This window comes from Ascaphus truei, chromosome 3 (assembly GCF_040206685.1).
Source record: "Ascaphus truei isolate aAscTru1 chromosome 3, aAscTru1.hap1, whole genome shotgun sequence".
Classification (NCBI taxonomy): domain Eukaryota; kingdom Metazoa; phylum Chordata; class Amphibia; order Anura; family Ascaphidae; genus Ascaphus; species Ascaphus truei.
The window spans coordinates 314,412,987-314,557,165 of record NC_134485.1 but is presented as its reverse complement, the minus strand read 5'-3'; the positions used below and the strand labels follow the sequence as shown (position 1 = coordinate 314,557,165).

Sequence of the window (144,179 nt, the reverse complement as noted above, 5' to 3'; positions counted from 1 at the left end):
CTGGTTACCTGCTTCAACTGATCAGTAAGATTGGTGGAAATGTCCGCTATCGTCGCCTGTACAGTCATGCGAGTTAGACTGACATTCTCAAATGTTTCCTTCTTTTCTGGACATTACTCAGAAACAGCAATCAGCATGCATTTCTTTATAAAGTCACCCTCAGAATAACTTTTTCCAGCAGCAGCAATTTCCCTCGATATTTCAAAGCTGACCTTGGTGGCCGCCTCGCTCTCGATGTTCAATTTCTTGAAAATCTGTTGTTCTGCACAAAATTTGCTGCTGTAATTTTCTTTTCATGTGCATTCAATTTGGCGACTTCGGGATGTTTAGTCTCAAAGTGCCGCCGAATATTATATTCCTTGGGAACGGCTACCATTTTGCGACACGCGAGGCATAGAAATTTGTCTCTGAACATTGTAAACAAATATGTATTTGTCCATTCAGCGTTAAAAGATCTATTCTCCGATTTCAACTTTCTTTTTTCTTGTCACTCATTGCAGCCGTAGTTATTGTTTGAAATAGCAATAGGAAATAGGAAAGAGTCAGTGATGTTGATAATAATACTGTAATAATTTATATGTTCTCATTATATTCTAATTTCAAACAGAATGATATAGAAAATTATACATTTATTGTTTTAAATGCCTGTCACGGAAGACCAGCACTTTTAACACCTTTATACCTTCTGGGATCAATCCACTAGGCAGGACAACATTGTTAAATAAAATGGGCTTTATTTGGTGAGACCAAAGATATACAAAAAATGCACAAAACAACATATCTCCCCCAGCACCCCTCATCATCATCATCATATCTCCCCCAGCACCCCTCATCATTTCCCCAGCACCCTTCATCATCATATCTCCCTCAGCACCCATCATCCTCTCCCTCATCATCTCCCCCAGCACCCACATCATCATCAACCACCCCATCATCATATCTCCCTCAGTCCCTTTCAGCAGTCCCCCTCATAATGATCAACCACCCCATCATCATCATATCTCCTTTAGTCCCTTTAAGCAGTCCCCATCATCATCATCATCATCAACACCCCTCCCCCCCCCCCCCATGCTTACCTGATCGTGGAAGCAGAATCGGGCTCCAGGAGGTACTAAAGTAGCGGCTACCGGTATCAGAGCAGGACCTCACGAGGTAAGAAGTGCGCTCTAGCAGCAGACACCGGAGGTTCCGGGTCACACTTCTGGGGGGGAGGGGAGAGGAAGAGCAGACCAAAGCCATCGCGGGCCGCACAGGGAGTCCAGGCGGGCCACATGCGACCCGCGGGCCGTATGTTGTGCAGACCTGAGTTAAACTAAGCTCTTTGTGAGTGCATCTATTATATGTTCATGAACACATTGGATTACAACATACTGCACTATTACTGTACCTCCCTATCGCTGCTTATATTTGCAGTTTATGGAGTTGTAGTAAAATAAAGAAAGTGTGATTAGAGGTTTGTTTAAGCAGCGCATTGCTCCATTCTCTGTTTGCGATTGCGTCAAATGAAACAAGGCGTTTATTACGTTTGACACAAACACTTCAGACCTGCTGAATTGTTTTGACGCAGATACAAGTGACACAGAGACACAAAATTGATTACATTTTATTATGATCTGCGCACCATGTATCTCTTCCCTATCTCCTCCTATTGACCCTCCCTAAAATGTATTTAGCACACAGTACAAAACTTGGAGCAAATACCTTGATACATTGATGCAGATAGACGAAGGAGGAGAAAACTACTTCTTTGCGGAGATTTTGCTCCACATTTGCCTTCATACATCACCCTCTATGAGTCCCAGTGTGGGCTCTGGATGTAGCTGACAACTTCCATATGGAGCCCAGTGCAAGTATGTGCTACTGTGTACAATAAAGCATGAGCACCTCTGTTATTCTCCCCCTTTCATCACTCGTTGTAGGCAGCTTTCCTGCCTCAGGTTTCTGTATTTTTTTTTCTGTCAAAGAAAACCTGCTTCCTTTGTTCTTAGAAAACTGCTGATATATCTTTTACCGTTTTAGTACACAAGCCTATAAGTAGCCTGTATATTCTTCATATACTGTAGAAGTTTACTTCAATATCCAGGTGCACTGCTGCTTTCTTACTACCATATACCAAAATCATTTAATGCAAGCCCCACAAGTATAAGGGTTTAAAATATGTTCAATATGTAGTATTATATTGAACATGTGTCTGTTTTCTGTGCAGTTATGTGACTGAATAGGAATGAGTGCACGTGAGATACATTATAATATAGCTATCTTTTACTTTACTGGTACCCCAACTTAGAACATACAGTGCAATACAGGGCTTCTTCACTACAATCACTTTGGGAATGGGATGATGTATTCACTGCCCTGTAACTAAAGATAACATAGAAGAACTCATTCAGTAAACAGTAATGACAGAGTTAATAAACACACAGATACCCAACAAGCTCTGAGAAACCCCTACCATTACCATATAATATATATATATATATATATGTATATAAGTGTCAAAAGGAGTGCTAGTGGGCGTGGCTAAATGTATACAACAAAAAACAGACAAAGATGCCCAAAGCTACTTCCAATGTGACAAAAATACACAGTGCACTACCTATATATTCTCTTGAAAAAAGACAGAGTTAGCATGAACATGTCATATACTGCAGTCAGTGTGTGTGTGTTGCATTAATGAATTGTACACGGAAGAACTGAAATTGAGCCAGTGTGCATTACATTCTCTGTAAGTCTGCAGCCTCAGATATGTTTTCCTCATTTACACTGCAAAAAAATCTGTCTTTGATTGCTGTGGTAGGGTGTAACCTACTTCCCCTTTCAGAAAGATCCCTGTGTTCATCCTGTGCCTCTGTCTCATGGGTAGAAGACAGGAAGTGCTAGCTTATTGTATAAAAGTATCATAATTTTCAAACTAGAAATAATACACCTCTGTATTACAAATATGCATCGAAATTGCAAACTGTTTTTTTTATTTATACTGTATGTAACACCTCTACCCCCTTACCTTGTTCTCAGGGTGCTGAAAATCCACGCAGGGCTGGTATGGTGAGTGAAATAAAGATGGAGGGCACCAGGAACTTTGGTTGAACGTTATTTAACAGGTAATAACTTCAGATCAACAGTTCACAGGTTTTCTAGAATTATTAGACGCCTGCACTCCAGTGGCCTCAACCATGAGGTTTGGAGATGGAAAGCTCTTTGCAAGCCTTTCTCCACTGCCAAGGACAGAACTGGAACATTTCTACCTGTAATTCCTAATTCCTATAACAAGTTCCTCTCTGTGCATGACTTCTTTCTCCCTCACTCTCTGCTCCTATTTGCTATAACTGATACCTGGCTCACTCAGTCTGACTCTGCTCTGGTAGCTGCCCTTTCTTATGGCGGCCTTTCCTTCTCCCACACTCCGTGACCTGATGGCTACTCCTCTCCTCTCTCTGCCGTTACCGTACCCTTCCTATTCCCCCCTCTCTTGCTTTTCCCTCCTTTGAGGCTCACACTGTCCAGATCTTCTCTTCTCTTCCTGTCCATGTGGCGGTCATCAATCGCCCACCTACCTCTACTCATCCCCCTTCTGCCTTTCTCTCTCACTTTGAATCCTGGCTCTTTTTCTTTCTCTCCTCAGATTCCCCTGTTCTTCTCCTTGGGGACTTCAACTGCCACCTCTCTCTGTTGGGCTTCCCGCTTTCTCTCTCTAACCTCTTCTTTTGGCCTTCAACAGTGGACTGCAGCCAGCACCCACAAGGATGGCAACTACCTAGACCTGGTTTTCACTAAAAACTTTTCTCTTTACGATTTCTCCATTTCCCCCTTTCCTCTCTCTGACCATCACCTCATCTCATTTTCACTCTCTCGTTTCTCCCCTTCTCCATCTCCATCTACCCCTTGCTTCTGCAGAAACCTGCACTCTATTAACCTATCAGCCTTTGATTCCACTTTCCGCTCCTCTGTCTCCTCTCTCAGTTCTACTCCAGACCCTGACAACCTGGTCAGGAACTACAACTCTGCCTTATCTCTCGCGAGTGTTTGCCTCCATCTTTACGTCTGGCGTCTAGGCTTCAGGCAGTGGAAGCTACTGAACTTTCTCTTTCCCCGTCTGTTTCAGTCTGGCATCCGCCAAACATAGGAAGGGTAGTGTACTATCTGGCTTTGAGCAACCACCAATGTGCCCCGTTCAATAGCCCTACATGTTTCGCACACTCGGCTTCGTCAGGGGATACATACATACACATACACTACCTCCCCTACCCCAAATACACACAGACTACCCCCCAAATACACACACTAATACCCTTCCCACTACCCCCCCAAATACACACACACTAATACCCTTCCAAATACACACACTACTACCCCACAAATACCAACACATACACTACCCTCCCCAAATACACACACACACTACCCCTCCAAATATACACACACACACACACACTACCCCCCCAAATATACACACATATACAGTACACACACATATATACACACACACACACTTACATTGGGCCTGCCTCTTGCCTCACTGTCCTGGGTTGCCACTCCCCAGCTGCTGCCTCTCTTTCTCACTGTGCTGCTCTTGGCTGTGGGGTAGCCCGGATGGCGCTGGTCGGGCCTCTTGTTGCCACCCGACATCTCCCCAGCGGCTGGCATGCCTTCTGCACTGTTTCATGCTGGGCCCCTCTGTGACATTGGTACGCGCCAGAAGTGGCGACGCGCACTTCCGGTAAGTTCCGGCTTCAGACAGACCCGGCATGGGACAGTGTAGGAGGCAGGCCAGCAGCTGGGGAGATGCCGGGCAAAAACAAGAGGCCCGACCAGCGCCGGCAAGGTCCCCCCGCAGCCATGAGCAGCACAGTGAGGAGAGCAGCATTGTATACACAGTTTTCAGTTTCCCTGAAGAAGTAAATTCTATCTACGAAACACATAGGAATCGAGTGCAAGCACTGTCAATTTAGGACTCCAGACACACTGTTACTTCTGGATATGCTTGCGGCTTCCTATCTTCTGCCTGTTTCATTGGTTGGCCCAATTAGTGACGTGACCGGTGATGTCCTTAGTTGCCGCCTAGACTCAGCAAGTGTAATCGGCTTTGGCCGTCAGTGTGAAAGCATCCCTACATTGCATTCGATGCAAGAGAGGCGCTATTCGAGCATGGACGACATCAGGATTCAAGAACAGACTGCCCATTGAGAAGACGCTAATTACCAGCAACCCAGAATAATACACGGAATAGGTGAACCATACTTAATAATAATGTGCGCGGTATGGCTTCTGCAGCATGCCTCCCCTTCCATCTGGTATGTAATAGCATTGTTTTTTCCTCAACACACTCACATAATCCACTCGCACCATATAGACACTTCTGCCACATGCCACACCCTGAGCAGATTTTCTAGGCACGCTCCAGCATAGCCAGGTAAGCCTGTACTTAACCACAGCCTGATGTACCCATTCATCCCGGTTATCTTCAGCCACAAGCATCAACCATTCAGGCATATATGTGTTACTGTATTTATAGCCTTGTAGGTGAGCACAACTATCTTGAATTTGACTCTGTAGGGAATGGGTCACTAATGTAGTGACTTGCATAATGGTACAGCACAATGAGAGAGGTTAGGGAGGTAAAGGAGGCTGGCAGTAGTATTTATAATGAACTAGAGAGGAGACAGAGACCAACTAGAAGCAGGTTGCAGTAGTCCAGTTGGGATAAAATGGGTGCGTTAGTAAAAATTTTGGTGGATTGCTTCATGAGAAAAGGGTGTATTTTAGCTTTATTGCTGAGGGGAAAATTACAATTTGGAGTGGTACTGAATGTGTGGGATGAAGGAAGGGGAAGAGTCAAGAATGAAACTTAGACATCCAGTTTGGGGTATCAGGATTATGGTAGGGTTATCTATTGCAAATGAGAATTCTGATATAGTTGTAAAGTTAGACAGAGAGAAGATTATAAATTCAGTTTTTTAGATGTTAAGTTTAAGATAGTGATTAGACATCCATGAGGAGTTAGCAGAAAGACAGTTAGTGACATGGGACTGGAGAGAAGGGGAGAAGTCAGGAGAGGAGAAGTAGATTTTGGCATCAGCATAGAGGTGGTAGTGAAAACCGAATAACTTTATTAGTTTACCAAGGGAAGAAGTATAAATGGAGAAGAATAGAGGTCCTAGAACAGGAGCCCTTGGGGTACACCAACTGTAAGTGGGAGTCAGAAGGAGGATGTGCCAGCAATGGAAACATCAAAAGTGTGGTCAGAGAGGAAAGATGTAAACTCTCCTTAGGGCCATGTCACGGAGGCCAATAGAATGGCTGGTGTGTAGAATGATGGGATGATCAACAGTATAAAAAGCAGCAGACCCTGGACCCGTGGGTGTTCCTATTGGGCAGGCGGATCCGGGGTTTGTCAAATGCAGCGCACAAATTGATCGCGCATTTTGCAACATCCACGAGGTGCGAGATCGCAGCATTATGGAAGCAACAAGAAATCCCTATTATCCCTAAGATCCGAAACAGGATTTGGCATGTCTGCAGGATGGAACAATTAACAAGTTTGGTTAATGACTTCGGCACAAATTACCTAAAAGTATGGGCACCGTGGTTGGCCCAGCTAGACATCCCAGGGGTGGATGCCGCCACGATTTTGTATTAATAAGATTAGATGCGTTCTCCTTTGAAGGTCGGGACATAGCGACGTACTGGTAGCAGACAGCCCCACGGGTTGTGATTAGGAAAGAGGACACAAAGGCAGGCCTCGCCCCACAAAGCTAATCCAGTAAGCACCTGCCAAGGCGGCACAAAGACAGCAACGAACAAAGAAGCTTGACGCCTCCTCACCCCTCGCCTCCTCCCTCCCTTCGCCTCTCCCCCCCCCTTCAGAACCCCCCCTCCCCACCATGGTTCCTTGTCTGTTTCATCTCGTCTTGTTTGTGATGTCGTCTTTTGGTTAGTGTTGGTGGTGAACAAATGTGAGCGTTTCTGTAATTGGAAGTGATACAATGGGCTGTGAAACAATGTTTGCACTTGTAACTCCAATAAAAATTTAAGTTGGAAAAAAAAAAGCAGCAGAAATGTCCAAAAGAAGAAGGAAGGAGAACGGCCCTTGTGATTTGGCCTTGTGTAGATCATTTTTTAAATTATTTGTAACTTACTTTTTATTTGAGTTTTTAGAAAACCAAAGGAAAGGGAATAAAGAAATAAAAAAAGGGGGGGGGAGAAAGGTATCAACATTTTAACACCGGTATCATAAAATATAACGACGCTAGACAACCACATCTCCACACATAACTCAGAGTAACCAACTCTCTGAGAGAAAATATAACCCTCAGTCCACAATAACTCAGAGATTCACATATTCCCTCCAGAGTACCAGGTCTCCCATACTTTTTTAAATTTTCTTGAGTTATGTCTCACATAAACTGTTAATCTTTCCATAGATTGCACCTCATTTACACTCAATATAATCTCTCTCCTGGAGGGGGGGTGGGACTTTTTCCAGGCCCCTGCGATTGCATGTCTCGCCGCGGTCAGAATGTGTAATTATAATTTATAAAGTATATATTTTGGTTTAAATTATCTAGCGGCTTACCCAGGACCATTATAAGCGGGTCTAGGGGGGATTCTTATCCCAATTGGTTCTCGTAACAGATTCTGCACTATTCCCCCAAATCTCTGTATTTTTGAGCAAAACCACCAGATATGGGCCATTTTCCCGACTCCACCGCAACCTCTCCAGCAAAGATTCGTGTCCCTGGATAAATCTGCCTCAACCTCTGAGGAGTCAGATACCATCTGAAAATAACTATATATTCTCTTTAGATATTGTGCATAATGATGTATTTGTTGCATTGACCCAAATATCTTGCCAACCTTCCCATGAAATCTCTGCCTGAAAATCGTGGGCCCATTGATCCATATAATAGTGGGTGTAGGGAGCGTTAAATTCACGAGAAATAAAAACTTGGGACAATGTTGAGATAAGACCCCACTGATAGTTTATGTTTCTACATAATTCTTCGAATACAGCACACTCTGGGAAAGACCCACCCGGAGACAACTGCCTAAGCTAATAGGATACTTGTAAAAATCTGAACACCTCAGCACCCGTTAAAGAGTATTCCTGACAAAAATCGCTGAAGTTTAACAATTTACCATTCAATAACATATCCCCCACATCTCTAACATTTTTAGCCTTCCATAAATCAAAAGTACCAGTAATCCAACCCGGACCAAAGTCAGGGTTGCCAAAAATAGGGGTTCATCTCAAGGGAGCTGAAAATAGTTGATAATGAATTTTGACCCTATGGCGAATTTTAAGAGAAAATGTTATTAGCGCCGAATCGAAAAAGTCTGGTCTAGTAAATTTTGTTAGCTTATTATTCCACAGAAGGGCCACACCTTTATTGATTTTCCTGAGGGTGCGAAAATATTATTTGTTTCAAATGGGAGGATAAATAATATTTCCTAATATCAGGGACCGCCAGACCTCCTCCTTTCTCTGGGTGCGAGCATAACGGATCTCGCAACTCTTGGTCTTTTGTTACCCCATATAACCTGCATCATTTTATTCTGTAAATCCCTTATATATTTTATCGGGATAGCGTCCGGTAAATCCCTTATATATTTTATCGGCATAGCGACCATTCCTGGGGCCCATAGAGGCCCTCTACTTCTAGCGGTAACTAGAGGTTACTGTAACTTCCCGGCAGGTGCGTTGCATACTCATTCCAAAAGAAGGAAATAGGGCTGAAACAAAGGATGATAGCAAGGTGTCTCCCCCTGCTCCCCAAACCCTTTGCCTCATTTATTTTAATTTATGCCTATAGATGTGCGTACTTGATTGATTTGTCCCCTGTTATATTCTGTACTTTATACATGTGAAAATGCTCATAAACTTTTTGTGAGAAAAATAAAAGTTCTAATATAGACAAAATAAACATAATAGTGAGCTACAGCACTCACAACACTTTCTGTCATCCTAGTGCGTGATGTCTGTGTCCCTCCGTGCTCCAATGTGCAGTCTTTTGTTCCCTTTTATGGCTGCAAATGTGCATTGTTCAGTTGGCCTATTGTGTGCTTGACCTATTTACAGGTGTAACAGATGTATTGTAGAAATCCAGGTGATCACCTGAGGAAACATGAGTTGGCAGCTATACCACATCCACATGGCCAACCATGCAATCAGTTCTAACATGCCAACCATGCAATCAGTTCTAACATGCCAACCATGCAATCAGTTCTAACATGCCAACCATGCAATCAGTTCTAACATGCCAACCATGCAATCAGTTCTAACATGCCAACCATGCAATCAGTTCTAACATGCCAACCATGCAATCAGTTCTAACGTGCCAACCATGCAATCAGTTCTAACGTGCCAACCATGCAATCAGTTCTAACGTGCCAACCATGCAATCAGTTCTAACGTGCCAACCATGCAATCAGTTCTAACGTGCCAACCATGCAATCAGTTCTAACGTGCCAACCATGCAATCAGTTCTAACATGCCAACCATGCAATCAGTTCTAACATGCCAACCATGCAATCAGTTCTAACATGCCAACCATGCAATCAGTTCTAACATGCCAACCATGCAATCAGTTCTAACATGCCAACCATGCAATCAGTTCTAACATGCCAACCATGCAATCAGTTCTAACATGCCAACCATGCAATCAGTTCTAACATGCCAACCATGCAATCAGTTCTAACATGCCAACCATGCAATCAGTTCTAACATGCCAACCATGCAATCAGTTCTAACATGCTAAATACTTACTGTAAAACTCAATATCCTGAAGTGTGTTACTTTCCTTTTCCAATTTTAACATCTACTAATTTCTGTTTGTACAGTGGTTCTGCTCTTTATTTATTTTTGCCAGTGTTTACATTTCAGCTCTATATAAAAATGATCGATGCTTTTGTATTATCTATTTCTTTTGCACCCAGATGGCAAAACCCAATTCCTGAGAGTCCCAAAAAGAAAGTAAAAATCTGAAATCTGAAATGAGGCAGGGATACAGTAGTTGGTCCCGAAAAATATCACACCATTAAATCTTTTCATTTCATAGAATTAAAACATAGAGAGAGAGAGAGAGTCCCGGTGTGGGAAGAGGAGGCAACAGCTGAGGAGAGCAGGGGCCCAGCGGCAGCAACCAGATGCCCGGCATCTGGTTGCTGATGCCGCCGGGCCCCAGCTCTCTTCACTGCTGCCTCATTCCACGCCGTTCATGTCTCTCTCTCCCTCTCCAACCGGTGCACGCCGGTAGCTAGGTGCACCCAGAAGGGAGGCTCAGCTTCCAGTTGGAGAGAGAGTCCTGGTGTTGGACAAGGCAGCAGCTGGGGAGAGCCGGGAGTCAGCAGCAGAGGCATCAACTAGAAGCCCAGCCACCGGCATCTGGAAAACAACTTCCAGCGCCAGCCGACTATCTGGGCCCCCCACAGCCACCAGACCCGGGACACTTGTCCCGGCTCTCCCCCCCTGTCAGCGGCCCAGTACGCAAAATGCTGGCTCAGCATTTCAGCATTATATACAATATAAGTTACAAATCCAGCAAATGTAACATGAGGTCATCAGTGACGTCATCACTAATGTTTACTCACTCGTTTGCATGTAACGTACATAGCACAATACAGTAGGTCATCGTAAAGCAATATATACAAAAGAATGAACCACTGGTGGCTTGTCCTAGTGTTAGAGCTGACAATTTGCTACCGAAACGTCTCCACCTGAATTTGCTTATTAATACTGAAGTTGTTTTTTTTCTCACCTCTAAATCCCATATGTGATCTGGCACTGAAAACAATACAGGATGACGCTTATTGCATTATTTTATTATTTTGTACTTATTACTTTGCATTACTTTACTATAACCTATTGTGCTGTGTGTATGTTATATGCAAATGAGTGAGTAAATGTCAGTATTTCTTTAGCATTGATAGTGTATACTGTGCTGAATGCTTCAGTACTTGTACATATAATTCATGTTTTATATTACAATGTTGGAGCAATAAAAATTGTATTTATAATACGTCTGGAGCAATGAGTTGAAGCTCAATGTTTGAAACTCTTGGTTGGTGCTAGTCTTGAATCCAGTGCTCACGCTTCAGAAACCACAACATATAGATTGAGCCAAACAGGTCACTAATAATGTTAATTCCCAAACCAACAAGAGGCACAATCTATTTTTAGTTCCAGTCAACTATTTTCTTCTGCTGGTCTATGAGTCAGAAGGTTTATACCAACAATTACTTCAGTTCATATTTGTTTGCCCTATTTAAAGAAGTACTTCTATACCTCGGAGTATGTCTGTATGTAAAGCTGGAAAAGACAGTGGTCTGACTGCTATTCTCAGAGGCCAGTGTGTTATGAAAATATCTCTACAAACCAAATGGAAAACACACTTTGGAATGATGCACAGAACTGGGTCTAAGCCAATTGTGGAGTGGATTTAGTGATCAACTTTAAAATGGCAACAAAAAATGAATACAATGAAAACATTGAAAGGATTCAGGGGTTGAATGGAACTGCTGGATCTTACATTAATCCTTTGAGTGTCCCATGATGTTGGTTCAACATCAAATTAAGTGGCACCCAATGGGTCTTATGACTTTACCCCAATGTCATTGATGATTTGCTAGTTTTTAGAGGTGATCATGACCTCAGCTCTCAGTCTACAGGATCAGAACCTTCTGTATGGTCTTGGTGTCGGGACAGATTGCAGACATGACATATGAATCCTACACTAAAGATCAAATGACCTGGAACCCAAAAGGTCCATGGCACAGTTTGCCGTAAACCTTCAGGCACCCACAGAATTAAGAGAGGTTTTAGTGATTTGCATAAATATTTTGAAATACTGTACATTTTGGAACAATTTACAAAAAGTATGTTTTCAATGGATTAGAAACATTGGAATTGCTATTACAATACATGATAAAGCCTTCTCTCTCACCACCTTCATGTAAGAAAGGTGTGAAGTCATGTTAAGATAACGCGACGCAGTGCTAACTTAACATGCTGTTAAGCCTGTGCTAATGAGATAACTAACGGCTGTTGTTTTTGCCGTTAACCTCGGGGAACATAACTTCCATTACTGATTTTGATAACATGACAGTATGAGCCCTGATTTAACAGATCTGTGGACCTGGGTCACAGTTTTATATCTGCCTAAACAATGAATTTGCTGATAGAGTCCCTGATAAAAAAGAGAACATAATCATATCTAAGCTCTCTAGATATGCACATCTGGACACAGGCACAACTGTGCACCGAGCTCAGAAGTCGGACAAAAATGAATCATGGATCGCTCATTCATTTAGGATTTTGATTTGCCGGAGAATATTATTGCAATGAACTGACCTTAAATTAAATATTAATCACGTTTGTACTGTGAATGCCCCATTGGCATGTTGTCTGCCAGGACTATTGAACCACAAAAATAAATGTTTTTCAGAAACGTTACAGTCTTTGTGTTGGTATCATATGCACACACAAAACAAGACTTGCACAGAATTCCACTTCTGTTTTTCACAGTGCTGTCCTCTGCCTTCCATTTGTGTTGGAAAGCTACCGAGCAGTGAATCAGGGGAGTTGTCAAATAATGCAACTACAGATGCAGCGGCCGTTATCCAACCATTTCTCGGGTTGAAACACGCACTATAGTGCGTGGTGGTTCAAGATGGTCCGATGCAGACAAAATGGCCCATCGGATTAACACAGCAGGAGAGCTGTAAGAGAGTGGCTGAATCAGTCACTCTAGTGCAAGTTTTATTTACTTTATGCTGCTGGTTTAGGTTTTATTTTAAATGGGCAAATGCACTATTATCCATATCCTGATAATAGTAATTTTGCCCATTACTGTACTGTATGTGTTAGGGGGTTGTTGGGGGTACAGGGTGTGTGTTGTGTATTGGTACAGTAGGTAGTAGGTATTTTAATGTTTATTGTGGGTAGAGGGATTGAGTGAAGGGGGTAGTTGTCATAGGGTGGGTGGTCCGGCCTCTGTGGGTAGTGGGGGGGTCAACTACCACTAAGTAATGAAGGATTTAATCCCTCCTAATGCCCTCATGAGAGGCCTAACCAGCCATCCTGGGGCTATTAGCCCCTTCACTCACCCCCTCTGCCCCCAATAAACCTGGTAGTCTGCCTTAACTCCTTCATTGCCTTAGCGGTTAGCCGCTAAGGTAATGAAGCTGCTTGCATTTTATTTGTATACATTGTGTGCGTGAGCAGGGGGTCTCCTGAGATACAGGCCCCGGTATGGGGTGCCGGTATCCCCGCAGTGTTAAAATCCTCTGCGTCACGTGACCGGAGGCCATTAACATTGCGGGGATACCAGCACCCCATACTGGGGCATGTAACTTGGGAAGCAGGGGGTCCCCAAGGCTGAAATACACTTTGTTCAGCTCAGGAGACCTCCTGCTCCCGCACATTATGAGTAAAAATAAAATGTAAGCAGCTTCATTACCTTAGCAGCTATCTGCTAAGGTAATGATTTTTTCTTTGGGGGGGAGGGAGGAGTTGATACTAGTGTGCGGGAGCAGGGGGTCTTCTGAACTGAACAAAGTCGATTTCAGCCTTGGGGACCCCTACTTCCCGGATACAGGCCCCCTTATGGGGTGCCGGTATCTCCTGCAATGTTAAAATCCCACGGTCACGTAACTGGGCCTGTATCTTATGAAGTAGGGAGTCCCCGGACCTGAAATCAATGCGGTTCAGCTCCGGAGACCCCCTGCTACAATACTGTAGTTTTAAAATTAAATAAAATCCCCGCCATCGCCTGTTAGAGGCGCGAAGGTAGAGTGACTGATTCAGCCTATCTCTTACTGCGCATCTCTTACAGACAGGTAGACCCCGGTAGAAGTAACACAGCAGGGACCCCTGATGTGTTAATCCGTTGGGCCATTAGTCTGTTGCGGAAAATCTAGCGAGGATCTCGGAAAGATCTCGAAAAAAAAGTAGAGAAATGGTCGGATAACGTCCGCTGCATCTGTAGGAAGAAGTTGTAACCCACAAGATGGGTGTTGCTTGTTATTTCAATGTTTGTCTCTCATTCAATTTCTCTGCTGCTTTAAAAGCCCACAAAGATCATTACAAAGAAGGTGTCAGAATGGCGAATGAGAAGGATGAGAGATCACCTTCTTGTCGTTTTTTTACTGCTGGAAGCAAATGACAGTCAGAATGAGTGAATCAGTAATCTACTTTATCGAGATACAAAAGTTATTGTAAATAAGGTTTCCAGGTGGCTTCTCCAAAAATACTTGACATAATGGTGAAAGGTGCGACGCGCTTGAGATACACACACACACACCTCTCCATGTTGTTTCCTCCTCTCAGCCCCACCCCCAGGCTCCTGACACCTCCTCCTGATTGGCTGCATTACCCAGCAGCAGCCAAATCAGAGTGGAGGAAGTTGCCCAGCCCCTAGCAACAGCCCTGCTCTCCCCCTGCTAAGGGAAATTCCATGGCCCCCAATGCCAGTCATGTCACTATGTCCAGAGAGGTAATACCGGACACATACATGTCCAGTATTACCTCAAATGTTTTACTGGACAGAGTGTCCAAATAAAGAACATTCCAGTTCAATACTGGACACATACTGTAGCAACCCTAGTAAGTAGTGGATGTACTGCAACCCCCACCCATCCTGCAGCTATCTTGCAATGTATCAGAGAACTGGAAAAGGTTTAGCCAGAGATTTGAACTGCATTTGGTGGCCATTGAAGCTGAGGAGAAAGATTATAAAATTAAATCTTCAATACTTCCACATGTTGTGGGAGAGGAAGCATTGGATATTTACAATACCGTTAAGTTTGAAGAAACGTATGACAAATATGTGCAAGAATGATGTTAAGGGAGACACTGACTACATTTGATGAATATTGTACAGTACGACAAAAAAGAATTTGACTTTTGAGAGATACAAAATATTTACATGCATGCAAAACCGTGAAGCCACAGAGCTGCAGCTCTCAACCTTATTTAAGCAGTGTTACCGCTGAAGGATTTTTTAATTCTCATGGGCACCCCTACTCTTCAAACTGCATTCATCTCTTCCTTGCTTACATGCAAATCCTCACCACACTCTACCACCCTCTTCTTACACGCTCCACCTTCACTCTCACACATCATACTGACCCTTTTTACTCAACACACTCCACATTTATCCCACCTTCTCACACACCACCCTTACCTTCTTTCTTAAATCTTAAACATCCCATTCATCCCTCCCTCCATTCTCTTACTTATACCACCACACCTTCCCCCACCCCACACAAAGGACTAATATCTCTTCCCTCCCCACACAAATACCTCTTCCCTCCCCACTCTTTCTCTCTTTCCTCCCACTTTCCCACACACCTCAAACATGTCCAGTGCTCAACAGGCACCTTGTACACTGTCTGGAGATGGAGAGGCTCCTCTCTCTCTCTTCTGTGCCGGGCTAATAGAGAAGAGACAGATAGCATCTTATACGCTTCCAGGCATCATGGGACATGCACACTGAGCAGCCAACAGAGTATTTACCCCTGGGTCTGTGGCACCCTTGGCAGAGGTTCGCGGCACACTAGGGTTCCCCGGCACCCTGGTTGAGAAACACTGCCAGAGAGCAATATGTCACTGAATTAAGGAAACTCAGACCTGTGTGTTTGGTGAGACTTTGATCAGAGATCAAAACATTTGTGGCAGAAAAGAAAATGTGTTGAGGGAGAGACTGCACCGTGAAACAGATGTGACCTTAGATAAAACTCTCCTGACAAGCAGGGCAGCAGAACCTGTAAAAGCACATGCAAAAGAGCTCAATCCACCAAAAGGGATTTATCAGACGCAGCACTACTGTTAATAAGCAGGTTATGTTTCAGGTGTCACTTAGGTTCTTGATAAAGGGCTTTACTCCCATGTCATCGAGCCTCTTATTTGCAGGTGTGTTTTAACCTTTGTGAGGTTTTTTTTGTTGTACAGTATATGTGGGGTTTGTTTTATTACTTGGTAGATTTTTTGCGTTAGTAGCATGTTTGTATTTTATTATATTCCCTGTATGATACCATTGTTGCACTTTGTGATATAATATAATATCTTTCACTAAAAAAATCTATTTTTGCAGCAACGGATTGCTATTTTCATTTTTAGTCCTCAAATGTATTTATTACCAATACATAAAAGTCTAAAAACTGACGAAAGATAAAATTGCCTGGGAATGATTTATAAAAAATATTCATTGCCAGAGGGTAGAAATAGAAACAGATCACAAGCTCATGATAAACTTATGTAGCCAGGTCCCCCCTTGTCCCTCGGAATCACCTTACCTTCCGCTTCAGTTGTGCGTTGGGGGGGAGGCTGAAGGAGACGCCGGGTGCCGCCATCTCTGCAGACAGACCCAGATAGAGAGTGCGAGGCTGCAAGTAGTGGAAGGAGAGCTCCGAAGCCCCGGGGCTCCGGGCGGACGCCAGGACAGGGCGCCACCATCTTGAATTGGTCGCGCATGTGCAGAAGGGTCCCAGCGGCCAATAGGAAGGTTGCGCATGTGCAGGGGCTTCACAACACATGAGCCAATAGGGCGCCAAGGATCATGGAGGAGTAGAGAAGATACATTTGCAGCGCAAGAGAGAGCACGCCAGTCGGGAGCAGGACATCAAGGAGACAGGTAGTGTCTCAGGTGCCAGTGGTCCTGAGACTAGGTCAGATCTCCCCTTAAGCCCCAGCTAGGCCCCGACTCACACCAGATTGTGGCTGCTACAGGGAAAGCCCATAGCTAGGGACATTTCCTCAGTAGCTGCCTACACTTAAAGTAAAGCACCGGTGAGATACCACGCAGTGACTGCAGATACAGAGAAAGGGGTTGAAGCACTGGAACTGAAATAGCCATACAAAAACAAAATCGGACAACCGCAGCCAACTCGACATCACCGATCAGCGCCTTAGGGCAGCTCGCGACTAGAGGCGAACTACTGTGAAGAATCTGTTTACCCAACGACAATCATCAAGGACGGAGTAAGAGGAAAAGACAAGAAGAGAGGATCAGAAAGAAAGAAGAACCATCTCCTAGAAGAAAGATACGAATATAAAAGAAACCTTGATGGGATACAACTTACACAAGGCCGTGTAAGTTATCCATTTATTGATTTCAATTTGTGAACCTAGACACATTTACCCATATACGTCAACCCCCCATCCAAGGGGTTGCCCATCTCTCTTTGAGAGTACATTGAAGCTGTGAGCACCCCATTGGCCATCAGTGAGAGAAAACACACTTTAACCCCATCTTTCCTCACGCTGTGCTCCCCCATCTCTTCTTGTGTTCCAATCTAAATTTAAGACAGTCAGAATCAAAAGGGAACATGGCCCTACCGTCCCGCCAGAGTGTCCACAAGTGGGCACTATGACACCAAGCATCTCCCTGTCACGTAGTCACCATCAGCCAGGTTCCGGTATCCCTACCCTTGCCTGACCTGCGTGCCACCCTGAGACAGAGACCAGGGTTCACGAACACCAACATCATAGATATAACATTTGATGCATCCAATCTGTGGAGTACAGTGCTAATTGACTGCCATGGTTATATACCAAAGGATAATGCGCCCCAATTCCTTCCACTCCCTGAAGCTCCGCCTGGGGGAAGCCCACTCATCTACCCCAAACGCAGCACACGAACAGAGGCCCCTAGTGTCCTCCCTGGTGTGGCAGCATGTCAGGTGTCCCCAACTGTCTCTCCCCCAGGGAGCCCTAGCCAGAGCGAAGTTGGCAGTCAATGGTCCAGACGGAGCCACCGCAGTATCAGCAGTTTGGACGGCACTCAGCAACTCGCCGGAGTACTACAACAGCTGACTGAGAAGATAAGTCAACTGTCTACGGTGCAACCCTACCACAAACTCAAAGCCTTCTCTGGGATGACTCCTACCCCCGTTGGCGAGGAAAATTTTGGACCCTGGAAAGAACATACACTACAGGTGCTCAATGTATGGACCTGTTCTGAGGCCGTAAAGAGACAGCAAATAGTTGAATGTCTACGGCTCCCAGCCGCTCAACTGGTACAAATGCACCGTGAGACCGAGGGAGAAGTCACCGCCCAAGAGCTAGTTGAACTCCGCACTCAGGCATATACTGCCGAGGAGGACGAGGATGAACTCTTGGCTCAATTCCGTGCTCTCCGCCAGAAAGAGGAAGAACTGTCCGTGTTTACACAACGCTTGCAAATGTCATTATGGGGATTGCTCTCCAAGAAAATGATCCCTACCGCTGTAGTAAATGAATACAGATTCAAACAGCTCATGAATGCATCTCTACCATCATACCACCAGTGGCCCTCATGATGCGAGGTGCCCCTCGGGTCGCAATACCCCCCAGCTTCCTGGCACAGATGGACCATATAAGGAAGCATGAGGTTCAGTTACACTTCCACTCTCCTAAGAAGTCTAAGGAACCCCGCAAGGAAGAGACAAAGGGGCATCGATTCAGAAACTGGCAGAGACACTTCTTCAGGGGCGCCAGTCCTCGCACCCAAGGTGCCTAGAAGGTCAGACTCTTATCCTGACCGCGACGTTGACCACGGTATACACTGCTACCATTGTGGCCGACATGGTAATTTCTCTAAAGACTGTACAAAGCCCAGAAGACCCACCACTGGGGCCTCATCCTTCACTGTGCAGATGACACAATCGCTCCCCACGCTACCACAGAGTGTGACGGAGCCCAGTCCCGATGAAGCACCCCAACCAGACGCCTACAGTTGGGTGGGACCGTCTGTGATCATGAGTCCTCGTGGAATGTATCTACGCCTCAGCCTTGCTGGATACCGGGTCCCAGGTGACCATTATCTACCGCCATTCTATGACCAGCACCTGAAACACCTGCCCTTGCAGTCAGCCGATAGGATTAAGCTCTGGGGGTGTCAGCAACGAGGACTACACCATCGACGGTGTGGTGCAAGTACGGGTAAATATACCATGACTAAATAACAACAAGACTCATCCCATGGAGGTGGAGGCCCTGATCATCCTGAGCCGTGGGAACACCCAAGTTCCCCAATCATATTGGGGACCAATGCCGATGTGGTGCGGACAGTGATCTGGGGTATCTTCCTGAGGTGGGTGAACTACCCATATCCTCTCAGCGGATACATCCGGTACTCAAAGATGAGTACTTTTGGGTTGCGGCACAAGAGGAGTATGGTGAGATCTTCAATCATGAGATGGGGTTGATCGAGATTCCACCAGGGGGAAGTGAGGCACATGACAGCAGTGGTCAACTACCTTGGACGTGACAAAGCCGATCGATACTTCTCTCTAGAGACCACACCCGCGGAAGACATCAAGAGAGGGTACAAGATGGTTCCAGAGATACGGGAGTGGGAATCCTCCATTCCCGAGAAAATTACGGTGACCATCCAAAACATTTCACCTCACACTGTACCATTCGACGTTGGACAGAGACTGGGTCAGATATACCCGGTTAACACCGTAGAAACTATGATGCATGTAACCGCCGCTACCGTGCAAGAATAGCCTGCTGAGTTGCAGTTTGATTATGGGGGAAAAACAGGTAAGCGCCCAGCTGGAGGAACGAACGCCGGGAGGTGTTCTCCACAAGTGAGATGGACGTAGGCTGCAGCAAGAGTGCCCAGCACACGATCCATCTGAATGATACCACGCCATTCCCAGAGCATTCAAGATGTATCGCTCCCAGAGATGCGGAGGATGTGAGAGCCGTCCTGAAGGAGATGGAGACAGCGGGCAGAGTGACCGAATCCTGTAGCCCCTACGCCTCTCCAATTGTGGTGGTACATAAGAAAAATGGGGCAGTCCGCCTGTGCGTAGACTATTGGACCCTGAACAGACGTACCGTACATGACCAGTACACTCTGCCATCAATAGAAGAGATCCTCAATGTGTTGACAGGTTGCCAGTGGTTCAGCGTGCTGGACCTGAGATCTGGGTACTACCAGGTACCCATGAGCTCCAAGGACCAGGAGAAGACAGTGTTCGTCTTCCTCCTCTACTTCTATCAAATTACCCGAATGCCCCAAGGCATTTGCGGTGCCCCGGTGACCTTCCAGTGACTGATGGAGAAGACCATTGGGGATATGAATCCTCAGGAGTGTCTAGTCTACCTCGATTACATCATCGTGTTCAGAAGAACTCTCGAAGAACATGAAGAGCGACACCTGAAGGTGTTGGATAGACTGGGCAAGGAGGGCCTGAAGTTATCCCTGGACAAGTGCTGGTTCTGCCGCACGTCAGTCATGTACGTGGGGCACATAGTGTCCGCTGACGGAGTGGCTACCAATCCCGCCAATGTCGAAGCTGTGGTGAACTGACTGAGACCCGACAACGTGTTGGAGCTGCGATCCTTCCTGGGGTTCTGCGGATACTACCGCCTCTTTGTAGAGGGATACTCTAGTAAAGCCAAGGCCCTCAACAACTTACTAAAGATCTAAGGAACCTCTGCAGAAGGTCGCTTCTCCATGAGCACCCTTCGGCAACAAGAGGAAGTCTGCCTGCGAAAAGGCCTTCACAGGACTCAATAAAAGCCTGACGGAAGCCCTGGTCCTGGCCTACGCCGGTCTGGAGAAACCATACGTCCTGCATGTGGATGCTTGTTTCAACGGGCTAGGAGCTGTACTTCACCAGAAGTATCCAGCTGGCCTTCGCCCAGTAGCGTACGTGAGCCGAAGTCTAACTTCAAGTGAACAGAACAATCCAGTTCATAAATTTGAGTTCCTAGCCTTCAAGTAGGCAGTTATGGAGAAACTCCACAATTATCTATATGGCATTCCCTTCAAAGTATTTTATTTGGTGATACTGTATATCAGTATATCATTATCGGTTTTAGATATGATTTTATATTTTTTATATATTTCATATATATTAATCAATTTCCCTATTTTAATATGCAAATATTAAAAACAAGAGTCATATATATATATATATATATATATATATATATATATATATATATATATATACACACAAAAACATACAGACGTGTGAATATATGTGTCTATGCATATGTGTGTATATAGATATGTGTATATATAGGTGTATAGGTATATATAATTTTCTCATAATTAATGAGATTGTACACATTAATTTATTTAAATTTTTTAATGTTTTTTTAAATATTTTTTTATGTGTTCTAATACATGTATCCTTCATTTTTAGATCAAATCCACATTTTGGGAAGGATAACTGTAAATTAGTTGTATTTTAATAATGTGTTTAATGATTTGTTCATTAAAGTATCTTTGAGTCTTTATTATTATCTATTATTAATATAATGTTAGTATTATGTTTAGAATTACACTTTGCATCCTGCATGATCTGTGTGCATACAGTATCTTGCATGATGATCCAATCCTTACATGGACTGTCAGTGCTTTCCTGCGCCTGCCCAGGCTCTCATTGCAATGCTGGGCACTTCCTTGTTTACATCCGGTTACCGGGTGTGACGCGGGATGTCATGAGTGTCATGACGTCGTCGGCGTCACGCGTGATGAAATCAGAATACCGGCGAGACCAGAGAAGTACTTAAAAGAAGAGAGAGGCACACAGAATTACACACAATTAACCCCTGATGAGATCCTGTGAATGAAACACGTAGGGTGAGTGTGCAGACCCTTTGGAGCCCCCTGAGCTGTGTGGAAGACCATTCTGAGGATCCTGGACCGATTTCTGCCTGGTCTCTGCTTGCACATGAGTAGCATTCCCTGTGGATGGCCACCACAGCTGCTAATCCCAGGAGCAAGTGACAAGATCCTTATCCACTTTCTGACCCAGGATGGTCCACATACCTGCACCTCTAGCACTTATGTAAGTGTATAACTTTTGATTTCATGTTTATAAAATTATCTATATATATTATCTGTGTCCTCTCTGCTCTGTTCACATATGGGAATGACTTCATCTCCCCATCCTGTTCCTGAGGAATATCCACTAGTACGCATTGAAGAAATCATCTATGAGTTGGTAACTCTGAATAACCACAACGCTCATTTTCTACTTCTCAATTGTGAGTGAGATACCTTCTATTACCATCATAGCGTTGATCTATACGTTATTGCACTATTTTGTGTGTTTCTTATTTTTCCACATATTTTGGGAGTATTTGCACTTCTGATCCCTTGCTTCTGTGTACATCTACGCCGTTTAATTAGAAGTTTGGTTATTAGACCTTTGTATTTGTGAGTATTTGCAATCTGCCTGCAAGCATCTTTTTACTGAACTTGAAATCAGTGAGCTGCCTCATAAAGTAAAATAACAAAATGACTGTTCCCTGAGAGCTGCTTGAAAGACTTGTTTCACATCATCAGTTGTAGCTTCCTATTGGACTGCAATTTATATTCCTGTAGCCATGCTGTAAAATGGCCTACAGTTTCCTCTCATGCTGGCAGTAAACCTAGTAAGTTACAGGGTTGCCAGCAGTAATCATGGAGGTTTGCCCTCACACCCTGGTGAGGTGTCATATACATGGAGGGGAGTGGCTGCATACTCTGAGTCCATCGTTAGTGACATCAGAGCTGTGCCAGTTCCTGAAGTATATAAGGCACAGCACTGTCAAAAGTTAGTTGTTGGAGGAAGGAATAAGTCTGGGTTGAGACTTGTGAGTGAAGGGTCCACTAATGCAGTAACTAGTGGCCCATTTCTAAGTCAAGCAGCATCAAGCCTGACAAGGCCATACTGTGTCCAGGGACCTGGTACAGGGGTGATCTCCCTGAGGGGAGAGGGGATCCCACTCTATTGGGAGGGCATACCTTTCTAAGGGACAGTACGGCAAGATGTGCGGCTGAGCTGCCAGCTGTGAGGGGCAGCTGGCCCATACACCAAGCAACAATAAAGATGACCTTGATTAAAGACACCCTCATGTGTGAGTCTGGAATTACTCTGCAGAGGAAAGCACCATGGAGGAGTTCCTCATCAGAAACATCCCCTTGCGGACGCAGGGATCCTGATGAGGTGGAGGCGCTGCACTGTATATTGGTAGGACTCATGCACACTACCTCAGCTGCCTGTCTGGGTTGGCAATCCCCACACAACATCTTGCGGGAGACTCAGGAGTCCTGTTGCCAGCAGGTGCACCACCAGACACGACCATGTAATGGGGACTGGTTAGACCACACGGGCCAATGTCAGATTGGGTGGGTCAGGTCAGGCCAGAAAATCCGTTACATTCCCTTTAAAAACCTGGACGTAATACTGGTAACTTCACCAGTACGTATCTCAGGAACAGGTGTGCCCCCAGAGCTGAAAATAGCACAGTTCAACTCAGGAGGACCCTGTGTTTCCAATCTTGCGGTGTTAGTTAGGGTGGATTGCGCCTTTAAATAGGGAACTGATAATAATCTTGCCAGTGTTTAACAAGCCTGGGTCCCACAGCATAGGATTACAAAGCAGTGTATAACAGCCTTTATACGTACTGAGAGGGTTAATATAATTTTGCTAAATATTGTATGTATTTAATTGTCTTATATTGGTCTCTTAATTTCTCATTCTGAAGTATATTATTTTTCCCTTTGGTTTGTATGTTCCCTGTGACCCATGGGAACGTGTGGGAGTTAATCTTGTGGTTCCTCAAGTGCATTCCCTTGTGCTGAGGCCAAAAACACCCAAACTTCCAGACAAAAGCAAGTGACTGCGGTCCAGGACTCTACGTCAGCCAGAAATAAGTATCTTGGAAATACAACGCAACCCAGATACACTGTCTAACTGAACTGAAAAGACATCCTGAGCTAATTTGGGGGGAAACCAATGCTATAATGTCGTATTTCTACTTAGCAGAGATAAAATATTAATGAGGGTGTTTTTAAATTGTCAAGGTCCGTCATCACAGCCTCTAGCACATCCCTGAGGTACTCCTTTGCCTCAACCAAGATGGCAGTGATTCTAGACACATTGCCTCTACCAAGATGGAGGATGAGATTGGCGACACCTGGTTTATGCCTTTACAAGGAAGCCATTTCCATTCAGCCAGTGCCCGAACAAGGTGTCTGATCCCTTGTGCTCCTGGACCCCGTCTGGCTTCCTACTAAGTACTTTGCATGCCTGGAACCTTTGCCTGGACTTGGATTCTGCTTGCCCTTCTCCTGCCCTGATCTTGCAACAGTGACCCTATTAAGCTGCTGCACCCTGCCCTGATCTTGGAACCGTGACCCCGACTACGCTGCTGGAGAAGTTCCGTTGAGTAATAATGATTCTTCCCCAAAAGTGGCAATACCTGATCAACTTTCCTGTGCTGGGGGTGAGGGAGTGAAAAAGGTGTTACCTTTTCGCCACATTACCCATGATGTTACATCGTCCTGGTCTGTTTCCTTGTCAAGTAGATGCCTTAATTGATTCAGGTGCATTTGGGAAATTGTATTGATGAACATTATGTACAGGAACACCAAATTCCACTATTAAAGAAGATTCAAGCTGAAAGCCGGTGGGAGCAATCAATAGATCTCCATTAAAATCTGGACCCATTAAGATGCAAATGATTCAACTCCTCCTGGCCTCTTGTGATCACCAAGAGTACATTTGGTCAGCAGCCGGGCCTGGCCTGACCAGAGGTCGGCCCCAACCTGCAGTGCCGGCCGCCAGACCCCCACAGCCATTAGACCCGGCCTGACCATCCCCAAAGTAAGTCTAATTTTTTTAATATGTATTGGTGTGGTCTTTTATATGTATTGGGGGGTGGGGTCTTTTATATGTATTGGGGTGAGTGGGGGGTATTTTTAATATGGAATGGGGGGAGTGGGTCTTTTTAATATGGAATGGGGGGGAGTGGGGGTCTTTAATATGTATTGGGGGAGTGGGGGTATTTTTAATATGGAATAGGGGGGAGTGGGGGTCTTTTTAATATGGAATGGGGGGAAGTGGGGGTCTTTTTAATATAGAATGGGGGGGTTGATATGTATTTTGTGGTGGTGGATTTAGTGAGAGTGGGGGCGAGCGAGAGGAGAGGGGGTGAGGGAGGGAGAGAGGAAAAGAGGGAGTAAGAGTGAGACGCAGAGGAGATAAATATATGCAAGGTGGGAGGGGGATGAGTGAGGAAGACGGAGTGAGACAGAGGGGAGAAAAAGACATGGGATGAGGGGGGGGAAGAGGTAGCTTGTGAGGTGTGAAATGAGGGGGGAGGGGTTCGCAATACCGCTGACACGGGGTGGCCCTGGACGTAACTCTAGACCTAGGCCCTGGGAAATCTGTCAGCGGCCCTGGCAACAACCTTGCTGTCTGAGAAATATTTTGACTTTTGGGATGCGTTTGATCCAAAGGACACGGAAATGTTACCTCATGCATCAGGAGTATGACTGTCCTATTGATCTGATACCTGGTTCTACTATTCTCTTTGGTCATACAGTATTTACCTGCTGCCCAGTCCAAAGACCAAAGTTTTATGATAATACATAAAGGAAAACCTGGAAAAAGGGTTTAAACTAAATCTCTGCTAGGGCACCCTTATTTTTTGGCCCTCAAAAACAGGAAACATTGAGACGAAGTATAGACTATCATGCTCTGAAAAAGATCATCATCAACAACACATTTTATATCTGATCCTTGTAGTATATCTTCATGACATTCTCATTTTTTTTCACTGACCCATAACTACACAAAAGCCACGCTAAGGAGCTATTGAGCCACTTACAATGTTTTCAATTTAATGCCAAACTTGAAAATTCCTTGTTTGATCAATGACAAATTGAATTTCTGGGGTATGTGATCTCGACCTCTGGAATAGCTATGGATGAACAAATGATCCAGGCCATACTGATGTGGCCAACCCCCATAGATGTGCAGTATGTATATACAGTATATCTTTATTTATATAGCACCATCGAGGTACATAGTGCTTTACAATACACGTGACATAATATTATAATACAATGGGAATAAGTACTTCAGACATAAAACAATAGGAAGAGTAGTCCCTGCCCCAAAGAGCTTAAAATATAAGTAGTAAGTGGGCAGAACTTACAGAGACAGTAGGAAGGTGTTCTGGTTAGTGCGTCTGCAAGGGGCCAAGGTGCATATGGGATGTATAGTATCAGCCAGCAGAGCGACTAATATGCTTCATTAAAGAAGTGTATCTTAAGAAAGGTCCGTAAAGTCCAGAGAGAGGGTGCCAGTCGGAGGTTGAGAGGAAGGGCATTATAGAGATGTGGGGCAGTGAGTGAGAAAGGTTTTAGGCGGAAGAGGGCTTTAGATTAAAAAAAAAAAGGGGTAGATAGAAGACATCCTTGAGCAGAACGTAAAATGTATAGCGAGAGGAGGAGAATTGTTTTAAGTAATATGGGATTTAATAGGAAGCCAGGAGATGGATTTCAGCAGGTGAGACGCCGAGACAGATTTAGGAAAGAGTAAAGTGATTCTAGCAGCAATAGTGATGACAGGAGAGAATGAGGGCCTGCATTCAAGTTTTAGCAGTAGAGCGACAGAGTAAAGGGTGTATCTTTGCAATGTTACGGAGGAAAAAAAGAAAAAGTTTTAGCTACATTGTGAAAATGAGAGAAGATTGTGAGGGAGGAGTCAAGCGACACCTACTGTAGGCAGCGTGCTTGTGATACTGGGTGTATGACAGTACTGCCAACAGTAATGTAGAAGGGGGCAATAGGGCCAGGCTTGGGAGGAAGTATGAGGAGCTCAATCTTTGAAATGTTAAGTTTGATTCTCATGGAAAGCAATCCAGGATGATATAGTGGAGAAATATTCAGGGACTTTGGTCTGTACAGCAGGTATAAGAACAGAGGTTGAAAGGTACATTTGTGTGCCATCAGCATAGAGGTAATATTTGAACTCAAGAGATGTGATAATGTCACATGGAGAATGTGAAGTAGAAGAGGGTGGTCCACAGTATCAAAGGCTGCAGAGAGGTCGAGTAGTATGTGAAGAGTGTAATGATCTTTGTCTCTGGAAGCATGGAGGTCATTAGTTATGTCAGTGAGGGCTGTTTCAGTGGAATGAGCAGTGCAGAACTTGTTGAGGATCTATGAGACAATAGGAGGTGAGAAAATGGAGCAAGCAAGGTATTACAAGGTGGTCAAGGGGTTTAGGGGCAAAAGGCAGTAAGGTGACATGCAATAGTTACAGAGACAACTAGGGTCAAGCTTGCTGTTTTTGAGTAATGGTATAACTGTTACATGTTTTAAGGAAGTGGGAACGTTAGTAGAGTAGAGAGAGGAGTTGAATATATGTGGGAGGGGAGACTAGAGTAGTACCGAGAGTAGTACTGAGGAGATGAGAGGGAATGGGGTCAAGAGGGCAAGTGGTAGAGGGGGAAGAGGAGATCAGCAACACATCCTCCTCTGTTACAGAGCAAAAAGAGCAAGGAAGGCAGGAGGAGAGTAAGACTAGGTCCCCAGTGGCTGCTGGTGTGTGCACTATGACGTGCGCGCCACACACAAGGCACAGCCCTCTATGGGGCAGGCCCCAGTTGGCATGTGTGCAAGATTTTTGACTTTTGGCCCGGCGCCCGAGCTTTGGCCATGTCACGGCGGCAGTTTAATCAATGAGGGCGAACCAGCTGCGTGACATCATGAGGATTTCCAAAATAAAGAGATTTATTAAAGCATACACAACGTTTCGACCCTGAGGTCTTTGTCAAGTGCAAAAAGTGGCTTAATAAACAGAACACCAACGAATCTTTAAATAACATCCATAATTACCCACAGTGCTTCTTGTTCTAATTGTTCAGCTTAAACACATGTGGAACTGCCTACTCATCATCCATTGACATAATTAAGGCTCCACCTCCCTTCCCTTCATAATTATACATGCAGCAATAAAAGTCATATCATCAATGAGTCACCTAACACTAATACTCCGTCATTTTAGCTTCTGGCAAGCATTGAATATTATTAATAGTGTTCCCGTATATTCATATTGACCTCAAAAACTTCATCCGGCTAGCATCTATGCTATCGTCGCTCCGTTGATGTCATCAGTCGATGGCTCCTCCTCCTTGTATCCTGTAACACTCTGCAATGAAACCACCGTCCGTGGTCTTGCCTCCTCGGTAATGTCGCTCCGTTGATATCATCAATCGGCGAATCCAACTCCTCCTTGTAACCCTTAGCAACGAAACCACCATCCGTGGTTTTGCCTCCTGGATAATGTCGCTCCGTTTATGTCATCAATCGGCGAATCCAACTCCTCCTTGTCACTTAGAAACTGGCAAACAGCCATTGAGTGCCTCTCTTGCTTGTTGTTTCTCCGATGTCATCGTGAGATGGTTGCAGGATACCATACTGCTACAACGAGAGGCTTATTGGACGTATACATTGAATACAGTTCACCCATATGGGCTCAACGATTATTTATCCTTAAATAGTTTCATTGAAGAGAGAGAATGCTTTTACTACTGTTTGCTCCTGTTCTCCTTTTATGCTTAGTATCTAGTAAATTACCTTTGGACAATCATACCTCCATTTTTAATTTTTATATTTACACTGATCACTATGGTTTTCATATCTGGGGTATTTTTCTGTTTTATTGTTATGCTTACACATTTCTCCCCCCTCTTTTTCATGCATGAACCTCGAACAAATTGTCATCATCACATCCCTATTGCAAGCTTATCTGGACATGGCATTAGTTACAAGCTACGCTCAACCCGCCATTAAGGGGTTAAACATGAGGAGGAGCAACCATCTCACGATGACATCGGAGCAACAACAAGCAAGAGAGGCACTCAATGGCTGTTTGCCAGTTGCTAAGCGACAAGGAGGAGTTGGATTCGCCGATTGATGACATCAACGGAGCGACATTACCCAGGAGGCAAGACCACGGATGGTGGTTTCATTGCCGAGGGTTACAGGATACAAGGAGGAGGAGCCATCGACTGATGACGTCAACTGAGCGACGATAGCATAGATGCTAGCCGAATGAAATTTTTGCGGTCAATATGAACATACGGGAACACTGTTAATAATATGCAATGCTTGCCAGAAGCTAAAATGACGGAGTATTAGTGTTAGGTGACTCATTGATGATATGTCTTTTATTGCTGCATGTATAATTATGAAGGGAAGGGAGGTGGAGCCTTAATTATGTCAATGGATGATGAGTAGGCAGTTCCACATGTGTTTAAGCTGAACAATTAGAACAGGAAGCACTGTGGGTAATTATGGGTGTTATTTAAAGATTCATTGGTGTTCTGTTCATTAAGGCAATTTTTCACTTGACAAAGACCTCAGGGTCGAAACGTTGTGTGGAAATCCGTGTGCCCCATCTTCATTCCTTTTTGTATGCCGTGGATTGAATGCAGCCGATCGTACATAGATGGGAGCACCGGTAATTGTATCACTCTTTATCGTATTGTGGTGTGCAGCATTTACTCTTTGTTAGATCACTTCAACAGCAAACCACAGGTCATGGCTGAAACGGGTGCACGCGCCACCAGAAGCAACGGCTCGCGTGCTGTCGTGAGCACTGGGCCGTAACCTTAGGAAGATGTGTAGACTGTGAGGAGGATACAGAGGGGATGTCTTGCCGAATAGAATCCACCGTTGTCTTGAAACAATCATCAAACTCCTAAGGTAAATGGAGGAAGAAAAACAGGTAACAGATGGCAGTCTGAGTAGAGAGCCAAAGACAAAGAAGCACCGGCATGGGTTAGACTTGTGAGTGTTGATTAGTGACGAAAAGTAGGTTTGTTTAGCCTGGGAGAGGGCAGAGTTAAAACAGGATAGTATACATTTGTAGTGAAGGAAGTCAGGGAGAGTATGACATTTCCTCCAAAGGCATTCAGAGGAGCGAGTATGTAGCATGATGCATGTGTGGCAGTTTAGCCAGGGTCTGGGGTTAGAACAACGAGAAGGGCAGAGAGAAAGAGGGGCATGTAGATCAAGAGAAGGTGGATAAGGGAGAGTTGCATTTCATGACCAGGTTGTCAGTCTGTAGTGGAGCAGAGAGATGAGATGGAGGTGCACAAAATGGAATACAAATTCAGTAGATTAATAAAGTGCAGGTCTGCAGAAACTAGGGGTAGATAGAGGTAGAGAAGGGAAGAAATGAGAGAAAATAAGATGAGATGATGGTCAGAGAGAGGAAATTAGGAAATGGAGAAATCAGAGAAAGAAGAGTTTTTAGTGAAAACCAGGTCTAGGTAGTGACCGTGCTAAGAAGGGGTTACAGTGAAAGCAGGAAGCCCAAGGGAGAGAGTGGTCATCAATATGGCAGTTGAAGTCCCCAAGGAGAAGAACAGGGGTGTCAGAGCAGAGAAAGAAGGAGAGCCAGGATTCAAAGAGAGAAAGAAAGGCAGAAGGGGGATGAGAAGAGGGAGGTGGGTGATAGATGACCGCCATGTGTGTCCCACCTGAAGAGAGTCTCTACCTTGCGGTGGTGGTCTGGTCCCAGACCCCAGCCCACAAGTACTGCACAGCATCCTGGCTGTGTCCCTGACACTATAAGGTTAATGTGGAAAGAGTCCCTAGCTGAGGGGCCTTCCCTAACTCACCCACAAACTAATGGGGACTCAGGGACTACCTGGGGCCTAAGGGGGCAACCTAGGCCTAGTCCAGGGAAGCACAGCTCCCTGGACACTACCTGCTCTGTGCCACCCCAGCTGAGCAGTAGCTGTCCTTTTTGAATATATTACACCCCAGCTGAGCAGTAGCTGTCCTTTTTGTATAACAGTCTTGCTCCCCCTTCCGACTGACTCATGGTCAGGCACGCCAAATGTATCAATCCCGGGAGCAGGGGATTGCTGAAGCCCTATTGGCCCTGTGCCTGCACCTGACTAGCAGACCCTGGGGCTGCTGGGAACTGTTGTTTCCTTGCAGAGCCTGTCCCTGTAATGGGTGCCGCAACTATGCCCCTATTGCGCATGCGCCGGATCTCACGCATGCGTGAAGCACACAAAATGGCGGCACTCTTACCGGCGTCCCATCGCGAAGCCTCCGGAGCACCCCCTGCACTGCTGGCCGCACCTCTCTGCCTCTGTCTCTGGCAGCACCCGCACTAGCCGCAGCTTCCCGGCCGCAGCGGAGGTATGTGGGGCAGCCAAGGGGGACCTGTCTATATATACAAGGCATTTAAAGGATGAAATAATATGCGAGTGATGCTCCTGGTGTCCGTTTTATGTTTTATTACATTTTAGTTATGTTGTGGATCTGTACTATGTTTCTTTTTCCCCTCTTTCTCATATCACCATTGAGACAACTTCTATACAATTGTACTCACTCACCTTCAAATGGTGACAATGCCAAAGATCATTATTGCATTGTGAGTTTTAAAATCACATTCCATGTATGTGCACTGCATGAAGGGTGAAAATAGAAAATCTTTTATACCTAGGACTCATCACTTAAAAACTGTATACCCAAGGTTTATCTCCTACGGTTTGGTGTCCCTAACAGTTTTAGTCTGATTTCTATCATCAACTGTTATCTTCTTATTTAATTGGCGGGGTATATACCCTAGGAAACTATTGCATAATTGCATTGCATTATACAGTATAATACTATACACTGTTTCTTTTTTCATGTTTTTTACCTATTTCACGGAGCACTGATTATGGGAAGAACAGCACCGAGGAGGACAATTTTTCTCTGTAAAGACTAACATAGGATCTGGACAATGCTGGTGACCTTCTGGCTGCAGGACTTCAATCTATAGGAAGTTATCACTAAATACTTCTCCATTTACATGTGCATTACTGTTTTGTGTTTGTATTTATATAGTATCACTAATACGGTATCAAAAGTTTAAGCACTTTTTGTATCACGGCACTTGGGGTATAACGCTGAGGTTGTGCTTTCTTTTCATTGCATTCTTCCTACACAACTAGTGTCTCACCCCCTTAAATATGAGGTTTACATTGTTCAATAATAAAACCCGGAGAATAGCTCAGATAGAATAAGTATTTTCTGATACATCGAAAGCGTCCCCATAGAGGTAGATAATGAAAATCTGGAGAGTCGGGTTTAAAAGTTAGAGGAACTATTAATATCAGAAACTAAACAATGGTGGGACACTATAACATTGGAGAAATACATTGAAAAAACAAAAGGGTACCAAGAAGTCTACGGTTAATTAAAATACCTACAGTATGTAACGTTTTTTCTGGACCAGTTGGACCCACCCAATCTCACATTGGCCCCGTGGTCTAACCAGTTCCCATTACATGGGTGTGTCTTGTGGTGCACCTGCTGGCTACAGGACTCCTGAGTCTCCCGCATGATGTTAGTGGGGATATCAGCAAGACAGGCGTTGAGGTAGTGTTCTTAGAGTCCTACCTATATCCAGTGCAGCGCTCCACCTCATCAGGATCTCTGCGTCCGCAGGGAGATGGGTCTGATGAGGACCTCCTCTGGGGTGCCTCCTTCTGTGCAAGAACTTCACTCCCACACAGCAAGAGTTTGGTGAACTTGGGCATCTTTATTCTCAGCATAGGCAGACTGCCCCTCACAGCGGTTGTACTTAGCAGCTCATTGTCATACTGCTCATCCCCACACATCTTCTTTCTATCCATGCTTCTCCTCCTTGCTTCTGGGGATATCTCTCCCAATCCTGGTCCCTGTCTTATTTCAACTTGCTCTCGTCCTCGCCTCCCACATGCAACTTCTACTCCTTCTGGTGTCAACCCCTCCAACCTCATACCCATCCCCTGCCACCCTCCCTCCTCTCTCCCTTTCTCCTGTGCCCTTTGGAATGCTCGCTCCCTCTCTAACAAGTTCCTCTCTGTACATGACTTCTTTCTCTCTCACTCCCTGCTTCTCTTTGCTATAACTGACACCTGGCTCACTCAGTCTGACTCTGCTCTGGAAGCTGCCCTCTCCTATGGTGGCCTTTCCTTCTCCCACACTCCGTGCCCTGATGGCAGGGGTGGAGGCGTGGGGCTCCTGCTCTCCTCTGTCTGCCGTTACCGAACCCTTCCTATTCCCCCCTCTCTTGCTTTTCCCTCCTTTGAGGCTCACACTGTCCAGATCTTCTCTCCTCTCCCTGTTCATGTGGCGGTCATCTATCGCCCACCTACCTCTACTCATCCCCCTTCTGCCTTTCTCTCTCACTTTGAATCCTGGCTCTCTTTCTTTCTCTCCTCAGACTCCCCTGTTCTTCTCCTTGGGGACTTCAATTGCCACATTGATGACCCCTCTCTCTCTTGGGCTTCCCGCTTTCTTTCTCTTACCTCTTCTTTTGGCCTTCAACAGTGGACTGCAGCCAGCACCCACAAGGATGGCCACTACTTAGACCTGGTTTTCACTAAAAACTTCTCTCTCTCTGATTTCTCCATTTCCCCTTTTCCTCTCTCTGACCATCATCTCATCTCATTCTCTTTATCTCGCTTCTCCCCTTCTCCACCTCCATCTACACCCCAGTTCTGCAGAAACCTGCGCTCTATTCACTTACCTGACTTTGAGTCCACTTTACGCTCCTCCCTCTCCTCTCTCAGCTCTGCTACAGACCCTGACAACCTGGTCAGAAAGTACAACTCTGTCTTGTCCTCGTCTCTTGATCTACATGCCCCGCTTTCTCTCTGCCGCCCTCGCCCTTCTAACCCTAGACCCTGGCTAAATTCCCACACACGCATGCTGCGTTCCTCCACTCGTTCCTCTGAACGCCTCTGGAGGAAGTCTCACACTCTCGCAGACTTCCTTCACTACAAATTTATGCTATCCTGTTTCAACTCTGCCCTCTCGCAAGCTAAACAAGCCTACTTTTCTGCACTAATCAACATGCACAAGTCTAACCCACGCCGACTGTTCTCTGTCTTTGATACTCTACTCAAACCACCCTCAGCTGCCTCTCCTTCCTCCATCTCCGCTCAGGACTTTGCTGACTATTTTAAGGAAAAGGTGGAATCCATACGGCAGAACATCCCCTCTGTTTCTTCCCCCCATCCTACACCTCTTCCTAACTCTCCTCCTGCCTTCCTTGAGTCTTTTTCCACTGTCTCAGAGGGGGATGTGTCGCTGTTCATCTCCTCTTCTCCCTCTACCACTTGCCCTCTTGACCCCATTCCCTCCCATCTCCTAAAACCTCTAGCTCCTACTATAATCCCTACGCTTACACACATTTTTAACTCCTCCCTCTGCTCTGGAACCTTTCCATCCTCCTTCAAACATGCAACAGTCATACCATTACTCAAAAACAGCAAGCTTGACCCTACCTGTCTTTCTAACTATCGACCTGTCTCCCTCCTGCCTTTTGCCTCTAAACTACTTGAACGTCTTGTATTCTCTCGCTTGCTCCATTTTCTCAACACCTATTCTCTCCTAGACCCTCTACAATCTGGCTTCCGCACTGCTCACTCCACCGAAACAGCCCTCACCAAAATAACTGACGACCTCCATGCTGCCAAAGACAGAGGTCATTACACTCTGCTCATATTACTCGACCTCTCTGCAGCATTTGACACCGTGGACCACCCTCTTCTCCTCCACATTCTCCATACTCTAGGTATTCGGAACAAAGCTCTATCCTGGATCTCATCCTACCTCTCCCATCGTACTTTTAGTGTCTCTTCTGCTAACACCTCCTCCTCCTCTATTGATCTCTCTGTGGGGGTACCCCAGGGCTCTGTCCTGGGACCTCTTCTCTTTTCTCTGTACACACTCTCTCTAGGTGACCTAATAACATCTTTTGGGTTTAATTATCACCTCTATGCCAACGACACACAAATATACTTTTCAACACCTGACCTTACACCTGCTGTACAAACCAACGTTTCTGAATGTCTCTCTGCTATATCATCCTGGATGGCCCTCCGACGCCTTAAACTCAACATGGCTAAAACAGAGCTCCTCATACTTCCTCCCAAACCTGGCCCTACTACCTCCTTCCACATTACTGTTGGAACTACAATCATTCACCCAGTATCCCAAGCACGCTGCCTAGGGGTCACGTTCGACTCCTCTCTCACATTCGCCCCTCACATTCAAAACATTTCTAAAACTTGTCGCTTTTTCCTCCGCAATATAACTAAGATATGCCCTTTCCTCTGTTGTTCGACTGCTAAAACTCTGACTCAGGCCCTCATTCTCTCCCGTCTTGATTACTGTAACCTCCTGCTGTCCGGCCTTCCTGCCTCTCACCTGTCTCCCCTACAATCTATCCTAAATGTTGCTGCCAGAATCACTCTACTCTTTCCTAGATCTGTCTCAGCATCTCCCCTCATGAAATCCCTCTCCTGGCTTCCGATCAAATCCCGCATCTCACACTCCATTCTTCTCCTCACTTTTAAAGCTTTACATTCTTCTGCCCCTCCTTACATCTCATCCCTAATTTCTCGGTATGCACCATCCAGACTCTTGCGTTCTTCTCAAGGATGTCTTCTTTCTACCCCCTTTGTATCTAAAGCCCTCTCCCGCCTTAAACCTTTTTCACTGACTGCCCCACACCTCTGGAATGCCCTTCCCCTCAGTACCCGACTAGCACCCTCTCTATCCACCTTTAAGACCCACCTTAAGACACACTTGCTTAAAGAAGCATATGAATAGCACTGTGGATATTCTAAACACGATACATAATGCTTGGCCCCCTGCAGACGCACTTACCAGAACTCCCTCCTACTGTCTCTCTACGTTCTCCCTACCTACCAATTAGACTGTAAGCTCCTCGGGGCAGGGACTCCTCTTCCGAAATGTTACTTTTATGTCTAAAGCACTTATTCCCATGATCTGTTATTTATATTATCTGTTATTTATTTGATTACCACATGTATTACTACTGTGAAGCGCTATGTACACTAATGGCGCTATATAAATAAAGACATACAATACAATACAATCCCTTCAGAAGGTCATGTCCTCCTAATGGAGTTGGGTCACCTCTCCCCGCAGGGAGAACACCACCTGTGTCAGGTCCCTGATCACAGTGCAGATACTATTGACTAGGTCTGACAGCCTTACTTGCTGCAGACCTCCAGAACTGAATCATAACTCTGGATTAACACACACTTGAACTCTTAGTTGACACACTAACTTTGGGCAGTGCTGTGTCTTATATAACTTAGGGAATAGCCACACCTCTTGTGTCACTAACAGTGGACACAGAGTATGTTACCACTCCCCTGGTGTACATATGACACCTCACCAGGGTGTGAGCGCAAACCTCCATGATTGATGCTGGCAATCCTGCATACTTACCAGGTTTACTGCCAGCATGAGAGAGAACTGTATACCATTTTTATACACGGCTACAAGTAGAACAGGACAACGAACAGTTCCAACAGGAATGGAACAGGGTCCTGGATAACTGTTCCTTCGAACTTATGAGACTTTAATACAGCTCAGAACAAAATCCCACAGGAAATTATAAGAGGAGATTGGTAGTTTGAAGGAACAGTTAGAACCTTATAAAGAACTTGAAGATTTTAAATCCTTAGAGGAAAAAGTAGGATTGAGAGCGGAGAAAGTAGAAAAGGAAGTGATCATAGTGAAACATAAATTCAACCTCACCCACCCAGCGTACATCTGCGTTGCTCCAAAGGCGCACAGCCTGATGAGGACCCCCCAAGAACTGCTCCCCTCTGCACAGGACCAGCGTGCTAAGGGTTAACATGTGCTTGCTCTTAGTTGAATCGGCAACCCCACCCACTGGAATGTTAATGAGCCAAGGGGACAAAGAAAATATCTTTTTGTTCACAGACGCACCAGATTCAACCTCACCCACCCAGCGTACATCTGCGTTGCTCCAAAGGCGCACAGCCTTTGGCGCAGCTGAAGGGCAGCCAAAGGGCGTGAGTCGTTTGCTGCCGTTCGCTGATGTTAGTTGATGTTAAAGTGATGTTAAAGCTGCTCTATTTCTATCTGAAACACATAAGCCCTTTATCCCCTGTACCCAATTTTCCAACTTTATCTGTCCATGAAATGTCTGTGAATTCCCTGTATAACCCTGTTCTTTTATCGTAACCATGTATTTTTTATAACTCTGTGCCCAGGACATACTTGAAAACGAGAAGATACTCACCTTTTTAAGGGGAGGGAGAGAGAGGGAACAGCAGGCAAGACAAGAGACCAGTGTTCGATAGGGATACTGAGAGGATAGGTGTGACAGCAAGAAGAAAAAGAGAAGACGACTCAGAGGAAAAAGAGGGGGGAAAAGAGAGAAAAAAACAGCTCTAGAAACTCAAGATTAAATGCAACTTACAATAATATTTTTAATATTAGTAAATATGCATTAATAGAGTAGAGAAAGTGGTACTAAGTAAAGGGTTATCATTTGCTCCAACTAAGGGACCAAATGCATTTAATCTTTATATAGATGTGCATAAAGTTGTGAGAAAGTTAGCATTGAAAAAATTATTCAATAATTGCACTGTATTGTACAGTATAATACTGTTTCATTGTTCATGTTTTTTTACATATTTCAAAGAGCACTGATTTTGTGAAGAACAGCACAGAGGACAATTTTCTTTGTTGTGTACTGCACAGGGGGGGTGTCATGTTGTGTGTGTGTTACACAGGGGGGTAACCCTGTGTATGTGCTGCAAAGGGGGGATGCCATATTGTGTATGTGCTACACAGGGGGGAACCCTGTGTGTGTGCTGCAGGGGGTAGGGGCATGTGTGTGTGCTGCACATGGGGGTGCCATGTGTATGTGCTGCAAAGGGGGGGTGCCATGTTATGTATGTGCTACACAGGGGGGCACTTTGTGTGTGCTGCGGCGGGGGGGTATTTTGGGTGAGCTGCGGGGGGGGGTTCAATTTTGTGTGTGCCGCTATATTGGTTGTGCTGCATGGGATGGGGGTGGGTGGAGATTACACTTTGAGTATTGAGGAGAGAGCGGTATTATGTGTTTTAAGGAGAGGGCGGTAGTATATGTATTGAGCAGAGGCCTGTATTATGTGTATTGATACTCCCCCAAATACATAGAAAAGAAACCCCCCATTCCCCAAATACATAAAAAAGGAACCCCCCACCCACAAATACATTTAAAAACAAATACATTTATCTACCTTGGGAATGGTCAGGCTGGGACCGGTGGCTGGAGGGGACCCGGCCGACCCTGCAAGCTGGGCATGATCTCTGGCCGGTCCTGTCACCGCCAGCCCCGGCTCTCCCCAGTTGCGGGCCTCTCTCATTCGGTCCCAGAAGAGGAGCATTGCTTGCTTCCGGTGCGTGTCGACGTCAGAGGCTCGGCATGCACCAGTATCACAAGCACAGCATGGGACTGAGTGAGGGAGGCCCACAGATGGGGAGAGCCGGGGCTTGGCAGCAACAGGACCAGCAGCCAGGCTGGCCAGAGGTCGGGGCCCAACTTTTGGCGCCGAAAGCCACCGGGCTCGGGACACATGTCCCGGCTCTCCCTCCGTCGGCAGCCCTGGATGAGGGTGTACAAAAGTAGACTACTTTTACACGTGAAATAGAGTAGTAGCAAAACCCCAATTTCTTTCATAATATGACAACCTATCTGTTCATGTGTGTGACTGAAGCCTGTCCACTAGTAGCAGAGCCACGTTTTGATTAGGGAAACTAAACTAACATCATACCAGGGGAACAGGATGACACATCATCAGTCTGTTAGCCAGATCAGTTGATAAGAACATACTTAGCATGTGTTGTCGTTGGGTGGAACCAGCATGTTTAACAAGTGTAGCAAACCACAAAACAAAATAATTTTCTAGGAAATGGGCCCCACCGGCAGATCAATATCTTTGAACGAATTTTACTCTTCTCGATGCACAAAATAAAATAAATAAAGTAGCACATCTTGGCATGAAATACCAGCTTAAACATTAGCAACTTGCTGACTAACTCACTGCTTGAAGAACTTGTGATAAAACCAGAGAAAATGTAAAGTCTGTCACCCCTTGTAGGTTATCTGCTCCTATCATGTTTACTAAACAAAAAAGTTTAAACCGGCTTTCCAAATTCAGACAGACTTGAGATTAAGAGACAAGAATAAACTAACATTAAAATTGAATCAATGCCAAAAATACTAGCTTGCACTGTGTAAGTTAAGGTCAGTGAATGCAATATGCAAAACCATTGTTTATTGCTTTGTGGTAAAAGCATAATTTGTGATTGTACTGAAGAATATGGTAGGACTATAGACCTTTTGCAGAAAGTAGAATGCAATGGAAAATTAGTTTAAGCAATATAGCTGACGGCATGTTTGTGCAGTGTAGTGTCCGGGTGCCTGTGGCTCCCGGATTAGGCCAGATTCCCTTCCCTAGGCCCACGATAGGCCCTAAGTTCCTTCCAGGTTGTGGTAGCTGTAAGGAAGTTCCCCAGATAGGGACGCTTCCCCGTAGTCCCTACACTAGTGCCGATAGTGATATTGAGTATCACCGTCGGACGGATGCCATGCGGTGTGTGTGGCCTGCGGTTGTGAACCAGACCACAGGCACAATAGACATTAAGGGACACCTTTCAACTGGAGCTCCCTCAAGAGGCGGACGCAGCAGGTGGAGAGAAAGGATCCGGTAGACAGTGCTGTGGGATCACTGTGCGGTTCTGCTGTTCCATCATCTCCATATACCCTGGTCTGGACGGAGACCAGGAAGGTACCCACGTGCACCAACAGCCACACACAGTGGGTAGTGCTACTCCACACACTGGGTGAGCTTGGCTCTGTGGACCGGGTGGTTAGGTGTCATGGGGACCTTAGTACTTTGGGGGATCTCACCGGGACAGGTATATGGTGTGGGTACTGTATTGTTATTTTGTTATAGATATGTGTTAGGAAATATAAGTAGTCATACCATTTTGTGTGTGTATCTTTATTCATTACTGTATTGGAGGTGGAGGTGCTTTATACTGATAGAACAATCCCAGTGGCGGAGAATTAGGCCTCCTGTAAGCCAGACAGGTATTCAGCACACATAGTTCCCTTTGTCATGGGGAAAGGGGGCTACACATATAAGGTCCTCTGAGACAGACTTACTAAAACCAATGAGCCCTCTTGCACCTTAATGCATAGCACACTGCTGAATGCCCTTATTTATTAAAGTCTCCCAGCTGTTAAACTGGGGTAAACCCTGTGCAATACAATTGCATCAAAGAGGAACTCAAATTGCATTGCCCTCAATGCTGGGTAGGAATCTTTTCTTTGATAAATATGGTTCTGCTTTTGCACTTATTTTGCAGCTGGGAGGCTTTAGCATGTAGAACTTTTTAATTAGTACGAGTAACTTGTTGAACCCGCCGTTTTAAGAGTGTTGATCATTAACTCGGTAGGCTTTCCCATGCATGTGCCCCAATCTGCATGATCTCAGTTTATGGCCTCGGATATAGTGCGAGTGCCAAGGAGTGCATGGCATCGCATGATCCTGCTGCAGAGGCGATCAGTGGCCTGTGGAGGAGACGACATGGGGGGCGTGACTGAATGTCATGTGAGCGGTTCACCCTCATTTGCTGAACCACGCACATTTCCAGGCCGTCGCACAACAAAATCAAAAGATTGTTTCACGAAAAATCAGCAGCGCCGGTCGCTCTCGTGCACGCTCTATGGTTATCCCCATTGACTCACAGCCTTTTGTGCGCGGCATGCACAATGTCGCCCTATGGATGCGTCCTAATAACCTGTTTAGCGTCAATGTCCAGTATTACAGCAGCTTGCTTACATTTTGACTGCTGTTCGCCACTAACTGAGGCATTTATTGCAGGGTTTGTAGGAGACGTTCAAGGACACTTGACCACAGTGGAGCTGTGTCTTGGATCATATTTTCAGCTTTAAAATACAAACAAATTAATAATTTTAGGACCCATCCTAGGGAGAGGTGTCACAAAAGGAGGAGGGGTTGGAGGTTTGCGCTGTTCTTGGTTGGCAAGGACTTCTTGAATAGTAGGTAAACGTGTGGACATAAGCATGATCAGATTCTCTTGGCCACACAACAACAAGACTTATCCAACCAATTAGTATTCAGCTTTATTCCTGCAGCAAAGGCTTATGCTGAGTATCCCTACGGGTGATGTTCAGATTTTTGTGCCTGGTCGGTTTCTACAGTAATTTGTGGCAAACATTTTAATACCAAACTCTGTTCCTCACTTTTCCATACAGGCATACCTCGCTTTAAGGACACTCACTTTAAGTACACTCGCGAGTAAGGACATATCGCCCAATAGGCAAACGGCAGCTCACGCATGCGCCTGTCATCACGTCCTGAACAGCAATACCGGCTCCCTACCTGCACCGAAGCTGTGCGCAAGCGGGGAGACTATAGAGCCTGTTACAAATGCGTTATTTACATCAGTTATGCACATATATGACGATTGCAGTACAGTACATGCATCGATAAGTGGGAAAAGGTAGTGCTTCATTTAAGTACATTTTCGCTTTACATACATGCTCCGGTCCCATTGCGTACGTTAATGCGGGGTATGCCTGTATTTCAGAAGTGGACCATGGGACAAAGATACCAAAAAGATGTTTGAAGACAGCAAAATAAACAATCTAGACTGAGTCAACACTTAAAGGGTAGTACCTCCTAGGACCAGAGTAAGCTAATAGGAGTGGCATGGTAAATTGGTTAAGTGATTGACACCATGTATAAAAAAATTTTTTTTTAAATCAGACAAGTTAATGTATTTTTTAATTTTTTGTTTACCTATGTCCATAGTAACCAAAATGCGTTGACGTGTTTTTATGCTCATTACCTCACCTTTGTTATAACAAATCTGTCTATACAACAGTTCCTGATCAAGTGTTGATCTATATTTTTGTATCTGTTTTGTTTTGCACAATCTAATCATGCAGCCCTCATGAGCCAGAGAGAAAGTGGGAAACAGGTATGATTTGCCTGTCCAAGGAAACGGATTACATTGATAATGTTAGTACTGCAAGGAAGTAGAAAAACATTAACGAAATATATTAAATTTAATAGTAAACAATGTGTGTAGCTGCAAGTACTCAAATGTTATTTACAAAGTGCACAAGTTAAATATCTGTACATGGGAGAGGGGGGAAAAACAGAATATACATTTAAGAATAGAAAATTGATATTTTTGTTTTGAAAGGATAGAATTACTTACACTGTTTAACACAATCATCGTTTTCAGATGTTCATACTGTACAATGAACATTAAAAAAAAACAAGAGGGCCAGGTGTACTAAATTGTGATAATTTTGTAAAACTGATGTAGTAATGGCCAACTATAGCATTTCAGAGAGCAGTATTTACATAAGTAAACAATTTATATTCAATATTACATAAATGTATCTAATTATGTCGCTGTAATTATAGAAGTGACTTTTAAGTCCTTTAGCATACATTGTTAAAAATGTTGCCAAGAAACCATACCCAAATAGTCCGTATTAAAACTTTTTTTTTTCCAAAATGTATTATACATTTATTGAACACAAATTATATTAATTCTTAATAGAAGCTATTGGAATAAAAACACATTCCTGGGTACAGAATATTTTGTTGCATCAGATATACATAAATGTTCTTTCAAAACCGATATGGGAAAGGCAAAGATTACTGTGTGCATTATTTAAAATGAAACATTATTTTCTAACATGGTTCCTAATAAAGAGACTTGGCATTTAAAGTGCTAAAATAGCCACAACATCAACCTCAATCCAGGTATAAACATGGAGGTCAAAATACCACAATGGTGATACTATTGTTTAGTAAATAACCCCAAAAACGCTCGTTATTTGAATGAATTGTAATTGCTGTAGATGAAACTACTATGTTGAAGAAACCTTGTAGATTGTATGCAGTTACAAATGTTTATTGAAGTTTTCAATGGGAAATAAATTAGCACCCATTAGTAAATCTGGCCCATGCTTATTTTATAGTCGCTGCAGCTTACAGCTTGTCCATGTTTTTACTGCAATTTAGATAATTGGGCTCAATGTGTCTCTAAGCAACAATTTGTTAAAGTACATGTCTACACTTGTATCTATCTGCCTTAGAGATTCGGGGAAGCAATTTCCAGATGTACAAAAGTTTGGGGCCCACGTAACAAAAAGTGTGGCTGAAAGCAATTTAGTCATATAAAAAAAAATCAGGAGTCATTCATGGTTCTAGATGCCATAATGTTGACCACCAATTTTGATGCACTGTGCGGCAAGTATGTTTTTCCTGAAGAAAAAAATAATAATTACGCTAGGGGCTAAGTTCGAAGCAGAGAATGAATGTTGTCTGTGGCGCACATATGTATGATATGTACAGTTACATTTCAAGTATGCATCACATTTGTGCGCCATGTGTCAAAATTGTCCAAATTTTCTTGGTGTAAATAGCAAATGCAAGACGACGCAAACAATTCTTAATACACGTGTATGAACATGATGCACACCATACATAAAAATAAAAAATAATAGGAAAAAGGTGTACAAAATGTAAGAACATGACCATGTCTGAGCCCTATTTTCCCTACTTTGTAGGAGTCAAAATTCTCTGCCACATCTGACATGAAACTCCATTTCACAAGTGACCTGCATCATATATATAAGACACCAACTAGTTTTATATTTGGCATAAACACAGGTTATACAAAAAAATAAAATAATTGTGCTGTGCGTCATTACATTTTACAGTAGTTCTATACTTAGACCTCAAGACAATAGCTCATGTGATTATCATCATGCCAGCATGAATGAAGCAAATTGAACGATAGAGGATAGAAAAGGCATCTCAATGTGATCATATAATCCAGTTCCCTTCTGCCAATGAACCTGCCAATACCTGAACTTCTGAGGAATACAAAAGTTGTTCGAAACTTCAGTTAAAAAACAAAATGTTGCTGGAGATATAAGACACTAGCTTGATTACTTGGAAGATCTCTATTCTGTACCCTGTGTGACCTGGTGAAAGTCTGTGTTTAGATTGAAAAAAAAACAAAAACAATTTTATTGTAAGCTCTATGGGGCAAATTGATCTAGATTCACTAAAGGCGATAGGTAGAAGAAAAAAAATTGGGGTCACTGTTGAGACCCAATTTTATTTATCTACTCATTCACTACGGCCATATGGCCAGCATTACAGCTGCGATATATAGACGATATTTGTAATGCAGCATATGCAAAATGAGCCAGTCACAACAAATTACTTATTCACATGCTATGCACTAATACGCCAATACTGTACCTGGTGATATCGTGCTACTGCAAAAAAGTAAATATTACTGATTTGCATCACCTAACCCTGCTTGGCGTATTTTGCCAATGTATAAAAACAGATAATTTAGACAAACCAAGCTGAAATGGATGATAATACATTATATACACATTTAACACCATGTTTTAATATTAACCTCTTAGTAGCCCAGGTGACCAGCTTGTCATAAGAAGGCATTTCTTTGATACCAAATGGGTTTCCAGGCCTTGACAAAGGGTTTAGCATATTCATACAGCTCAACCCCCTTAGAACGCTGTGCTTGGGGTCCAAAGAATCACATCGCGTTATAAGCTGATCGCGTTAGAAATATTTTAGAATTGTTTGCATTGTACAATAAAGTATTTAAGATACCAATAATTGTGTTAAAGTATTCATAAATACGAAAATAGGGAGCCACGCTTGCATCGTGTTGTAAGCGGATTCACATTGTAACGGGGTTGAGCTGTATCATTTTTATTACCTTACCCTATGGTGATCTTGTAGGTTTTTTTGCATGTGGGGTTTTATCAGTATTCAGGAAATTGGAATAATGTCCATCACGGATCTCTTGCAACGCCGCCAAACCACCATGTACAATTTAGGTAATTAACGCATGGATATAATTTTTTAGTAATTACGGTGTTAACTCTGCCAACATCTGGTGTTCCATTTTTCACAAAGTCAAATATTACGGATTTAACATCCTGGGATGAATCTAGGCCATTGTGTTTGTTTTACCATCTACACACAGTACAGCGTATATGGTCAGCATTATATAAAAGTAACCTTATTAAAGCCATGATCTTCAAGGCACATGAATTAACACTATTTATAGTAAAATATACCCTTACATTTTGCAAGAGGAATGTCAAGAAATATAAATTTGGCCTAAGGAAGAGATTTAGCAAGTGGCAGTAACAGTTACAGCGAAAATCCTGCTTAATATAAGCAGTGCAGAAGGGTGCATAACATTACATTGTCTTTCATGTCCCTTTGCTGATGTATGAGCTGAAATAATAATTGAAAACAAAGGCAATTACAACTCTTGATCAAGAATCTTAAAAGCCCCAAAATAGGTTGCTTCTTGAGCCGGGTCCAGTAGTGCAGGGTAAGACACTTTGATCAATATTTCCTCACCAGCCAGCAACTTAAAGACACCTCCTTGATAAACGGAATAGAAGTGGTAGACTGAATTATTCGACCAATACTTTGTGCTTCCTCCTTTCATTAGAGTTTCATTTTGTGTCCTCTTTGGATTTGATTTACAGATGTACATCATGAGCTGAAGACTCTTGTGTAGGAAAACATTTCCAGAATTTTCATGATGTCTGAAGCAGATATTTGCATACACGTAGTAGAATCCATCTTGTAAGACTTTCAGTTTTCCGTCATTGTAGCTCATGTTTAATATGTTTGCCCAACCTTCTTTGTAATTCCAAAATGCGAGGTTTACTTTAGATTGTGGACCTTAAAAGTTAGAAGAAAATTAGTAAACAAGGTAAATTCTTTAAAAAATAGACTTTATAACATCTTATTCAATCTAAACAAAGAAGAATAAAAGAACCCACACAACCTCTACGGTTAGGGACTAGTTAATGACTGGTCAATAATGGTATTGACTGTTACAGCTTAAAATCAAAGCGGTCCTTCAAGGCATTTTCCATTTATTGAGATGGTACTAACCAAGTTGGTAAAGAGTCCTTACGTGCTGTAGACAAACATTAAAAAGGGGAGTTAAAAATAAATTATAAAGAATGCCCAACGTAATATAAAACCCTTTATACATGTCTAAATAAATCATGCCATCTTATTTATGGGCATCAGCCCTGGTTAATTAGAAATCTGTCAAATATTAAAAAGAGGGAAAAATATTAACAAAAAGAGAGCCCCAAAACTCACAACGAGATTTTATAACCAGATAGTAATTACTCTGACGTTTCTTCTTTACTATACTGTACAAGGGGTCAAGAAGAGTAGCAGTAGTTTTTCGAGTTGGATTGATGGGAGTCTGATAGAAGACAACTTTTTTTTTTATATTGAATGATTCCATAAAGGGGTAACAAACCAAGTTTTGTATTATTGTTGTTTTGTATTAGTGTTTATCTGCCGTTACTGCTCCTCACTGGAGGTGGCATGCTTCTTTTTACCTATACCATACACTGTAGGGACGAGAATGGACTTCTGGTGGAGTGCACCATTTAGCAGCTGTTTTCATGTTGACTATTATTCTTTCACAAAATGCCATTATCGATGCAAAACGCGTTAATAGGATTTTTGCCTTCTACTTTTTACCTCGTGGTATTTGTTATTTTTTTACCACATCCTGCAGTCTGGCCCCATACTTTTTTTTTTTGCAATGCACCGCAATATAGTCCTTTTTCTTATATCTCCACCTATCATTGGTGCCATCAATATCCCGTGCCTTTTACATTGTAAGCTTCTCGGAGCAGAGATCTCAAAACCTAATTAAACAATAGGTAGTTATATTTTAAGACTTGTTCTTGCTCCAACCCTCACAATGTACTGCGTTGTGTAATATATTGTGGCATTATAATGTATTATTAATATTAATAATAATAATAATAATATAGGCAAGCATCAGATTGAATAAAACAAGATGCTACATTTTCTGTTTAAGTTACAGAAGCTACTCAAAGAAGCCGGTGTTAAAAAAAAAAAAAAAAAAAAAAGAGGTTGATCTAAAAATAGGTCTGTACATTGCTATTGGTTCAAAGAGTTAACGTAAAAAACAAAAACCCAACTTTTTAAAATAATGAACAAACCATTATGAGAAATACTTTAGCATAGATTAGGCAAGTGGTTGCCTGGTCAATATTTATTTAGGAAGGAAACTGGAATCAAGTATGCAAAAATTACATATTTAAAGTAAAATACAAGAACCCATGGGTTGTTGGCAATACATCTTATGGTTTGGTTAAAATCATGTAACAATTTTAGCCGTGAATCTCAAAGTGGCAATTTGTGCACTCATAGACCCCATCTCTGGGTGGTCAGCTGCAAATGTTAAAACTGACAAAATAAATAAACTCCAGATTTTGGGAGGGTACATTAAAACTAGTGGGAAGATCAAGTTTGTGGGAATACAGTCTGGTTCTTCTGAAGTTTACATTTGTAAGTTCAAAGTTCTAGCAGCCAGAATGGTGCTGGAGAAAAGTAGATTTGATGCAAGTTGGGATGCCTTTTAGTGGACCAACATTTTTTTTCCCTAATGATGAAGTTAATGTACACAGCTTCTGAAACCTTATAGGCGTCTTCCATAAGTGTACACTAAAGGTACTACAATCTACATTTGTAAGGAGATATAGATATACATCAAAGGCACAATGCCTCCATGCACCGAAGAGCTTACAATCTAATTCTGGTGCACTAGACAGAGGGAGATATTTGCCCAACGTCACATGTAGAGCAGACAATGGGATTCACCCATACCAAAGTTAGTGTTCTTACCACCAAGCTACATCAGCCCTTAGGAATAAAATCCCTTTGCTTAAGTTTAACTTACCCCAGGTATGATTAGAAATGGTAAGATGTGCAATTGACCGTGTCTCCTGTTTGCTCTTCTTTCGCGCGTGGGAAGCCTCCATTACAGCTGCATACAACAAAACATGATTTTATTGTAAAAAAAAAAAAAAAAAAAAAAAAAAAAAAAAAAAAAAAAAGAGAGAGAGAGAGAGAGAGACTTGAATATCTATATTCTAATTTATACTCAACTTACCATCCCCTGTATGGAGCTGTTTATCAGCAATGACTTCTTGTACTGCCTAAGAGTTGACACAGAAGGGGGGGGGAATAGATTAGTTCACACCAACCTAAAAATCGGTCATTTTTAAAACAGGTTGTTTCAATGTTTTAATTGTACATCAGTTGTAGACCTGCAGTAATGCAGATCATCTAATTGCTATAATTATAGGGCTGAATACTGTATCAAAATGACCCTTTGCTAAACCAAATCAAAGGAATATTTGCTTTGCCGTGGTATTTGATAAATGATACAGATATACTGTATAATGCTGAAGCAGCCTGGACAACAAGACAAGTTATAGGTGTTCAACTCGAGCTGGAACACAACTGTGAATTGCCTCTAAATTATTCATGTCTCGTCTCTACAGAGTTTGGGGATTTTTTTTTTAATTAAAACAAATTACACAGATTGGAGTTGACCGGTATCAAGTCGTTAAAAAATATCCAATAATCACAATATCCAACGGATACCAATATACATTAAAATCAATCCAACGCTATTTTGCAATAGTGATTGAGAAGTCATTTAACCTTTTGGAGTGCTGAGTACATTGGAGTTTTGGATGATAGCAATGTGAAAGCAAGAATTTAAACAAAACCTGCACAAAAACAGACTTTTTCGCACCCTGTATATTATAAATACTATCAGTGATTACATTACATTATCCTCTCATTACAGTAGTGCCAGTCCAAATACTACCACCCCCAACCTCCCCCCATGTTTAACCCTTTGACTGCCGCAGGGGCCACAGCAAGAGTGCGACCGCCCCTCCGGCACATCGCAATCATGTGACCAGTCCTCGAGTGATTGCGTTGTCACGGATGACAAGACTCCTCTGTGTGCTAGATAGTGTTAAGGAGCGCAGAACAAGATCTCCCTTAGAACGCAGAACAAGATCTCCCTTAGAAAATCTACTGAAAGCCAACAGTGTAGCCACTGTGTCATGGGGCCTCGGGGAGAGTAGAGACCCCATGACGGCTACGTTATGGGGCAGTCAAGGGATTAAACTGAAAGTCTATATGAACCAATATAAATCCTTCATTCAATATCCCACATACACAATCTACATAGATCTTGTTCCCCACCCTTAATGCTACCACAACATCTAAGACCTTCTTTTCGCATGACGTTCTGAAGTGGCCAATCACAGTACGATCAGTGGAAAATGGCCATTCAAGCCAAATGCAGTTTTCGTAGCTCCATGAGTAAGGCCCTAAAAGTACTACAGTATTTGTAAAGAAGTGCATCAACAGTATAGCAGCATTGGAAATCGTGACAAACCCATCTCAACTGCAAAAAAAAAAAAAAAAATTGCTTTACACAATTCTGCGTGGCATAAAGAAAGTAGTCAAGTATAATATATTAATAGCGCATATATTTTGTAAAACTAGGCACACCCAACGGCAAGAAGTTAATCAGTCTTGTAGAACATACATTTAGGCCCTGCCTCAAGCGGCATCCATATTAAATATCAGTGGGGGTAGGAGTGAGATGCTCTTTGGGTTCATTGCTCCAATAACAAATTTTATGTAGTGATAACATAGGTCAGTAAGAAGTCTGTCAATCAGCACTCAAGGGGTTAATTCTCAAATTATAGGAGGCATAATAACTGGATATGAACGAAAGATAAGTCACCTTACATGCGCTAGCCACATGAAATAGTTTCTGTAGGTACTGTATGTTATATTTATCTGTGACTCACAGAAAGTCAATCCAAGTTAAATTAAAACAAGATACACAAATTTACTGTACCATAACAACGTACACCTGCTATTAACTCAACGTCTAACTTTCAGATAAGCATTTAATCTGCAGTTAAAAACAGCTCAACATTGAATATTTTTTTAAAGATCTTTTCATGGCACATTACGGGGTCTGCAGCGGTCTACGTTTTATAGACATACTATTCCTCCAAGTTACAATAAGACTATGTTGCTTATTGCAAAAACTGCATTTATACTAAATGTGTATCGAGAGTGATACACCAAAGAATCCCCTTTAGATAGGCGCACTGCAGACCTGAAAATAAAGACGGTCAGGGGTAGGATGTGGTGTGTATAAATAAAAAACTTTATTAAATATTTGTGTAATATTTAATAAAGTTTTTTATTTATACACACCACATCCTACCCCTGACCGTCTTTATTTTCAGGTCTGCAGTGCGCCTATCTAAAGGGGATTCTTTGGTGTATCACTCTCGATACACATTTAGTATCTATCTAGCCCATCCCCAGGCAGCACGCCTCTACCTTCTAGGGGTCTGAGCGAGGTCCCTTTCTAAAAAACTGCATTTAAGAAAAGAAAAAAAAAAAGCCACAAGAACAATGTATTTATTGGCTAATATCTTTGCATTGATGCAACCCATAGAATGGGAAACTGCACCAACACATTAACTTCCACAGTACTAACCACAATGATGAGGTTTACCACACAAACTATTACCCATATTATTTCTAGGAGATCTGAAAATAAGGCAACGCAGATATCCTGAATAGCTTAAGTTGCCTTTCCACTAATGTGATGAAATTGTCAGTGATTACAGTGTGCAACCATGGGTTAATGTTGGGAATCGGGTGTTTGCCGAAGTATTCCCAAGTACAAATGTTGAAAGCAGTGATACCGCTCTGTTCATGAGGTTATGGACATGCAGGAGTTAAAGCTGGACCGGCTCTGCAAAAGAGCTGTAATCACAGAGTGCATCAGAGTTTGGCATTGCATGTCAGGGAAGAGAAACTCATTGTATAGGAATGTCATTGTGTTTTAGTCCCATTGTATGGACCGGTTACCTGTGTGAGCACTTTGTTGGGTAACGGAGAAGAGTCAACCACATGCGGAGGGCACCCACATTTCAGAGCTGGTGCATTGTTCTACGCCAATGGCTCAGAGCCAAATTGGACTCCGATCCATCGATGATTAGCCCATCACTGACTGGCTACACCAGGTGTAGCCAATTTTGTGAAAGGGAATGCCAGCTAATATAACCAGGTCAGTAGAGAAGGAGAAAAACTGGAAGAGCACTACTGTAGGTATCAAAAAAGTAGAATGGAGGGTGCGTATCCCATAAAAAGATTATTTATTGGTCATGGAAAAACAGGGCAATGGAGAGCCCTACCAACGTTTCACGCTTCACAGAGGCTTCCATTGCCCTGTTTTTCCATGACCAATAAATAATCTTTTTATGGGATACGCACCCTCCATTCTACTTTTTTGATACCTACAGTAGTGCTCTTCCAGTTTTTCTCCTTCTCTATTAGCCTACCCCTCGGACGGAAGCACACCTGGGGACCCCTCACCTTTGGATCATATGGACTATGCAGCACTCAGTGAGTCAATTGCTTGCTACATGCTTTCCTGTTCAGGACTTTATTTAGACAATTGGTACATTACAGGGTGTTATGCTCAATCTTCCTAGTGTTATTGTTAACAACAGCGTCACTTATTAGTGAGCTTACCATCCGGGACTGCAACCCCATACCTGTCTATCAAGTTTATGTTTGGGGGTCCCCCCATACAAGTATCTGGTTATTCATTCATTCATTTATCCAACTGTTGGGGTCTTTAGCATTACGCAGTCACATGGTCTATAACCAGGTCAGACCTGATGGTCTGGAGAGAGCTGGTGGGGGACATAGAGTCCCTGTTTGGAGTACAGCAGAGGACCCTGAAGAGACCAGGTACAGAGATCTGATGGGACTGGTGGAGCGATGTGCTCAGGAGCCAGAACAACGTACTGGGAGGTAACAGATTATCCTCTCAATGCAAGCTGCAGTCTCAGTGTGCAGCGTCAGCCGATTTTGGGTGTGGGAGCATAGGGACTGAGTCATCAGCGAGAGACCCCCGTGGATGATCCAGTGTGAATTGCAGATATCAGCACACAGATACCCAACAAGCTCTGAGAAACCCCTACCATTACCACATAATATATATGTATATAAGTGTCAAAAGGAGTGCTAGTGGGCATGGCTAAATGTATACAACAAAAAAACAGACAGATGCCCAAAGCTACTTCCAATGTGACAAAAATACACAGTGCAGTACCGATATATTCTCTTGAAAAAAGTATCATTTAGTTTAACACATTAGCCAAAGCGTCTTAAGCCTGCTGCCACTTTCAAGGCATGACCGTAGCAGGTCCTAACACTCCCTAGGTTAAAATTCTTATTAACCTGTATAATTACAGGAACAATTATCACATTGGATCTGTCGTAACCTGGCAAAATAAAACTGACCTGCCAACTTGGAAAGTGGGGAGGGGCGACAAGCTTAAACCTTGGGGGGGAGGGGCCACTACCCTCCCTAAAGCAGCCGAGACCAGCTGCACACCGTTAATAAACACACAGATACCCAACAAGCTCTGAGAAAGTAGGTACTAATAAGGAACCCCCGCAACTGTCAATTAATGTGATGTGATGGTGGATGTAGGTGCTCCCTAGGTAGGTATTTGGAACAACGAACAGAGAAAAGGAATATAGTTTTGGGCACTCAGTACATCTAATGGGTGAGATATGAGAAAATTAAAACAAACTTTAATAATCCACTATTAAAATATTGGGGAATAAAACGAGTATTAAACGTTTGGACCCTAAATTCTGAACATGTAATGCCAGGTTCTGGATCAACAATAAAGATGACAGGAACACTCAAAAGGGAGTGTCCTGTAATCAGGACAAGTGGATGTGATGAAACACCTGTAAGAGTAACCAGAGGTGTAAAACTCAATTGTTGTTGTAAGTATCAGTGCACATATCCTGAATACAAAGTAAAAAAAACAGCCACAGAAGTTGACCCTAGCTTGGTCTACCAGTAGCTATGAACATAATCGTGCTACTGCGACACCAATAACTAGCTAGGTAGGTACTACAAACAGTAAAGCAGGTAGTGGTGGAAATCCCGTTGCTGTATAGTGTAAATAGTAAACTCAGGGTAATGAAATGAATCCCAATCACCTGGATAGATGGTAAGTCCTAGGTGTGTTGAATCTGGGTATGTAGGGGTTAATGTATTCCCCAGCCAGATGAATTGTGGCAAATATATAGCACTAGTACATACACTAGCTACACTGGTAGAAGCAGCAGGCACAACTCAATGTGTGGTTTGCCTGTGACCCTCACACAGAGTATACCTTTTGTATATAAATGATTATTCACACAGTGCATTGGTGTAGCTGTGAGGTAAACGGCACTGACCCAACACCTGCTCTGTTAGTCAGAGCTGGTCAATAAAGGGTTGGTGCTAGTGAGAGGGTAGATCAATAGTAACTCATAAGTAGAGTGCACAGATGTGCACCTATCTTGTGCAGTGTAGACAGAGTGAGTGGCAAACTACTGATTAAAATGCTCCCTTGGACAATCCAATAAGATGCCACTTAGTATTGTGTAAGCACGCTGCAGGTGCTGGTAGACAGTGCCGCCAGCTGACTCGCGTGTAGGCGTCTGAGTCATGCGCGTGCACCCGTATGCCGACGCGCGTTTCGCGTGACAACGCTTCCTCAAGGCAAATAGGAGGGGGAGGGACCCACCGGTTACGTGAGTACCTTTATAATCCTTGTGTTCAAACACTTCTCGTCCCATTTACTCTGTACCGCCCCCTGTGCATGACGTCAGAGAGTCTCTGACTACACGGCTGATACAGGGGTCGGGGGCGTGTATCCCTCACAGATTGTAAAGGACAGTGCCTGTAACGCCGGTATAAGTACCGAATTGTTAGCTAATGCTATGATAGTATTATTGCAGGCACTGGGGATCTATATCATGTCCCTAATGGTGTGGGTGAGTAATGGTGAATGATAGCTTTGTGGGTTGACATTTCATGGTGATATACATACATAAAACCACCCTTGGTACATAAAATGAAATGATTAATAGAGTATAATAAAAGACAGTAATCCTAGGGTCTTGTCCTAATCCAGAGGCTGGACTGAAAAAAGGAAGGAAGCCTAAATCACAGAAATGGTGGACAGATTCTAATCTAGTCGTTCCAAATATTGCAGAGAGAGTCTCATGGGATGTCAAATAAAAGCTCTGAGAAACCCCTACAAAATATTATATATATATATATATATATATATATATATATATATATATATATATATATATATATATATATATATATATATACACAAAAACACAGAAAAAACAGGCGCACTCATAGCGTAAAATTGTATAACAATAAATTTATGGAGTAAGGGATAAAAATGCACACTCACAAACAAAGCTGAAAAAAATGCGTTTTTGAGTACAACTCAGCCCGTTCAGACGCAGGAACCCAAGGAGGAGGACTTCGGTGTGATGTCCGCGGTGTGTCTTGCCACAATAGCCCCTCTAGGTCCTGGCAGGGACCGAAAGCCACGAGGGACGCCGCCTTCCCCTCTCTCCGGTGCTACACAGAGCATACACTGAATAGAGTCTCGCGTGAACTCGATGATGTCAGCGAGGTTTCAGCCGGGGAGAGTTCACAGTGTAAACAGGAACTTGAATGTCTGAATGGCTGGTAGCAAAATGCTAGCAAAGCAGCAGGAGTGCAATAATATAGATGAGTGCAAATAAAATATATAACCTGACAGTAGGCTCCACAGCAATCTCTACGCGTTTCGTCTCAAGCGAGACTTCATCAGGAGATAGTAGCATAGGCATTACATACAGTTATATAGTACACATGACCAATAAGATCATAGGAGGCAGAGGATTAGTAATGAGATACACATGATGAGTATTAGGGTTGGATTAACCCCTATATATGCCAGAGCATACATAGATAAGGATTCACAATTTTAATCCTAAAGACCAAGTATGTTATAGCATATAGTATTAGACGCTTCAACCAATGCATAAAATATATATCACAATTATAGACCAGAAATTAAACATACAAGTCAGCCAAAAAAGGTTAACCTGAAGAGTTAAGTAAAATGTCATTGGTAGTTGACTTGCATAGTAACATATATATAATACGTATAATACAATACACTGATCTCTTCTTCCGGCGATGTTACAATGAATGAAGCAAGCGATCAGTGTATCTCGAAAGCTCGCACAAATAAAAGCATTTCGTTAGCCACAGAACGGTATCATCTATTTCTTTTTTGATTATTGAAGCTCGGCTAACACGGTACTGATACCACTACACACACACACTATATATATATATATATATATATATATATATATATATATATATCTGTATGCTCATCTGCATGTCTTAGGCAGGTCTGCAACCCCGCCTTTCCCCATTATCACCCAGCATACAGCACTTCCACTGCAGCAAGGGATTCTGGGAAATGACATGCAAATGAGCACACAGTGTCACTTTTTGCCTCAATAACCATTATTAACATGGTTCCCTATAGGCTTAAGCTTGCTGCATGGTCACAGCTTTGTTATATATATATATAGCATTCCCAGTAAAATCAATCCCACACTGATGAGACCCATCAAGGTCGAAACAGCTGTCTGTGGGTGGTTTTCTGGGTATGCACCTTAACCCTGGCTGTGCTCAAAGCTGTGACCATGCAGCAAGCTTAAGCCTATAGGGAACCATGTTAAAAATGGTTATTGAGGCAAAAAGTGACACTGTGTGCTCATTTGCATGTCATTTCCCAGAATCCCTTGCTGCAGTGAAAGTGCTGTATGCTGGGTGATAATGGGGAAAGGCGGGGTTGCAGACCTGCCTAAGACATGCAGATGAGCATACAGTTATATTTGTGTATATATATATATATATATATATATATATATATATATATATATATATATATATATATATATATATATATATATATATATATATATATATATATATATATACACATACACACACACACACACACACTAGTGGGCGTGGCTAAATGTATATAACAAAAAACAGACAAAGATGCCCAAAGCTACTTCCAATGTGACAAAAAATACAGTGCAATACCTATATATTCTCTTGAAAAAATCCTATGTGATCATTCTTCCTGTAATTATACAGGTTAATAAGAATTTTAACCCAGGGAGTGTTAGGACCTGCTACGATCATGCCTTGAAATTGGCAGGAGGCTTAAGATGCTTTGGCCAAAGGGTTAAACTAAATTACCCTTTTTTCAAGAGAATATATAGGTATTGCAGTGTGTATTTTTGTCACATTGGAAGTAGCTTTGGGCATCTTTGTCCGTTTTTTGCAGATATCAGCAGTCTCTGCTGGAAGTGCTACCTGGGGAGCCAAGCTTCGGTGGCCAAAGAGATGTTCTTGGAGCATCCAGCTTTGGTGGGTGGCGGTCCCCATCACAACATAGCCAGGAGGCTACTTGCCAATTTTGTTCCTCATTTCCCTATAGGACTGTTTGTCGTTTGGACTACACTTGGGCTCAGCTTGAGACTCCCATGGACTAAGAGAGCCCCGGATCGACAAGACGCAGCATCCTGGATGACAGCGACTAGCCCCTTTTGTGAGTATTTGCCCCTTATGTTGCATCTATACTGGGAATGTTGGATTATCGTGTTGCTGTACCCTACCCATAATAAGCCCAAAGTTTATTAGCGCCTTGTGTCTAGCTAGTTGTAACCCGGGTCTCTTTGAAGTTCATAAAGCTATAACAGGGTTGAGCTTTCCTTACAGGCTATGGTGGCAGCAGACATTAAGGGGTCTGGGCACAGCGTGATCTCTGGTCGTGTGGTACCCCGTGATGTGACCACTACTTGCACTGAATCAAAAAGCTTGTTCAATATAAAATATTTTATTTTCAAAGAAATATCACTACAGTGACACCATGCTAGGAAAACAAAAGTACTACCATTCAAAATAACCAATATCGTTGTTGGATGAATAGTTTGTCATGATGTTTTTTTCCCCCAATTGTGCCAAAGACAGACCATTACACCAACTATTTCTAGTTTTCAGCTCTCAATTTGCGTATACTGATCTGTGTGGTTGATTTCAAGTGCTGGTTGTTTGAAGTGTGCAGTTAGATCCAGAAGAAGTTTGAACAAGGAAGTGGTTAAACAAGGTATAGTACATTGACGTACAGATAATTGTTAATACTTATAAACTTCTTAGTGCTATAATGAACAGGATTGAAAATGCCACTCAATGCACATCTTGCCACATGTATGTGCACTTGGAGCAGCTGTTCCAAGGACCATACCGCTGTGAGAAGTGTGAGCGGATGGCCTCTTTAGAGTCAGAGATTGCTGATCTGAAGAGGCAACTAGCAATATTGAAGGACATTGGCAATCTTAAAAGGGGTTTAGAGCTCACTGAGCAAGCCCTTGCTTCGACTAGTGGTGCAGATGGTGCGGCTGTTAGTGAGTAGCAGGTAGGTAGCTGGGTAACAGTTAGAAGGGGAAGCAGGGGCAATAGGGAGAGGCAGGTCATTTCTGATCTGACCCGTCCCAATAGATTTGCCATACTGAGTGAAGATATTGGGAGCAGAAATTGCAAGGCTGGGGGAGACTAATTCCTCTAGCAGCCAGGGGAATAGTTCCTCCAGCACAGAGGGCACTCAGGATGCTCAGATACCAAGAAAGATTGTGGTGTTGGGGGACTCAATTATTAGGAAGGTAGATAAGGCAATCTGTTGCCATGACCGCATGAACCAAACAGTTTGTTGTCTCCCAGGTGCGGCACATTGCGGATCGGGTAGACAGATTGTTGGGGGGGGGGGGGCGGAGGCTGGAATCGACCTGGCGGTCTTGGTAGATGTTGGCACCAATGAAAGTTAGAGAAAGATGGAGGGTCCTAAAAAATTATTTCAGGATCTAGGCCAAAGGCTTAAGACAAGGACCTCCAATGTAGTATTTTCTGAAATACTAACCAGTGCCATGCGCTGGGAGACAGTCTTAGATTAGGGAGGTTAATGCATGGCTAAGAAAGTGGTGTAGGAAGGAGGGTTTGGGGTTTTTAGAGCACTGGGACTCCTTTTCTGAGAGGTGCCATCTATATTCTAGGGATGGATTGCACCTCAATCAAGAGGGATCTTCTGTGCTAGGGGGGAGAATGTTAAAAAGGTTGGAGGAGAGTTTAAACTAGGATGGGGGGGGTGGGGGGGAATGAAACAGATAACGAACTAAATAGAATAGAAGAGGAAACAAGGGGTTATGGAGGTATGTACGAGTTTGACAAGCAGTGAGAACCCCATAGTACATACAGATAGTACTAGAACACTTCTAAAGACTAAACCAAGTTGGTGCAGAAAGGAAGGAGCAGATAAGATAATAGTACAGGCTGGAAAAAAAAAACTGAAATGCATGCTTGCTAATGCAAGAAGCATGACAGATAAAATGGGGGAGCTTGAATTAATAGCTGCAAGGGAGCAGTATGATATCATAGGCATTACTGAAAACATGAAACTCATGACTGGGCAGTTCATTTAGAGGGTTATTCCCTTTTTCGGAAGGATCGAGCAAATAGAAGGGGAGGTGTCGTATGTGTATATGTTAAACTGGATCTAAAACCTATTATAAGGGAAGATGTTTATTAAGGGAATTATGGAAACGTAGAGACCTTGTGGATAGAAATTAGCAGTGGAGGTAAAAATATAAAGAAAATGTTTGTAGGGATATGCTATAAACCACCTGTGAGATTGAGGAAGCTAAAATACTTTTGCAAATGGAGAAGGCATCAAAACTAGGTCATGTTTGCATAAGGGGTGATTTTAATTATCCAGACAGACTGGGGCAATGAGATTAGCGTTACAAAAAAAAGGAAACAGGTTTTTGGGGGTGCTTAAAGGCAATTACATGACCCAAATTGAGGAACCACCAGGAGAGGGGCAATATTGGATTTGGTCATATCAAACAATGTAGAAGTAATAGCAAATATTCAAGTCCTGGAACAGTGATCATAAAATGGTCTCATTTGAAATAAATTATCAAAAAACAGATTACTTGGGTTCAACAAAGACCGTAAACTTTAGAAAAGCAGATTTTAATAAACTGAGGTTTAATCTACAAGTAATACATTGGGATGATTTTGCAGGAAAAAATGTAGGGGGGGAAATAAAAAAAAATATATAAAAACTTCCGCACATTATTATTTCCTATATTAAGGACTATAATGATGGACCACTAAAAATGTGTCCAAAACGACAGTGAAAATACATTTTCCCCAGGACCAACCACTAGAACTTTGAACTACAACTTTAAATAACAATGAAAAAAAATGTTCTGTATTATGGTGCAGTACGTATACAACATGGATAAAAAAAAAAAACAAGAAGAAAAAGAAGTTTAACATCCCAAGAGGACCAGAGTTTCTCAATGAATAAACACACGTGAATTCCTGCATCCAAAAAAAAAAAAAATTAAGGCCGAAAAAAGTGCCTTCGGGAATCTGATATTCAGCTATTGAATCAGCCATGTACTGTATCTAAATTTCCATGTGGCAGATATAAGTTCTGAAGATATTTGGATCTCAGTGATAAATAGAAGTACCTTGTGTTGAAAACACTACAAGAAGAATTTGATTGAATGTACTCAATAGTGAGAACTTGTGTTCTGGCCCTTTAATTTATTGGGCTTACATAAAGACCTTTTAGAAGGACAGTGGTAAGAAGCGCAACAAATCTAAGTAGAATAAACAATGTTCCTAGGCATTTCAATTAACATTTCTAATGATTAAAATAGGTTTTTGTTTTTGCCGAAGGTACAACTCTTCCTCTTTTACTATTTAAAGTCCATTGAATTCAAAGACTGCATAAGGACGTTATTTATTAGCAAGTCAAGTTTAAGTATTAACTTTTAGTAAGGATTTATGCTTTTTGTATATTTCACTTGGGGGTATTTGGTTTTCAGTAGGGCGCTCACTCATTAACCCAATAAAAAGCAGATAGAACAACACTCATCTGTACTGCATGACATCTGGAAGCTTGCTTTATTTTGACCGTTTATATGCCTTATTTTAGTCTCCAACTAGTGTCCTGCTGCTGTGCAACCCTATGCAGCTTGTACTTTCTCATACAACTCACGACTGCGAGTGTTTGCTTGCCCATCAACAAGTGACATGTCATATGCATGGCACAACATATGGGGCTGGGACTCCCGTTTCCATTCTAAACACTTAGAGCTTGAGGAAGGGCTATTGCAGCCTTAAAAACGTTGCTACTTTGCCTGCACATGACTACTGTGCTACAATAAATGTAAGGGGTTTTTTTCCCGGTCAATTTGAGAATGCTGTGGACACTGGTTTATTGTTTATTATACTATGGTCCCAAAATTAAATTTGTCCAGTGAACGTAATATCAGAGCTCTGAGAATGTAACTTGGTGTCTCTCGTTCTTTGGAGATGGGCAACAATATGGTAATATTTCTTGATTTATGTCTGAAAACCCCTTTGGTAGGAACTGATGCAACCTCCTCAAGGTCTACTACATAAAAAATAAAATGTAAAAGCGCAGATCTGGCTCTTTGTATGAAGGAGCTTGCAGCTCTTCTACCCTTCTGGCCAAAGTCATTGCCACCAGAAACAGCACTTGGTATGAAATATCCTTCTGGGAACATGAATCAAAAGGGTGTTAATCATTAAGATCTATTACAAGTTAATGCACCCGATCCAGCGTAAAGTCCCATGGACTTAAAACTGGGAGTTAATGCCAGATCAGATGTGTTAACTCATAACGGACCTTATATATAACCCCCAAAAGGTTCAAATCATGCACAAAACAATGGGAATTATATAGAGCTTACACACTAAATGGAAGAAAAAAAAGAGAGTGAGATGACTACCAGCAGCATTTTGAATAGTTTGTATGGAGTTGGGGTAGCAGGAAGGCCAGAGAGGAAGAGGTGGCAAAAGTCAAGTCAGGAGATCACAAGAGCATGTATGAGAGTTTTAGTTGTAGAATGACAAAGAAAAAAAAGGATAATTCTCGAAGGAGGAGAAATAGTGTTAAGGAAAATAGACCACAAATGAGCAAATCAGAAAGTAGAAAAGGGGAAATACTGAAATCAAAAAAAGTGTGCATTTTCTAGTAAATACAAAGTCCAAATAGTGGCCATCCTTTGTGTGTACTAGAAACAGTCCATTGGAGAAGATGCGAGAGGCCAAGGAGACGGAGGGAACAATGGAAGTTAAAATCTCCCAGGGGGTAGGAGAAGAAGAAAAAACAAGATTCAAAGTTAGACAGGGTAGTTGAAGGGGTGCACGTAGTGTTTTGTTTTCATTTTTTCCATGACCGTGCAGATTTCGCCCACTATAAATTCCTACTCTCCTCCTATAACACTGCCTTCCCTTGCCAAGCAAACCTACTTTTCTCCTACTCTGTCCTCTAACTCAGGGGTGCGGAAAGTTTCCTACATGCGCCCCCCTGTCATCTCTCCCCTCCGGCTCACGCCCCCCTCCCTGCACGGCTCCGGCGTCAAATGACGTCGCAGGGTCATGTGATGTCACATTGCCATTGCGTCACGTGACCCAGCGGCATCATTTGATGCCAGGTTGCCATGGAGACACGTCGCTGGAAGGAAAGTAAAAGTTAGAGGCCTCACGCGATCCCCAACATTTATTTTAAAGGCTTCCGGGTGTGCGCAAAGCCTCAAACAGCCACACCCCGCACCCAAAAAAAAATCTTGCGCCCCCACCCACTTTGCGCACCCCTGCTCTAACCCTCAATGCCTGTTTGCCACCTTTAACTCACTTCTAAGCCCAACTGCACCTTTGCCCCATTCCATCCCCATGGCCCAAGACCATGCCACCCTAGGCTGAGCTTATAGTCAGTGCGATTGTGCTAGTGCGTGCGACAAGCACAAATTGCCTAATGCCTACGAGGCCGCTCCTAGTGTGTGCACACACTATGGAGTGCGATGGCGCGACCGTGATTTGAAGAGACAAACAATTTTGTATTTGCAAGTGTGGCCGCATGACGTCCGCGGCACGTGTCAGTAGTTCAGCCTATGGAGAGCGAACCAGCTTCGTGACGCGTCCGCCACGCCTCCCCAATCTCCTGCAGCCAAGTTCACAGATCACTGGGGCTGCCGGAGTACGTGAGGCATTGCGCTCCGTCGCGCAGGTAGTATAATCCTAGCCCAAGGCACAGATAAGATTAAGTCCAGACACAGTTAAGATAGTAGATAAGTGGGGAAAAACATTGTACATCATGTTCAATCTATGCTACATTTAGACAGATACTTACCCTATATTTGCATTTAGAGTATTTTGGAAAAATAAATGGCTCCAAATAATGCCAATCATATTTCTCCCTGGATCAACATCCTACCCATGCTTACTTATTTGGTAAGTCTCTGTATACCTTTCCCTTCTAAAAATATGTCCAGCCTTTTTTGGATATCTATTGTATCTGCCATCACAGTCTCCATGGGTAATGAATGCCACATTTTAGCTGCCCTTACTGTAAAGAACCCTTTCCTTTGTTGCTAGTGAATTCTCCTTTCCTCCAACCTAAAGGGATGGGCCCGAGTCCTTTGTACTGCCCTTGGGATGAATAGTTATTTTCAAAACTCCATGTATTGCCCCGAAATACAGGTAGTCCTCATTATCCAACATTTTACTTTAAAACGAATGGCATATCCAACGCTTTACAATGCAACCCTAAGGGCCGTTTTTCGACGCCGGTATGCGTTATCCAACGCTCACCGCCACTAATTGTATTGTATGTCTTTATTTATATAGCGCCAAAAGTGTACTCAGCTTCACAAAAAATACAGTACAGGGAATTTTACAAATACAATAAGTGCAGCAAAAATCAGACAATGGGAAAGGAAATCCCTGCCCTGAAGAGCTTACAATCTAAGAGGTTTGAGGGGAAACTTACAGAGACTGTAGGTGAGGGAATAAGTGCTGTAGATGGCAGTGCTTGGCCACAATGGGTGGTATATGTGACTGTGGGACAATAGTCATGAGTGCAGGCTATTGGGATGCTTGCTTTGTGGGGCAAATTTTAAGGTTAGTCAGTGTTAAATGAAAAGGTTAACACCATTTACAGGGTAAGAGATGGCAGGGAGCTGTGGGTGAGATCAGGTGTGTGTCTGGCTTCATGCTTAGGTGAGATCCCTAGCAGCAGGAAGGAGTAGATAGAGGGTGTGAATAGAGGATTTGTGGGGGTGATTTTTATTGAGGGTTGTTGGGAGAGAGATGTATAAATAGTGGTGCAGTGGGGAGTGGGGATGTTGGAGAGAACAGAAATGCTCACAAAGGAGCGAGGAAACAGAAAATAGAAAAATAAATAGGGAGGGCATAGTGAGATACAGGAGGAGAGACTGACAAGTTATTGGAGGAAGAGTACAAATAATCAGAAAGTAAAGTTCTCACAGTTTAAGTTGTTGTTCAGAGTTCAGATCTTCACCTCCAAATTTAACTCCAAGATTAACTCTGCCACACACTTTGATGTTACACAGCCATATAGCTCACAGCCAAGGTATCCCGCCTTAAGTATTCTAAAACAGTCACATTGACTAACAATTAAGGGAGGGGTCTGCCTAATCAACTCAGACACACCAAATTGTTAATTAAATTTTAGGATCTTGCAAATTGATAGTAGAATCCAGCTCTCAAATGTTACACTTTGAATTAACATGGGACACACTTTACAACAGTTTCACTATCCAACACTACTTCCAGAACAGATTCCGTTGGATGACCGAGGACTGCCTGTATATTTGTATATAGTTATTATATCCCCTCTTTTCTGATATAAACAGAATCTAATTTAGCTAGCTTCTCCTCATGTCAGATTTCTCATTCCCTTTATTAATTTTGTAGCTCTTTGACATTTTCTACTTCCACAATGTATTTTTTAAGGAGTGGTGCCCAAAACAGTACTCCATATTTATGTTGTGCTCTTACTATTGCTTTATACAGTGGCATAAGTATGCTTATTTCCCTTCCATTACCTGTTTAATGCGAGATGCAAAGGCAAATAAGATTGTAACTACTGCATGACATTGGGCATTATTGCCAAGCCTGCTGTCTGCAAACACTCCTAAATCCTACTCCATCAAGGATTGGCCCAATTTAATTTGTAAGTCAACGGTTAATTCTTGTTTCCCAAATGTGTAACTTTACATTTATCTGTATTAAACCTCAGCTGCAGACTGGGAGTGACCATCAATTATTCTATTTTGAGCTGTAAGATTTTTTCCCCCCTGGATGAATGAATGCCAGTGACTAGTAGCTGTTGCAACATTTATATTTGTCAATTCTATTCACCTTGAGATCACTCTCCCACTGTAGCTACACACACACACACACACACACATTATTTTTATACTATTATGTATTTTTTTTCTACACTGGCACTATCCTATTGAATCCACTAAGATCATATTCATTTCACAGTTATAGATGTCACCATTCTGATTTGTGGCATATAGTCACTGCCCTAGGCGCCCTACCATTTCTGTTTTACATATTCCTAAATATTATCCCGTACTAAACCTTTAAGGTAACTTCACCACTTTTTATAGCAGGCTTATAGGTCTGTTGTGATCTAGCACCATTTTTAAATAGAGGCACCAGGTCTGCTTTATGCCAATTTTCTGGTACAGAGACTGGAAATGGACTGTGTGAATATTAAATGTAATGGTTTGACTAGGTAAGGGATGTTTCTTGGCAGGTAATGAACCCTGGTCCATCCAAGTCTGGAGTTCTTCCATTCTGTCACCAGGACAGCTGTTCTCTGCAGAGAACTTTCTTTAAAAAAAAAAAAAAAATGGCTTATTGCCTTATCACCCACACTTGTTTCTTAGCCTCAGCTAGGCCTTTATAAGACCTCCCCCTTCCTGCTGTTGGTTTATTGTGGTTCCCTCAGTAAGCATGCTTGCTGCCTCATTTACTGTTTGCGTACCCGACCCTATTGGGACCTTTCTACTTTGCTCCTCTGTTTTCCTAACCATCGCTACCTGCCTCAGTGATGGTCAGTGGACAGGCAATCTACCTGCTAGTCTGGCGCAGCAACTGGACTCCAGCCCTGCAGTTGCTCCCCATGACAGGTTATTACTGAATTTAGCTCCTTAAGAGCCCGTGGGTGCATGCTATCAGGCCAGGTGCTTTATTTACTTTCATTTTATCAAGCCTTCTATGGACTATATTAACAAACAATTGGTTAAATGTGGAAGGAGGTTGTGGCTTTCTCCTGTGGCACTATTTCTGCAATTGATTCCTCCCTGGTAAATAATTTATTTGACAGTAATACATGTAACCACAATACATGTGGTGACAATTCATGTAGTAACAAAACGTAACCACAAAACACAACTCCTGGATGAATCATTGTCTACTGATTACAGAACAACGGAGTCCCCGCCATGATTTGTCTCCCCGGTTTGGCAGTGGGATATTGTCTGGGAACAATTATGCGGCCTTTCTATTTGGCTCCTCTATAAAAAAGGACGCAGAAGTTTTTATGTAGTCACTTGATAAAGTGCCAGCTATGGCGAGAAACGTGTCAGAGGATTTGCTTTATGCTCATCAAAAATTATTATTTAATCTATATGCCTGCAGTCCTCCTACCTTTTGCAGTGCTTTCCTTCTCCTCCCCCCCGCCCCTTGCTGTTAGCTGCTGACTTCGCCACGGTAGAAGCACGCCTGGATGAACCGACTGATTCATGAGTTACAGCAGCGGTGCACAAACTGGGGGGCGCGAGACTGTCTGCGGGGGGCGTGGGGATAACAGAGGCCCCGAGCGCTTCCAGAAGGCACTTAAATTAAGTGCCGGGGGAGCGGTGTGGGCCTCTGTAAACCTTTATAAAAATACAAATATAGAAAACAACCTAGCGCAAAGTGTACAAAGATATTCGTGAATGAACAATTATAAAACAATACAATATCAATGAATAAAGGATATAAGTGATGAGAGTGGAGTCCTTTCTTTCAGATGTTGAATGATAAATGAATGGACAATAGACTCAGTTCCCAAGACTTGTGGAAAAAGGGGGGGTTCTTTCTGCTGCAGGCTGTTATCCTGTGATGTGTGACAAAAACCATGGACAAAACATTGCGCAGTATTGTTTTTTTCAGCAATGAAATTCCCCCATATATAGCTTCAACAAATGCCTACTTACTAGATGCAAAGTAGGCAGCATGCAGTGGAGAGAATCTGTAATCTTCCAAGTCCAGATGCTTTTAGGCTAACACGAACCCCACGTGGTGCACCTTCTCCGGATGGACTCAGATAAGCTCTCTTTCTCAGGGTGATGTCTCCTGTGTCTGCTCCCGTACTCCTGTATGTATATCTCCAACCAGGAATAAGAAGGGACAGAGGATTGCGCAATATCTAAAAAAAATCTTTTAATAACTCCTCCAACACTCGAACAGACATATACTCACAAGAGCTGTGAGTTCTAAAATCAAATTTGGAACGCCCGACCCGGCTGTCCAGCAGCAAACAGTCCCTGGTAGTCCTTGCCGGTAGCCGCGTGTATCTCGCGTTGCTCCGGCGTGAGCGTGGAGATGTCACCACCTCCGTTCCCACACAGGTGACTGAATGTGAAGACAGGCCGGCGTCTCCTTAGGCTCCTCCCTACGCGTTTCGTGGCGGGGAATGTCACTTCTTCAGGGGATTGTGGAGCCTATGCAATCCCTTGTTCTTAAATAGCCCCATATTAACCCATTTTGGGATGGAGCGCTTTAGAGTCAACAAAGGTGAAATGTACCACTGTCCTCAATGGCAGTGGTGGGGTTAAATCACCTCTTCTTGGAATGATTCTAAGGTTATTCAGACCGATGGCATGATTATTATCACAGTAAACTTTACAACAAGTATAACAATGGAGCAAATAAACATGGTTCAATTGAGTACATGACTACACAACAAATCTCTAACACCTGAATTGCAGATGAAATCATAAAACTTATATGTGAGCGGAACAGGGAGTCTCTAGAGGAAGGATGCCAAGTCAAAATCTATGTTTAATCCTTTGGGGGAGAGGGTCTTTAAAGTATAGATCCAGAAGGTCTCTTGTTGCGAGACCCTCTGTAGTCTATCTCCCCCTCTGACACAACTTTCGGACAATCTATACCAATACAGGTGAGTCCTTCAGGTTACATGTTATGGTGGATTTAGAAATGGTTTGAAATGCTATGTGTTTCCAGACCTTTTTTAATATTATACACGTGTTCCGCAAACCTTCTTTTCAGTGGTCTCCCTGTTCTGCCCACATACTGTAACCCACACGGGCATTCCAATAAATAGACACAAAAATTGGATTTACACGTAATAAATGTTTGGATGACATTCTTTTCTAGTGGCGTTAGATTTAAACCCGTCACGAAACGCATAGGGAGGAGCCTAAGGAGACGCCGGCCTGTCTTCACATTCAGTCACCTGTGTGGGAACAGAGGTGGTGACGTCACCACGCTCACGCCGGAGCAACGCGAGATACACGCGGCTACCGGCAAGGACTATCAGGGACTGTTGTTTGCTGCTGGACAGCCGGGTCTGGTGTTCCAAATTTGATTTTAGAACTCACAGCTCTTGTGAGTATATGTCTGTTCAAGTGTTGGAGGAGTTATTAAAAGATTTTTTTAGATATTGCGCAATCCTCTGTCCCTTCTTATCCCAGGTTGGAGATATACATACAGGAGTACAGGAGCAGACACAGGAGACATCACCCTGAGAAAGAGAGCTTATCTGAGTCCATCCGGAGAAGGTGCACCACGTGGGGTTCGTGTTAGCCTAAAAGCGTCTGGACTTGGAAGATTACAGATTCTCTCCACTGCATGCTGCCTACTTTGCATCTAGTAAGTAGGCATTTGTTGAAGCTATATATGGGGGAATTTCATTGCTGAAAAAAACAATACTGCGCAATGTTTTGTCCATGGTTTTTGTCACACATCACAGGATAACAGCCTGCAGCAGAAAGAACCCCCCCTTTTTCCACAAGTCTTGGGAACTGAGTCTATTGTCCATTCATTTATCATTCAACATCTGAAAGAAAGGACTCCACTCTCATCACTTATATCCTTTTTATCTCATTGATATTGTATTGTTTTATAATTGTTCATTCACGAATATCTTTGTACACTTTGCGCCAGGTTGTTTTCTATATTTATATTTTTATATTGGTTTTGGGGCATTTTAGAGATAATTCCCCTCAATAGGTTACCAGGCTGCATCTTTATATAATATTTATATACACACTCACATTCATTGTGCACAGCACTGTTTATAAATAGGTCTAGCGCTGATTTTAGTAAATTTGTTTTTGTTCCACTGTAAACCTTACTTACCTTGGCTCCGGCGCCTTCTTAGACGCGTCGCGATGGCAACGCAGCATCAAATGACGCTGCAAGGTCATGTGCCGTCACGTTGCTATGGCAACGTGACGTCATGACGCCGGAGCGGAGGTAAGCGTGGGGGAGGGGCACGAAGAGAGGAGAACTGCCGGCACGGGGCGCAGGGAATAAAAGTTTGCGCCCCCCTGAGTTACGGGACCGTGAGTACACATAGCACTATATATTATCTCTACATGCACACACACACACCTCCAGGGCCTCTCATTGTCTGGCCTTCCCGCCCAGGCACAGCTTCTAATTTGGCAGGGTTCAGTGCCAGTGGAGAGCGTTGGGCCTCTTACCATATCTCTGGCATCTCCTCAATGTTACTTTGCCACTTCAACAATTCACCATAGCGACATGTCTTTGCCATCAGAAGATGCAGAAGGAGAAGTTAAGAGGCACTTTGAGGGCCCCGCGCTCTCCCCCGGCAATCAGATTAAATGTTGTGCGGAAGAGAATGGGGATTCTGTAAGTGCGGGACTTGGTCGGACTGCACAGATGGAATTGCCATCAAGCCGGCTCTATTTCTGCCTCTCACCTGCTTCCCCTAAAATGTAGCCAAAATGGTGCTAGAATCACTTTACTCTCTCCTAAATCTTCTCTCCTGTTGGAATCTCGCTCCAGGTTTCCTATTAAATTCCCTTTTATGTACAAAATTCTCCTCCTCGCTTTTAAGGCTTATACACTTTGGCCCCTCCTTACACCTCAGCCCCAATTTTGCTATACAGCTGCTCACCTCTTGCGTTCTGCTTAAGGATGTCTTTTGTTTACCCATGTTGTGTCTAAAGCCCTCCTGCCTAAAACAGCTCACTCAATGCCCCACACCTCATTATCAGACAAGCACACCCTCTCCACCTTTAAAGCCCATCGTTAAAAACACATCTTTATAAATGAAGCATGTGCATTTGAATACTCAGGACATGTTGGGGGGGGGGGGGGGGGGGTGGAGGGGCAGCAGTGAGGGGTGCTAAAGAGGGTCTGCACTTAAGTGCTATGGGAGGCATATCACGCTGGAAACACACATTTAAGTTAATTTGCCTTTCAATGCAATAAGGAAAATAAACCTCAAAACGCCACATTTGTCAAAAATAATTACAAAAATATTAGAAAGGCACTTCTACCCCCAATACCTACATTCCATGAAAAGGCAAAATAAACTGTTCAGCCATTTTTTAAATAAAGTAAAAATAAAATACACATCTTAAGTGTGAAATTTATGGGTGGGGGGGGGGTCCCCATAACATCTTCATATGACAATTGAGATAAAACCTTAATGCTAAACAAAAATCGGTTATATTTCAAACAAGTGGTACTGCTGATCTGAACTGTGACCTGCCAAGCTACAGAAACCCCCTTTTTATGAAGATATTTAATTTTGAAATTCTTACCCAAAAAAAAACAAAAACCGTGTACAAGGAAAATATGGCCATTAGGGACAGCCTCAATCTGGCAGCCAATAGAAAGTTGTGACATCATTGTGAGATGACATTGAAGCTTCTAAATAAGTGGCTGCAGCCATCTGTTTTTCCTCACAAGAACTGGTTTATAAATTATACTTTTTTTGTATAATCCAGATCTATATCTGGGCAATAGTGATGCGGCAGTGACTTGACCGGTCATTCACCACCACTGCCGGTCCCAGTGCGCCAGATACGGCTTTGATATTGCTGGGAGCGCTGTTGCAGTAGTGATTTACTGGTCAGTCATCACTGGGCAGAGCCCCAGCAGGAGATTTTAAGCACCTGGGATGCTTTAATACCTGCATTACTATGGTTATCCCCATAACCCCCCTGTAATTTACACATAGTGAAGATTCAATTTACAGTATCAAGATGCACTACAGTACCAAAACTAACACCACAAGGGAGAAAAACCTTGGAAGAATGTTGTAGGGGGAAAAACATAACAAGGAGAAGGGCAGGCTTGCTTTTAAAGAGGATTATATGGACTCAGAGTTAGAGAGAAAGAAGTCCAGAGAAAGTTCACTGGGGAAGGTCTTTAAGGTGTAAGATATTAAACAGAAGACGGACATTAAAGAGCAAGAATAGGAAGCTCAGAAAGTGACATTTTGAAATGTCCTGTGCAGGGCTAGTGCTGGCAGATTCCATGGTAAATGTTTTGCGTGTTGCCAGATAAAATGTTCAGAAATCTACGCTTATTGGAACAATGCTATTAAATTCCAAAGCTAGTCGTGTTCCGGTAGTAAAAACGCAGAAAGTAATGGTTTAAATGTGATGCAACTACAAGGTTAATTGCCGGTCAAGGTATAGAGGTTGTTTGAGCTTAACGACTTGAACACCCATTTAAGATCCACTAGGTACTGTAGTGAATGATCAAACAAACACTGTTATAAGAAAGACAGCATCACTTGTCGTTCACTAACCTGATCCAGAAAAAAATATGTATATTAAAAATTGAAAATACCTGTTCTACAGCTGTACGAAATTCCTGTTTTATGCCTTCACATGAGTTTAATTTATTGTCATCTTCTGGCACAGAATCTTTTGTATCGGAGGTTTCTCTGCTTTTCAAAAGCGTCCTCAAACATTGTAATTCTCTCTCTGACATCCGGCTTGGGTCCATCTGCAAAAAGTCACAAAAGAAACCGAGCTTTATGTCAAATTACACATAACTTTGCACTACTTGTGAGACAGTTCTGGTACACACAAGGTAAATAAGCCTATATGAAGACGCCTATATGAAGCCACCTACACAGCGGGTGTTGAAGATATTGGCCACAAGAAGAGGAGAAGCAGTGGCTCAGTGAGTAAAGACACTGACTGGCACTGAGAGTTTGAAGCATGGGAGCCTGGTTCAAATCCCTGTGTTGGCTCCTTGTAACCTTGGGCAAGTCACTTTATCTCCCTGTGCCCCAGGCACCAAAACATAGATTGTAAGCACCATGGGGCAGGGACCTGTGCCTGCAAAATGTCTCTGTAAAGCGCTACGTAAAACTAGCAGCGCTATACAAGAACATGCTATTATTATTATTAAAAAGGAAAAAATGTGATTGTTGACAAGTTAGAAATTTGGGGTTACCAAGTCACTAGTATATCATTGATCCTTTGTGGGTTAGAAGTACCAGCAAACTTCTGCTTCAAACTGGGTACACTGAATTAAATCGGATTTCACACAAAGCCTATGCCATAGTTCATACTTACCAGCTAAAATATATTACAAACAACACTCCATATATAAAAAAAAAAAAAAGGTTGGCTTCAGAAGCCTTGCAGTTATATCAGAGTGGCAAAGCCACCCTAAATTATTTGTGTGAGGGGGAAGTGCTGGGTTGCCCGTCGGAACTCTGCGCGAGTGGGGAGAGGTGGCGGCAGCCGTTCCGGACTGCCTTGCATGCGCAGTTGCGATTGGAGCGGTGGCCATCTTTAACTGGCTCTGCGTAGCCTGAAGCGGAACTATGAGTCCCAGATTCCTCAGGGGATGAGGTTCAGGTGGGCGGTCCCAGCCAAATGGGATTGGAGCAGCCTAAAAGGAACAGGATATCCTCTGGGACAAGTAGCCAGCGTGCTCAGTCGGACAGAGGCGGCAAGACAGATGGTAGTACCCAGGGAGCAGTGCTTCCTTGGCTGGGCCTAGATACTGCCCCTAAGCCCCAGTTAGGCCCTGAGACATAGTAGCAAAATGTTGTAGGGAAGGACCCAGTTAGGGACTCTTCCCCTTGTTGATATTTCTGCACCGGTGACAGGACGGCCACGCGGTGCTTTTCGACCTGGGTGAGACCCTCCAGCTGGAGCTCACCTCACGATGAGGATTTGTGTTGGAGGCCCCGCTACGTGGGACCCACTCCAAGCCATCGCAACAACCCAGGCAAGTACCCAATGTGCACCTATATCCACAGGGGAAAACAAAGCCCTATAAGGAAATAGAGGGAAAGGGTAGGCCCCTATTGAAGAACTCCTAATTCTAATGTAATGATGAATCAGTTAAAATAAAACTTTAATAGTATCAATAGTTAAAATAAAGTTGGACAGACTAACAGAAACACCCACACTGAGCTGATACCCCTACAGAAGTGCTGGTGTGCACTTGGGCTGATGGTTAGAGAACAGTGAAAAACACTACTCTGAAAGGCTATTCTAGTCCATATGCATCAGAGTAGGTAAAACAAATAAAAATCAGAGTACAGCCTATGTTTGAATGGTAATCAGTAATGAGAGAAAAAGTTATCCTCTTAGGGCAATATTATGTGTGAGGAGCATGGGAGGTACAGCAATTCACCAAGTGCCTTAGCAGGATGCAATATACTTAATATATTAAGATACGTACGGCCAGCCATTAGAACTACCGATATACAGTTTGCTACCCGGAGTGTTATGCTACCATGCTAATGTGTTGTACGCGGAAGTAGCGGCGAACACGGCAGCTGAGCAATTAGCCTCTATAGTGAAATGCATGCTTACCCGAAGCACTACAAGGGAGATATTTATTTATATACTCTCTAATAGGATAATCACTGCTAATGATCAGAGTTACAGAGATATAGTTCATTTTCCTGAGAATATAGCAATTGCAGCTGTACCATCATATAAGGGAGGATTCCGTAAACTTACCCGTGGATTGGGTTTCCCGTCTGTGTACATCTGGCAGATATAAAATGTAAAAAAACACGGCCTTACAAAGCCTTTAAAAAGGAGGAGATTCTTGCAGTAGAAATGTAAGTTTGCATAAGCGTATTTCTTTGTTGCAGCACAACAGGCTCCACTAAAAATAGCAACAGCAAGTGTGAGCATCAAAAGCTAGTGCCCGTAGTTCGTAAGACACAAGTGTATATAAACCCAAAAAGTGCTATGAAACGTTTCCTTACACCACATCAGCCACATGTTTCACTCTACAATCATCCTTTATTGGACTACCAAACAATCTGTTCAGCTTCATAGGTTTACCATATGAGTTGTTCATGCTCAACCTCCATTACACTATAATCTTTGTATGCAGCCTATAGTTGCCTACCAGGAAATTATGAGTAATTACACAACATTACCATTCTCACACACAAAAGCAAACATTTGTTTGCAATCATGGGAAAATGTTGGATGCGTTGTGTTGTCTGACCTGCTAGAATCCATGTTTGTTAGACTTTTTGCTCTATTGTACAAGGCGGCCTTTACTGCTCTTGCTTAGATGAGGCGCATTTAAGACAATGACAGGGTTGGAGCCAAATTAGCCTCAGGTAAAGGAAACAATTTTCAGGATTGGAGTGGGGGGAAAAAAAAAAAAACGAACAATTTATTCAGTTTACCGGAATTGTAATTTTCCTGTTCTCCACCTAAGGCGGTGGGATAGCTCCGATCCTCAGTATGACAGGAAACTCCTCTGCAGGTACTGGTATATAATATCCTCCCTTTACCTGCAGAACAGTCGTCTTACTTGAGGTCTGAAGTACTACTTCACTGCTTGCAAGAATCTCACCAGCACGTTATCAGATGCCAGTGCGAATAGCTGGACTTTCAGGGAGGCCTTGGTCAAAGACGTCCTGTAAAAATTCCACCAATGACACAGAGGAAAATTCGTCATACATCTTCTTACACCAGTACCAAAAACATAACCCTATAGGGTAATACACGAGGTTGGAGGTCTTCTTCGTCGACATTAGTGCCATGATTGCCTTGTGTCTTATTTATAGGATGCAAGACACCAGGCGTCAAAAGTCAACGTTTCGGTGTTCTTTCACGCCTATCCTGACAATGATGCTAAAACACACTGAAACGTTAACTTTAAATTTAAAAAAAAATTGTTATTGAATATGGAAGGCAGGTGTGTGGCAAAATACACACGTCATGAGAGCAGCCACAGCAACTGCAGATGAAATCACCAAGCATCCATGGTGCAGCAAGTAAGGATGTAAGGTGAGCCCACTACATCCAGAATCATTCTAGGATTGCCTCATCGGAACCTTTCCTCCTCACTGCTTGCTGCTCAAGCCAATTTCTTTGGATCAGGATGCTGGAATAGGCTCTCCTGGATCAACGCTTGGCTCAATTAGGCAGCTGTCATTCTGGTGTCCAGGGATATGAACTGCTGTGATGTTAAGTGGCGTTCTGCCCACAGTATACTTGATGTTGCAAGCGTAAGATGTTTGCCACTCTTCCTCCCTGTTTCACTGTGGAGTCTGATTTTCTTTTTATGCTTTGGCCTGGAATATAAGCTTGAAAGAGTTCCAGGGCTCTTTTTACTGTGTGCAGGTCTACCATGTTTATTGGACCGCTATAAGATTTGGTCCAACTTCCTTGTGCCAAAACACCTTCCATCTGTGCCCCATATCTGGAACTACTGACATCGTTGGTAATAGTTATCCAAATCGTCCTCATGAACGGAATATGTATTTTGTAAATTCCATGGGATTTCCCCCACCACCTTTAGGTTTTGCCTTGTAGTGGGATATACAAAAATATGATGCTGGTAAGTTTTGGATCTTTGCTTCACTGGTTCAATATATTTTTCTGGAACTGCCTCATTAAATCTTGCCCATTTTACGATGCTGTGTGTTGAAGAGCATTTTTCCACTGGGGCCATGCAATCTAATCAGAGCCTTAGCACTACTGTCTCAGGTTGATCTTGAAGTGAAACCTGCCACAGCACACCGATGGTGCCATGCTTCTCGCAGATACAATGCGGCCAATGATCCTTCGGTGATAAAAATCTATCACCAAATATATATCCATAAGTGCACACAGAATTCATGTTTGCTTAACACCTTTTTCTAGTGATACCTCCACAGACAACACAAATGCGCATTGCCCTGGAAAGTGATGCTGTAGCAGCTGCCGGCTTTGTAAGCTAAACCTGCCGCTTAGAAAGCATTTTAGGCCACTCTCCATTCTGCAGTCCATAGCATCTTTAAATGATACCGCAATTGCAATGTGGCCCTTTTTTGCAATCGCAGCATCAATTTGGGAAGGTATTCCCAACTCTTGACCTCCCTGACGAAGCTAATTGCTCTAGCGAAATGCGTTGAATCCAGGAGGAGAGACGGAGCTACACCGAGAGAGGACCCTGTGGAGTGCGGTTGCTGTTTCCAGCGGCCGCGATAGGAAGCGGCACCTGCTCACCATGTGTATTCAGTCAGCGCGGTCCCGATCGAGAGAGAAGGGTGGTGAGAACGTCCCTGCTCCAAGATTTACATTGATTGCCTATTTTAACTGCCCATCTTGTAAGTGCGCACTTGTGAGACTTTCATCTTTAATAAATTTGCTACATGCATTCTGCGCTATGGCGTTTCTCCTGTCTTCTTCCTTAGTACACCCACACAGCACTTCAACCACGGGGTAACCTGGTATACGCCGGACCCATTCCCTGCACTCTAATATTCTGTGCGACATGACTGATTTACTCATATCTATGCGAGTACAGCAGGGCCCCGGGTATACGGCGGGTTCCGTTCCAGAGGCCCACCGTATAGTGAAAATCGCCGGAAAGCGGATCTGGCGATTTTCACTTCTGCGCATGCGCAAACCGGCATTTTTGCCATTCTGCGCATGTGCAACCTGCGGTCTGCGCATGCGCGCCGGGCGCACCCACCCGTTCTGCGCATGCGTGATTTACAAACCAACATGGCGGCCCCCTTCTCGGTGCTGCCGTATCAGCGGATCGCCGAGAAGCGAAGCGCCGAGAATCGGGGCCCCCCTGTATAACCTTTGAAGTTTTCTGAAAATCATCAGTGTTTTTTTTTTATAGTATTACACTATATTTTGTTTCATTATCTTTTACATACCGTGTATCCCGCTACCTCGTCCATAACATCTTTAAATGATACCGCATCTATGTGGCCGTTTTTGCAATCGCAGCATCAATTTGGGAAGGTTTTCCCAACTCTTGACCTCCCTGTCCAAGAATGGGTTATATTTTCGGAAACTTTCCGAGTTATCAACTTATCGGGTTAGACCCATTCTGCCTCCATTACCTACTTTATTACTGAATGAAGGGGAAAACCTCCTCCTCTGCAAACTTCAGAATAGCTTAATCTTTCTGCAGATGATCTTCTGGGTCTTCTCATTCCAACGCTTCCTTCATTAAGGGATCCACTAGCTCCATGCTGAAGTCTGAATGTTGTGCTAGTGCTTCCTGCTCTGACAAATCCCAATATTATCCCTTCAAAAATTCGGAAAGACCTCACAATCCTCCAAGGAAGATTTTTCTCTCATCCAAATTCTTCTGTGACCTAGACCTCTTAGGAGACTGCTTGTTCGTGCTTGTGACACTGCCGCTTCAAAACTCTGGGTTTTCATCAAAGAAATTTGACATCTGATTGATCTGTTCCATTGCGGCCGATTAAAAAAAAAAAAAACACAGGATGATTCAGTTTGCTTACTTAAGTGTATCAAAGCCCAAGATGAAAACTACATATATTTATTTATTTTTATTAAGAAAGGACTATGCTTCCAGATCAGACCCCCACTGCATTAATCCTCTGGCCCCCCGCACAGCTTGCCCTGGTGCCAAGAACAGCAAGTCTGGCTACATTTCTATGCACATACTGGCAGCTGCAGAATAAACAGACATATTGTGCACACTCAGACACAGACTGACCCTCCCTGTAGCCACATTTCTACACAGGCTGCCATGAAAGATTGTCAGTCTCCTGAGTTTAACAAAGATTTTTGGCAATTTGGCCAGTCTGGATCTTGTGGGCTCATCTGATACCTTAGTCCTCTGGGAATTTCCCCAGGTGACCAGTGGACATGCTCTGCCGGCAGCAAGTCCTCCACATCGTAATACTTTACAGCATTTGACGTCACAGCAACGGAAGCCTATGAGGAACAGCAAGGTTACGGCAGATCGAGACTCACTTTTATGCAAAATTGACCATGCACTTGAGTAAAGTATAAACCCCTTCATCAAGGAAATACATACAATCCAATGGAAAGGTGATATAGATCGATAATACATAGATTGTTTATCACCTATATTAGGTGTCACCTTTTACTTAGAAATGGCATCGTGCAAGAAAATGCAAAGTGCAATACATAACCCTGCCGATTTGTGTTAGATGCGCATAGATACACAAATTATTTAAATTCGTTACGAAATACCTAGTCACATGTCATTTTCTGGTAAGGAAATGCTCTGTATATTGGAGAAAAACAAAAAACCCGTAAATGCATATCTATGCGCATCCTGTTCTTTAATGTTTATTTTGGTTTGAGATGTTGAACCTGTATCATTTATGACTTTGTACATACAGTACATATGCACTCATGTCCACTAAGATTTGTGAATCAATTGATGATGGCATTTGATGAGATAATCATGTGTGGGTATAGGATGCACAGAGATACATTTACAGATTTCTTTTTAAATATACACTAAATAAAGATTAACCAGTCCCCACCTGGCTCATCAGACAGGTAGAAAAGCCTCCTTCTTGAACTGCAGGAGATATCTTGAGCACAGAGGGACTGTGTTGCCAGAAGAGATTCCCAAGAACAAGTGGTCTTGAGCACAGGACTGTGCTGCCAGCAAGATCCCCAGGAACTAGACCTCTATTACAGGGCACAGCGGATCCTGGAACCTGCCAGAGGGTGGCCTCCCAACGGACACAACCCGGACCCAGGGACTGACATAAAGGGTCTCCTTCTTACAGGTACCTCTTTGTACTTTGGGGTCATAGGTTGGCAAGAGGCCCATCCTCCCGCCCTGCAGATAGACTGGGAGAGTGTGTTAGCCCTTCCAAAGGGATAGGATGTTTGTTTGTGTGCTTTCTGTATTGATTAAAGCCACGGGCTGAATAAAAGCCATGGTTTATTTTCCCCCCAATAGGTGTCCCTGATTGTACCTCTGCACATCTCTTACAGTGCTCTTTATAAATAAGTGTGATACCTATATTAGAAGCTGTGCACCGATTAAACAATATCTGACACGTGACTAGAAAGACTTGCTATATAAAAGACCACCTTTCGATTGCATATTCCCCGATAAGTGGTTTAGCCACAAAATGCGTAGGGTTAATTTTCAATCTGCTGTAACCTTGCTGTTCCCTTGAGGCTTCCATTGCTGTGATGTCAGACACCGGAAGGTATTGCGCTGTGGAGGGCTTATTGCCGGTAGAGCCCGACGCTGGAGCGTGACCAACACAGAGCTCTATTTCCAAGAGACAAGGTTCCTTACATGCTATTTTTATTCTGACGACGAAGTGTAAAATCTATTGTGAATGTGGATATATTGTACAGAATCAAACTATTGGCATTCTCCTGCGCTTCGTCTTTTCTTTTGTTTTGAAAAATCTATCCAGGGCGAGACCACAAGCATCTCACAAGTAGAAGCAGCTGCAGGAGATAACGTGGATTTCACAAAAAAAGCCATTTCCCCTTCTTACATGATAGCAATATCCGTGTGAACAGAAGGATTTCTAGTGACTTATTATTTTTGAATGCTCCAATATTAGAATGTTTTTTGGACTTCCGTTTGGAGACTTGGAATTGCTCTCTTTTTTTTCCTTGTGATGCTAATGTAAGCTCTTGATTAGAGACAGAATTACTCTGCACTATATCATTAGTAGTAGCACAAGTTATACGCGACTATTAAGTTGCCCATTGTGTGTGTGTGTGTGTGTGTGTGTCATTGCCCACTCAGGCTCTTGTGGCAGCAAGAGAGTCAATAGAGCAAGAGCACGCAATGGTTGATTCCATGAACAAAATATAAACCATCTATGTTACCGCTACGGTTGTAGGGGGCCCCAGTGCTGGGCATATTGATTTTTATCGTGAAATGGTCTCAGATTTCGTGTTTTGGACAACTGATGCAGAGAAATAGTTTTGGGGACATGTGCGCCATTGAGAATTTTTCAATGAAAAGCCGTAATGTAATGCCTGGAACAGTAATGTGTTTCTCAGTGAGGAGCGAGACTTAGGCTAAGGCCCCGCTGCCTCAGACCACGCGCCCGCACTGCAGACAGGCGGCGCGTGGAGAGGTACTTGACCGGTATATGCGGTCTGTAGGGTCCGGGAGCTGGGGGGCCGTGGTTTGAGCAGAGGGCTCTCCGTGCTGTCCCCCCCTTCCCCGTCGGTCCATCCGTCCCCCCATAGGTAATGAGCACTGGGGTGTGTGGGGGGGAAGGGAAGAGTTAGTGGTGCAACCCCCCATATCCCATCCATTTGTTGCTGGTCGCAACCTCCCCAGCATCCCCAGCACTCGCAGCCTGAAACGGGCACTGGAGCTCTAGACCAGCGTTTCCCAAATGGTGGGTTGCGACCCGGCACCGGGCCACGGAACCAAAATTGCTGGGTCGCAGCGAGGCTGGCCGCGCAGTGTTGCCCCCCCCCCCCCCCCCCCCGCTCAAGTTTTAAAAAATGGCAGCGATTGCCCCACTCCCCCAGAGCAGAGCCCGCTCCCCCGCCCCCCGCTCCCAACGTGGGACGGAGGAGGAAGTACCAGCTCCTCTGCGGCCCGCAAGTTACGTGGGACAAAGGGGGAAGTACTAGCTCCTACTGCGGCCCGCTTCCCCCCGCGGCCAGCTTCCCGCGCTCCCCCCTCCCGAGCCCACCTCCCGAGCCCACCTCCCGTCCCAGGCAGCTGCCGCGGGGATATCGGGGGCGGTCACTGTCGCCCAGTCACTGTCGCCCAGTCACTGTCGCCCAGTCACTGTCGCCCAGTCACTGTCGCCCAGTCACTGTCGCCCAGTCACTGTCGCCCACCCACTGTCGCCCAGTCACTGTCGCCCAGTCACTGTCGCCCAGTCACTGTCGCCCAGTCACTGTCGCCCACCCACTGTCGCCCACCCAGTCACTGTCACCCAGCCAGTCACCCAGCCACCCAGTCACTGTCACCCAGTCACTGTCACCCAGCTACTGTCACCCAGCTACTGTCACCCAGCCACAAAGTCACTGTCACCCAGCCACCCAGCCACTGTCACCCAGCCACTGTCACCCAGCCACTGTCACCCAGCCACTGTCACCCAGCCACTGTCACCCAGCCACTGTCACCCAGCCACCGTCACCCAGCCACCGTCACCCAGCCACCGTCACCCAGCCACCGTCACCCAGCCACCGTCACCCCGTCACCCAGCCACCGTCACCCAGCCACCATCACCCAGCCACCGTCACCCAGCCACCGTCACCCAGCCACCGTCACCCAGCCACCGTCACCCAGCCACCGTCACCCAGCCACCGTCACCCAGCCACCGTCACCCAGCCACCGTCACCCAGCCACCGTCACCCAGCCACTGTGTCACTGTCACCCAGCCACCGTCACCCAGCCACCGTCACCCAGCCACCGTCACCCAGCCACCGTCACCCAGCCACCGTCACCCAGCCACCGTCACCCAGCCACCGTCACCCAGCCACCGTCACCCAGCCACCGTCACCCAGCCACCGTCACCCAGCCAGTCACCGTCACCCAGCCAGTCACCGTCACCCAGCCAGTCACCGTCACCCAGCCAGTCACTGTCTAAGGTCACTGTCTCCCAAGTCACTGTTAAAGTGTCACTGTCTCCCACCCACCCAGTCACTGTCTACACCCACCCACCCAGTCACTCTCTCCCACCCACCCAGTCACTGTCTCCCACTGACCGTCATTCACCCACCCACTGACCATCATTCACCCACCCACCCACCATCATTCACACACCCACCCACAGTCATTCACCCAACTGGCATTCTGCTGTCATTCACCCACCCACTCACCCACCCAGGCAGGCAGTCACATGTCTTTTGTTGAAAATACAGAAAAAAAACATTATAATGCAACCTGTTTATTTTTATATCTCAATAAGAAAACAGTTAAGTATAAGTTGCGCGCTAAAAGATATTTTTTCCTGGTAGGTGCGCTATGGGTTCGGGGGGGGCCTGCTCCTTTCATTTGTCCCGGGCCTCATGATTTCTGTTGGCGGCCCTGGATAGGAGGTAGGAGGTGGTAGGGGGTGGGAGGGGGGGTGGTGTTGTACCTGTGCCTCCTGTCCTGGCGCGCCCTTCCCCCCGGTCCCCTTGGTGCGGGAGATGGGCGCGGGGGCGGGCAATGGTGGCTGCGCGATCGCTGGCGTGTGTATCAGTGTGTGCGTGTGTGTGGCTGCGTGTGTGTAGCAGTGTCTCTGTGTGGCTGCGTGTGTGTCAGTGGCTGCGTGTGTGTCAGTGGCTGCGTGTGTGTCAGTGGCTGCGTGTGTGTCAGTGGCTGCGTGTGTGTGTGCCAGTGGCTGCGTGTGTGTGTGTGTGTGCGTGTGTGCGCGTGTGTCAGTGGCTGCGTGTGTGCGCGTGTGTCAGTGGCTGCATGTGTGTGTATCAGTGGCTGTGTGTGTATCAGTGGCTGTGTGTGTGTCTGTGCAGGCCAGCAGTGGCTGTGTCTGTGTGGGTGTCTGTGCGTGGTCAGTGTCTGTGTTGGTCTGTCTGTAGGAGTGTCTGTAGGTCAGTGACTGTGTGCGTCTGTGCAGGTCAGAGAGAGAATGGGGGGGGAGGGAGAGAGAGAATAGAGGGGATTGGGAGAATATATGAAATCTGTATGGACATTCATAACTGTTATTTTACCTATAGCCCAGTATAGGCAATAAAAATTTTAGTGGATCACAAAGGAGAAGTTAAAAAATAACCGGGTCACGGAAAAAAAAATTTGGGAAACGCTGCTCTAGACAGCTTCCCTCCTCCACCTTGCCCCCTCATTGGCTCCCTGCCGCACCACGTGACGCGTCGCCGCTTGGGATCACGATCCTCGTGTATCCCCTGCTGGCTGACGCGTTGCAGTGCGCAGCGAGCCTTGCAGGGAGGGGGGACTGGGGCCGGCTCTGGAAGAACTCATGTCCGGTGAGTGACGCGCAAGCGGCCGCGCGCACCGTCGGAAGCAGCGGGACCCCGGCCTTACTAGTCCTCACTAAACCAACGCGAGTTGCTGTAATGCTGTAATGCTGTAATATTTCTCTCTGTGCTATCAAAAAGGTAACATACGGAAACAAAATGAAATCCCAATAATCGCAAAGATCAGGAACCGAATTTGGTCAGTTTGCCAGATGGAGAAATTGACGAGTCTGGTCAATGACACTGGCACAAATTTCTTAAAAGTCTGGTCACCATGGTTGGCACAGACAGACATACAGGGGGTAGATAGGGCCACGATTTGGCATTGATAGATGTAAAATGCATTCTCCCTTAAAGAGGCCCTAAGACACCTCGACGGTCCACGAGCACACACAGTTCATGGGTGGACAGAGAGTGTGGGGTACACCGGTTGCCCACCGGACTATCGGTTTTCTTAATTGCAGAGAGCCAGCGGTCGCACGTTTAGAAGCGGAACCTCGGTCGGAGATCCCTTCCCACCCCCCCTCCCCCCCCCATTTCCCCATCCCGGCTGGGAGCTATATGTAGTTTGTCGGTTAGTCTGTCTGTCTCCCCGTTTGTCCAAAGTACACAGATATTACGCATGCTGCATGTTCCCCAATTACAGGAGGCACGATTCCCTCCAAATGTTTACCATGAATGCATGACATGTATGTTCACACAATTTAAAAATAAAAAATTTCAAGTTGAAAAAAAAAAAAAAAAAAGGTAACATACATTGAAGTATTTTCTTATTTGTATTTTTTTTTTTTTTTTTAAAGTGACAGTGTCCCACATGATTTACAATTTGGGTTATGTTTATTATACAAAATACATTATAAACAGACACTGCCTTTAATATAAATATAATTGTAAGGTAGGGATAAAAAAAAAACATAAGCTTCAATTTGAAATGTTTTGGCTTTGCTCTCTCCACACATCCTGTGACCAATTTTCTTGTGGTTGGAGCCCAAACAACTTTCTTCATCTAGTATAGTAGTAGCACTCAGTCTTACAAAATGCCACTGATCTTCCAAATGTTTGTGGCAGCACAATGTATGCTTATTGTGACAACTGGAGAATCACTTAAGTTGATACAAACTTTAGCAGAGCAATTAAATTGAAATGTAATTAATTTCCAGCACAACATGAACAGTCAACGGGCCCAATTATTTTTATGCAAGAGGACTTTGCTTGTCAACATGATGTCTGCCCCTTCCAGGGCCCCAGCCCGGGACTATAATTTTCCACCTCTGGCTGGGCATCCAGCATCAGCCGGTCGGGACCCTCCCGCAGCCGCCAGGCCAGCTGTCCCAGCTCTACCCCCATTCAGCGGCCTTGGCCCCTTCAGCAATGCTGTTTATTGCATGACTGACACTGCTGTCAATCATCCTAATGTTTGACATCTTATTTATATATCCGTTATGATTTACAAATGGATATGGATATATTGTATATATTGGCACTAGAAAGCATTCAGCATCAAGCAAACGCATACTTCATTGTGGTACATAATAAAAAGAGTACTGTAGCAGTAAAAGCAGACAAAGGATCGTTACCTCGAATCAGCGGAAAAAAGGCAGTCAGTAAAACAAAAATCATACTGACGCTGCATAAAAACAAACACGTATTTCAAGTTAAGCTTATATAGTATATTTCAAGACACAATTGAAACAGTTGCCCATTCTTCAAACTGACAGGTACCCTTAAAGCAGAGCATTCGACTTTTACACTATGCAAATGCACTCTGAGCAATTGCAGTTAACACCCATCTATTTATTACATGTTCATTTTCACTGAGAAATGTAAAAAAAATTGCAGGTTTACATATGTTAATGTAAAATGTCAAGCCTGACAGTTATACCACTTAAATGTGAGGCACACTTTTCCATTCTTCCCTGTACATGCAATAGTACAGTATGTATCTTATTCTAACAGCTTCATTTGTATGTACAATACACGAATCCCTTTCCTTGATCTATGTTCTGACCATACAATAAACGTACAATAGAACTGAATCTCAATGTTTTACATTTATACTATAATGCTACAGTATCTAAGCAGTCCATTGTGCACTTCTGCCACTCGGGTGCCCGACTATCGCCTTCTCTAGCAGGGAGAGAATAGCCACTAGTTGCTTATGGACCACAGCACATTCAGCAGAAGCAATAGGAAACAGTCTCGGATATGATGGGAGCAGCAACAGCAGGAATAGCTTGTTTCACATGGGTTCTGAAAGAGGCACTCCAAGTGGAACACACACACACCGTATGTATACCTTGTTAGCCGAGCTTAATAATCAAAAACTAATAGACGATACCGTTCTGTGGAACACTGAAAGACGGTTGCATGAATACAAATTTATGCAACTGTTCGGGACACTTACTGTAGCGGTGGCCTAAACCGAGACCGCAGCTTCATGAGTCACTACTCTGAAACAAGAGAGACCTCTCTTACCATGAGTGCTAAAGGCCATGTCTATACATACTGCGCTATATGAATGCACACAAAGCTGTCTCATATATACACACACACACACACACACATTATTTAATATGCAGCCTTTGATTACCTTTATTGAAAACAAATTTCTTAAGCGTACGATCGATTTGTTCTCCCGTGACAAATCAACACAGATCCTGCTTCTCAGGGTTCACTAAATCCCTGACTTTCAGTTTCAATCAATCCTTCAGTCAGTGTAACTCTGCAGCTACAATGTATTCTTATATTACCAAGGTAACATTATATATTGTTACAGTTTGTAGCTGAAACCACTATTTTGGCAACAGATGATCAAACAGAAAAGTATGCAAAGATCTTGCACTGCTTGGGAAGTGGGCTAAAACCTGCTATAAAAATCATAGGATGCTCAGTATATTAAAAAACCTAGTTAAAATGGCATTAAGAGTTGAATTATAAAAATTAAAAGATATATATTATAATCCTACAATGACCCAACAGAAGAGGTTATTTCAGCACATGGTGCTGCAATGAAGGGTGTACGCCTTTTTTGAGTTTCCCATCCTTCCGTACCAAAAAAAACATAAACATGCTCTATGATGTGCAGAACCTAGTTCTGTGGGTTACATCAGTGTCTATTTGTTAAGCGTCACTCCTGTTGCTGTAATATCCTCTGCATCTACATACCAAGACTTGCAAACATTTGAACTCTTGCTGCTAAAGAGGCAAAGCAACGTGTTCTTGGACACAACAGCAATGAACAGGTTCTACATTTGGCAAGTAATCAACAAGTTGGAGGAACTGCAGAAGCGTGACTTTTCTGTTCAGTAACCATTTAGTTATTCACATTTTATATGCCCATGTTTAAAAAATTATTAATTCCCTATTTTTACCACCTTCAATGATGGAGACTCAACATTTTATCAGAAATTAATTCTAGGCTCCACACTTAAGGGGTGAATTGCAATCATCAGTGAAAGGCTAAATTGCCACTTCTGCTATGTAAATATTATTTGACTTCCCGCCACTATGCCCTCAGGAGACTGGCATAACATCCCTAACTTCAGCAAAGACAAGACAATAGCAAAATAACAATCTCCCCTTACACATCAATCCCAACATAACGCAAGCGTGTTTCCAGATTCATGGAAACCAGTTTAGCTATGTTTAACCATACACTTTTCCAGAGATCTTGTATGTGATCTTGAATCACACCTGTGAAAAAATGCCTTGCACGCCTAAATGGAAAAAAGGCTGCTCATTCATCCTACAAGCCCATACTATAGCAAGAATTTGCAGGTCATCCAATAGTGCATGTTCCAAGTATCTGACAATGGCTAAGATGTGACAACCTTCAGATGGCATAGAACCTGTAATCCTAAGGGAGGCAGGCATTGCTGAACCTCATCTTTCAAATCAGGGTGACTGTACTGTACATCTACCCAGTCTATTTGTGAATATCCACTCTCCATACACAAGTACAGCTCCTTACAAACCTTTTTTTGAAAACACCAATGCATCCTTATGATGTGCAAAAGGTCATCAAGCAGTGGAGCTGCCATTATCAGAAAGTATAAAAACAACTCAACATCTTTTTCACCAAGGGGTATAAATGGGGTACTGAATGGAAACATTGGGTGGAACTGTAATAAAACAGTGGGCATTCAAGCAGTTCACTTACAAGATTTAATTTCATATCTTTAATGTAAGTGTCGGAGTGTTCTTAATCTGTCATCAATTTCTATGTTTCAGTATAAGGTAGTAAGTGGGGGCTAACAAGCATACAATTTGAAGGTATAATTCCATTCCAGAATAATAATAGTTAAAACAAAAAAATGGTAAAGCTGCATTGTAACAAACACCATGTTGTACTCATACAGTACTATACACAAAGAAAAAGGTGTGTAAAAGTGTGATGGAAATGAAATTATAAAAAAAAAACATTTTATTTGTATATAGTGCATCAACCATGCAGTTCACATGGACAATGAGACAGGAGTATGCTGTATTATTCAAAAATTGCATCAAAGAAAGGGAACTGTGGGCGAACTTACCTCAATGAGCTTCTGATCCAACCTCTCAATAGAAGTATGTGTATGTCAAATATTAAACCATGTACAAATGAGAACTGCAGGTGGCAACACAACCGGTTTGCTATGCTGGCAGAGTTGAGGGGTTATGCATCGGATCAAAGTCTCACGGCTGCAAAGCAGGGGCAAGAAGTAGAGCAACCTACTGTATACTGCAGCACCGGATTCATCAAAAGAACCCCCCATTCACAGCTATGGAGGTTTTTTTGTCCTTGCCAAATATTATGCCCTTGTTTGTCTGCATTGTGCAGACGGGAGACTAGTCTCATACAGAAGCATGAACTCAACCTACTCATTTCACTCCAACTAAATCCCTACTCACCTGTGCCCTGAAGTACAGGAACAGCCCCAGCGTACACCCGACCTGTGCCACTGCCAGGAAGAGGAGCGCGAGAAGGACGGACCTGGGTATCCCGCTCGCCGGGGAGACCCCCAGCTCCGCCGCCCCGCGCCGGTACCCGCCGGGGCTCATCCCCGAGCTGCTCTCCGGAGCGCTGAGTGCAGCGAGAGACCACGTGACGCGGGACCCAGGGGGGAGGTGCGGGCGGCAGGAGTCCAGGCTGAGGAGGCGCAGCGCAGTGACTTGTGCCAGGCTTAATAATAAAGCATGCGGTGGGCGGGGGAAGAGGCTGGCGCAGCAGCCAATGAGAGGACAAGGGTGATGGCGACCACGCCCCCTTCCTTTCAGGGGTGAGAAAGTGACAGTACGTTCTATCTCAGAACTTGGAAGGCGCTGACCACATGTGTCATTGACAAGCGGTGAGCTCAGCGCGGTGGGCACAGATGCAGCAAGAGTGCCTTTAAGTGTAATCAGATGTCACCCTCTAGTGATATTTGATATAGAAGTAAGAGCTATGAGATTTCAGAAAAAAGACACAGCTAATGTGATAACCTTTGCTCAAGCTGTATCCAGGAAATCATGTTGCTTTAAATTATTGTTGTGGTTCCTTTTTTATTTTGCCCCATGATAACATTTTACAATAAGGAAACGTTGATAAAAGATATACTGACTTCACTAGGATATTCACGAAGATATTATAGTGCCTATTTGTATTGGTTTGGTTTTCCTTTTAAATACTCAAGATTAGAAAGGGAGATTTCACAGAACTGTATACGGGTCGACCTCGTTATCCAACGTTTCACTTTACAATGAATGGCATATCCAACGCTTTACAATGCAACGCTAAGGCCTCGGCCAAATAGGGAACGGGCACGCTGGCGCTCGTGCGCTGCGCCCTGCTCAGCCAGAGATTCGTGGCCGGCTAGGTGCGCGTGCGTCTGGGGGTGCGGCCACGATGTCACGGAGCTGGTTTGCCCTCATTGGGCGAACCGCTCACGTGACGCGCTTGCGAGCAGCAAATTCAAATTTGCTTGCTCGGCAAGCAGCTAAGCGCCGAGTAGGCACGCACGGCCGCCCGCTCACACTGGCCACACACAGTCGCAATGTGTCTCATCGTGGAGAGCGTGAGCGCACGCGCCAGCTCAGCACCACCCTGGACGAGACCTAAGGGCCGTTTTTCGACGCCGGAATGCGTTATCCAACGCTCACCGCCACTGATTAACATGGGACTCACTTTACAACGGTTTCACTGTCCAACGCTACTTCCAGAACGGATTCCGTTGGATAACCGAGGACTGCTTGTTCAATGAACGAATGCTAGTAATTCAGTGGCAGTGACTTGAGCCTTCGTGACAGTCAGAAGTACTGGATAGGTCATTTATTTCATAACCCTTCTTTGTCAGAGGAGCTTACATCAAATTAGTTAAAGAAAAAGGCATTTCTATTGATGCCTCTGGCAGCAAAGAATTTAGAGCAGGGATGGCCATATTTTTTTTCAGGTGTGACAATAAATGGGCAAAAAATTTTGGATGGGTCACTGCCCCCCTACATCCAGTTTAAATGAATAGCTAAACAACACCAAAAGTAAAGAAGGGAAATAAATACATTAAAATATTAAAACACTAATGGAGGTCAAGAAGAAATGGCAGCCGGGCTGAGACAGGCATCCAGGGAGGTTTGCACCCAGGGTTGCCACCTTCTACTGAAGGATAACCCGGAGATAAATGTAAAAAATGTTATCTCTAACCGGTGGCGTGGAGCGAAATCTCCCAGAATCCTCTGGCATCCTCCTGCAACTCCCGTCAACATGGCTGCGCGGCATCAAATGATGCCACGTTGCCATGACAACGGGACACTACGTGACATCACGATGTTACGCAACATCACGTTGCCATTACAACAGGACGCGCCGAGGCGTCACTTGACGCTGGGTTGACATGGCAACGTAACGTCCCGTTGTCATGGCAACATGCAGCCAGGGGGAGATGCAGGAGTAATGCTGCCTCCGCCTCCCTGAGATAGTAGCCCAGAGATACGAGACCAAAACCCGTAGTCTCCGGGTCAAACACGGAGTGGTGGCAACCCTGTTTGCACAAGATCAGTGGCCTGCACCAGGAGCAGACAGCTGGATAAACACCCTGACGGAAGAGGCGAGGAGAACAGGCCCCCAGTGGCTGGTGCCGCAAATGCTGGGGTCAGCACCAGTGGCGGGGAGAAGTGCAGCAGGTGACAGCAGCCTGTGTGTAGCTGGAGGCTGGCCCGGAAGTTCGGGATAGCAGAGTGGAAAGCTGGCTGCCTGGGCACAAGACTAGCAGGAGAGGAAGGCAGCAGGAGAGGTAAGTCTCCTGGCTTGTGGGCAGGCAGCAGGGAAAGACCCTTTAAAGGAAAAGTTCATTTCAAAGACAAAAATGAGTAAAGGACAGTAGCATGTTTCAAATGTTAAAAATTGCTAACTGACACTTTTTTTAAGGCAAATCTAAGCATTTAAACATTTTTTTTTTAAACTCACTTTTTCATGGTAAACAAAAATTTGGGAAAGTTTACTATATTTATCTAATGTCTGTTGGTGATAATACTGTTTGTCTGTCTTTAAAATAGAGGTGATTTGTTTTTGTCCATTGTTTGTATAGATACTCTAAATCAGGGGTGGGGAAGGTCAGGCCCGAGGGCCGTATAAGGCCCTCGAAATCATTTGGTCTGGCTCTGCTAAGGCAACTGCTATAACCGGGGTTGCGCTAATTTTAAAAAAAATGGCCGCCGCGCGCCAGATCGGGAGGAGGTGGTGTGAGGCGCCGGCAGCCCTCCACGATCCCCAGCAGCTACCGTACTAGCCCCAGCAATCCCCCAGCAGCCACCATACTTCCCCTGCAGCATTCCCCGCACTTCCCCCATGCTTCTCCAGCAGTTCCCCCCGCACTTACCCCAGCATCCGCCCTACACGATCCCCCCAGCAGCAGCAACTACCAGAGGTAGGGGGGCGGGGTTCTGTGTGCCTACATGCCTGCTGTGTACCCGCTGTGTGCCTGCCTGTCTGTATGGCCCGCGAACGATGTTATAAATATCCAAATGGCCCTTGGCAGAAAAAAGGTTCCCCACCCCTGCTCTAAATCCATCATTCAAGTTCAGGCATCTTATAGAATAGCATCACTTAGTATATTTGGGCCCGTGTCTCAGTGCTCTTTTCACAATACATTTTCCCAATTATTATATTTCTGAAGCACTGTTGAATTCTAAGAAACGTTTCAACCACCCTCTGCCTCCCCAATAAGTTCAGTTCTAGCAACACATTACTAAAACTGTTCTGTGGATGGATTTTTTTTTGCATGAAATGAAACTGATTTAGATAAAATATGTCGACATGTCTTTTCTAAAAAACATAATGAATAGATGACCACAAGCGACTCTGGCTAACACATTAACCACTACCCGACGCCTCCTTTTACCTCTGAAAGGGAAATTATTGTCAGGGTTTCATAGGCAACTCCAGCCACAAAAGGTTTACAGTAAGTCTTACAATGTTATAGTGTCCATTGAGCCGCTGGCAATTCATTAGAAAATTAGGGGCTTATTCTAAATCCGCCAAAGTGGTCATTCGGGCTGGTTTCAGACAAAAATTTCCTTTTGAAGTCAATGGGGAATTTTAGCTGAAAACAGCTCGATCTCCCGCCTAGGCAAATATAGGACAAGCCCATTAGGGCCAGTTTTATTAACACCTCAGTTTTAAACCATGCATTGCACCAATGAATTTCAACCTTTGTTCTCTCTGGGCACTCCTACCACAGGACTCAGTTGCTTTGGCACCCTCACAACAGGACACACAGGACAGAGAGTCACAGAAAACACAAACACAAGACAGAGACTCACCTCTGTTGGCTCATGCTTGTTCCTCCTCTGCTTGGCCACACCCCTCAGACACCTCCTCCTGCTTGGCTGCATTACCCAGCAGCAGCCAATCAGGATAGAGGAAATTGCCCAGCCCCCTAGCAGCTGCCCTGCTTTCTCCCTGCTCTGGCAGATCAGGGAAATCCTGCTGCCCGCTTTTGATCCTCTCACAGAACCCGAGGGTGCCACGGAACCCCGGTTGAGAAACATTGCCTTACACATGTAACGGTGTTTCCCCCACCCAATCACAGATAGGGGCCATTACAGGGTGTATGGTGCAAATACCTGCTGGCAATAGGAGGGCTGAGTCGTCTACCGATTGTAGTGGGGACACAGGACCAGGCTTCTTGGGTTCATACCCTACAAATCTCTTTAGCAGTATTTTTTCATGCCCAGTAACAGGGGTGGGGCAAAGGTTATACATATTTGGGATCTGGGTATATTTCTCCCTCACTATCCTGTGCAAGGTCTCTCTCTGTTGTCAGTGTGCTCCAGAAGCTGGGCTCAGCTTCCGGCCTGTACTGGTATGAGAGAGAGGCCTGGTGTGGGAGAGAGGCAGGCCTGTGGGAGAGCTGGGGCCCGGTGCCAACCAGAGGCCTTGACGCAGAAGTTGGGCCCGACTTCTGGCTGTGCCCAATTCCAGCGCCGGCTGGCTAGGCCCCTCGCAGCCACCGGCATGATAGTGAAAGAGGCCTGCAGCAGCTGCGGAGAGAGACCATCCCCAAGGTAAGTGTAAGAATGTATTTTGGGGTTGTGAAAGAATATATTTGGGGGGTTGTGTAAGAATGTAATTGGGAGGTAGTGTAAAAATGTAATTGGGGGGTAGTGTAAGAATGTTATTGGGGGTAATGTAAGAATGTTATTGGGGGGTAGAGTAAGAGTGTATTTGGGGGTAGTGTAAGAATGTAATTGGGGGGTAGTGTAAGAATGTAATTGGGGGGGTAGTGTAAGAATGTAATTGGGGGGTAGTATAAGAATGTAATTGGGGGGTAGTGTAAGAATGTAATTGGGGGTAATGTAAGAATGTTATTGGGGGTAATGTAAGAATGTTATTGGGGGGTAGAGTAAGAGTGTATTTGGGGGTAGTGTAAGAATGTAATTGGGGGGTAGTGTAAGAATGTAATTGGGGGGTAGTGTAAGAATGTAATTGGGGGGTAGTGTAAGAATGTAATTGGGGGTAGTGTAAGAATGTTATTGGGGGTAATGTAAGAATGTTATTGGGGGGTAGAGTAAGAGTGTATTTGGGGGTAGTGTAAGAATGTATTTGGGCAGTAGTGTAAGTATGTATTTTGTGGGGGGATTGTGTGGTGGGAATTGTATGGGTATTGGGGGGAATTATGTGTGTGGCGGGGGAGGGGGAATGAGTGTGAGGAGGGAGCGGGATTGATAGCGGAGGGGTGAGAGTTAGGCCACGTATATAGTGCCCGCGACGGGACGGGTGACGTCACTCGTCGCTGCTAACGAAAGTTATATTTCGCTTTGCGGCGGCGTCGCAGACTTTCTGGCATCTAATTGGTTCAGGGGCTGTCACATGAGGCGACAGCCCTTGAAAAATCAAATATTGCCAGCTTCCAAATTTGGCGACGCGACGTCGCTCCATCGCATTGTCGCCGTCATGGTTACCATAAGCGCACGCGGCAGCAATGTATTTGTTTTTGGGCGACGTCGCCTGTCGCGGGCACTATACGCACGGCGTTGGAGGGATTGAGGAAGAGAGGGGGGTAAGAGTGAGATGAGGGGGAGAAATACATGGGGGGGGGAATAGAGGTGGGGGGGTCACGGTCGAAACTTTAGTCCTGGGCCCCGAGATATCTGTTGGTGGCCCTGGGTATAGTGAAGGATAAATCGGAGATAGCAAATTGTTTTTTCACAAACGGCAGCTTGAACTGCAGCTTTGGCTATGGCCAGGGTGGGAAAGCGCTCGCTGGCGGTCAGGCGCTGGGCGTTTCAAGGCCAGCCAGTTGCGCGCTTTAGGGGGCGTGTCAGGGTGGCTCGGCCTTTACGTCACTGAGCTGGTTCGCCCTCATTGGGCTAACCGCTCATGTGACGCATCAGTGAGCAGCCAAATCAAATTTGATTGTCTCACCAAGCAGGTAAGCGCCACTCATGCGCAGACGCTTGCTCACGCTGGCCACACACATTGCATCAATGTGTGTCATTGGGGCCAGCATGAGCGCGCCCACCCGCTCAGCAGCACCCTGGCCGAGACCTTAAGGTTAGGATGATTCCCTCTTGCAGTACTCCTCGTAGACCTGTAGGAGTACACAGAGGAGTCATGTTCAGGGCCAGAACTGGTAAGAACTACAATAGTCCATGAGGCCTGCTGTCACCTTAGTTAGGGTATAAAATCAAACCCAGTCTGTTAGTTTTTGCTTGTCAAGTTTCTGTTTACAGATCAGGATATTATTAGTTCACTAGTGCTGTGTCTTTCCGTGTTCCTTTTTATCAGGCTTCCAGTTCTGCAGATCTACAGGTACCTTATTGTTTGTTGTCTTCTATTCCCTTTTGCACTATTAGTTCCCGGTTTATCATTTGTACCCTGCTACCATTGCTTTTCTGCATGTAGCACTGCAATTCTTCCAGCTAACCTTGGTTCATCCTGTTAATTACCTTAGTACTATTTGAACCCTGTTCTTTGTTTGTTCCTTAGCTACCATATCCTTTTGCATGCAGCTCTGCACACTTTGCACACTCCATTTTGGTTTCCCAGTTTTGTTTCCTTTAGTGTAACAATAAACCCTGTCAGTTTGTATGTATTTCAGTCTCCTGTCTTTTGTGGTTTTCCATGTTACCTCTGAGGGTTCCATACCTCCTAATATAGAATTAAGGGTTAGGTTTAGGGTTAAGGTCATAGGTTGCAGTTATCGGCAAAAATGGTAAAATGACCCGTAATACCCAGACTCCCTGGATCATCTGCCAAATAACCACAACTAACTGTCCTGGACCCTCATTAAAGATGCTGGAAGCAGCCGATTGGTCAAGACCATAGGAGGAGAAAAGAGAGAGATAATGAATATCACGGGAGACCAGGAGTCTTTCACGTGATCATGCACCAGCCAGGACACAGAGATCAAATAAACGTGTGTTTATATCGACCAGAGCCAACAGATACAGCACAAAATCACAACGGAGCTTATACTCACAAACCTCCGAAAAATCCCAATAGTTTAGGTGTCCGGTGACTTCCCCGGAGCAGCTTGCACTACTGCAGTAGATCCAGAGTATATGCAAAGTGGGGCAAGGCAACTTCAAATCTTCCACTCCGTGTACAAGCAGGCTGGACTTCGGGCGTCTCTGACACATTCTCCGAACCCACCGCTTAGTCTATCTGCACGCCAGCCCAAGCTTCCACTACCGGCGCGCACCGGAAGCTGGGTCAAGCTTACTTCCGGCGCGCTGAGTCAGAGAGCCTCGTCGCGCGCCGGCAGTGAAAGCTCGGCGGCGTGGGACAGAGAAAGGAAGAGGCTTATAGGCAGCTGAGAGTCGGGGCCCTGCCGCTACCTGCAGCAGGGCATGACCAGAGATCAGGAGTAATGTGCAGCGGACCCCTGCAGACACCGGATCTGCCCTGACTCAAGGTAAGTCTATATTTTTATATGTAGTGGGGATATTTTTATATGTATTGGGGGATTGGGGGGTATATTCTATATGGTTTGGGGTATTTTTTACACGTATATATTGGGGAGGGTTGGTGTGTGTGTGTGTGTGTGTGTGTGTGTGTGTGTGTGTGTGTGTGTGTGTGTGTGTGTGTGTGTGTGTGTGTGTGTGTGTGTGTGTGTGTGTGTGTGTGTGTGTAAGAGGAGAGAGGGGGTGAGTGAGGAAAAGAGGGAGGAAGGGTGAGACGCGGGGGAGAGAAATACATGCGAGGCAGGAGAGTGAGAGGAGGTGAGACGGAAGGGAGAGAAATACGTGTGAGACATAGGTAAATGGATGTGCAGGACAATTCTGCACATCCATCAAATGGACAGGGGCTTGAGACCAGGCTTAACCTTTAATATGCTGGTCTCTGTTTCCCTACTGTTACAATGCAAAGCTCAGGAGACAGAGGAATCATCAATATGACAATTACAGTAAAGTCTCCTAGGAGGAGGGTTAGAAAGTCAGAGGAGAGAAAGACCAATATCCAGGGTTCAAAGTCAGGCAGAAAAGTGAAGGTAGCAGAAGATGGAGAATGATAGAAGTCAGCAATACATTGGGCAAGTGTAGAACAAAAGATGATACAATAAACTCACAGGATGGTAAGGACAGAGAAGCAGTAACATGTACTGCCTGAAAACAGCAATGCGAAGAGAGAAGAAATAAAACTCCACCACCACGATAGTGAGAGTGAGGAGTACTGTATGAGAGAATGAATGGCCGCCACTGGAGAGTGCAACCTTTGTAGCAGAGTCAGAATAAGAGCGCCAAGTTTCCGTCAGAGAAAAGAGATTTAGATAATGAGAAGACGTCATGTACAGTTAGGACCTTGTTAGAGAGGGATCACACATTCCAGAGGGCACATGAAAAAAGAGAGGAGGGGATTGTGAGATAGGGAATAGATATGAGGTTAAAAGGGTTATGTTTGTTAGCAGATTTAGGAGGTAAGTGGGGACGAGAAGAAGTAGGAAAATGGAAGGGGTCAGGGTTATAAGAAATAACTCCGGCTGCAAGTAGCAGAAGGAGGTTGAGAGAAACGAGAGGAGTTCATGTAAACGAGAGGAGTGAAGGTGCAAAGTACAGTATAATAAGTGAGAATTATAGAGCAGATAGACTGAAGATGGGAGCTTGATAAGAAGAGAGGCTGTAAGGAGAAAGTGTAACAGGGTAGACATAGTGAGATAATAGGCAGAACGATCAGTATAACTGTGATGCTTGTAGAGGAATGTGTTGGAAAAAGTGATGGTAATTCAGGTTAGGAAGGCAGAGTATTGTATTGTATGTCTTTATTTATATAGCGCCATTAATGTACATAGCGCTTCACAGTAGTAATACATGTGGTAATCAAATAAATAACATAATATAAATAACAGATCATGGGAATAAGTGCTTTAGACATAAAAGTAACATTAAGGAAGAGGAGTCCCTGCCCCGAGGAGCTTACAGTCTAATTGGTAGGTAGGGAGAACGTACACTGGCGACACACTTTATTCGAGCTCGGCTAGTCCCACGAATTCGGGTATACCCGGGTATATTGAGGTTTGTGACTGTTTTCTGCCCGAGTGCATTGGGTTATTTTCCATGCAGGGATTGAAGCATTTTATTCCCGCTGGCTGCAATACTGCACAGTATATATATATATACTGCATTACAATTCATGAATTTATGCCATCTGGTAGACACGCGAAGCATTGCAGCCTATTAAATCCTAATCATTATCATTTAACAGATCAGCCGCCCGTCAGCCAGGCATGAACCCAGGCTGGGAAGGCAAATGCAACGGGGCTTGTCAGAGGTGAGGAGCGGCGCATTCCAGGTATCTGCCAGGTACATACTGGGTATTTGCTCGAATAAAGTGTGTCGGTGCAGTACAGAGACAGTAGGAGGGAGTTCTGGTAAGTGCGTCTGCAGGGGGCCAAGCTTTATGTATCGTGTGTTCAGAATATCCACAGTGCTATTCATATGCTTCTTTAAGCAAGTGGGTCTTAAAGGTGGATAGAGAGTGTGCTAGTCGGGTACTGAGGGGAAGGGCATTCTAGAGGTGTGGGGCAGTCAGTGAAAAGGGTTTAAGGCGGGAGAGGGCTTTAGATACAAAGGGGGTAGAAAGAAGACATCCTTGAGAAGAACGCAAGAGTCTGGATGGTGCATAACAAGAAATTAGGGCTGAGATGTAAGGAGGGGCAGAAGAGTGTAAAGCTTTAAAAGTGAGTAGAAGAATGGAGTGTGAGATGCGGGATTTGATCGGAAGCCAGGAGAGGGATTTCATGAGGGAGGATGCTGAGACAGATCTAGGAAAGAGTAGAGTGATTCTGGCAGCAGCGTTTAGGATAGATTGTAGGGGAGACAGGTGAGAGACAGGAAGGCCGGACAGCAGGAGGTTACAGTAATCAAGACGGGAGAGAATGAGGGCCTGAGTCAGAGTTTTAGCAGTCGAGCAACAGAGGAAAGGGCGTATCTTTGTTATATTGCGGAGGAAAAAGCGACAGGTTTTAGAAATGTTTTGAATGTGAGGGGCGAATGTGAGAGAGGAGTCGAGTGTGACCCCTAGGCAGCGTGCTCAGGCAACTGGGTGAATGATCGTAGTTCCAACAGTAATGTGGAAGGAGGTAGTAGGGCCAGGTTTGGGAGGAAGTATGAGAAGCTCTGTTTTAGCCATGTTGAGTTTAAGGCGGCGGAGGGCCATCCAGGATGATATAGCAGAGAGACATTCAGAAACTTTGGTTTGTACAGCAGGTGTAAGGTCGGGTGTTGAAAAGTATATTTGTGTGTCGTCAGTATAGAGGTGATAATTAAACTCAAAAGATGTTATTAGGTCACCTAGGGAGAGTGTGTACAGAGAAAAGAGAAGAGGTCCCAGGACAGAGCCCTGGGGTACCTCCACAGAGAGATCAATAGAGGAGGAGAAGGTGTTGGCAGAAGAGACACTGAAAGTACGATGGGAGAGGTAAGATGAGATCCAGGATAGAGCTTTGTTCCGAATACCAAGAGTATGGAGAATGTGAAGGAGAAGAGGGTGGTCCACGGTGTCAAATGCTGCAGAGAGGTCGAGTAATATGAGCAGAGTTTAATGACCTCTGTCTTTGGCACCATGGAGGTCATCAGTTATTTTAGTGAGGGCTGTTTCCGTGGAGTGAGCAGTGCGGAAGCCATATTGTAGAGGGTCTAGGAGAGAATATGTGTTGAGAAAATGGAGCAAGCGAGAGAATACAAGACGTTCAAGGAGTTTAGAGGCAAAAGGTAGGAGGGAGACAGGTCGATAGTTAGAAAGACAGGTAGGGTCAAGGTGCTGTTTTTGAGTAATGGTATGACTGTTGAATGTTTGAAGGAGGATGGAAAGGTTCCAGAGCAGAGGGAGAAGTTAAAAATGTGTGTGAGCTTAGGGAATATAGTAAGAGCAAGAGGTTTTAGGAGATGGGAGGGAATGGGGTCAAGAGGGCAAGTGGTAGAGGGAGAAGAGGCGATCAACAGCGACACATCCTCCTCTGAGACAGTGGAAAAAGAGTCAAGGAAGGAAGGAAGGAGGAGAGTTAGGAAGAGGTGTAGGATGGGAGGAAGAAACAGAGGGGATGTTCTGACGTATGGATTGTACCTTTTCCTTAAAATAGTCAGCAAAGTCCTGAGCGTAGATGGAGGAAGGAGAGGCAGCTGAGGGTGGTTTGAGTAGAGTATCAAAGACAGAGAACAGTCGGCGTGGGTTAGACTTGTGCATGTTGATTAGTGAAGAAAAGTAGGCTTGTTTAGCTTGCCAGAGGGCAGAGTTGAAACAGGATAGCATACATTTGTAGTGAAGGAAGTCTGCGAGAGTATGAGATTTCCTCCAGACGCGTTCAGAGGAATGAGTGAAGGAACGCAGCATGCGCGTGTGGGAATTTAGCCAGGGTTTGGGTTAGGGGGGCGGCAGAGAGAAAGCGGGGCATGTAGATCAAGAGAGGAGGACAAGGCAGAGTTGTAGTTCCTGACCAGGTTGTCAAGGTCTGTAGCAGAGCTGAGAGGAGAGGGAGGAGCGTAAAGTGGACTCAAAGTCAGGTAAGTGAATAGAGCGCAGGTTTCTGCAGAACCGGTGGGTAGATGGAGGTGGAGAAGGGGAGAAGCGAGATAGAGAGAATGAGATGAGGTAAGGGTCAGAGAGAGGAAAAGGGGAAATGGAGAAATCAGAGAGAGAGAAGTTTTTAGTGAAAACAGGTCTAAGTAGTGGCCATCCTTGTGGGTGCTGGCTGCAGTCCACTGTTGAAGGCCAAAAGAAGAGGTTAGAGAAAGGAAGCGGGAAGCCCAAGGGAGAGAGGGGTCATCAATGTGGCAATTGAAGTCCCCAAGGAGAAGAACAGGGGAGTCTGAGGAGAGAAAGAAAGAGAGCTAGGATTCAAAGTGAGAGAGAAAGGCAGAATGGGGATGAGTAGAGGTAGGTGTGCGATAGATGACCGCCACATGGACAGGGAGAGGAGAGAAAATCTGGACAGTGTGAGCCTCAAAGGAGGGAAAATCAAGAGATAGAGGAATAGGAAGGGTTCGGTAACGGCAGAGAGAGGAGAGCAGGAGCCCCACGGCTCCACCCCTGCCATCAGGGCGCGGAGTGTGGGAGAAGGAAAGGCCACCATACGAGAGGGCAGCTTCCAGAGCAGAGTCAGACTGAGTGAGCCAGGTCTCAGTTATAGCAAATAGGAGCAGAGAGTGAGAGAAAAAAGCCATGTACAGAGAGGAACTTGTTAGAAAGGGAGCGAGCATTCCAAAGGGCACAGGAGAAAGGGAGAGAGGAGGGAGGGTGGCAGGGGATGGGTTTGAGGTTGGAGGGGTTGACACCAGAAGGAGTAGAGGTTGCAATTGGCAGGCGAGGCCGAGCGCATGTAGGAATAAGGCAGGGACCAGGATTGGGAGAGATATCCCCAGAAGCAAGGAGGAGAAGCATGGATAGAAAGAGAATGTGTGAGGATGATTTGTAGGGATGTGCTTTATTGCTGGGGATATAGTTGTGTGGTGTCAGAACGCGCAGGTGTCAGGATCGCCTAGACCTCCTGCTTAGCCATAGTTCTTCTTTGTCCACAGGGTGTGCTGCTGTCTTCTGTTTCCTCTGGGTTCCTCTGTCTGCCTGTCTGTCTTCTTGTTGCTCCTGTCTCTGTCCTTTATAGCTTCTGCTTCCTGGTTGGTTCAATTGCCTTTGCTTCTAGTTAGACTCCTATGCACATGCCTCTGTCTTTGATTCCTGATCTGTTCCTGTACCTGTATTTGTAGTCTGTTCACAGTATAGGCCCTTGCTAGTAATCTGGCTTGTCCCTGTTTGTTCCTTGCTCCCCAGTCTCAGTCCCTGCTCCCCGGTCTCAGTCCCTGCTCCCCGGTCTCAGTCCCTGCTCCGTTCTCAGTCCCTGCTCGCGGACCTGTCCTGCCCCGCCTGTCCTGTTCCAGTCTCTTCGTTGCTGACCTCTGCTTGTTACCTGACTTCGCTACCTGCCACATGCCTCGGACCCCTGCTTTTTACCTGACTTCGCTACCTGCCGCCTGCCTCGGACCCCTTCTTGTGACCCCTACTTCGCTTCCTGCTGTTCCGGCCACTGAGATCCTACCCGCCACAGGAGTCTCCCGTGACAGCATGTAAGAAAGGAGTTCATGTGAACAGAGAAATGGTGAAGGAAGGAGAGATGGAGATATATGGATAGAGTTAGAGACATAATGAGGCTGGTAAAAAGAAGTGCATAATTTGAGAAGTGAAGTCACAGCAAATATAAATGGTAAAGGCAGAATCACAGCAGTAATGATGCAGTCTGGTATTGATGATATCCTCCTTTCCAGCGTAGTTCAAATGCAGGAATCAGGGCCAGATGGGGGTGTCCACTTCCTCACTTCTTTTGAACTTCCTTTTAAACTTCAGTTGTTCAGTAGTCCTGCCACTTATAATGGGGCACTTGGACATGGGCTGCAGGCAGCATTAGGCTGTTCTATCTGGGTTTATATGGGCCTTAGGAGAGAAGATGATTTTGTTAGGAGTCCTTCCTTTTAAACTTCAGTTGTTCAGTAGTCCTGCCACTTATAATGGGCTTACATGGGCTGCAGTCCAATAGATCTAGTGCTGTTGATTATAAGGTAAACTGTAGCATGAGTGAAATTCTATGCATCTAAGGCCTCGTCCAGGGTGGTGCTGAGCGGGCGCGCGCGCTGACCCTGGCCTTTATGAAACACATTGCGGCAATGTGTGTGGCCAGCGTGAGCAAGCGCCTGCGCATGCGCGGCGCTTAGATGCTTGCAGAAGCAAGCAAATTTGAATTTGCCGCTCGCAAGCGCATCAAGTGGGCGGTTCGCCCAATGAGGGCGAACCAGCTCCGTGACATCGTGGCCACGCCCCCAGATGAGCGCGCACCTAGCCGGCCACGAATCACCCAGCCGATCAGGGCGCAGCGCATGTGCGCCAGTGTGCCCATTCCCTGCCTGGTCGCAGCCTAAGGTAAGGCCTGTGCTAGCGCCCTCTTGTGGCTCCACCTCTATTAAACTCCTATTTAACTCCATATTGTTAGCCACTTAAAAATACTACTACTTTAAAAAAGGGACACTTTAAAGTATAAGCCATGCTGCTCTGTGTCTCTAAAATAAATTGGTCCAAATAGTCAGTTCATCACAATTAACGTGTCCAGCTAGAGGTTAATTAACACAAAAGGCACAAAAGACACATTTATATGACAATTTTAATACTTAAGACTGCTGCTAGTATTGCGAATATTTAGCAGCACTGGAGATGTTGGCACCTTCTGTACTGGTGGGTCCTGCCACTTCAGTGGCCACGATCCACTCTGTCACTTCCTGATCACGTGGTACTGCCTGACCGATCACAGAACCTTCAAAGTCATTCTGGTGACGTTGGCAGAAGGAGAAGGCCTTCCTAGTGTGTGTATGTGTATGTATATATATATGTGTGGGTACACACCCACCCACACATACACACACACACACAAAGAATACCGCATCCATGCCTAAATAAATGGTACCCAAAACCTAGGAGTGAGCATAAAATATACTAAATACTAGCGGTGCTCCAGGGATAAAGGTTATATCCGGACGCTGTACTTATTGAGACAGGCTACTCTGCATTTACTGCATGCTGTTTATGGACATTACACTTACCAGTGTCTCATTGTTTACCTTTTTGTGGGATTATTTTCTTGTCAGCAATTCTGCTACTCTGTGTCCCAGTACACAATCATCATCCTGTGTGCATGTTTGTAGCTCTCTCTATACTACACGTGTATGAGAGCTACTCTTTTTGTGACTGTCGATAGATATACAGTAGGGCAGACTCCCCATTATTGACATTTAATGTTACTATATGTCATTGCTGTCCTTTATATTGACTTTATTATCCTCATGGCTATCTTGTCTTTGAGGTCTTTATAAGTATCCAGTCACTATCTGTGATTTTGTTTCCACCTTATGTCATTTTGTTAGGTGGGGACTTTAGCAGAGTTTGATACACTTTAACTGTCTCTCCTAAGAGTCCTGTAGCATTGCCGTGTCCCTTTAAGGAATTGTGTAGGAGTCCCCCTCCTTTTAACACTTTCTCCCTTGTTTTTATTGTTCTATCAATAAATTATTATCATTGTTCTTGCTATACCCGTATGCTCCCTTAGGGAATCTTTTTTGTTGTGTGTATGTGTGTGTGTGTATGTGTGTATGTGTGTATATATATATATATATATATATATATATATATATATACAGTGTTCGACAAACCCATACATTTGCTCGCCCCGGGCGAGTGGATTTAACCCCCGGGCGAGTAAATATTGGCCCAAGCAGCACACGTTTGATACTAGGTGGCGAGTAGATTTTTTTGTGTGGCGAGTAGATTTTTTGGTGATTTGTCAACCACTATATATATATATATATATATATATATATATATATATATATATATATATATATATATATATATATATATATATATATATATATATTCCTTGCAATATGATTATGCTTTGAAATGTGCTTATTGCATTTTCATTTGAAAATATTGCAGGTTGTGTGTGGAATTGAATCAAAAAGATGTTGTGTCCCGCTTTTTCCTTCTCTCTCTGCCCCTCTTCCTTTGTCAATATTTTCTATCTTCTTGTGTCTCTGTCTGTCTAAATGAATACCATATCATGTCAATATTTTCATTTCGTTTATTAGAGAAGATGAATTTATGTACTGTAATGGAAAATATAGCATCATGTTGTTATGGTGTTAAGGCTTCTTCCTGCATCAGAGTGCCTTGCCATATCACGTCTTCATACATGGTACAGACCGTGGCTTAGTATATCGGCCTCTAAATATTTAAATCTGCACATTGTAATGTTCATATTTGTCCCATGAAACTGACCAGATCATATACGTTTTTATGAAATATTGATGATACCAACCATTGTTTTGCTCATGCAGTACCAATTTGAATGTCAGTTAACAATAACCAGAACAATTACATGCATCAGAATAGAACATTGGGAATGTGTGTGTTCTTTGAATTTCTGTGCTGCCTGTTAATTTTATGCAGTCATTTTGCCTCTAAACATGAGAAACATGTAATAATTTTTGGTACTTGGGTATAGAAAGCAACTGGAACATTGGGTTTAAGTTAAACATGCAGACATTGATTATTTATAAAGTAACCTTTGCATACTTCACTGCGTCATACAGTATAACCATAGATAGCACAATCAAGCATTCTCTAGTCTAAAAAGACAATGCACAAAGTTTAAGAACCAGTTCATACTAACATGAATTTGTGGTTGTGCTGTCTGATTATTCAAAATCTTGGAATAATACTGTACAACTCAACAGTTGATCTCTTCTACTGCAATTTCCCCATAATCTTATTTTCTGTTAATTCAATGAAAATTGATATTATGTTTTACTTTAAGATTCATAGCAGTAGCCTGGAATGGCCTTCTGCTTGCTTACAGCACTTTGAAATATACCTCGTGTCATTATTTCTTTAAATGAGCACACGTTTTCATCCTGTGCTTTTTGCGCATTTCTTTTGTCCAATCGGGCACTCCTACGTGAACCACAGTGGTCTGAATTGCAGAAACAAGGTTAGACAGATGTTCCATTACATGGACGGATTCTCTCTTGAAACCCATAGTAAACTAGGTCAAGTAAACACTGACTCGGGCCAGCTGTAATTACGAATGTCTCAACTAAAAACTGTGGCTGAACCTCTTAAACTGACATGAAAGTAAGATAAAAAAAATCTGTCCGTTTCCACTGAGCAACGTTCACAAAGCCTGATTAGAGCAACTAACTACATGCAATATATACACATCAATCCACATAAGTACTTTTGGGATAGATAATTATTCTTGATTTGAAAATAAATGCTGCCACAAAGTATATTCTCCAATAGCCTTTAGGAAACTGATGTCAGTAGATTTTCTCTTTCTTCAATTTCTCTCTGCATTATCTTCTTTCAGACCTGCCCATTGGCACTGCCTGCATCTGCTGCAAGAGGACAAAAGACTAGGAGTTAGCCAAAACTAACAAAGTCCTACATGGTAACTACTGCTGTTCAGCTGCAGAATGTGCCTGCGTTTAAGGTCTCTATTGTTTTATTTTATCCTCTTTCGTTTGTTCCTTCTGGGATGCCTGTACTCTCTCCAACAAAATGTTAGCTGTACAGTGCTTCTTTTTACAACAAAGGCCTAGTCCGCTGGTTGTGCGTCTCCTTTTCCCATACATTTATTGGCATTTGCGTAGGCAAATAACTCTTTCAGGACCATATTCTGGCTTCATCAGCCTTTGCTGTCTGTGGCTTCCAACTGCATTGACATGTTTATTCCTCCATACTGTATGACCAAAACGATAAAGGACAGCAGCCAGAATTGCCTTCTAACTTGCCCTATTTCACCAGGTGCAAGCCCAGATCATCCTGAAGCCCAAGTGGTGTATTACCAGTCCCACTGATTTGATATCTTTCCCTCTACCCCATCCAGTTTTTTCTATAAGAATCTGACTGGTCCGTTTTCATTATTTTGTAACACCAAGGGGTAGATACTCAAAGATCCTTAAAATGTTGCCTACTAAAGTGATATTAACTAGTTAGGTAATGTGTGTTTGTTCTCCTCCATTTAGCGGGTGTCCTCAAAGCTAATGATATGCAAAAACAGCAGCCATTGGCAAAAAAAACCAACCATTGTGATGTTATATTACGTTTGTGTATGTCACTTGTTACTGTCCAGGAAATAGCCCGCAAATCAGAGGTGGGGAGTATAGAACACCTCTTACCTGGGATCTGGGTCCTCAACGAGTAAGGATAGTGGGGTCTAGTTCTGGCGTCAGAGCATGTTGCAGCAGCTTCAGGGCAGGAGAGAGTCAGAATGGTTGAAGTTACGATTCCATGGTCGGGGCAGGTGAGAGACAGAATGGTTGAAGTCACGGTTCCATGGTCGGGGCAGGTGAGAGACAGAATGGTTGAGGTCACGGTTCCATGGTCGGGGCAGGTGAGAGACAGAATGGTTGAGGTCACGGTTCCAAGGTGAGAGCAGGTGAGCGGCAGAATGATCCAGAGGCAGGCAGGGGTCAAAGAAAGGCAAAAACTGCAGACAAGGAATCCAGCAGGAACAACATAATGAGAAACCTTGTACAGGCAAATACAGAGAGGTCTGAGAGACTTATAACGGGTAATGACAGGATGACAGGTGCAAGCAATTGCAACTGACTGCCTGTATCGGCGGCCATGTTGGTAAACCCGATGAGGTCAGAACCCATCCATGTTGTTCGTACAAATCCTTATTGGATTATCATAGCACTGAGACGCGTTAAAAAAATACACTGCACATGCACATGCGCATTCCAGAAAAAATAACGTGCGTTAGTGATGCGTTACATAACATAACGCCCATGAGCAGGTTGCAATTTTAAATAAATACACATTACAAACTGAATTACTCAGCCACATCAGCTAAACAATTGCCATGGCTGAGCAGTCATCAACCCCTGCTGCTAAACCAGTGCTCCTGCATCTGATGCTACGCAAATCAGAAGCCTTAAATTCATAGAGAAGGAACTGTACATATTAATTAATGAGTGGTGGACTGTAACGGGAGACCAGGCAGTTTACACCTTTTTTTACCAGGATCATTCATTGAGCAAAACAAGGTAATGAAATAAATTGTAATTGATTCAGCATAAATTGGCTTACACACAATGGAGCACAACATACAAATGAAAAACACACTCACTGGGGGTCGAAAACTAGACTATTCTAGGTGCAGGGAACTCTAAATAAGAGTTTTTCCCTGACCGGAACTTAGCTCGAAATCTCCTGGTTCCCAAATCGGCGGGAAGTTCCACACGCCACCGCTCCCTTCTCTTCTGAGAACTTGGAATTTTCTTGACTACTGAAGCAGGGAACCCTAGTGGTGAGTCACGCTTGCATTTTCAAGGGGAGATATTGCCAGGACAATGTGCCTACATGTATCCGAGAATCAGGCATAATTCCCGGGTACATTTTTAGGGGAACCGGCAACTCCGGACCTCAACTACCTAGGCACATTCTGACAACAATTCCTCCGCAAAATACAGCTTGAAACTCATGCCTTAGCAATCCCTGCTCGATTCGATACACATCAAATATTTTTATTCCAGGTTATGCATTGCAAAGTCACAATGTTACTGGCCCCAAGAGTTAACTCTCTTGAACCCTTATATACGGATCAGAGGTAACCAAAAACGGGCTAAACCTTTATTTGAGAGCCTGGTTACCCCCTACCGTCACATGGACAACCAGTCCAAATTATTGGGGGCTTTGTGCTCACACTCCTGTAACAGACAGTAAGACAGTAAGCGCAAGCTGTCTGACCATAAGGCCTACACAGGGAAGACAGGAGTGGGACCACCTGCTCCCCTGCATCTCACCCCTATAGAACAGTAGCGATGAAGTCTCCGGGAAGCGCAATATATGTAAAGAAAAATAAATAGTGATAGTGCAATATTGTAAAAATTAAGCTCAGAAAATGATGACTCGGCTCTCTATTATATACTCACAAACGTGAGAGGTTTTGCAGGCACATAAAGGTATCTTTTAGGGACGCTCTTAGTTGTCACTCAAACACCAGGAGATGCAGAAATCGATATTTCCCCAAATAGATAGACTCCCAGGGACATGGTTTCAGATACAAGCAAGCATTTAGATCTCAATGGATCTCTCTGGCCGGATGGATGGTATCTCCGCTTCCCCTCTCTGTTTTTAAAATTGTATAGCAATTTTAGTATTTTTTAATACTGCGTTTTTATATTTAGACAAATTTTAAAACTATTTTATGGATTATCAATTGCAACCCTATATTGAGGATTTTATTAAATAAACATATGCATTTTAAACTGATTGTATAAAGGATGTGTATTTTATGATGGAGTGTATAAATACTTGCTATTTGCACTATAGAATTGTCAACATGTGCAATACAGAAATATTTCAGTCTCATTATAGCTTTAAGTTCACACGATTAACTTAAATAGAACCAGGTGAACTATTGACCAATGAGAACCCAGATTAGGGTATATATATCTCTCCCAATCACTAAAACGTCACTCCTGATGAAACCTATGTGGTGAAACGCGTAGAGTGACGTCTTTCCCTGAGCCAGCCGGAATCCCAGGAAGTGGACGCAGCGGTTGACATCACTTCCGGTTCATTGGAACACACCGGTGGAACGCACGCCACGAGAGAGGGGAAGCGGAGATACCATCCACCCGGCTAGAGAGATCCATTGAGATCTAAATGCTTGCTTGTATCTGAAACCATGTCCCTGGGAGTCTATCTATTTGAGGAAATATCGATTTCTGCATCTCCTGGTGTTTGAGTGACAACTAAGAGCGTCCCTAAAAGATACCTTTATGTGCCTGCAAAACCTCTCACGTTTGTGAGTATATAATAGAGAGCCGAGTCATCATTTTCTGAGCTTAATTTTTACAATATTGCACTATCACTATTTATTTTTCTTTACATATATTGCGCTTCCCGGAGACTTCATCGCTACTATACATCACGAGGATTGACCGAGCAAACCTCAACTGGGTCACAGCTGCATCTTCCTATATGTTTGTATAAGTATCACTGTGTATTAATATTTTTACTTTTTACAGTACATTATTATCACTGGTAAATATTTGATTATTTAGAGCGCCACATTTTGATAAGTTTTCTTTTGTATGCCCTATAGAACAGTGCCTGAGTGAGATCGTTGCCACCTCACAGGTAGTGGGACTTCCTGAGCTTGTGAACACTGAGTATCTGGAGAGACCTGGTAAGTGAAAATAAAGTACCTACTGTATATTATACAGCATATATCAATCTCATGTATACATGTCACTTTATACACAAATTTGAAGATCAGAACAAAAATCACTGAATTATTTGAAGTGCAGTCACACATACAGGTGTTGAGTAGTTTGGTAAATAATATATGTGACATGCTTACAAGTGGGCCCTCGTAAGATTAGAAAACACTATACACTGGCGACACACTTTATTTGAGCTCGGCTAGTCCCGCGAATTCAGGTATACTCGATGTATTGAGGTTTGTGACTGTTTTCTGCCCGAGTGCATTGCGTTATTTTCCCGGCAGGGATTGAAGCATTTTATTCCGGCTAGCTACAATACTGCAATGCCGTGTAAAAACACATGAGGGCGCTTGCGAGCTGTTCTCTTGAAGCCGTCCCCTATAGTGAATTGTAATGCAGTATATATACTGTATATATATATATATATACTGTATAACAACAGCCCCTATAACCCCTAACATACAGTACTGTACACATACAGTACTGTATATGCACATAATGGGGGCGAGATGTGTTTGCAGCAGAGAGAGATCCGCTGCTCTCTCTGCGCAAACAGCGACACATTAAAAATTATTTTAAATACATTTTTATTTATAGTGTAGATGTGCAGGGGGTCTCGGGAGCTGAACCGCACTGGTTTCAGGTCGGTGGACCCCCTGCTCCCCGAGATACAGGCCCCTTTAGGGGGTGCCGGTATCCCTCTGCGTTTAAAGGGCCCGATCACGTGACGGTGACCTGTAAACCAAGCAGAGCAGAGGGATACCTGCACCCCCTAAAGGGGCCTGTATCTCGGGGAGCAGGGGGTCCCCAGACCTAAAGCAGTGCGGTTCAGCTCCGGAGACCCTCTGCACATCTTAATATATAAAATCAAAGGTTGGTACTAGCTGCGGTGAATCTGATTGGTCCTCAGCCTGTGGCCAATCAGATTGGTGGGTGTGACGTCACCCAACTGCCACTCTCTTCCCCTCGGCTCACGCCACACACACACCACACACACACACACACACCACACCACACTCCACACACACCCCACACAACCCAAACACACCCCACACACCCGGCGCTCATCTCTCCCCTCACTCCGCTCATCTCTCCCCTCACTCCGCTCACCTCTCCCTCTGCTCCGCTGATCTCCATCCCCGGCAGGGGAACAGGCAGCGGCCAGGCAGGCTGCAGCTGCCTCGCGTCATCTCTCCCCTCCTTCCGCTCATCTCTCCCCTCCCTCCGCTCACCTCTCCCCTCACCCCGCTCACCTCTCCCCTCACCTCTCCCCTCCCTCCGCTCCGCTGATCTCCATCCCCGGCAGGGGAACAGGCAGCGGGCAGGCAGGCTGCAGCTGCCTCGCGGCGTCTAAGAAGGCGGCGGCAGGAAAAAACCCCTTCCTCCCTCGCGGCGCCTAAGGTGGCGACGGACGGAAGTAGAGGTAGGTGTCGCGTGTGTGTCGCTCTAGGTGACGTGTGTGTGTGTGTGTGTGTGTGTGACACTGTGTGTGTGACACTGTGTGTGTGTGTGTGTCGCCCCCACCCCTGCCTTTCACCCCCCCCTGCCTTTCACCCCCCCCTGCCTTTCACCCCCCCTGCCTTTCACCCCCCCCTGCCTTTCACCCCCCCCTGCCTATCACCCCCCCCTGCCTATCACCCCCCCCTGCCTTTCACCCCCCCCACCTTTCACCCCCCCCCTGCCTTTCACCCCCCCTGCCTTTCACCCCCCCTCGCCTTTCACGCCCCCCCGCCTTTCACGCCCCCCCCCGCCTTTCACGCCCCCCCGCCTTTCACGCCCCCCCTCCCGCCTTTCACGCCCCCCGCCTTTCACGCCCCCCCCGCCTTTCACGCCCCCCCGCCTTTCACGCCCCCCCCCGCCTTTCACGCCCCCCCGCCTTTCACGCCCCCCCGCCTTTCACGCCCCCCCCCACCTTTCACGCCCCCCTGCCTTTCACGCCCCCCCCCCTGCCTATCGCCCCCCCCTGCCTTTCACCCCCCCGCCTTTCACCCCCCCTGCCTTTCACGCCCCCCCCTCGCCTTTCACGCCCCCCCCCGCCTTTCACGCCCCCCCCCGCCTTTCACGCCCCCCCCCTGCCTTTCATGCCCCACCCTGCCTTTCACGCCCCCCCCTGCCTTTCACGCCCCCCCCTGCCTTTCACGCCCCCCCCTGCCTTTCACGCCCCCCCCCCTGCCTTTCACGCCCCCCCCTGCCTTTCACGCCCCCCCTGCCTGTGACGCCCCCCCCCTGCCTTTGACGCCCCCCCTCCTGCCTTTCACGCCCCCCCTCCTGCCTTTCACGCCCCCCCTCCTGCCTTTCACGCCCCCCCTGCCTTTCACGCCCCCCCTGCCTTTCACGCCCCCCCCCCGCCTTTCACGTCCCCCCCCGCCTTTCACGCCCCCCCCTCCTGCCTTTCACGCCCCCCCTCCTGCCTTTCACGCCCCCCCTCCTGCCTTTCACGCCCCCCCTCCTGCCTTTCACGCCCCCCCCTCCTGCCTTTCACGCCCCCCCCTCCTGCCTTTCACGCCCCCCCTCCTGCCTTTCACGCCCCTCCTCCTGCCTTTCACGCCCCCCCTCCTGCCTTTCACGCCCCCCCCCCGCCTTTCACGCCCCCCCGCCTTTCACGCCCCCCCGCCTTTCACGCCCCCCCCCGCCTTTCACGCCCCCCTGCCTTTCACGTCCCCCCCCTGCCTATCACCCCCCCCCTGCCTTTCTCCCCCCCGCCTTTCACCCCCCCCTGCCTTTCACCCCCCCTGCCTTTCACCCCCCCTCGCCTTTCACGCCCCCCCCCCCACCTTTCACGCCCCCCCCGCCTTTCACGCCCCCCCCGCCTTTCATGCCCCCCCCCTTTCACGCCCCCCCCCTGCCTTTCACGCCCCCCCCCTGCCTTTCACGCCCCCCCTGCCTTTCACGCCCCCCCTGCCTTTCACGCCCCCCCCCTGCCTTTCACGCCCCACCCTGCCTTTCACGCCCCCCCTGCCTTTCACGCCCCCCCCTGCCTTTCACGCCCCCCCCTGCCTTTCACGCCCCCCCCCTGCCTTTCACGCCCCCCCCTGCCTTTCACGCCCCCCCTGCCTGTGACGCCCCCCCCTGCCTTTGACGCCCCCCCTCCTGCCTTTGACGCCCCCCCTCCTGCCTCTCACGCCCCCCCTCCTGCCTTTCACGCCCCCCCCTGCCTTTCACGCCCCCCCTGCCTTTCACGCCCCCCCCCCCCCGCCTTTCACGTCCCCCCCCTGCCTTTCACGCCCCCCCCCTCCTGCCTTTCACGCCCCCCCTCCTGCCTTTCACGCCCCCCCCCCTCCTGCCTTTCACGCCCCCCCCTCCTGCCTTTCACGCCCCCCCCTCCTGCCTTTCACGCCCCCCCCTCCTGCCTTTCACGCCCCCCCCTCCTGCCTTTCATGCCCCCCCCTCCTGCCTTTCACGCCCCCCCCTCCTGCCTTTCACACCCCCCCTCCTGCCTTTCACACCCCCCTCCCTGCCTCCGGGCAACGCCGGGTATATCAGTATATCAATAAAACACATACAGTATATACAATAAATAAACACTCGTTCTTTACCTTAACGGCTATGCGCTATGGTAAAGAAGCAGCATTTCTGTATTTTTAATAATATTATACAGTGAGCAGGCGGTTCCCTGAGCCAGAAATCTAAACTCAGGGGGCCCCCTGCTCCTGCTCAATATTATTAAAAATACAGAAATGCTGCTTCATTACCATAGCGGATAGCCGCTAAGGCAATGAAGGGGTTAACCCACCGTGCCCGCTTTATTGTGTGTAGTGGGGATGGGTGAGGGGGGTATTTGGCCCTTGGTGTGAGTTTAGGACTTGCGGGGGGGTGTGCGGGTGCACTTAACCCCTTCACGACCGTAGCAGTTAATACCGTTACGGTCATGAAGGGGTTAACCACTCCCGCTACCCCCTGCAAGCCCAAAACAAGCACCATTGGGGCTAATACCCCCTTCACCCCCTCCCACTACCCACAATAAAAAAATAATCACACAGCATCCCCGCAATACATAAATAAATAAATAAATAAATACAAATAAATACATTTGAAATACATTTTTATTTATAGTGTAGATGTGCAGGGGGTCTCGGGAGCTGCACCGCGTTGGTTTCAGGTCGGGGACCCCCTGCCCCCCGAGATACAGACCCCTTTATGAGGTGCCGGTATCCCTCTGCGTTTAAAAGGCCCCGATCACGTGACCGCGGCCTGTTAAACCAAGCAGAGGGATACCGGCACCCCCAAAAGGGGTCTGTATCTCGGGGGGCAGGGGGTCCCCGGACCTGAAACCAAAACGTTTCTGCTCCAGAGACCCTCTGCACATCTACACTGTGAATAAAACACACACATCATTAAAGAATCATTCTTTACCTTAGCGGCTATGCGCTATGGTAAAGAAGCAGCATTTCAGTATTTTTAATAATATTGTACAGTGAGCAGGGGGTTCCCTGAGACAGAAATCTAAACTCAGGGAGCCCCCTGCTCCTGCACAATATTATTAAAAATACAGAAATGCTGCTTCATTACCATAGCGTATAGCCGCTAAGGTAATGAAGGTGTTAAGGCATAATAAACAATTAATACATTCAATACATATTTTTCATGTCTGTGTTAAAACTCCCTGCCTTCTCTCTAATCTATGTAAAACCCCCTCCCCCTATTCTCGCTTTTAAAACTCCCTGCCTTCTCTCTAATCTATGTAAAAACCCCTCCCCCTATTCTCGCTTTTAAAACTCCCTGCCTTCTCTCTAATCTATGTAAAACCCCCTCCCCCTATCCCCCTATTGTGTGTGTGCGTTAAGCTTCCCTGCAATCTATGTAAAAAAAACCTCCCCCTATTGTGTGTGTGTGTGTTAAATCTGCCTGGCCTGTGTTTCTGAGTGCAGTGTACTGTATGTAAATGTGGGGAGGGGGATCCCGTGTAAATAACCACACCCACCCCCGCTACCCACAATAAAAAAAATCACACAGCATCCCCGCAATACATAAATAAATAAATACAAATAAATACATTTGAAATACATTTTTATTTATAGTGTAGATGTGCAGGGAGTCTCGGGAGCTGAACTGCACTGGTTTTAGGTCTGGGGACCCCCTGCTCCCCGAGATACAGGCCCCTTTAGGGGGTGCCGGTATCCCTCTGCGTTTAAAGGCCCCGATCACGTGACCGCGGCCTGTTAAACCAAGCAGAGGGATACCGGCACCCCCAAAAGGGGTCTGTATCTCGGGGGGCAGGGGGTCCCCAGACCTGAAACCAGTGCGGTTCTGCTCTGGAGACCCTCTGCACATCTACACTATCAATAAAAATGTATTTTAAATGTATTTATTTATATTCATTTATTTATTTAGATTTATTTATTAATTGTGCTGCTGCTGCAAGTCCTAAACTCACACCAAGGGCCAAACACCCCCCTCACCCCCAATAAAAAAAATTCACGCACAGCAGCCCCACAATTAATAAATAAATCTAAATAAATAAATAAATACATGAAGAGAAATAAATATATACTGTATATATATATACTGGATATATATACAGTATATATATAATAACAATCCCTATACTGTACATATACAGTATATACTGTGTATATATATACTGTATACATATATATATATATATATATACTGTATATATATATATATATAGATACTGTATATAGATATATACAGTACAGTATATAGATGTATACAGTATACAGTATATATACACACAGATGATGAACCAATATACAAATACATGTAGAATGGTTATCAAAATCATACTGTCCTACAAATAACGCTTCTCTATACAGACAATAATAATAATCCATTTAATAATCCTAACTGATTTTACAATACTGTATAAAACATAACATTCCAATCCACACAGTACATTGCATTTACATTGTATAAATGATGCATAAAATCTATGCACCATATACATTCTGCAAATGAATGATAACAATATAATTGCAAGCTACTCTACCAGTAAATACAAACACTTCCAAACAAGTCAACTATTTTAACCAATCAAGTAAACAAAAATCAATATATACTGTAAGTACCAACCAGAAAACACAATTTAAAACCAAAGCTAACCCTTATAATACCAAGGATTACATCTATCTAATTGTAAAAAACCTTATACTTTATACACAGCATTGCAATAAACAAAATACATGATGAACAATACAGTACATTCCCTGTATCTCCCTGCCTTCAGTGTAATCTGTTTAAAGCCCCCTCCCCCTAATGTTTCTGTTAAACAGATTACACTGAAGGGAGAGAGATGTAAAGGCCTAAAGCCCCCTCCCCCTAATGTTTCTGTTAAACAGATTACACTGAAGGGAGAGAGATGTAAAGGCCTAAAACACCCTCCCCCCCAATGTTTCTGTTAAACAGATTACACTGAAGGCCATGCCTTGCACATGGCAGCAATCAGTATAAAGTCATTCTTTGCCTAATTGAGGACAATATAACTGCTTACTAGTCACAAAAACACTAGTTTAATCAACAGTTAAATAGTCTCAGTATCTCAAAGAGTTAATGTCAAACCTGATTAATAATCTGATTTAAACACCCACTGTACCCAGCACATCTTCTAAGATTCGCCATCAGCAACCTGTTAATAGTCTCACGGTTCACTAATTAACCTTATTGCGCTTTCTTGTTCTTCCCTCAAACCATTTTTCTGTCTAAATGCATTCCAGACTTCTGATGTTTGCCATTGCAAAATGTTAGAAATAGTCACTTTAAGTACTTAACGTAACTTAATTCCCAGGACATATTTGAAAATGACAGGTAAGTCGAAATGTAATTGCTCCACAAAAGGGTGATAAACTGTAGCATGCCTCAGCTCTCTCTCCTGTGCATGGGAGTAAAGGCCTTCTAAAGTTTAGCAAACGTTTGTGGATCAGGGCCTCTATATTTTGCCCTGCTACAATGTTGTATAAATATATAGACATGTTTAAAAAAAATGGCTGTTTATGCAAATCAAATGTATGCAAATGTGCTTATATATCCATGTTCTGTATGATTGTATTTAATTATATGATGTCATTTTTTTTTCAGGACCATTAAGCAGACAGCACTTGCCCGAGGCTGCACAGCTTCTGGAGGAAAACCAGGATGAGGAGACGGTAACCCTGTTCCTTGAGGTTCCTCCAGAGGAGTATGACGTCTCTCTTCCAGCTGCCCCTACTGTTGCTGCTTCTCCATCTGCTCCATCTGCTCCATCTGCTCCATCCGCAGCTCCTGCTGCACCCAGGAAACATTCTGCAGCACCCCTGGATGAAACTGCAATTGTGGCGCATCAGCAGGAGCTGAATCGAATGCAGAGGGCAGGCTTCAGAAGTATAAAAGCTCAGTTCACATGGATGTAGCATACATCATGGCACCAGCACCACATCACCACCAACTTGATGCATGAGCAGTGCGATGCTGAACGGCATAGGGCAGATATCATCAGCCATTGATTGACAGATACATGGTTACAAATACATAGTAACATTAAATGAAGACATTATATTGAAAGACATTATATGAACTGTTAATGATAATATATGTTATAGGCGTATGTAACAGTTACAGACCCGATTTAAATTGTGGGACAGCTTTAGTTTTGAAAGAACTTACATTAGTGGCAGCTTTAAGAGTCTCGTGGATTGTTCCAGTTGTGAGGTGCGCAGCAAGAGAAGGAGGAGCGGCCGGATACTTTGTTGAACCTTGGGACGGTGAACAGTCTTTTGGAGTCAGATCTTAGGTGATGAGCACTGTGTGTGATAGGGTGAGGAGCTTGTTCTGATAGGTTGGTGGCTTTCCCAGAAAGTATTTGAAGGCAAGACAGGAAAGGTGAACTTTGCACCTAGACTCAAGTAATGACTAATCTAGTTCTTTGAGCATTTCGCAGTGATGTGTGTTGTAGTTACATTGGAGGAAAAAGTTGCATATTGAGTTGTAAACGGGTCTAGTTTGCAGAGGTGAGTTTGGGGTGCTTTACCATATATTATGTCCCCATAGTCTATAATTGGCATTAGCATCTGCTGTGCAATGCGCTTTCTGACCAGCTGGCTTAGTTAGGAATTTGTTCCTATAAAGCACACCTAGTTTGGCATAGGTTTTGGATGTCAGGGTATCAATGTGCAACACAAATGTTAAATGGGAGTCAAACCATATGCCCATATATTTAAAATGAGTGACAGGTGCTAGGATGGTATTAGAATTGATTTTGATCTGAAGCGCCATTATTGGTAGCTTTAGAAATGTAGCCTTGGTCCCTGTAAGAGACATGTGCAGAGGTATTACATGGGAGACAGATCTGGTGGAAATTAAACCATGGCTTTATTCAGCCTATCACTTTAAACAATGCAGAAACCACAAAATAAATAAAATGGGCTTTCCTTTTTTAAGGGCTAACTTACTTCCTCAGTCCCTATCTGCAGGGCTGGTTAGATAATCCTCTTTCCAACATATAACCCTAATCTGTGCCCTGATCAAATCATGGGAGGGGGAACAGAGTTCCCTACAACACTAATCTGATTCTAATGGGCAACCTAAGGATACAATTGAGCTCAGATACTATGTAGCTGTAACGACTGCTCACCACAAACAGGACGAAATGGCAGGACTGAGGTGGGGATGTTAGAATACACCGAGCAACAGCTTGCCTACATACAGTAAGACAATAACACACATGGACACTTTAGAATATCCTTGAACGGTGTTAAGGTGCATAAGTGAGCAGTTTGTTCCTATACTGCCGTGTGTTAAAACCAAAATATTGGGTTGGGGGAGTGAAACGTTTCCTGCCTTGACACCTTTAGGTTGCTTGGAAATACAGTATATGGCTAAATAGGAAACGAAGAATAGAAAATAGGTAGGCTTTTCATCTTCTCTGTGCTGTAAACAGCTACATTTAACATGAACATGAAACCAATTAGGTTGTATTAAATACCACCCACTTCCTCTCCCTCCTTTGTTATTTTATTAAATAGAAAGGCATTTAGGGGATTTTCTCAATCGTCAGGTTAAAAAATACTTTACCTTATAGTCTATGGCTAGCCTTCAAACGTTCTTCCTTTGGTCAGAAGTTTTGAGGCCATTAAGTCACTGGTTTCTGGTTTCAGAATCTTCTCATCTGTGCGTAAGCATGTGGTTGGAATTTTTAATTGTGAGTGGAAGTGGTATGAGAACCTACTTTCTGGCAAACTATGTACTCATTTTTTTTTTTTTTTAAGAGTTGAAACAGAAGTTTTGATTTTTTTTTCTAAAGGTGAAGCATATTTGGGGAATTGTTAGTCAAAGTGAGAGCAAATTATTTAAAATGCATATTTTGTATAACAAAATGATATTTTGAATTATTAGGCTATGCTATTATATTACCCAAGCTCCCTCAGTTTGTGTCCTTTCATATTCCTGAAACAATATATACCAATAAACAATATTTATATCTGGCCTTTGAACTTACATCTTTACATACAGAACAACATACTTTATACATATTGAATGCTAAACAAAAAGTATTGAACTACTTTTGGCAACAATTTTTTTTAATGAATTGTAATTTCAGTATACAGTATTTTTTCCCCCTGGGTGCGTGGTTCAGAAAGAATTGTTGTCATGTTAGAAGTATTGTAGTGTGTCTTTCGCAGTTTTTTGTAATTATTTTTTAAATTCTATTATAGAATAAGTCAGGGAGTGTTTGTCAAATAATCTTTTTAATGGTGCTCCCAAATCTGACTAATTTTTCTTTTTGAAATTCCCTGAGTGCTTTATTCAGAGACCATAATTTCTGTCATGTTAAAAGGCATATGAAAATGTTTGTTTAGCTTATTTGTTAGGAGTGTGTGTATATATTTATATATTTTTATTACCCTGGTATATTTATATATTACCATACCCTGGTTTCTGTCACTATATATATATATATATATATATATATATATATATATATATATATATATATATATATATATAGTGACAGAAACCAGGGTATGGTAATACATTCCATATATAGGTCTCCCAGGATACTGAACAGTTTCTATCCTGTTTAGGCTGAAAAGTGCAGCCTCAGAATGCATGCACTCCATCCCACAGTTTGGCAAGTGCTGGAACTGAAGGATGAGGGATCCAGACCAGAGTTTGTCTGCTGCCTGATTTCTGTCACCTGTCCTGCTAGTTAGAAATCAGGTATTTAAGACTGATTTCCTGGTTCCTCTTCCCTCTCCCCAAGAGCCTGGAGGCAGGAAGGCTGCTGGAAGCAGAGAGGGGAAACGCCTCTCACCAAACAGGTTAAATCATTCTGTTCCTTTTTTCTAAAACTGCAAAGTTACTTATTTTTGTTGTTGGAAGTGGATAAGCCATTCCAACCCCAGTCAGGGAAAACCTTAAATTACGTTATTGCTCAGGCGAGCAGGGTTTTGTTTGCTTATGTATTATTTTGTATTCCATGTGGCAGTCTCAGTGCCTGGGACTGAATAAACCAGGCAGTAGCCTGTTTAAAGGAACAGCATGTTAAGCCTCGTCATTTAACCTACCCTAAAAGACGTGTTCTAACAGTCCCGGACAGACGTCGGAGCCCCAGGAGTAAGCCGTTTGTCACAATATATATAAGTTAAGATTTACATACACACACACACGCTTACTCTAACATCACAAACATTCAGGGACCATTTAATACCCTAAGTCATAAATTGCACACTGCACAGGGGGGAGGGTTAGGCTTCGCCCACAGAGATAACATTCCTAGCTGTCCTGTTTGAAAATACATTTCTTGGCTTAATCAATTCAGCATCGCTGAAGAAGAGATCACTGTATCTCGAAAGCTCGCACAAATAAAAGCATTTAGTTAGCCACAGAACGGTATCAACTATTTGTTTTTGATTATATATATATATTTAATGGTATTGTACATTACGTGAGGGAGTGTTTGACAAATCTCCCATCACAAGGTCCTGCCCCACACATACCTTAACAGTTTTATTTGTATTTATTTATTGTAGATGCTTAAATTGCTCTACAATCAAGTTTTAAAGAGTTCTCCATCGAGATAAATGGAAAGTCCCTTTTTCCTACCCTGGTCCATCATGCCAAGTCTTCATATATAATTGTATTACCCATACGTTTTATTATATATATTTATGTTCTATATACACTTAGGGGCCTATTCTAGTAGGTTTCATAACCAACTCATCAAGCTTTTTCGGCACTTCATATACGATTTGGCAGATTTGCTATTCAGAAAGCTTCGATGATCTGCCAAACTCGTACAGGGAGTGCATTTTCCTGAGCGTTCTTTCCCCTGGCCAAACACACAGAGCGGGAGTTTCAAAAAAGCAAAATAGCGCTATTTCCATAAAATAACGCTATTCTATTAGCCTTGGTAATCTTATCGGGGCTCTGAAATAGCGAGCTTATCACAGATCTCATCTCGCCACCAAGGGATCTGAAAGTGGGACTAAGAAAACATTTTTTTTTTAAGGATGTGATGTACCTCCCTTGAAGATGATGTCACATCATAAACAGAAAAAAGAAAAGAAGAACCCTGTCACATAGTATGGCATCCAATCGGATTGAAGCTGTACTGTCTGACACTCAAATGTGACGTCACATCTTAATATATAAAATCGAAAGGTTAGTGCTATCTGCGGTGAATCTGATTGGTCATCAGCCTCTGGCCAATCAGATTGGTAGCTCTGACGTCACCCAACTGCCACTCTCTTCCCCCTCGGCCCGCGCACGCACACACACACACACACGTCTGCTTCAAAAATGTACACCCTTCACAAAATGTTCGCCTTCCCGCACCATCAACACTCCCTTCCCACCTTCACCTACTCAAAATGTCCGCATTAAAAACATGTCACCATCAACACTACAAAATCACCTCATGTCCGTCTGCACTCCGCACGCCCGCTACTCATCTCCAGGAGCCAGGCAGGGAGAAGGGACACACACGCACACTCTCCTCACACCGTGACCGTGTGAGCCTCTGACCAACAACACACACACACACACACACACACACATACACACACACCACCACCCCCACCCTCCGGTGGCCGTCACTCTCCCCCGTCAGCCAGACCGCAGCTCACCTTCCCCCCTCCCGGTGGCCGTCACTCTTCCCGCTCAGCCGGACCGCACAGCTCATCTTCCCCCCTCCCAGTGGCTGTCACTCTTCCCCCTCAACCGGACCGCAGCTCACCTTCCCCCCCTCCTGGTGGCCATCACTCTCCCCCCTCAGCCAGACAGGCCTCGCACCTTCCCTGCTGCAAGCTTCCCGCACTCACAGGTGCAGAGAGGGGGTGCATGCGCAGCGCTCCCCGGACGGGAGGAGGGAGAGCAGAGAAGGGCTAGGCGCGCAACAATCGGAGTAGCGCAGGAGAGAGGAGCGGTGCTGTGAGTCCTGGCAGAGGGGAGGGGGCTTTGTGGTCTTGTAACCGGAGGGGGCTTTGTGTGTGTGTGGGGGGGGGGAATGTGTGTGAGGGGGGGACAGTATGTGTGTGTGGGGGGGAAATGTGTGTGTGTGGGGGGGGGGGGAAGGGACAGTGTGGGGGGTCGGACAGTGTGTGTGGGGGGGGGGACTGTGTGTGTGTGTAGAACACTGTAGGGGGGGAACGGAGCTGCGCAGGGGGGGGAACACAAACAGAGAGGGGGGAGCGGAGAAACAGACAGGGGGAGTGGAGAGAGAGGGGGGAGCAGGAAATTGTACTCCCGGGCAACGCTGGGTCTCTCAGCTTTTGGCTTATATGAGGCCTGTCCCGTCTCATTTGAGAGGTTCGGTTGTGAGGCGGTGCAGCTGCCTTGAGGAAAAAATGTCAACTGGACTGCCATCTAATAGCCCAAAAAAGATTTATTGGCACATAGATTCAGCAAGGGAAGATCCTCTTATGCGTTTCACACAGGTGCCTGAGCTTTATTTATAAATAAATAAAGCTGCTTGGTTTTTCTAATTGTGTTTTTTAATGCTTGTTTTATTTTATTCTTGTTTTTTCATTGTAGTTTTTTTTTTATGCCGGTTTATTTTTTAGGTTGCCCATTGACTGCCAATGTGTTGATCTATGCCCATTTTGGGCAATAAATAAATACACTAATAGTTTTGGCAAATGCTTGTTTTTAGTTAATTGTTATGTTTGTATTTTTGTTTCTTGTTTTTACTGTAGTTAATTGTTATGTATTTGTAGGGCTTGTTTTTATTTAATTTTTATGTTGTTTAGGTGCTTGATTTATTTAATTGTTGTGTTGTTTAGGTGCTTGGTTTTTAAAATTGTTGTGTCTATTTTTTTTTTTGGTTGTAACCGCTAAGGTGATTAAAGGTTTAGTGGCCATTAGTTTGTTTTTTGATTGTACTGTTGCTGCCCACAGAGAACATGGATGTGGAGGATGGTGATGAGGACAACCTTCATCCTGGCAGGGGTAAGTAGAACTTGTATTTACTTTATGCTGGCTGAATAATGTTTTATTTTGAATGGGCAAATGCATTATCATCCAGATCTGGATAGTGGTAGTGAAGGGGTTAACTCCTCCCGCAAACTTCCTGGCAGGCCTTACCACCCACCCTGGGGCAACTATCCCTTCATCCACCCCCTCTGCCCCCAATGAACAGGGTACACAGGTTTAACCCCTTCAATGCCTTAGTGGCTAGCTGCTAAGGTAATGAAGCTGTTTTTATTTATATTTGAAAACTAGTTTGCGGGAGCAGGGGGTCTCCTGAGCTGAACCGCATTGATTGCAGCCTTGGGGACCCCCTGCTTTCCTAGTTACAGGCCCCGTTATTCGGTGCCGGTATCCATCTGCAATGTTCAAATCTCCCATGTCATGTGACCGGGACATTTAAACGCATAGGAGATACCGGCACCCCATACCGGGGCCTGTATCTTGGGAAGCAGGGGGTCCCCGGACCTTAAATGAATGCGGATCAGCTCCGGGGACCCCCTGCTCCCGCACACCAGTATTCAATTTTAAATAAAACCACTGCGATCGCCTGGGAGAGCTGTGGAGGGATAGGCGGCTCTCTCTGTGCAGCTCAGATTGCAAGAAGATCGCAGGGGGAGAACTTAGAAAAAAGCTGAGATAAGGTCACTGCTACGCTGAGCGGTTTTGGCATTTTCCTACCTCACGGTTTGAGATGGTTTCAGATTCTTTCTGATTACCGTCATAACACAGAAAGTCACAATAAGGATTCTTGCGCTCGCGCTGTCCTCTTTAAAAGATAATCAGCTTGCAGCAGTGCGTGTAGGAGATACTCCTATGAAAGAAAAACTCCCAAGGGAGTTTTCCAAAAGACAAAGCAAACACACACAAGCGCACCACAGATTAGTAAAAGTGTATCACAAAAATTTATATCACAAAAATTTAATAAAATGTAATAAAGGTCACTGTGACCAAAAGACAATAATCAATAAATAAAATGTACAAAACAAAAACACATAAAAATACACATATGAAGCATGTACTATGTATGGTAAATCACACCCTATAAATGCTAAACCAAAACATAACTACAGTGAAGTAAACAACTAGATGAGTTAAAAATACATCCACTGAGGATGTCAAATAACTCCTAGAAAGAACAAACCCAATTGAGGGGAACGCAACTAACCGCAAGAAGTGGCAGCAGGGGCTCAGTGTGGACGCAAAACTGTCCGGACACACGAACACACGGCAGGATAACCTCTCTGCAACCGCTTCCTAGGGATCTCGTTCCAGCCAAAGGGAGACTGCGCACAGCTGCCTCTCGTGACCCCTACCGGTTTCGCAATCAATGCTTCATCAGGAGGTCCCGCACACTAGTATTCAATTTTAAATAAAACCACTGGGAGAGCTATGGGGGGATAGGCGGCTCTCTGTGCAGCTCAGATTGCAAGAAGATCGCAGGGGGAGAACTTAGAAAAAAGCTGAGATAAGGTCACTGCTACGCCGAAAGGTTTTGGCATTTTCCTACCTCACGGTTTGAGATGGTTTCAGATTCTTTCTGATTACCGTGATAACACAAATGACAAGCCGTTCGGTGGGAACATGCCACATCGTTTGAGATGGCAGCAAAGTTATCAAACCTACTAGAATAGGCCCCTTAGTCTGTGGATCCATAGCAGTAAGCGATATGCCATACTGCAACATGCTCACTTAACAGGCAAAGCTATGTTACTATGTAAAGAAATGAGCGATAGAGCTGAATTTGCAAAGTGTGATCAATTGCGTAGAGAAGTGCACACATAATTCCTGCAGGTAAGGAGGAATAAGAAAAGCTGAGAAGTTTACAGATGTAGCAGATGTTATTACCACCTTTACAGAGAGGTACAGTAACATACAAAATAACGTGTTAAGTATCTCCTTAACCATTGCTTTTATTAGCACTACTGTTAAATAAAGGAACCAGTGTTCACGCAAAGCACTGCTTTAATGGGTGCAATAACATCTGCTACATATTTAAGTGAGACATCTTATTAGCTAAAATAATGAGTTTGTTGCACCAGGCACTAGTAATGCATTATAAATAACGGTCTAAATGTAATTTTTTTTTATTGTAATGTGTTTTCCCCTGCTAATTAGTGTATATAAGACTACTCACTTGTAAATAGAGCTCAATATATAATTTTTTGTACAGTATCTGTTATTGCTTTTTAGTATAGTGAAACATTAAAAGTAAAGTTGTATTAATCATACTTACACTGACTAAAGGAAAGTGGCAGCATTGGATGTGCTTTGTTTGTGCTTTTAAAAACTGCATTCTGTTCAGTACAGTAGTAACAAAATCTTTTTGTTATATATCCTAGTTTGCACCCTTAACATAACAATGTCAACAAAACATTTCTAGGGTCTGAGTGAAATTTCTTGTTTTATAAATATGTAGCACGTCACGTGGGAGGGTTGGAGTGAGCTGTGTCGGCCATGTTGTGATTGGTGCAGCCACATACATACATATGGACTGTCTGTAAGGCAGCAGCCATCTTGAGGTTGGCGCTGCAGAAATAGGAGGTGCTGACGTTCAGAATTTCCTCTGCGGACTTGAGGCGGCGTGCTCAGTCCTGGCGGAGCCGGCGAAGGGAGAGGTATTGTCCGGGGAGCTAGTCAAGCCCCCTGGACTAGGCCAGACCAGTTCCCTGTAGGCCCTAGCTAGTTTCCCCTACACCGTAGTGGAGTTCAGTAGAGCTGGTCAATAGTAAGGGACTTGCCCCTTAATGTGCGGAAGATCTAGCTGAGCAGATAGCACCGCAGCGGAGCAGACGGAACTGTTGCTGTGGATTCCCCGGGCCAGGTGGAATGGCCACGTGGTACCACTGGACATAAGGCGAGAAGGGGATTGTGTCAGAGGCCCTGCATCATGGGATCACGGCTGTGTCTTATCTGAGCATATCCTGGTGTACCCGAGCCAGGAAAGTACCCACATGCACCAACACCACACGGGGAAAGTAGCGCTGCCCTCACATATATCCCTGGGTGGGATTGTTCTGCCAGACACCGGGTTCTAGGTGCCCAGGACACCTTCAGTACTTTGGGGGGGGACAATTGGGTTGTTGTTACCTACCAGAGATTGTTTATTGTGTGGTATATTGTATTGCGGGGAGTACTATGGGACCATAGTAAAGTGTGTTGCATATCCATTGTTTGGATTGTGGATATTGGAGGTATAACCTATAGGTATACCTGTTCCTGTGAGGGGCTATCCTGCCAACACTGGGATCCTCACAGGTGGAGGTGCTGCACCAGTCACCCTAGGCTCTCCAAGCACAGAGGCTCGGGCCTCTTGTAAGCCTAACAGGTTAGCACCATAACACCCATATCAGCCAAATCTCCCTTAGAAGGAGGGAAGAGGTGTTACATATAATTAAGGCTTCAACCTCCAAATACGGAATACACCAAAAAGCAATGGCCCAGGACTTGACAGCTTTCAGGAAGACGACATGAAGATAGAGAGTGCTGAGAATCCTCGGAGGATAAACAAAAGATGTAATTTAAACCTCCATCTGGCTATCTGCACTGCCGGACTCTCTCCAGTGAAGCCGCACTGCAAGAACTGGAAGATGAACTTGAAAAAAGTAATCAGGATTTTGTTGATTTTAGTGAAGAAATGATGAAGACCTCAGTGAGCTCAAAAGTGGACCACTTTTATATTACAGAGGTACACAAAATGGAAGAATCAGGGGAGTAGGTTATACAATAGATGGACAAACAACATAGTGCCATATCAATGTTCATTAGACATAGAAGCCCATTCAGTTGACAAAGAGATACAGGCTTCAAATGATCCTACTCACAGCTAAGTCTAAGGGTCAATTCTCCTTACTAATTCTTCTGGATCGCTCTGCGGCCTTCAATATTGTTGACCACCCTTTTCTCCTGCACACTCTCCACTCCATTGACCTCTGTGACGAAGCCCTCTCCTGGTTCATGTCCTACCTATCTAATAAATCTTTTAGTGTTTCCTCCTCTTCGCTCCCTCTTTCTATTGGGGTCCCCCAAGGCTCTGCACTTGGCCTTCTGCTATTTTCACTCTGCACCATTGCTCTTAGTGAACTAATACAATATTTTGGCTTTCAGTATCATCTCTATGCCGTTGATACCCAAATTTGCCTCTCCTCCCCTGACCTTTCTCCCTGTCCCTTGTCCCGTGCCACCAACTGTCTCCGAAATCTCCTCCTGGATGTCCCACCATTATCTCAAGCTTAACATGTCCAAAGCAGAACTAATACTCTTACCCACTGCCACACCTACACTCTCCCTCACTGTCAATAATACCACAATATCATCAACACCCCAAGCGCGCTGCCTAGGGGTCATCTTTGTCTCTGCCCTCTCCTTCATTTTTCATATTCACTCCATCACCAAGTCCTGTCGTCTCCCTTTGTCCCTTGGTCCCAACTCCAATCCATCCACAATGCTACTGCCGGCTAATCTACCTCACTCACCACTCCACTTCTGCTGCTACACTATGCAAATGCCTACACTGGCTTCCCATATCTTTTAGACTAAAATTTAAAACCCTAGATTTACAAATCTCTCAACAAATGCTGCCCCCTTTACATCTGTCCTTAACATCATTTTCAATGCACTGATTGGTATGTATGGTTATGGCAAAGGGAGTTATCGGGTAGACAGATTAGTAGAATTTGTATAATATGAAAACTTCAGTACATGATGAATTCATTCTTCAAGTAGAATCCAAATAGAAAATGGGCATGGAGTGGACCCAATTTAATAAAGAATGAAATTAACTATGTCCTAGCTAACAAGAAACATGTGATAGAAGACTGCACAGTGCTACGTTTGCGTACGTCGCAGGAGACAGACCCGCAAGGCAGAGGTGTGGAGTAAAACAGACCAGTACCTGGGATCTTGATCCTGAATGAGTAAGAATTGTGGGGTCTGGTTCCTTTGATCAGGAAAGGGTGCCGTGGCTGGGTTGAGGTCACAGATCCGGGGTCGGGGTTGGAGAGAGGCAGAACGGTCACGGTCATTTGTTCGGGGTCAGGGCAGGAGAGAGGCAGAGGAATCTAAAAGCAGGCAAACCAGCACACAGGGATTCTGACAAGAACAAGGTATGGAAAACCTTGCACAGGCAAGGAATTAGTGGGAATGACAGTTTTATAAAGGGAGATGACAGGTGTGAGAAATTTCCATCTCAATCTGAGGCTGACTTCCTGTTTTGAAAGTGAGGGCAGGAATGCCAGGAAGTACGAGGGCCAAGGTTGCTTCCGTGTGGACGTGTTAGATCACTTCTTCTTGTCGCCATCTTGGTAGAGGCAAAGGGAAAACAACCTCAAATCTAGACCATGATGATAGAGACAGCAAAACCAGGAGGCATCAATGTTTGAAATCCTCACAGTAACCCCCCTTTTAGGAGCAGACTCTCAATGCCAGGGGGGTCTGGGCAGGAAAAGCATAGTGGAAAGACATGATCAGGACAGGAGCATGCACATGGCAAGCCTTGCCCCAGCTCCCCTCTTCAGGGCCATACCCCCTCATATCGACCAAGTACTGGAGGGACCCTCTAGGGAAAAGGGAGTCTATGATCTTCTTGACGAAATACTCCTGTTGATCATCCACGGATATGGATGTGGGAGTGGGTAGAGTCCTGGAAACACGGTTCCAGATGATGGAAGGTGAAGGGAGTCTTGATCGAACGGGGAAGTTCAAGCTGGAAAGGCACCTCATTCACCCTCCGGGAGATCCGGTAAGGACTGATAAAGCGAGATGAAGGGAGTTCTTGGTGAATTCTGCCAGTGGCAAGATGCCCACCCAATTGTCCTGGGAGAAATAGCACCGAAAGAACTGCTCCAGCATTTGATTGGTCCTCTCCATCTGGCCATTAAACTGTGGGTGGTAGGTGGTGGAAAAATAGGTCAATCTCCAAACAATGCCAAAAGCATTCCAGAATCTTGCGATGAATTGAGAGCCTCTGTCAAAGACAATTTGCGTAGGTAAGCCATGCAGGCGAAATACCTCCCTGATGCAAATATCCGCCAGTTCAGAAGCAAGCTTTCAGAAAGACGAAATGTGTCTGCTTGGAGAAGCGGTAAACCACAACCAGAATTACGTCATGCCCCGTGAGGGAGGAAGCTCCACATTGAAATCCATGCACAGGTGTGTCCATGGACCGGACAGAATGGGAAGGGGGAGAAGAAGCCAGCACAGCAGAGATTGTGGCACCTTGGGACGTGTGCAGACCTCGCGAAGTCCTTGACTTTGTTTCTGATCTCTGGCCACCAGAAGGTCAGCTCGAGAAACTGTGGTCTTCCTGATACCTGGGGGAACCATAAATCTGGAGTGATAAATGTATGTATATATGTTTTTATTTATATAGCGCCATTAATGTACATAGCACTTCAGAGCAGTAATACACGTGACAATCATATAAATAACAAATAATACAAATAACACATCATGGGAAGAAGTGCTTCAGACATAACAGTAACATTTAGGAAAAAGAGCCCCTGCTCTAAAGAGCTTACAATCTAATTGGTAGGTAGGAAGAACGTACAGAGACAGTAGGAGGGTGTTCTGGTAAGTGCCTCTGCAAGGGGCCAAGATTTATGTATGAGGTGTATAGTATCAGCCACGGAGCTACTCATATGCTTAGTTAAGCATGTGTGTTTTAAGGTGGGTCTTAAAGGTGGATAGAGATGATAGGGATGACCCCAATGGAGGACTTGTAAATGAAGAGGGGAGGGGGTGCAGAACCGACAAAGAGGTACAGAGAGGCCAGCGGGTAGCTCAGACTGGGCTTTGGAGATGTTGATCATACTATCTTGCTAGACAAACTTCAGTGTTCTAAAATAGGGAGATAGAGGGTAGTGCACGCACTCAGTCACACTGGTAAATGAGGGGTACCTCACTGCCAGTGCACTGGTTCTAGGGAGCTCCTGACATCCCAAAGTAGTCCAGTAGGTAATGAAGAAACAGGCACATGGTCTTAATCAGCAACAAGAAGGTTTAATGTGCCATGAAAACCAACGTTTCTGCAGTACAATACTGCCTTTCTCAAGGTGAAGGCTACCAAATACAAGTGAGCAACACATATATATACATATACCCCTGGTACTCACCCCTCCCTGCTCACCTGCACTGCCATGACGCCGACGCCCACGTGATGACGTCAGCGCGCCGCAGCGGCGCTCCGTGATGACGTCAAACGTCGTGGTGTGGGTCCCTGGTAGTACAGCACAAAGCTGCCCTGCGAAACTACAGCCACACCTCACACCAAGATGTCGACGCCCCCGCAATGACGTCAGCCGTCGGGGGGGGAGGGGGGTTCTCAACCAGTGCAGTACTCACGGGGCTGAACTAGAGATGTTAATCCGTCGCCATGGGAACATAGTGTGAGCAGGAAGGACTGAGATCCTCTGTGAACCACCCTGTAAGTGCAAATAAAACCCATACATAAATACAAGAATAAAGCATATGTGCAATGACAAACACACCATATACCCTAGCTGATATACCCGGCGTTGCCCGGGCGTGGAAGGGCGGGGGCATGGAGTGGGGGGGGGGACAAAGGGCAGGGAGGGGGGGCAAAGGGCAGGGGGGGGGCAAAGGGCAGGGAGGGGGGGAGACTCAATCCCCCCCACACACACACACACACAATCCCTCCCCCCCACACAATCCCCCCCCCACACACAATCACACAATCCCCACACTCAATCCCCCCCACACACACACACAATCCCCCCCACACACACACACACAATCCCCCCACACACACAATCCCCCCCCCACACACACACACTCAATCCCCCCCCCCCCCACACACACACTCAATCAGTCCACAATTTCACCTGGGGGGGCGACATGCTCCGATCCCCCAACCCCCCATGCTGCTGAAAACGGGAAGCAGACAGGAAGAGAAGGAGGGGCTGTGTGTGTGCAGAGAGAAGCCCCGCCCCCTCTGCAAGACACAGACATAGAAGCAGCAGCACGGATCTTCTGGCCCCGCCCCCTCTGCAAGACACAGACATAGAAGCAGCAGCACGGATCTTCTGGCCCCGCCCCCTCTGCAAGACACAGACATAGAAGCAGCAGCACGGAGCTTCTGGCTCCGCCCCCTCTGCAAGACACAGACATAGAAGCAGCAGCACGGAGCTTCTGGCCCCGACCCCTCTGCAAGACACAGACATAGAAGCAGCAGCAAGGATCTTCTGGACCCGCCCCCTCTGCAAGACACAGACATAGAAGCAGCAGCAAGGAGCGCCCGTGCACAGCTCTGGCCGCCCCCAGCTTTCCCTGCAAGCTGCTCGCGCCCCCCCCTACATAATCGTGCGCCCCCCAAGGGGGCGCGCCCCACAGTTTGCGCACCGCTGAAAAATGTATGTAACACCCCCCCCCTAGTGTGTGTGTGTGTGTGTGTGTGTTTAGCCCATCACTCCACCTCAGGCCAATGAGAGGTGTGCGGGGGCGGGCGCCCCAAGGGACCAATGAGATTTCCACTAGGGACACCGGACATCCAGACAGGCATACAGTGCTTTCACTAATATAGTATAAGATATATATATATATATATATACAAATCTATCTCAACAAGATCAGTACACCAATGTACTAGTAATGCTGTGAACATCTAGGGGAGATAACAAAGGGAAACAAGAGGGGGGGGAGGAAAGGGGGGGAGGAAGGGGGGAGGCAACAGGGAAAGGCGAACTCCCCATCAGGTAGATTCGAAGTCCATATGTGGTTCAAGGTCATTAGAGCCTGTAAAAAGACAGAATTACCTTCTGTTAAGGAAACATCTCAAATTCTGTTGCTCATTAAGTCCCACACCATTACTGGTGTTTAAAGCATGTATCCAAAATGCTTCTCGTCTCAGCAGAAATGTCTCCCTATCCGGAGTACCTTGTCTGGGTGCTACTGATGCAATTCCCATGACACGTAAGGATGCCAGGCGAGTACCAGGGGGTATATGTATATATGTGTTGCTCACTTGTATTTGGTAGCCTTCACCTTGAGAAAGGCAGTATTGTTCTGCCGAAACGTTGGTTTTCATGGCACATTAAACCTTCTTGTTGCTGATTAAGACCATGTGCCTGTTCCTTCATTACCTTCTAGAATAGGGAAACATGCTTTAAATTGGTTTCATTCCTACCTATCAGGTAGATACCAACATGTGTCTATCTCAGGCTCTAACTCCAACCCCTCAGATATAACCTGTGGCGTCCCGCAAGGCTCTGTTCTGGGGCCCTACTCTTCTCAGAGTTCATCAATGATCTTCCTACAGCTTGTAAGGGAGCTTCAATACACATGTATGCGGATGACGCAATCTAATATGCACACAGCCCTAGCATCTCCGACCTTCAATACATACTTCAATCTGTCTTTTTCAGACTTGAAAATTGGATTTCCCAAAACAAACTGATTTTAAACACCTGAGAAGACTGTAAGAATGATATTTGGGACAAAGGCTACATTTCGAAAGCTTCTAATAAATGAGCTTCAGATCAGAACCAACTCTACTACCATCCTAGCCCCTGTTACTAGTTTTAAATATTTGGGCATATGGTTTGACTCCCATTTAACATTTGGGTTGCACATTGATATCCTGATATCCTGACATCCAAAACCTATGCAAAACTAGGTGTACTTTAAAGGAACAAAGCCTCCCTAAATCTGCTGGTCAGAAAGCACATTGCACAGCAGATGCTAATGCCAATTCTAGACTATGGGGACATTGTATATGGGTCAGGACCCCAAACTCACCTTTGCAAACTTGATACCATCTACATTTCAATATGCCGCTTTTTCCTCAAATGCAACTACAACACACAATGTGAAATGCTTAAAGAACTAATTTGGTCATCACTTGAGTCTAGGTGCAAAGTTCATCTTACCTGTCTTGCGTTCAAATACTTTCTGAGCAAGCTACCCGTCTATTTGAACAAGCATCTCACCCCTTCCACATACAGCACTTATCTTCTGAGATCTGACTAAAAAAAAGACTGTTCATGGTACCACGGTTCAACAAAGTTTCCAGCCGCTCCTTCTCTTACCGGGCACCCTAAAATTGGAAGAATTAACCCGAGACTCTCAAAGTCACCACCAGTCTAAGTTCTTTCAAAACTAACGCTGTCTCACATATTTATCTGTTCTGTAACTGTTACATACGCCTATAATATATACAGGCATACCCCCGTTTAAGTACACTCACTTTAAGTACACTCGCGAGTAAGTACATCTCACTCAATAGGCAAACGGCAGCTCACGCACGCACCAGTCAGCACGTCCTGAACAGCAATACCGGCTCCCTACCTGTACCAAAGCTGTGCGCAAGCGGGGAGACTATAGAGCCTGTTACAAATGCGTTATTTACATGAGTTATGCACGTATATGATGATCGCAGTACAGTACATGCATCGATAAGTGGGAAAAAGGTAGTGCTTCACTTTAAGTACATTTTCGCTTTACATACATGCTCCGGTCCCATTGCGTATGTTAATGCGGGGTATGCCTGTATTATCTCTAACTGTGAATGCAATGTCTTATATAGAATGTATAAGAATTTTCACTTAATGTAACTATCTATTTGTAACCACGTATTATTTGTCATTATAACTATGCCCAGGACATACTTGAAAATGAGAGGTAACTCTCAATGTATTAGTTCCTGGTAAAATATTTTATGAATAAATGTGGTTCATGACAGTGGGAGTTATTGTGGCCACAATCCTGGAAGGAGAGATAATGGGGCACTTGTCGGTCTCCTGCAAGTCTTCAGTGGTAAACTGGTGACACAGAGTGTCAGCTTTAACGTTCTTAGATTCTGGTCCAAAAGAGAGAATGTAGATAAAGCGGGTGAACAAGAGACCCCACCTTGCTTGGCGGGTGTTCAGCCTACGGACCACTGGAGGTACTCCAGGTTAAGGTGATGAGTATAAACACCGGTACTGAAGTTCCCTCAAAGAGATCTTTCCATTCCTCCAGTTCTATCTTCACCTCCAAGAGTTAAGGATTTCCAACATCGTAATTGTGTTCAGCTGCAGAGAACAAGGATGCAGAATGGCCTAGAAATCAGTTCTTGTAAGGATCCAAGAGGCGCTGCGCGGTCGGCACGCAAAACTTACCCTCCATACATCCAGATACCAGCTTCGCTCCCAAACCTCACCCTGGAGCCTGTTATCCGAATAGGAGAGCGTGCACAGCCCGCACGGACCTAGATGCCAACTCCGCTGGCCCCGCCTCCCGGTTGCATCATTGGCACGCATGCAGCACGCACCTGTATAACATTAATAATATAATCAGGAAGACTCCGCACACCTGCCTCCTGCAGCGGAGCTTCCTATCAGAACCTGCTCAGTGACACGCCTCCTGCTGTACCAGAAAAAAGAAAAAAGTGCTTAAATATAATGCATAAACTATATGTGTATACTCAACTCAGCTACAGTCCCTCTGGAAGAGGATTCATGTGAAGGTAACTAAAGACACACTTGCGCATAAGGATCACGCGAATAAGCTTCAGCGGCCAGCTCCGCAGTTTCAGGTTGGAGATCACGTATGGCAATCTACCAGGAACATCCTTCTGACGATTCCTTCCCTGAAGCTCGTGCCCACGTTTATAGGTCCCTACAAGATTGTGAAACAAGTAAATCCGGTCGCGTTTAAATTGGAGCTACCAGATACCCTAAAGTTTCCTCCAGTCTTCCATGTGTTTCTCCTAAAGGCGGTGGTCTGCAACAACTCCTCTTCTGCTCCCACCCTCCCAGGCCCGGTTATGGTAGATGGCCAAGAGGAGTATGTAACTCATTGGATTCTGGATTCCCGTAGATCTCGAGGTAGTCTCCAGTACCTTGTTTCTTGGAAGGGATATGGTCGAGGAGAATTCTTGGGTGAAGGCTAGTGATGTCCACGCTTCCTCCTTGATCCGAGGTTGGATTAAATCGTCCGGAGATTGATTCTGGAGGAGGGGGGAGTACTATGAAGTTTGGCAAAATCCTTTGTGGGTTTTCACAGCAAGGTTCCAGTACATGCAACGCGCTTACCTATTGTCTTTCTCGTTACCAGACCCGACTCACGTACCTCGACTATCCTTGTCTTCAGCCTGCATCCACACTGACACACAGCCTGCCCTGACCTTCGGCCTATGCCTCACTACTCTATCAGGACTCTGTCCCTTGGCTCAGGTCAGTTCTTTCACCTTCCTACTCCAGCCCTGTGGGTCTGTTTCCTGCTTCAGACAAGCATCTTTACAGGATGCAGAGAAAAAATGGGTAGTGAGGGTTTGCAAAGTGGAGGCAATGGAGTCCAATTTCATACCCAGGTCATTGGAGTGAGGCCCAGGAATTGGCCCTGGAGAGACATGAGCTGTACCTTGGATTGAGATCCTGAATGAGTAAGAATCATGGGGTTCAGTTCTCGAGTCAGGGCAGGGTTCAGCGGCTGAGTTGAGGTCACTGTTCCTGGGTCAGGGAAGGAGAGAGGCAGAATGGTCACAGTCACTGTTCTGGGGTCAAGACTGGAGAGTAGCAGAGGAATCCAAAGACAGCCAAAACAGCACACAGGGATTTTAAAAAGGAACAAGGTAGGGATTATGGCACGAATATGGTATGGAGAACCTTGCACAGGCAAGGAGTGAGTGGGAATGACAATCTATAAAGGGAGATGACAGGTGTGAGCAATTTCCATCTCAACCTGAGGCTAACTTCCTGTTTTGGAAGTGAGGGCAGGAATGCCAGGAAGCAAAATGGCCAAGGTTGTGTTACGCCGATGCTCACCACAAACCGGGACCGGACCGCGGGGCTGAGGTGGGGTTATATAATCACCGACCTTAGTCCACGCAGACTGATCCGGAGTGCGCAGTTCGTAGTTGTACATCGCAGGGTCAGGATTGGAGAAGGCAGCATCGTCGTTAATGAAGCAGGAGTTCGGCAACAGGAAATCAGGATTGCCCCGCTTCAGCTTAGGAGCGTGAGCGCGGGGGTGGCTTCTGCGCGAGGAGCGGCCTCGGCCCATGACGCCGATCTCAGCAGGAGGATACAGCAGGCTGGCCGAAGTTCACCGCAGGGCAGCGTCGGGAAGAACCAACGCTTCAGCGCAGAAGTCCAAGGCAGGCCACTGCAAGAGGATCGCAGCAGGCCACAGGAAAGGAAGGGTAGCCACTGCTAGGATGGAATGCAGCAGTTACCAGTGCTGGCATCAACGCTTCAGCACAGGCGTCCAGGGTAGGCCACTGCAAGGAGATAGCAGCAGGCCAGTGCTGGCATCAACGCTTCAGCACAGACGTCCAGGGCAGGCCACTGCAAGGCGATAGCAGCAGGCCGCAGGAAAGGAAGGGTAGCCACTGCTAGGATGGAATGCAGCAGTCACCAGTGCTGGCATCAACGCTTCAGCACAGACGTCCAGGGTAGGCCACTGCAAGGAGATAGCAGCAGGCCAGTGCTGGCAACAACGCTTCAGCACAGACGTCCAGGACCAGGCCTCTGGATACTCAGGAACTTGGAAGGTAAGAACGCTAGGAGAGAGGCCTGGGGTGGTTTGTGGCAGAGACAGTAACATAGAGGTAGGAATAGTTATGCTCGGCGCTGGTTCAGAGCCAACGCCTAGAATATAAAGGGCGGAGATCCAATCACAGGAGGAGGGTGTGTGAGAATTCCTCCAATGAAAGAGCACAGGGCAGAAGCTGCAATGAGAGGCAGCACCTGTGCCATAGATTGCCAGAGGAAGCTTGCAACTGCACAGGTCTGCACGGCTATAGTCAAAGCCAGTAGTGGATTCCTTACAGGTTGCTTACTGTTAAGTGTGGCTGAGTGAGGACACTGCCTGTTGACCACCATTTTGGTACAGGCAAAGGGAAAACAACCTCAAATCTCAGCCATGATGTTAGAGGCAACGAAGTTAAGAGGCATCCATGTTTGAAGTCCTCACATACTGATGTTAACAGTTTTGACACACGGAGTGATCACAGATGGGTTCGCTGAAAATTAGATATGAATGCGATGATAGAAAGAAGAAGTCTGATTAAAAAGAAGACCAAAATAATCAACATCAAGAATTAGAGCTGAAAAATCCCTTCAGCTTGCTCGAAATGTGGGGACACTTTAACAAACAATTCTAAAGAACCTATGAAGATTGTAGTTGAAAGAGCAGAAACAAATGGATGAATCACTAACCAACATGTAAACATATAGAAAATATCCAAAGAAATTGTCTATCCCGCAATCAAAGAAGATGAGTTCAAAATTGGTCAAAAGTAATATGTTTACTGGTATCCAAAAATAATGCAATAACCATATGAAAAAAATATAATGCAACACACAGAAATCAGATAACAAAGCACAGTGCACACAAGGGGAAAGGGAAGACAAACACACATATATGGAAATAAAAAAACAAGCTAGTGCTTTTTTTTCTTTTTATATTTGTTTGTGTGTGTTTTTTTATTTGTTTATCTAATCATGACATCTTAGCTGGCACTGTACTGGTTCCCCAACCGTCTAGTACAAGCCACAACGGTTAATGTTTTCACAAGACATGTGTAGGCAGTATGAGTTTTTAAAAGATTTTCAGGTACAGCTAATTTGCCCACTGGCCTTTACAAGCCCAGTGCATTACAAGCCCAGTGCATTACAAGCCCAGTGCATTACAAGCTCAGTGCATTACAAGCCCAGTGCATTACAAGCTCAGTGCATTACAAGCCCAGTGCATTACAAGCCCAGTGCGTTACAAGCTCAGTGCGTTACAAGCTCAGTGCGTTACAAGCCCAGTGCATTACAAGCCCAGTGCATTACAAGCCCAGTGCATTACAAGCCCAGTGCATTACAAGCCCAGTGCATTACAAGCTCAGTGCATTACAAGCCCAGTGCATTACAAGCCCAGTGCATTACAAGCCCAGTGCATTACAAGCCCAGTGCATTACAAGCCCAGTGCATTACAAGCTCAGTGCATTACAAGCCCAGTGCATTACAAGCCCAGTGCATTACAAGCCCAGTGCATTACAAGCCCAGTGCATTACAAGCTCAGTGCATTACAAGCTCAGTGCATTACAAGCTCAGTGCATTACAAGCCCAGTGCATTACAAGCCCAGTGCATTACAAGCTCAGTGCATTACAAGCCCAGTGCATTACAAGCCCAGTGCATTACAAGCCCAGTGCATTACAAGCCCAGTGCATTACAAGCCCAGTGCATTACAAGCCCAGTGCATTACAAGCCCAGTGCATTACAAACGTGTACTGATATGAGATAAGAGAGCATAAATCATAAAACGATGTAACTGATTATTTCAGTGAGCACATTTTAAACTTAACCTAAGATGCCTCTTCACCACTATGTGTTCATTGGATAAATGAAAGGAAAATTATTTACCATACTTTTTTTGGTGCGAAAACAAAGTGGTTAACTATTAGTTTGTGGGAGGCAGCCATACATGTGAAAAGGAAATATTCAAATACTTGTGGTGATGTGGGTGGCTGCAGTCCTATCTGGGTGATTTGTTTTTTCAGTCATCAAATTATGGTTCTGAGAAAGTTGTCTTTATTATATAACTGGCAGAAAAAATGTTAGAGCGCAAGTAATTACCGGCAAAATATAAATATATATACTTAGTTAAGTTATGGTGAGTAAAAAAAGTGACAAAAACCCTCCACAGGAAAGCATATAGCTGCCTAAGACGTGCACATGAGCATACAGTAATATTTCCATTTGCTATATGCTTTCCTGTAGAGGGGTTTTGTCACTTTTTTTACTCGCCATAACTTAACTAAGTATGGTAAACCCCATCCTCATTGCTTCAGCTTTGCATAGCCAGTTACCAACCCACACTGATGAGACCCATTAAGGTCGAAACAGCTGTCTGTGGGTGGGTTTTCTGGCTATGCATCTTAACCCTGGCTGTGCTTAAAGCTGTGACCATGCAGCAAACTTAAGCCTATAGGGAACCATGTTTAAAATGGTTTTAAAGCAAAAAGTGGCACTGTGTGCTCATTTGCATGTAATTTCCCAGAATCCCTTGCTGCAGTGGAAGTGCTGTGTGCTGTGTGATAATGGTGAAAGACAGGGTTGCAGATCTGTCTAAGACATGCAAATGAGCATACAGTTATATTTCCATTTGCTATATATATATATATATATATATATATATAAAACAAAGGCAGCAGGCACACTGTAAACAAAAAATACTGATGCTTGTCCCATATGCACATGTAGAGCAGATATTACCAGAAGATGATCTGGAAAGGAGAGACAGCACACAGCCAGATAGATGAAACAACAGTATTCACATCAACAATAATTTGGATGCAGTGCCTTGTATTGTTGATGTGAATACAGTTGTTTCATCTATCTGGCTGTGTGCTATAGCTATAGATATATATATATATATATCCGGGGATTATTTGTGCTCTCATGTCTTTTCTGCCATTGTTTGAGGGATTTGGGAAAGTCCCTTTCCATGGAGCTGCATCTTTCCCAAAGGGCTGTATTGCATATTACTTTTAGATTTTTCCCTTCACTGTTTTCACACAGATTTAGAGAAGTGCGCTCGTTTTCTTGTTCCTCGCTTCATTATGTAACAGCATTACCATTTCGAGCAGCTGAAATTAATATTTTTTTGACTCGGCCGATACAGTAAATGTCAAATGAGAAAGATAATGGCCGTTCAATGTCAACAAAATGTAACAAATTGCTGAACACTGCAATATTCCCAGATGCTCCCTACCTGGGTGACGACTTTTAAAGACATCCATTAAACTCCAGTACTTACTGTAAGCAGACCCTCTCTAGTTTTGGTGTGGATGCTTGAAGCACTCCGTTCCAAATGCACTGCCCTCTAGTGGCAATAATGTAGAGAACAGGAGGTAACTTAGCTTTCAGTCTTCATGCAGTCCATGCAGGTTCTTTGCCTCTTCATAAGGAGTCGGCGGCTGAAACTGGGATGTAGCTCTTAACTGTGACAAGCTTTCGTTCACTTAAAATTGCTTTTTTTATTTTATTTTTTTTATTTTTTTTAAATAACGGGTTAATTTTTGTACACAACACATGCATTAGAAGGGTGCGTGCTGATGTAATCCTGAGCTGTTTAACACATACTAAACTGTGAGTTACTATTGCAATATTTGAATAAAATATTTATTATTCTTTATCTATAGGATTTTGTTCTTTATTGAAATTGACATTACAACTAGTAAGTTATTTTTTGTTTACCGTTTAAAACATGTTATTTTTGCAAAACATACTTGTTGGGCACTGTGGCATATATTTACATCTGTATCCAAATAGGAGTGCTCATGTGTAGTATGTCATATGTAACTCTATAATCAATAACTTGAGAATTGATTAGTAAGTAATGTAACGTACATTTAATATCCTGTATAAAATGACAGATGGATTAGGATATTTTTGACTCACTATATCCAGACCTCAAAATGGGCCTCATAGTGCTTGCTTCTATTAAAACATTTTTTTTTTTTAAGTGATTATGTTTAGCTGGCAATTTGTTGTTCTGTGAGTGATAAACTACTTGTATTTTGTTAAAAATTGCATATAAAGGATACTCTATATGAATATTAAATCAATCAATATCCAATCACTTACATCAAATAATGACGTCTTTGTTCCCCTTCCCATACACACAATCTATTAAATGGTATTTCCTGCCATAGTAAATTCGTATCAATATACTGCCATCTTGTGTTCAAATCAACCATTATGAAAACATTATGCTACAGTACCAAGGCAAAGCTTAGCCACTTTATATACATAGAGGTTGATTGCACGGTTAATATTTTTTCTCTCATTGTTAATATACTGTAGTAGTGGTTCTGTTCAAGGTTTTCTGTTAAACCACAGTATATCCTCATGGGTTTCCTAACAAAGCTCATAGCACATGATAAAATCACTGAAATTACCTGGCTAAAGAAACAATACTACTTTCTCCCTTTTTTTCCCTTTATATGTAAAGCATGTGACAACGTATAATTCTACATTCTTACCTAAGATGGCAATCGTTTGGTGCTCCTGTTAAAAACCTGTGAAAATCCTAATTGTGTGCCTAGCGAAATGGCCGCCTTCTAACTTTGTGCTGCAGTCTGTGAAATGCTGTAGCTGATATGTAACATTATATTACTAAGTATAACACATTCTTGTTACAGCTTTCAGAGTAATTGGCATTTTGCTGTTTGGAACACAGCATCAGATCTGTGATACTTTGTTGTCAAAGGGTAGAGCTCAAAAAAGGTGTGTGCCAGAGTCTGTTTCAAAAAAGGAAGTGAATATGACTTTATAAATGGTTGCTGTAGCAACCACAGCATGAAGTTACATTACAAAAATCATTAAAATGGCATTAGGAATTAAAGAAAATGCAAACAGTTATCTAATACTACAGAACTAATTTATTTTTAAAAAGCATGTAGGATTTTTCACGTTTTGCTGCTTTAATAGTTAAATAAAAATATCCCAAACTACCTTACATGAAATATCACAAACAGACATTCCCTGTGAAAATGCTGATATATGCTGAAAATGAGATATTCTCTATCTCATATCACTTTACTTCTCCAATAACGCACTGTATCTCATTCTGTATGAATGACTTACAAGTGTAGGGTCTGTATTAGAGACTTGCAAAAGTTTCCTAAAAATTCTCAAACCAGGAGAAATTAGCTGGGGGGGTTTCACACAAAATTAGGAAAAATGGCAAAGTCTGCAAAAAAATGTTTTTGCAAGGCATCAAAGTGAGGTTCATACAGTATGACCCTTTATATACTACCATTCGCTTTACCTTTACTGGTTTTAGGGTCATTTCTCCAGAATTTTGATGACGTTGCAAAATAATGGCTACATCCTGAGCTGTGCGGAAATTGTAAAAAGTTCACAAAACAGCTAAATATTACAAAAAAAAAAAAAAAAAAACTCGATAAATATTGTGAAGCAATTTTCAAGATATTCACACATCTCTAGCCTGGAGTAGCTGTAGGTTTCTTCCTGCTTCTGAGCCTATGGAGATCTTTGCTCCAGTTTCAGACACTGATACATTGGAACCCCTGCTCTTGCGCTGGACACTTTTTGTTCAATTAAATCTCATGTTGCTGTCATACTGTAGCACAATCACAGCTAAAGGTTTTTTTTGAAGTCAAACTTTCAGCCCCCGAAAAAGTGCTTTAAGGTAGTATTCCCTTATACTCGTATTGTTTTTCTTTACAGAATCAGGACTGAGAAGCCACTATGCCATCAGTGCATGATATCCCAGCTTCCTATTGGACGAACCCAGCAGCCATCAATGTCAATGTACAGGTAACATAACTCTAAATTCAGATCAAACGACCATTTATATACTGTTATTTGCAGGAGCGCCAACAGGGCGGAGCACAGGGACATCTGTTGCCCGGCGGTCCAAAACAGGAAGTCGGACCCAACTTCCGCTAATGGCCACCTGTGTGAGTCTCTACCTAGCCACCAGGTAGGGCCCGGATGGACTGTGCACCCCCCACTCCACAGGTAAGACCTGGGGGAGTGCGAGAGAGAGAGAGAGAGAGAGAGAGAGGGGGGAAGAGAGAGAGAGAGCGCAGAGAGACAGAGAGAGAGAGGGGGGAAGAGAGAGAGAGAGCAGAGAGAGAGAGAGAGAGCAGAGAGAGAGCAGAGATAGAGAGAGAGAGCAGAGAGAGAGAGCAGAGAGAGGGGGGGAGTGAAAGGGGAGAGAGTGAGAGGGGAATAGGGAGAGAGAGAGTGGGGAAAGAGTGAGAGATAGGAGAAATTGTGGGATGAGATCTGGAAAACATAATATTCCTGAAATATTTACCTTTCTATGTTACTGTTCTTCTGGTCCCTCTTGGAAAATCAATATGACAGCCACCCAAACCTCACTCCCGGCACCCGGGTTGAGAAACACTCCAATAGAGAGTAGTCTTGTATGCCTTCACTGTTCATTTTCCCACTAGCTTGCCAGCATCCACCCTGTCATAATACTGTATTTCACTTTCTCTCCATATTCATTGTAAGTAGATACCATCTCTATACAATACTATATAACCCGCCTTGACCGGCTCTATAGGAGTTTACATCAGTTGACTACTGTATGTACTGGTACATGGCTTTTCTTAGTTTCTCATACTATACCTTATCTGGGTGCTGGATCCGTGCAGGCTGGGCATAGATATGCTGATAATGAAGAATGCCAGGAACCTTTATAGTACAAACAGGAGCTATTAAAAACCAGTAATAAAGCAACACATTGCTTTCCCCTCTCGCAACACAGGGATTAATCCCATCAAGTACTGGATAGTGCAGAATAGCATGGCTGAGACGCCCACTTCAACACATTCTTGGAAAATACATACATATATTTTACTGAGATGCCAAAGTTGTTTGATTTTACCTCTGTTGTAGTTATTGCTTAGCTGACTCACTCAAGGGTGAGACGGCACTTTTGATTTAGATAACACTTTCAGTTGTTTGTAGCCTTTGAAAAGAAAAAACCCTTTGCCTGCTTGTTACTATCCCTCACTCAGAGAGATGCTCCAAATGTCACCTTTAATAACTGTTTGATTTCTCACATGTTATGCACAGAGCTCAAAATCTCTCAAATGAACTTCAGTCTTTCTAACCATAGTACAGATGACAATCCTGTTTCATTGCCATCTCATGTAATATGTTATCATAGGGATGTGTTACATATAGCTAATCCTGGATCCGAACATATAAACTACTTAATGTCGTTTAAAATCCCAAGATAAATATCTTCTTTAAGTTATATAAAAACCTACTGTAACTGCGTTATAATTTTTATTCTATTTTGAGTATATCCAAAAACTGCTGCCAGACTCATCTACCTCAATCACTGCTCATCTCCTGCTGTTAAACTATTTAAATCCCTACACTGGCTTCCCATAGTCTCTACATTTTTGGGATTGTGGTAATGGTAAATAGTTGTGGGTGTTTATTGTATTGCTATACAAACTCAAGGATCTAACATTGTTACACTACATGTACTGATCATGAGCTTATGGTCTTTCTTCACCCTTTTTTCCTCTTGGGAGTACTACGCTTCTTTATTGCAGCACATCTGTGAACTCTTTTGACTCTTGATGGTAAAATACTGAATAGGAATGATGTGGATGATGTAGCCTTTGGTTTTCCAAGTACATAGAGTGCCAGAGTGAACAGAAAAGTCACTCCGCGCTAACGCTGTCTGTGGATTTGGTCCCTCTTGCTGCCGTCAGTCTGAGGGACTCCACACACCCCCTATAAACGTGAGCTCCTGGAAGGGAGCTCACAGACAGAAAAAGAATAGGCAGACAGGCGCACTAAGGGACATAGACTCGTTTATTAATATTAATATATCCCAATACAGGCAGTCCTCATTTTACAACGCTTCGTTTATCCAGCGCTATGTAATGCATACCTATGTTCATTTTTACAACGCCAAAACGGCTTATCCAACGCTCTTACAACGCTTTGCAAAGTTGTTTGTGTATATAATATATATTATACTATATAATATATTATATTTTTATATTATATTATATATTATATATATAATACAGTATATGCACTATATAATTTATGTGTGTGCTGCATATCTTATTGTCTGCGTAAAATATTTTGTGTATTTTAGCATTAAAAATGCCTTCAGGAACGGAACCTTTCATTTAAACAGTGTTCCTATGGGAAAACGTGTTTCGCTTTAAGACGTTTCGCTATCCAACGCCATTTTGAGTAACGCATTGTGTGGATAACCGAGGACTGTCTGTACATGTAAAAATAAGGGGAAACCAATATAACAAAAATGGCAAATAAAGGGTTAAAAAAAGGGTTAAAAAAACAGGGTTTAACCAAAATAGGGCGGAGAGAAGAACAGGACAATATCGCATCCACACTAGATAATCAAAGAAAGGATCCGGAACCGATCAATGAACATACCAAAAAGGCAAGGAGATACGAAGAGCCCTGCACAGCCTCCACCTGCAAACTCCGCCTGCAAACTCCGCCTGCAAACTCCGCCTTCAAACTCCGCCTGCACAGCCTCCGCCTGCAAACTCCGCCTGCAAACTCCGCCTGGTTCCGGATCCTTTCTTTGAGTACCTAGTGTGGATGCGATATTGTCCTGTTCTTATCTCCGCCCTATTTTGGTTAAACCCTTTTTTTTAACCCTTTCTAAACCCTTTTTTAACCCTTTATTTGCCTTTTTTTGTTAGATTGGTTTCCCCTTATTTTTACAGGTATTGGGATATATTAATATTAATAAACGAATCTATGTCCCTTAGTGCGCCTGTCTGCCTATTCTTTTTCTACACAGAGTGCCAGCTCTGCCACAACTTCTAGTTCGGTATGAGCTTGGTGTAGTCAAGTACAGCTGCCCTCTGTACAGCAAATTAACTAACTTCATCTGGAATGTTTAACTGTGGTGCTCGTAGGTGTTAATATTCTGCATCTGGTACCAGACACATTGCTTTTTCTTAAGCAATTTATTAATGGCCATTCTGTTAATGTTGTATATCTACTCACCAGCAGATGTGATACCCAATACGTGGGACGTACAACAAGATGTTTGAAGGAACGTTTAAGAGAACATACAGTATCAACCAACATAACAGCACGTAATGCAGATTTGTTGTGACCACTACAATTATAGAGGTGGGGAAGGGGGGCTTGTAATACATTCAATAGATTGTGCAAGATGTAGGTTTAGTGCATTTTTACTTTGCAAACTAGACCTACCACTGGACTGAATAAGAGATGGAATGTTAGAAAGGGGGGGGTGATAGACAGCACTCTGACACAATGACTCAGCAAGGTTGCAGGGTGCACGGAACAGGAAGGGACCATAATACCCTTCAAAAGTACTAACAATCCAAAAAATAGTACCAGCACTCTCTGTCTCACAGCTATAGATATAAGTGAATACCAGTGTAGGGAATATGAATAATTTAATGACACTAATAATAAACTGAAAATATAGCAACAATAGCCAATACGCCAATGCAAGAATAAATATCACCAAAGAGGAAATAAAAAATATAGGGGGTAGAGGGGAAAGAAGGAGAAGGGGAAAAAAAACACAAAAGAAAAGCAAAAAATCACAAAAATGGAAAAAGGAAAGCAAACTAGGGGGGGCGACGTTTCGAGGGGTGACCTCTTCATCTGGCCCATTCCCCCTGGTCCCAAAGGGTCCCAGAGGTACTTCCCTAAGCCTTCCCTCCCCACTGTCAAATGATCCCACACTCACCTTGGGCCCAAGAACTCGACAAGGCACCAGGAAGAGGGTTTGCTTATACTTGTTCACTGATTGATATCTGATATCTGCATATGTTCTGTGTCTTTCACAATATTCTTGTATTTACATTTATTGTTTGATATTTGATATCTGCTTATGTGATTTGCCCTCTTTAGACTTTAGATTTATATCATTAGCTGAGTGTGGGATCATTTGACA

General features: G+C 44.4%; 1 protein-coding gene across 4 annotated transcripts; it reads right to left on the bottom strand.

Annotated features, from left to right (window-relative positions):
* Positions 1 to 41,696: 41,696 nt before the first annotated feature.
* TNFSF11 (TNF superfamily member 11) lies at positions 41,697 to 86,796 on the bottom strand. Of its 4 annotated transcripts, none has more exons than XM_075591081.1 (5): positions 86,537 to 86,796; positions 70,338 to 70,496; positions 47,685 to 47,730; positions 47,472 to 47,558; positions 41,697 to 45,415 (listed from the first exon to the last, which is right to left on the bottom strand). In XM_075591081.1, the coding sequence occupies exons 1-5, from the start codon at positions 86,684 to 86,686 to the stop codon at positions 44,985 to 44,987; spliced, it is 873 nt and encodes a 290-aa protein (XP_075447196.1). In that variant the 5' UTR covers positions 86,687 to 86,796; the 3' UTR covers positions 41,697 to 44,984. The 4 variants fall into 4 exon arrangements, with proteins under 4 accessions (XP_075447196.1, XP_075447197.1, XP_075447198.1 ...); XM_075591082.1 differs by lacking the exon at positions 86,537 to 86,796 and adding an exon at positions 84,051 to 84,088; XM_075591083.1 differs by lacking the exon at positions 86,537 to 86,796 and adding an exon at positions 75,836 to 76,107.
* Positions 86,797 to 144,179: the final 57,383 nt, after the last annotated feature.

Coding starts and splice junctions, on each gene's coding strand:
- TNFSF11 (XM_075591081.1), bottom strand. CDS start 86,686: ATGAGCCCCGGCGGGTACCGGCGCGGGGCGGCGGAGCTGGGGGTCTCC. Junction 47,559..47,684: donor ACAGCTCCATACAGGGGATG/GTAAGTTGAGTA, acceptor TGTTGTATGCAG/CTGTAATGGAGGCTTCCCAC. Junction 45,416..47,471: donor CATTTCTAATCATACCTGGG/GTAAGTTAAACT, acceptor CTAACTTTTAAG/GTCCACAATCTAAAGTAAAC.